This window comes from Macrosteles quadrilineatus, unplaced genomic scaffold, assembly GCF_028750875.1.
Source record: "Macrosteles quadrilineatus isolate MER2022 unplaced genomic scaffold, UCM_ALF_1.0 Scaffold_1__1_contigs__length_201487025, whole genome shotgun sequence".
Lineage (NCBI taxonomy): Eukaryota > Metazoa > Arthropoda > Insecta > Hemiptera > Cicadellidae > Macrosteles > Macrosteles quadrilineatus.
The window spans coordinates 125,645,508-125,789,686 of NW_026542594.1; the positions used below are offsets into that span (position 1 = coordinate 125,645,508).

The window sequence follows — 144,179 nt, forward strand, 5'->3', positions numbered from 1 at the left end:
TTTTGCTCAATAGCATTGGTGCTGAACTCTACAAATTGCTATTGACTCTAATAGCACCTAAGACAGCAACAGACTTACAGTTTGATGAACTCTGTGCAGCCCTGATGACTTATTCATGCAAAAAAATGTTATGGTGGAATGTCATAGATTTCTTGGCAGTTTCCAAAAAGAAAACCACAGCTTGTCAGAATACATTACTGAACTTCGAAAAGTTCCAATGTCATATGCTAGATGTAGATGCCAATCAATGTTAATGTAAAGAGTCAACAGAAGAAAATTTCTTGCATCACAGTTCATACAAGGAATCAAAGAAAACTACATAATAGAACAACCATGTATGTGCCCCAAACTGAATTTAAGTCAAATTATTGAAAAATCCTTAGCTCTGAAAGCATCCAAAGCTGATTTAAGGAATACTGTATCTCCATCAAAACCCAGAATGATTGTTCAGTTGAAGTCAATAATTGCATTACCAAACGCAACAACAGACAAAATAACAGTAGTTCAAATTCAAATAGGAGATTCAACAAGCCCCTTAAATACACGCAAAATAGACTTTAAAGATTTAGGAATAGAAGATTTGTGCCTCCAATGTGGCAGGAACAATCATGCTTCAACATGTCGTACAAAATATAAGGACCTAATGAAAACAAATATTGTTTAATTTATGAAATATGACAATTATTCTTTAATTTAACACTAAAATAACAGTAACTAATTAATTATGTACTAGTTACCACATTTAATTTACCTAGTATTTTCTTAGTATTATTTTTTAATATGAAAAGAAAAGAACGAGTAAATGAAGCTGGGACGTGATGAGGACCACCCCGTCTTTGTATTATTAATTAAAACTCAGCACCAGCTTATAGTAAGGCTCACCAATCGATCTAAGTCCAGATGGGACAGTAATTACAGCTGTTCTTGAAGTGTTAAAATATGAGCAAGGCCGATAGAATGATTGAAAACATCCTTCTCTTATTTACAAAATGTATGTCAACTTTGATCATCATCTTATGTTCATATTGATTACCTACCAATAGTGGTTAAAATTCAATAATGGTAAGGGTTGTAAATGTTTGGGGTTAAAAAATAAAACTAAGAAAATACTAGGTAAATTAAATGTGGTTAAATAGACCGTTAATCTTTAAAAGTATTAGTTTTTTTTAGAATCATGACATAATGATTTATAAAAGTTATGGGCCCAAAAAGCCTAATTACATTATTAGAAATGTACCGGGTGAATTTGTTGTTGGGGTGGTTCTAATAGAGTCACGTCCGTACAGCTTTGTCACTTGATCCCTGGATCACCGTCACTAATTTGTCCAATGGATCGCAGCCAACAGGTCGACTGACATAATGTGACACTATGACCTTGTGATGCCAGGGTTTCAATCTCACTGTCCCTTTTTATCCATTCATTCGCTTCCAATAGATTGTCTGACATTGTTTGAAGTATACAGTGGGATTGAAAATTCCCGGAACAGTGTAACATATGTTTACCTCTACAGTTAAAGTAATGAGACTTGGTATAACAATAATAGCAGTTGGTATATCTTAAATGTTCTCTATTTCAAGTCACATCTTATCCCTTAAGGGGGTGGCCGATGAGGAGTCAGACACAATTCTTAAATAGCAGCATAGGTCAATTATGGTATCAAAATAAATGTCTTAGTATAACACATTGTCGCAAATCCAAACTCGATCGGACAACCGAGTCAAAAATGGCAGCTATTAAATATTTCTTGAATCTGCCATTTTGAATCTTTGAACGGCTGCCTTTTCTTATTCAGTCTTTTTTGGCTCAAATTTACAGCATTGTATTCTACTAATAAAGACATTTTATTTTTATGTGGATTATTAAGTTTATAATTTTCTGCCGAATTCCAGCTGAGGAGGTAACGCATGTAAATTTAATAAATCTTTGAACAGCTGTAATCTTTGACTCGGTTCTTCGTTAGAGTTGGGGTTTGCGGTATTGTGTTCTACTAGCTAAGACCTTTAATGTGATGCCAAACTTTACCTACAAAAGTGATGTTAGATTTCAGTTAGTTTTGTGTATAATTCTTTTATGGAAACCCCAAAAATGTTTGTCTGGTTAAGTTTATTTGGTTTGGCAGCAATGAAATCCATCAAAGAGAAGATGATAAATGTTTTTTTAATTCTAATACCTTACTCGTTTCGGTAAAGTGTTAAGGTGAATTAAATTCCAAGGTCTTACATCATTAGGACATTACAAAGACGCCTGACTTTTATTGTGTCGAGCAGAAGGACGATCCTAGTAATGAGATTCCTGGCGCACTAATACAAATGCTGTTTTTACTTTATGGCGCTGGATATGTTCAAACAACTGTTGTAGTAATGCTGCTATTTAATCTTAAAGACATTTCGATGGTTTCCAAAATTAAAAAATTAAATGTTAGATTAATTATTCCAAGTGATACTGAGTTTAATAACGTCATGAGGTAATGGGCATTTTTTTTTATGAATAACGATAACGTTGGTTGATAATGAGAGGTGCTATGTTTTTTTTTACGGAAAGAAAATAAAATAAACGTCTTATAACACTTAAAACATAATTTTACGCTAATACTGTTACTCACAAGACGGTAAATATACAAAAAAAATGGTAAGTGGTGATCGATTTCGAATGGGCACTCCAATCATCATCAGACCCAATAAGCGAATGACTATGTTTTTTTCAACACTTTTATGCTGTTTTATATTAAACAAAAAAAAATCTAACTAATTTTGTTAATCTGCCAGGTAAGATGTGATTTTCTTGTTTTCTGCATCTCTGATTTTAATAATATATTTCCGTTCAGTGGTAAATTTAATTAAAAATTCCCTTAATACAAACTCCAAGTTGGGTATAGTTAACAAATTAAATATATTGACAAATTAAATATATGTCCATGATAAAACCAAAATATATACAATCATGTCAAGAGCCCTTGGAGGCTAGCGGCCATCTCGGATTAATTCCAAACACTTGCTGAAGTGTTAGTCATAGTCCAAAAGTATGTTTCTCAAATATAAAAGTGAGTGTAATTTAAATATCTAGACAACTGTGGGATTAGAAAATGTCTTTGGAGTTTTGTAATTGTTTTCCACGGGAGTCTATGGAGGGTAACGGCCATCTTGGATTTGCTCACCATAAGAGCAATGTTATTTTCAAACGATTGCTGAAGAGCTATCTACTATCTCAAAATATTTTTTATCAAATACCAAATTGATTGTAATTTATATCTAGGACACTATAAGACTAGAAATTTTATTTCTATTTTTGTAATTGTATTATGAGTTAGTACAGCGAGGCTCCAAGGACTTCATTAATTAACCGAAATCTAAATAACCATACTTAGGATATTCCTTGGCAATATTATCTTAAGCATATAAGCTGATTAGAAAGGTACATAATTAAGAGGTCTGTTTGGTTTAAGGATCAATGTAAACAGTTTGTCATAATTATGGAGTGGTATGGTACATTCTACATCGAGTAATCATAACTAACTAAACAACGGAATATAAATAGAAATAATGTTTATTATGACTCCTTATTCCATATTACACAAAATAACCATGCCAAAACTAACTCTTGATAAATCAATAAATCCACTACGATTAGTTGTTGCAGTTTATAACTAATATACTAGAAAAGAGTGTGAGTAGATTTAATATTCACTATGTATAACATTTCAATAGATTAACTAGTTTGATGTGCACACAGTGTAATCTGAACAGTTATATTGTAAGTTATTGTATCAATCATACATTACACCAACTCTCTAACCCTTACCAAGTAGTTATTGGTCTTTGGAGGGGATTGGGAGGGGGCATGGCGGAAGTGAGGCGATTCCTACGTGATTTCATTACATAGCGTCAATATGACGGATCGTGACCAATGTGACTCATCGATATTGACATTGCGTTTATAATTACGAATCCAGGACAGTAGGTCTAAAGTTTGTATAATGTATGTGTTGTACTTTGCTATATGTAAATACCTATAATAGCTGAGCATGCTTTAATAAATGTTTTTTTTTTAGTTTTTTTTTTTAAGAGGTTGGCGGCCTCTTTTAACTTTGCATTTGCCCGTCCACATAGACTACAGATCTGTGCGTGGAACGTATTCAGCAAAGCAAGGGGTGAGCCGGTACAGTACAAAGGTGAACTGTACTGATAAAAGTTTGTGGCAGTGACCAGGATCCGAACCCACACTACTGCCTTGGGCCCGAAGTCCGTGACGCTACCAACTGAGCCACCGACTCACCAAATTATTCTCAGTTAGTGAGAATAATTTAACATTTTGAATTAATAAATTGTAAGCCATTACACTTTTCATAGAATTCACATCAAAGAACATAACGGAAGAAATTGTAACGGATAAACAAAACCAAATATATAATATTTTTAAAAATATGTACTATGTAGCAAAATACAACTTTTAAGTTTAAGTGTACACGGATACAAAACCAATTAACGTAATCAAATATAAAAACTTGATAAATCCAACGTGTACAGTTTATGGCCTTGCCAGATTAAGGTATTTCCTAAAATATTAAAATACTTAGCTCAGCAGTTGTCTCAAATAGTCCATAGCAAAAATAGATAGATGAAGTAGTAACTTCTTTAGACCTAAACAGCTTGTTGGGCAAAACTATGTTGTTACATAGCTTTAGAATATTTTTTTTTTACGTGAAAATAGTAATACCACACTCTTAAAAGCACTTTTAAAATATTCTCAAAGAGAAAATCTAACTACTCCTCCGATTTTATTTACGTGTACATAACATAAAAACGATCATTACTATTAAAGAGGAAAAACTCAATATAATTGTTACGGTAACCAAGACTAGTTTTTCTGACTTCCTATAGAATACATTTTATATGCTTTAACTTTGATTCAAATAAAGCAGCACATAAAGCAGTAGCACCTCTCAAGTCACTTTATGAGTATCGGAAGGTGAAGATGATTGGTTTCATGTAACCATCCTTTATATGGCTTTTTGATAACTGGACGATAAATAAAATTGTCTTTATGTGTCTCCTTGGTACTTCAGAAAATAATTCGACCATGCTTTAAATTATTTTTATTACATATACTTTTTGAACTGTGGGAATTTAAAACTTAAATTAAATCATTGGTAACTTATGCATATGACCATCAATCCAATAATGATTCAAATGTGTTAACATCCAGTTGTATAGGAAAGTGTGTCAAGCTAACTTATTCATCACAACCAAGCTGATGTAAAAATCAAAAGCTATATCAAAATTCTCCTAGGAAAATACTTGAAGAGTAAATGGCTATCGAACAAAATTTGGGCAATAATTTAAATCAAGAACTAAAACTGCACACTTGATTTAACATTCAAAGCTAAACCAAGAAGTAAACCCCAATAATCCAGTTTGTTCGAAATCAAATTAAAAAAGGTAAAATCAACATTGAATCAGCGCAGATTCTGTGTTGAAGTGTTGGGCAAACGTAGCTTTCACCGGAATCTATTCTCTTGCAACTGCTGCTGTTTAACAACACGAATTTTGATTCCGTGCTTAAACAAACTTTGCGTTCATTTTGTTTGTTGGTATTTGCTTTGGACTGTACTATTTAAGTGATGGTGCTTAAGTTAAGATTTCAAAATTTTACTGAATTTAAATAGTATGTATATGTAATTAATTTAAAGCATTGGTAGTGTTCAAATGTATACATTAAGAGTTTTTTTATGTTGTTTAAGTATTTATGAATGTTATGACTTTGCATTTATGAATACCATTGGCACACTAAAAGATTGTTGCACTAAATCCACACACTATTGTTTACATATTTAAGTATACTTTTGTATATTCTCATAATCACTCACAACATACCATTTTGATAACGTAAAATTTGTGATGGAAACTTTACACAGACTGAACATGAATAATTAAATAGCCTGTGTGCGTAGTGTATTATTTCTTTTATAAAATAATTCATTTTAGATGTTGAAATAAGAAACAAACTATAAGAAGTTACATAATAATTCAATAAAACATTCTGGACCACTTTTGTTGTACATATCGTATACTGTAGTTTCAGTAATTAGACCAACTCTTCTTTAAGTAATGACTACTTAGAACGCTACTAAAAATGGTGGAAGTCACTTCAAAACTTACCATGGTAAGCTGTAGTACCTACTACTAGACGTAATACCTAAGCAACTTTTATACAAATAAAAGGTTAACCTGTTATACCGAAGAATCAAAATGTATAAATTATTTGTAAAAAAGCACCGTCATCATAAAATGTAACCTATGTTAAAATGTTTAACCTTTTTATTTTTCTAACTCAATAGCTTTTATGCCCTGCTAAAGGCATAATTCATTAGTTAACCTATCAGACAAAGGAGTAATGAGAATATCTAAAAGTACAGCAGTCACAAGAGCTTTTATGAAAGTTTTGTACATAAAGAGCTGGCTGGTACTTGTCTTCCTTTATTTGTCCTTAGTCTATTGTTCTTTTGTTCCTACAGAGCTTTGTTTAAGCGTAACAAAACTGACCACTATACTGATGAATGATTAAGCCTGGCTTTTACTCCTCACAAAATGTACATTTACCCTTTAAAAATTTACATGCGATGTTTTATAATACATCATTAAAATGTACCGGATAAACAACGTTGTATAATACCGTTACTGTACTTATAAATATGATTACCTATACTTAGTTCTTCGTGTTGAGATTTCACAAGAATTCCGTCCTCTTGGAAAGGATAGAAAGCTTCCTTCATTTGATGTATCAATCGTACGACATAATTCATAGGCATGTCACGCAAACAAGACAAATCGTATATACGCATATATGTTTTACATATATTTTAACAAGATCAATAACATATTTTAGTTTTAAAAGCAGAAAGTTTTCTGAAAGAAAAGCTAATATAGAATATTTCATAACATTTATTTTGATTGTCGTTACTTAATCATCACTCAACGAAACTCAAACGCTTTTAAGGGAAAGTGGTCCAAACTACACGACTCTTTGAGTTTCCGGTCTGCGAACTCGTCTATCTCGTACCAAATTTTGAGACGCTAACCACTAGAATAGCTGAAATTTCAAATGATTAATTTAGTATCAGTCGTTAAAATGAATATTACAGTATATTTTCAATTTAAACCTTTACAACTAATATGATCAGGATCAATTTTCCATCGGATGTTCCATTTTCCAAGTGGTCAGCAGTAGGCTAGTGGATTCCTCCTTATTCAGTCCACTGGCTTTGTCCAGAAGTTTTCCCCTCAATCGCGCAATGCCATCTCTATATCGGCTCAAGCAAAACCTTTTCACCAAACTTTTCTCTGATAGAAATTCCGGCAGTCTGGTAAAACACAATACGTAAGGATATGATGTAAGCTTGAACGTTTCCTATTGTTACCGTTTATAATTTTGTCAATGTATCAAGCGTTTTGTATCTATAGAACAATATGTAATTACAGATAAGAGTTGTTGTTAGGAATTCTAAACAAACTTTGAGTAATTTTATAATATCGAATTCTAGTTCGTAAGTAATGAGGGCCGTTTGGGTTCTCAGAATTTTTTTAAATTTATAGTTGGTTGTAGCTTTCATAACTTCGATCATCTGTGATTAAAACTTGTTTATGACATTGCAAAGACGAAGTTTATTGTAAATTCAACAGTTGAAATTGAAAACTGCTTTCTGTGGTATTTTAACGTGTGTTTAAAAAAAATCTACATAATTTGTGGAAACACCATGTTAAAATGAAATTAAAATAAACTCTAAATATTGCTTCCATTGAGGGGAGTTATGGTATTTCAGAAGTATTTACCTGAATCCAAGATTTTTCTTTAAACACAGGTGAAAAACTCTTGGCAAACTTCTTTATAAAGTGAAATTCTATTGTTTTTGTGATTTTAAAAATCAAATGGAGGATGAGCACGTGTTTTCAGTATGAGTATATATTTCGTAAACCAGTTGAAAGCAAATTGTGATCGGTGATTATTGTTTTGTATAAATTCCTTAAAGATCCTTTGTCACCAATTTGTATTATGTCAAACTTATTTCCATTTATGAAATATAATTATATTCATTATATGTATATGCATATTGTCAAGGATACTATCACTTATTTGTTTGAAATACATTTGTAATTCTGACAATAAATTATCACTCTTGCTAGCAGAGCCAAGTTTAGGAATGATTATTTTCCAAGCATCCCTGCTTAGATTTAGCTTACCAGCTCATTTGCAATTCCAAGTTCAGCGTGTGTTAGTTATTTAATTTAATTTGTATTTAATTGTAGATTTCGGGGTTTCGTTGTGTTTTTCAGTTTCTTCATGTTTAACAATAAAAATTCGTTCTTAATCAATTCTTGGTTGTGTTATGAAATGGACAAGTTAGAAAAACAAAACGTTTGTTCATATAAAGAAGTGAAACCAATGAGCACATCCTTGTATCAAGGGTTTGATGTTGCCAAGAATATTTCGGAAATAGAAAACACATGTAAAATACAATTACTAATAACAATATATTATAACAATATCTGAACTATAATTAAATTAACAATCGTAAGTTATCATAAGAACAATAACCTAATAGATTTTAATCCATTCAACAAGTGATGAGTTAGAAATAGCTTACTTAGTGGTGTTATAAACAATGGTTTCTTTAAATTTTTATTTTACTTTAGTAGGCCTACACAAATATAAGTTTCGAAAGTGTAAAGATGTGATGTTGACACCCCAAAATAATTTTAAGGTTAAAGGTAACAAAGTACTCGGAGACAGTACAATTATTATTGCTCCAAATGAGGAGGAAAAATGATCCGATAGGGGGGGATAAGTATTAACCCGCCACCGCGGGGACCATTCAGTGGGGATATAACCAGGGTGATCGGCACCGGGAAGTCAGTTGTTCCTCCGGGACTCCTTCTTCGACCATCGGCGCAATCGGGTGTCAGCCCCGCTAGATGGACGTGTTGATACCCCGGCACTGTCGGACGGGCGTGTTAAGCCCCGGGCACACCCGCATGGGCATATTGAGCCCACGGGTTCGTAGTCGAAGGGGAGGGGGTTGAGTGGAGGAATTGTAGTCTCCCACGACGTTATTAGTATTTATATGCGTATATATAATATATTGACTTCTGAGCAGTGACACCAGAACCGTTACCAGTGGACAGCAGTAGCACATTAAACCTGCCCAGCTTAAGACCTAAACCAAGCAGTAAAGCAGTGTTACCGAGCAGGGAAGCCAGAACCGTCTCCAGTGGAGAGCAGCATCTGGGGGACTGAGATTCTAGGCTGAAGGTGCTAAGGTGTAGGTGTAAGGTATAGGACATCTAAACCTATGGTTGGAGACAAAGTATTTTGTAGAGAAAGACACCTGTCACAGGCCCACAAAGCTATAAAAATACAAAACTTCTACCTAAGTACTCAGGGCTCCATATAATTATGAGAATGAGAATGAGAATTTTATTTGGTCTTTTAAACATGCAGTTACATGCAATCAGACAAGTCATTTATAATAATCATCTGGCAACAATAAGTTAGGCTAACAGTCCCAGTTAGTAAACTGGGTTGACTTAGCTTAAATCACACCATGCACAAAAACAGGCAAATACAGGGTGACACAAAGGAACCGGACGTTTTTTTAAATAAGAAGTACACAGTAGTTAAATGGAATAAACTGGTTTTAATACTGTATATAGTGAGGTAAACATTTGCCATTTGTTACAAAACCTTAATTTTTTGAAAATGACGTCATGCATATGGCGGCCATGTACTTATCTACAAATGTTCATTCTGGTCTGAAAATCCTCTGAAACTCGGGTCAGGAGGTTCAATGCCATTGATATCTTCTGTGATTGCAAACTTCAAATCCTCTAGAGTGTGTGGTTTGTGAGCATGAACACGCTCCTTATGAAACCCCCAAAGGATATAATCACTAGTGGACAAGCTAGATGATCTTGGCGGCGACGGCATGTCACCAAAGCGATAAATCAACTTGTTAGGAAACATTCATTCAATACTGCTCTCTCTCTGGCGATGTTTTCGGGTGTTCTCAAAGTTCTAACAAGGCCTGGTGGTTTCTTTCTTGTTATATTCCCAGTTGTCCGGAACAATGAAACCCATCTTAATAGCGTATTTCGGCTTTGAACCGTTCCATGGCGTTCAATATTAAAATGTCGACTAAATTCCCGCTGGATTTGACGACGGATTTGCCATTTCGGACCAAAGTATCGTATGCGAAAACGCGATGGTCTAGGGTCCACTGAGCCACTTCAACAAAAATGGCAAGCCTCACTGAAGGTAATGACATAACTTCAATTTTCCTACCACGTGCAACAACAATGGAACAGCTGTTTAAAAAACGTCCGGTTCCTTTGTGTCACCCTGTATAATAAATAAATAAATAGTTAAATAATGGCAACTACAATAGTAGAATAAATAGTGCACAAACTACTCTTATTTACTTTCAAAGAAAAAAAAAACACACCATGCACAAACTACTTCAAACTTCAGGCACAGCAAAAGCAATCAAAAGCATCTACTTACAACAGCTGTAGGAATTTCAAAAAATTCTTTTATAGAATACAAAGGATGCGCCAATAACAACTCTTGCAGTTTCCGCTTAAACTGACGAATCTCCAGGTTTCGTACTGAATAAGGCAATGCATTAAATAGATTTATTGCTAAGATATCACAGTTTAGTTGAGTTTTTCTATGTCTAAAATAAGGTATATCCATTAGATGTTTATTTCTTGTGTCATGCTCGTGCACCTCGGCTCTAGTTACTACATTCCCAATACTATTTTCCTTAAACTTAACTAAAATATCAAAAAAAAACAAGCTGTAAACAGTCATCAGTTTCTCAGATACAAATAAGGGTTTGCAATGTGCGTCATAAGAAGCATCAGATATTAACCTAATTGCCTTCTTTTGAGTAGTTAAGATACTTTTAACATCAGTTGCACTGCCCCATAGGCTTAGGCCGTATAAAATTATACTTTGAAAAAATGCAACATAGGCCACTTTTAAGTATTGTTTGGGAACATTTACCTTCAAATTTCTTAATAAATGTACATCTCTTGATAATTTGCTGCATGTCACTGCAATTTGATCATCCCATAACAACTTATTGTATAGGGTTAAGCCAAGTAATTTAACATGATTCGAATCATTGATAGGCCTATCGCCTATCCGCCTTAGAGAAAAAATCAGACTTTGAGTTTTGGCATTATCTAAAAAGAGATAGTTTGCACACGGAACCAGATAGCTGATTGTTCCAAAGAACGTGACATATCCCCTGTTAGCATGGCTTCATCTTTACCTGTACACACAAGAGTAGTGTCATCTGCGTAGCTAATGACAGTTGCGTCAGTGTTATGACTTATATCATTGACCATGATTAAAAAGAGCAGAGGCCCAAGGATTGAGCCCTGCGGTACACCATGAGACAATGTTTTGGCACGAGAACTCTGCCCTCCAGCAAACACAACCTGCTCCCGGCCACACAGATAGGACTTAATCAAACTGAGTGTTCTAGGCCCAATCTTATAAAATTCAAGTTTTTTGATTAACAGTTCATGATCGACTGTATCAAAAGCCTTGCTGAGATATCACAAGGTGGCCCCAGCAAGACTACCCTCTTCAAAACTTTCATGAACAATCTTAACCAAATTGTCGACCGCAGCAATGGTCGACCACCCTGCACGAAAACCGTATTGAGTGACCGAGAGTAGGTGGTTTGATTCAAAATAATGGTAAAGTTGCTTTTGAATAACATATTCAAACACCTTAGAAAAGATGGGCAGAATCGACACAGGCCTAAAGTTTTCTGGTAGGTCCCAACTGCTTTTTTTATGGATGGGAATGGTTTTAGACTTTTTTTTAAATCTTTGGGGGAATACCTTCAGCTGTACGTCAAATACGTCAAAACTACCACAGAGATTTAAACAGGGACAATATGAATAAGACGAGGTTTTGAGTTTTAACACTCTAAGGCTCAGAATAGAACAACAAAGGAATATTGGGTTTTCAAATATTGTGGTTGTGGAATTCTCTTTCTCGGAGGACCCCAATATTAGGGGAAATTAGGGTAGGGGACGAAGGTCAGGGGAGGCTTTTTTGTCATCTAGAAGGGAAACTAAAAAACTCGAAGGAGGTCTGGTCGTACAGAATATTGGTAATTGACGGTCGATCTGTCAAACAGCAAGGACCATAGAAATCCACGATGGTGAAATAAAACATCGGTATGAGGGAGGGGTGGCCTGGACCAAGAAGGTGGACATCTTCCTATTCGATATCTTGCTGATCATGTATTATCTTCCGTATATCAAACACTGGGTTCTAATGGACGCGGACCTCAGGACAAACAAAAAATGTTCGTTTTTGACAGCCTTCACAAAGACCATGGTGAAGCTACGGAAGCGTTTCTACAGTACTTAAGAGCTGAGGCACTACACAGAAGACGAGAGGTGTTCTTATCCAGAAAGTGGAAGATAATGCCAAGAGAAGGACCCAAACAGTACAAGAAAGTGGACTTCGGCGTGTTTGTAGTGCTGTGCCACACGGCCGAGGTGTACACCGTTTTTTTTGTCAACGCAACATTCCCTGGTCCCGAAGCGTTGTGGTAGAAGAGTTGAAAAGTAAACGTATCATGTCCCACCAACGAAGACGAACATGGGTCAGATTTCGCCAAGAGAAAGAAAATCAAGCGAAGAGATTAACCCAGAGAGGAGACGTCGTCGAAATAGGAACCGGTAGAAGGAAATATTTTGAAGCGGCAATCACACCTCTCCCTAGTCTCTGGTGAAACATCAACCAGAAGGAAGAAACGGGAGATCGAAGTCCCTCCTCATCTTCCTCGAGTTCTTCAAGCAGCAGTTATTTGAGTTCCTATTCCTTCCTAAGGTCAAAGATACTACCAGCTCTCCAAAAAGGAGGAATGTTCCGTCGAAAAACTCAGAGGAGGATGTTCTTGATACGAATATCACCGCAGAACAACAACAACAACTAACTGATAAGGTAGCAGAGAAGTTAACGGTGGAGGTGAACTTGAACACACAAAAGGTACCTGAAGAATGTGGTGACGATTGGGAACCTATCCCAATATAATTTGATCAGGAAGTTGGTATTGATTTTACACCTGACCCAACGCTACAGTCGTTATATGAAGTTAAAGACACCGTGTAACCCATAGAAAAGAATAAAATCATGACAGTACAGCAGGAGGTAGTTCTGGTGGAGATACCAGCACCACAACCAGCGACTGATCAGCAAGCTAAACCAACCGTTCGAAGACAAGGGAGGAAAAAGTCACAAGTCTCCGATTATGAGCAAGGAAACAGAAAAAAATAAATTCAGGGACCGCTCCGACCCCTTCTATGGGATGTCTTACGTGGGAGAACCCCAAAGATTTTTGTAAAAGAAAGGATATTTAAGTAATGTTTTGTAAAAAAACTGTTATGTTTAGTTTTTAAATGTTATTGATTTAGGTTATGAAAGAAAATGGTTTTATTTTTTATATAATAAAGTACAATTTAGTTTTTTTTCTTTTGAGTTAAATTTTCAACCCTCGTGGTACCCATATTGGATTAAATATCGCATCTTATAGGTTATTTATAATAAAAAAATGAATACCTCAAATATTCACGCTGCAGAAAAAATGCTATGCTCCTTACATGCTTGTAAAGAGGGTTAGTGGTACATATATTCCCTCAGATAACCCTTTTTCCGTGTCTTCTTTGTATAAAATACCACATAACCTCTAAATTCCTGTGAACTTTTATAATTAGAAAACAGATTTTGTTTTTCCTTTCCTAGTTTTTGCACATGAATAAATATATAAAATGTACTTACAATGGTGGCGGGTACCTACACATTTAATAGTAGGCTTATTATGACTAATGAGGGGGACACTTTTATTAATTATGGTCGTAGTGTTTAGGCTCTTTGAGAAATACAGGTGAAAATACACGTTTTATCAATGTTTATGAGAATGGTAGGGTAAAATTATCAAATTTCCACAACTACTTTGAGGTGAGCAAGCTTAGAGAAAATGCTACTTACCTTAAAACATAGGTTTATATCGATAATAAACAACCTAATAACAAGCTAATGTTGGGCCACCGTTTTTGGAATTGTTGAGTGTTGGTAAATTGAAAAAAAGTCTTAGAAAAGGTAGCCTGGTGATGTTCCTTTCGATACCTACCTTTTGATAGGCTAACAAACAAAGAATATTCCCTAATACGAATACGTAAGCAACAACATAGTTAGGGTATCTTTAATTGGCAAGAAGATATAGAGTGGATTCAGAATAAGGACTGATTTGATTACTATGGGAATAAAATATTGTTTAGAGAATGATTGAGAAAAGGGAATAACATGAGATAGAGTGTACCCCTAATGATAAATAGTATTTAAATCGTTTTTTTTTAGCATGAGTATAAATAGATCTTATATATATTTAGTCAATTCAGTTTGTCAGTTTGGTTAACCTTTACAATTAAGTGTAGGTATATATATGGATATGGTAGGTTTGGATAGATGGGTACATTAGAGTGGTAAGGTTTTAAAAGAATCGAGAAGGTATTCTGTATAACTCATAAAAGTATGCCTACCATATAATTGAAGACATGCATTACGCAGATAATATATAAGATATAAATACAAACAAATCTAAAGGACAATGAATAACGTAATTTAGTTGAATATATTCATAATATGTAACATGCAGAATAATATGGTTCAATGTCAAAAGGTAGTTAGAGAACGTTTTAAACATCGTAAGCCACAACGTTGTCAATAGAATTCAAAAGAATTATTTCATGTAGATGCTTTGGTGTCAGACTATTTCGCTTTGAACTCATCCCGTTCCCGGATTTTTGAAAATAACCTCTCTGCTGGAACTGACGAATAGTCTCGGCCACCTGGTAGACTCTTGGGAACGCAGATTTAAGTTTCTAGGTGGGGCAGTGGATCAGATTTTAATGGCATGACTGGTCGGTTTAAGAACTGTCAAAGTTCAGTCGGCTTCATTATCATCACCAATAGGGATACTTTTAGATGCCTGAAGTTCGTGGACGCTCAAAATGCCGTCAGAATCATCGACTTGACTGTCTGCAGTGCCATCATCATCTTCCTCACTGAAATTCTCTTGAACTGTTGGAATTGCTTTTATCAAGACACTTAATATGTTTATTGCCCTGACAAGAGCCCTAGGTTCATGGAAATGCATTTTTTTTTAACCTTGGATCAATCAGTGTAGAAATAGCATACAACATTCTTTTTCAACAACTTTCATGTGTCCCGGAATGTTCATTGGAAGGACGATCATTCCATCATCCTTACCAATGGAATGATTCTGCTGCATGTCACAAAATTTTACCCTGAAATATCACTACTTGGTGCTATTTCAAGGGACTTCAAAAATGAGAACGTTTCTTCAAGTACTAAAAGTTGCTGCGCAGACATTGGTGGTGCCAAAGAAAAGTTGATTAAGATTTAGTTTGCAATACCCCGTAGCAGAAGGAAACGTTCAAGTATCAAGAAAGTGGAGTTCCACCTGATAGTAACTTCTTTTTTTAATTTTAAGATTTTTCCATCTAGAACTCCTTTTCAGTTTTTTACACTTTGCAATAAGTCTGGCAAGACTGCAGTCTCTGCAATGGCCTTTGTTGGTACCAGAGCCAATGAATGTGCGAAACAGGGAATATGTTTCCCTCGACCAATATTGGTCTCAATTGAGTTCACAATGTTTGCCGCATTGTCTGCAATTACAACATTGATTTTCTCTATACCTACACCCCAATATTCACATAAGAATACCAAATTTTTACCAATATAGTCGGCAGTATGTGATTCGCTTAAGGGCTTAAGACCCAAGGTGCAACTCTTTAGTTCCAACGCTTTAGGGTAGTCCATCGTCACTCCAAGGTAGCTTTGAGTGTTGTTATCAGTCCAAATGTCAGCAGTAAGAGGGACTGAACTTAGTTAACTCAACGAGTGCTTTAACTGCATTGAGTCTTCATCATATTTATTCTTCAGACAAGTTGTTATGGTTTTTCTAGACGGGACGGAATAAAGGGGCACAGCTGTTCTCATAAGACTTCTAAAGCCTTTGTCTTCAACGAATGATAAAGGCTGTAGGTCATGTGTCACCACCATATGAATGTTCCCTGAATGAGGAAAACTGAGATTGCCGATGGATTGTTTGAAGCAAGTCGCAGGAATTTACGAAGAAATGTAGCGATTAGACCTGCAATGACCAACCTTCTAAATGCTGATGATGATAGGAATGTGAGAGAAATAAGTAGCCTAAGCATGACTATTATACTGTTAACTTATGACCTTTGAGTACTGTACTAAGTCTTACTAAGTCACAAACAACAAATTATGTTCATTTCTTAAAATTACATTTATACTGTCATACTAAAATATAAATTCATGAATTTGTTCAGGATCATCTGGGTTGCCGCCATCGCTTTAGGGAAGTCCATCGTCACTCCAAGGTAGCTTTGAGTGTTGTTATTGTCCAAATGTCAGCAGTAAGAGGGACTGAACTCAGTTGGCTCAACGAGTGCTTCAACTGCATTGAGACTTCATCATATTTTTTCTTGAGACAGGTTGTTATGGTTTTTCTTGTCGGGACGGAATAAAGGGTCACAGCCGTTCTTATAAGACCTCTAAAGCCCTTGTCTTCAAAGAATGATAAAAGGTTGTAGGTCATGTGTCACCACCATATTGTTATGGTTGTGCCAACAGTTATTTGTTGATCTCTGGAACCACCACCTACAAAAAAACAATTCTATAGTGCATTTATTGATTTTGAGTACTGTTAGAAAGGTGTCCTGTGAAACTATTGAATACTGTTAAAACTTACAACGCTGCAGCGTAGCGTAAATTTTGATGCATTCTGTATATGCAGTCATATCGCTCATACAGAAGTGCAACCAAGCTTTTAAGATAATATATTTAAAGTATAATAAATAGAGGATACACGGATTTACTTTAATATCCGCCACCGCCAGTGAATTTCATAACTTTTTAGTTGTAGGTGTGACTTAGCCTAAATTGTGATGCATTTTGACATACACAATGCCATCTTTTGACAGTAAATTAAAGTATTGATAAATTGATGGTGCTTCCTTTAATAATCTGGTTGTTAATAAACAATACTAAATTGTTCGCTTTTAGAAATAATAAATTTTGACAACGAACATTTAAACGAAGCGACACTAGTTGTTTGAATTTGAATAATTTAGTGGCTTACCTGAGAAGCTTTCCATTCTTTTTACGGAATCTGTTATAGCTGGTTGCAAAATCCATGGGCTTTTGGTCGTTTAGGCGACAGTTTCAGTTTCTGGTAGGCCCATGGTTGGCTCGTCTACATTCTAACCATTTAAATTAATAGTTTTTCCAAAGCCTCCTACATTGCATATATAGCCAAGATTTAATCTTGAATGAGTTTCACTGAAAATATAATTCAAAAGGTTATTTCAAAATAGGTTAACAATAAATTAAAGTATTTATAACTATTCTCACCTCTGCCAATAAATCCCTAAAGGTGGTCAGGAGGGAAAGAATGATATGGGTAGATTCCTTTCTGATTGCAGGAAACTTTCTAGGCTTGCTGACCCCAAAATGGCTAACTTTTATCTTTAAATCACATAAATGTTCAGAATTATCTATTTAGTTCCATAAATTTCCACACTGTTCCTTGTGCATGTACAACTCCAGCCCAGTTTGCAGGTTTTATGTTATGAACATGTTTCAAAGGTGGGAGGAGTGGGGCGTACAAAGTTCAACTCAATTCCTGATTGTGGCAGAATATTGATTTTCTATGAACTATGGAATTTCCTGAGTACCTGCAGAACTCTAGTTGCAAAAACCACGTTTAAATGCAATGATTGTGGTATCCCTCATGGCAGGAGCTCATACAATTCTACGAATATATTATTATGATCATGGCCAGTGATCATTTTAGGAAATTGTGGCAATTAATTATTAATTTAAATGGTTAGAATGTAGACGAGCCAACCATGGGCCTACCAGAAACTGAAACTGTCGCCAAAACGACCAAAAGCCCACGGATTTTGTAGCCAGTCATTAACAGATTCTGTAAAAAGAATGGAAAGCTTCTCAAGTAAACCGCTAAACCACTAAATTATTAAAACTTACCAACTGAGTTTAAAGCTTTTGCACAAAAGTAGAACTTCAAACTAACAACAAGCAGTCCAGGGCATCATCAAAGTAACGGATCTGCAGAGGCTGCTGTAAAAATAGCTAAACGTGTCTTAAGAAGACCCTTTACCTTGCACTTATTTTCTACAGGAAAACACCCCTTAAGGCCAACGGGCTTAGCCTAGCCCAAATTTTGTTTAACAGGAGGTTACGAGATAATTTACCTGTCTTACCACAGAAACTTACTGAAAGACCTGACTTGCCCAGTTTCAAGAAGAGGGAGGAAAATACAGAGATTCCAACAAAAATCAAAATGAAATCATCACGGTACCAGGGATTTACCCTTAATGCAACGAGGACAAAAGAAAAGGTGTGGATCCAAGATCTAAAACGTCTGGGTACAATAACAAACCTAGCCAATGAGACAAGATCATATTGGGTAAATACTAAAAAAATACAGTCCTCAGAAACCGATACCACTTGATTCCGTACAAAAGCCAAACCAGTCCTAAACAATCAGCAAGTATTGCTCCACTTCCTTTCTCTAAAAATAACGATCATTCTCCACAAACTTCTGTAGCATTAAACCATAACGGAGCTTACTTAAACCCCCTACCTTTTAAACCAACAACACTAATCAGAGTAATCATAAAGCCCCAAGATCAATACCAGCACAACAACTTTCAATACAAGGTTGTTTGTGAACCATAATAATCCTACTTATTCACAACCAAGTCACCAATCAAATGAAGAAGTTAGAACAAGGTTTGGAAGAACAGTGAAACCTGTGAAAATATACGAGGGCAACTAAAAGGGAGAGATGTTAAAATATTAAGCAGATGTTATAAATACCATCTGATGGACTATTTACTTGGAATTGTTTACATCCTTAATATTTTCTTTGTAACTTAATCTGAGTTAATTAATATTCTTGTGCATCAAGTCTAATTAATTCTTAATATTTAATACACGGTATTAAAACATTTAATAATCATGTTCCTGTAATATAGCCTTTGTTGTATTTGTATCAAACGCTAAAACGACATTTTCTCATGGACAAACACACCCAATATGGCTGAATCACATTAGAAGCAATTTCTTATAGAATTTGCCACATTTTAAAATGCTTAATTGAATTTTCTTATTAATAGTGTTGTATATAGTTTGATTCAAAATATAGTTTTATTATGTGTTAAAATTAAAAGTCAACCTAATTGATTGCTCAATGTTATTGGCGAATTTTGAGTCTGACAAAATGATAAATTAATCTAGCAAATTTATACCGGTAAAACAAAATTATTTATTTTGTAAAGATTTAAATATAAACGCTCCAAAGCCTCACCAATGTAAGTCAAAGTATGAAAGTATGTATTTAAATATTTAATAGGGTAATATGTGTTATTTTTAATAGTTGAAAGTGTTAACATTACAGTTAAACATCTCAGTGATTGTACATGAACCTATTTGAATATATTAGCAACTAGTGAGTCTCAACTTAAATTGAAGCAGCCTATGATATTGATTGGAGCTAATTTAGAGAGTGAATATAATTCTAGTAGTGAATGGGTCCATACAAGAAATAAACGCATTATTTTGGATAAATATTTTGAATTATAGCTCTTGGACTTAGTAATTTAACTTGTATATTAAACTCAAACTCACTTGAACAGATTATAAATATATTTAGCTCTTCACTTCTTGTCATTGTACGTAGATATCATGTTTTAGGTTAGGTTATGTGAACATTTATAGGTCTAAATGAATTAGGTTTAACATTCGTCAACTTTAATAATCTGAAGATTTATTGAGTTATTCATGTTTGGGATAATATGGTGTTCTACCAAAAAAATTAACTATGAACATAAGCTACTATCATAGACTTACCAACAGAAGTAGACATCCCATCCCATTGTAAATTTTGAAGCTCGTTTTTTGTGTCTTGTTCATGTCCGGTCACACTGATGGCTATAGTGTCGACAATGTTTTGTTTATATTCTTTTAGGGTTAATTTCATGATTTTTGCTTTACTGTTTGGTTATTTAAATAGCGGACGAATTATTGTTTATGATTTGATCGCTTTATTAGGTTAAGCGTGGATTTAAATTACTGAAATAACAAGAAACAAATTGCAAACAAATTGTCTACAGTGCACCGGGCAGAACTAACGATAAAATTGGCATCAGCTGTTCTATAAGGATGGGAAAACACACAGTTTGAGTTTACTGACTGACTCTGGACTCTGACTCTCACTCTGGTCTGATCCTGATTGATCTTGATTATAGACAAAGAAACAAAAACATAAACAATACGATATTCGATGCGATTTTAGTTAGTGGTGTATCGATACGGGCATATCGATATGCACCTCCGTATCGATACAAAATATCGATATTTCGTTGTCTTTGTATCGATATTCTTATCGATACGCACACCACTACTCCAGAGGAGAGCAGTAGCACATTAAACCGACCTAGCTTGACTTATGAGGAGGAAAGCCAGTACCGTCTCCAGTGGAGAGCAGCAGCTAGGGGACCGAGGATTCCGGGGTGAAGGTGACAGGGTGATTGAGACCGCGGACCCACACGGAACTTGTAGGACGTACGCTAGGACTGGTGCAACCTCTGCTAAACCCTGAATACGAGCCCGGAGACACTAACTGGCACTCGACTACGGACCTAGGATCAAGACTGTATATAGAATTGTAAATAGAGAACCTGTGTGAAAGGATATAGAATACTGAGTAAATGCAAGTATAAGAAATTTTGAGCCCTTTGCTTATTGACCATTATCAGCATTGTAAGGCCTAGTGTTCTAGGGGAAACTTCCTCCCTTGAAAGAGAAAGTTAAATAAAGCTATAATTAAAGGTAAGGACTCCGGAACATCACGTTTTTACTATATCCTGCTCATTCAGATAGCCTACCAAAGGGAACTTGTAGGGGTTCGAATGTTGAGTTTAATTATAATATAATATAATATAATATAAACCAGCCTTTTTAGCGAATTTCCCATATAGGGAATAAGCTATTACCGTAGTACTCATGGTAAGACCTGGACGCGGGACCGATTTGTTTTTCGTTTTGAGGTCCCTAGAGGCCAAAAACACCATCCGTTCAAATTCATATATACATATACATATATATGTCCGTTAGCACGATAACTCGAGCAAAAATGACCAGATTTTGATGAAATTTAGTATAAACGTGTAAACCTACATTTATTCGAACGAGTTCGCGAACCAGCATGATCGGACTACGGGAACGGGGGTTTATGGGGGGTTTTAAGGCTTAAAATAGGTTTTTCCCATTATTGACCAAAAAAATTTAAAATTTAGAAATTTCTTTCCAAACCATTTTAAGCTTAAAGCTTAGAGCTTAAAAAAACAAATTTTTTAGTATATTGAAGCGTTATTTTGCGCCTAATGGTTACGGAGAAAATTTAAAAAAAATTTTTAATATAAAATTCCCATGTTATTCTTATGGAGAAAAAGTTTTGAACTTTTGTAGTTTGCTTTTTTATGAACATATTTCGATCAAATTTTGAAAATGTTTTTATTTTTTACTAAGTATTAACAGTTTTACCCTCCCTGATGCAGCAAACCTAAGTACTTGTTAAACTAATTCTATTTAAATAGGAAATAAATGTTATATTTTTAAGTATAAATTTTAGTGTAAATCGAATCAGGCATATGGAAATTCGCTTTGTCTGCAGGTTTGCTGCGGCGGGAGTATTTTTTGTTTTCGTTGGTCTAGCGTCTTAGATTAATATAGACTGGAAAGCTATACGGTGTAGCCTATATTTAAAATTACGTAAGTTTACTTATAAAAGAGAAGAATATTCGTTCTTTACTCTAGATATGAACCCTCACAAAGTTTCCTAATATCAGGTTGGCTTGGAATATTGGTCCTGGTAAACCTGACAGCATAACGCTCATTCAATGAATTTCTTTCATCATAAAAATTCGTACTCTGAAATGTGGACATTTTAATATATAAATACTAAAATATGTGACCCATAATGAGTACAAAGGCAATCTGTACTTTAAATAGTTTCTGTTTAAATTTGTTTTTAAGCTCCTAAATTTTACTTATCTGAAGTTAACTCTTGTTTATCGTTTAGTGAAAAAATCTAAATTCAATGTCTAAAATAGTTTTGCAAAACTATGCTACTTTTATAATATTTATGGAAATATTACATTAATAGGTTAAAGGTAGGTAACGAAATTTAGTTAGTTGAAGTTCTATGGTAAAAATATTGAAGAGTGATTTATGATTATGAATGCTAGAATCATCTGAGTTAACAAAACTACCATTAGGAATGTTACTTGAATCTACAATCATCTTTCACACATAATCTCCTCAAGACTGTGTCGCTATATTAATTTAAAAATAAAGCTAATGGTTATAACTACTATAGAGATTATAGCTATTCTACAAGAGAAGGTTTTGTAAAATCAGTTTCTTATTAGTTTAGTGCACACTCTCTTCGTCATATATTAGTTAATGTTTGTCAAACCGACAATATTTATAATGGCCATGATTGGCATAGTCCTCTGATTAAATTAGGTAGTAACCGATATTTACATGCTGTTTTGATAGTAAACGTTATCATCAAGTATATTTTTAGTATGTTATAATCCTTGCACGAAGGTATCTTAAATATATTTCAGCGATTTTGTGATAATTTATGGATGCACGCTGCAGTAATATTGAATGATAAATATATTGATTTCTAAGGTTTTATGTATCATATGTATCATGTATCGTGATTTTTAAGGTTTTTTTATAATTAGACTACTGTATATTTATCGACAAATTTAAATGTCTTATTTATCTATTATTTTTGTTCAAACATCTCGATATATCTACGAAATTGGCTGATGTAATTGTCTGCGTGAATTTAAATCCAGATTTCCTATGCCAAAGATTAGTTGTTTGATATAAAACTAGAATTTTAAAAGTGATAGGAATAATAACAAGAAAAATAGAAACTTCAAAACATCACTTATCTAAATAAGTTTAATCTTGCTATTTTTTATGTGTAAATTAAATTGATTGTAGGCTATAGACAATAGAAACTCTGAATATAACTTGATATATACAACAGATATTTTATCGTATTTACGGGGTTTAGAGGTGTACGTTTAGGTCCATGTTATGTCGTCGTTTTCTCTGCCACAACACGGTTGTTAGCGTCAAGCCCTGAAGTGTCACACAGCTGTCCAGTATGTTTACATGGTTTCTTTACTTAACTCACCTCTTATTGAAAGACGATAAACTGAAACTCTTATTGAAAAGAGAACGGGTTTCTTTTCATTCGTGTAAAAAACTGGACACGAGTGCAAATCTATTTAATGCTCTTGGAAATAGTTTTAGATTATGGAATGACTCTAAAATCACTTGTTGGATTACCCTACTATGCAAACCTACTATGGTCCTACTATGGTTTGTATTTTCATCGTTAATAATATTATACATTTGTAACTTAATATATCCTAATTATAAATAACCTATTATGTACAATAATATGTGTATATATTGGGTTATACAATTTTTGATATGCCTACTCTTATACTGTAAACACATAAAATAAGATGTTTCATTGGTGATTGGGCAAAATTGGAGGATAAGATTAATTTATGGATAATGTTAGCTTAACATAAGGTAAATGATATTACGAAACTGTTATATGTAGTTTTTTTGACACGAAGCTGTCATGGATTCGTTATAAAGGTTTGGATGAATTAATATTTGCATCACTTCGTACGTAAATTAATTATTTTATATTACAGCTGTTATCAAAGAAAATATTTAATATAGAGCAAATTAAATACAATCCGCTTACCCATAAAAAAGCAACTCGCTCTTAATTTACTTTCCCTTGCTTGCTGTCCATCAGTTTTCCATTTGAACATTACGCACACTAGTACTACTTCACGATTTATTTTTATGAATTAGTTCAACTGTTTTTACTGTTCAAAAATCTAAATGTAAATAGAGATATGCATAAGATATCTTTGCTGTGGGTGCATTTTGGCTTTGCCTCACTCATGACAGTTGAGGGCGCACCGGAAAATGGCACTTTCGGAACTCGTTATGAAATTTACTATTTTTTTTCATTCGAGACATACGACACAGTTATAAAAACGTATATCCAAACTACACGTTTGGAAAGACGACGACCAAATGACAAATGCTACTGTTAAAGGTAGCTTACAAGAAGTATTTATTTTATCAGTAAATAATGATGGAGGGATTTGTAGTTTTTGTTTGACAAGTTTTCTTCATATTATCAACAAGATAAAAGTAATTAGCCTATTTTAGTTTCCCTGCATATTACTGATGTATTTTAAATTCAATTAACGTACGTTGCAACCCTCTTATCATATCTAAAACTTTACTAATAAGTGTTACTTATATAAATATATTTTCTACTGAGAACCTATAAAGTTAGAACCAGTTATATAATCAGCCTCATAACTGTTTATACACTATTCGATCAATTTTCAGTTGGTGGTTGGTTAAGAACGATATAACCGATAAACATAACTCACAAACCTTACAGAATGCCCAAGTATCGATATCAATTACTAAAGGTACACAAAACAGGAACAACATCGTAAATATGTATGAGAGCTAAGTTTAAGTGGAAAGTTATGTCCACGGGTTGCTGCCATTCACCTGTTCAACTGCTTCAATGGCGTTGACTGATTTTGTAAATATTGCAGTGGAAAGACTGTAAGTCATCTATTTCTTTTAGCCTGTTATGCCTCTTTTTATTTCTTCTAAGCAAAACAGTTGGTTTTGGTGTTGGGTTTTCCAACGTAGCAAGTGCAAAATAATATTTAGGGTACAATTATTAATTCCTTAAGCAATTTCAAAACGTGTTGATGGTAAAATATCCTACGAAACTATATTAATTACCTACTTTGTTGAGCTTAACTAAATCAGTTTCAGGTTGTGTCAAGTTTATTATTTTCCAATGTTAATCTCTAACTATTAAGAAAAATATGCACAATAATATGTTAGAAACGAGGCATATAAAAAAAACCTAACCAGTTCATATTTTCAATGTCATTAATTAATCTACGAATGAAATTGGATATTGACCAATATATGACCTGATTATTTAATTACAAATTGGCACATGCAATTTAATCAAGCCTGATAAAAAAAATTGAATTTAAAATTTAGAATGGTGAGCTTTAGTCAATGAGAACTCTTGTTAGACATGTTTTATATGTACTATCAATGTTCATATATTATGAAGCTAACCGTACGTTATTGTGCCTAATATCTAAACTTGGTACGAGTAAACTTACTTAGGTTTGTGCTTTCAGCTTCTCTTCAACTACTAGTACATCGTGCACTGGTATGTTCTGGGGCTTGGACTATTATGAAGTTTCAAAGCACACACAGTTTATGCCTTCTTTTTTTAACTCAAGTTTTATTCAAATGGAGAAATTTTGTCTACAAACCTAATGTACTTGTTTTTGCTTTGCAACCAGATTAAAATTATTTTAATTAAAATTTGCATATATCAAGATTATAATAGATAATAATTTAGGTTTTGTTAAGAGCTTAATTACTAATTAATTGCTCAACAGATTATATAATGTGCCAATAAATGATTAAGAGAATGTTGTATTTTGAAAGTATAAAAGGGGTATGTAATATCCCCTTATTAAAAGGAGTAGTTTTTGTCGAAAAGGTATGACAACTTAAATATGCAAATGTTTAAGAGATCTGAAACAATCCTACTTTTTTAAGATAACATAATCAGTCATCAATGGTTTTCTATTTACGCATCAGATTAATTGAATATATACAGAAATGGTAGGTTTACGGCAGATTAACACATATTTTTATGGAACAAAATTGAGAAATTAATTGGGAGATAACACAAGTTAATGCATAAAAAATACGCATACACCTTCTCCATTACACGTCCTTACAATATCAGCTGCAGAGAAATATCTACCCCAATCCCTATATTAGGTTAGCGATATCGAAAGTAAACATGGCCCAATGGTCTAATCTTCCATTTTTCACAGCACACTATTGCTTCTAGCAATCCCTAATAACCTTTTAATGAGAATAAACGAATTTAATTAACTTGTAAATAATAAATATACATATTGTATAAGAAAACTTTATTGTTTAAATATTATTTTGGAATCAATATTCTAGCATTTCATATACATCAGCTAACCACTAAGTGGATTAAATTTTAAATAAATTTTGCTCAATTTAAAGGGAGAAAACTATTACAACCTTAAAATGTATCACTGATGTAAAACCACCCTTAAGATACCAAAAGCAACATTATAACAATAAAGTTATCAATCATAATAGCGAGTAAACTCAAATTTCATTTAGCGTGGAGATATGTATTTATTTGTTGGTTGCTATAGCCTAAACAGGATAAATTAAACTTTAAATAGACTACTTTCTGCATTTTCGAAAGATTGACTAGCTTTATGACATAGAGACATTCTATGTTAGAAACCGCGAAAGTAGTAAAAAAAAGTTGTTTAACTCTAGCAACAACTCGCAAACCTTAACAATTGCAAGGCGCAATAAATAGGAAAAAATGCAACTCGAAACAAGAAACACTCAGTGGTTTTGTGAAGCTAGTCCTAAACCTCAACCCTCAGGAAATTGACGGCGCCGCTCCAAGTTTTATGCCTACAGTAACGTCAGGTCTCCCTTACATTTACTTCGACCGCACTATTCTTATTTTCCTACAGTTACCTAACAATGTACATGTTCTCTCACTGATTTGAGAAAGCAAAGTGGCCAATTCGCTCATCAGTGAGACAATGTTAACATTGTCTCACTCTAATTACTTTGTCTCACTCCAGATTTGCAACGTGAAGGCACGAAATAGTGAGCGCGTAACATGCAGGCAACGTCGTATGCGCGCGAAATACGTTGGCAGCACTGGCTGTAAATCAGCTGGTCAGCTGTTGTACTGTTGTATTTGTCACTTCACATTAAATGTTATATTAAAAGTTCACTTCGGTGTAAAAATAGGTTATGTTTCTTCACAAATTTATGTGTAATTTATATTGTTTTATGGTAACTGTAGGAAAAGTATAATGTGCAACTCGAGTTCAAAGTACAATTGCCTCACTCGAGAAACCATTCCTCACTCGCCTACGGCTCGTGAGTAAGGATTTCGCTCGAGTGAGTCAATTGCTAACTTTTCTCACTAGTTGCACAAATAACTATTGTTTCAATTTCAATGGATAAACATTAGTTGCTCCATTTGTTTGGGCCTTAACGATCATGTCATCAAGCGTATCAGCTTGTTTTTATTATGCATAATGATAACTGAAAATAAAATTGTTATTTTATCATGAAATCTTAAAATTACTGTTCAATTTAGATAATTTTAAGATTTATCGAGAAAATAAAAGTTTTACATTATAATTTTGCTATCGTAATTCAATTTATGTAAGCTTATACGACCTTTGTACACAGTCTCTTGTATTTTTATGTGGCATGATTTTACTGTAATATACATGTTATGAAGGATATATGATAATTGAGAAATAATAAAGCAATTTTTTGTTTGGAGATATTATCTAAAAGGCTACATAAGTCACCATGAATACACTTTGGGCTTAGTAAATCATAGACACTTAACAAAGAAAAATAAACTTGACAAATTATTACAATTTATCATTAAGCCCCCTCCCCCGCTTTTAGTAAATAAAATATACAGATGTATTATATTCGTCAGACCATAAAAATAATTGGTATTTGTTTTTGGTTTATGTAATGCGTAGTTTGATTAGTATTATGTTACACATTATCAAAGCTGTTGATTTAGTGATTAAGTTAGATGGAAGGTAATCAGAGTTGACAGTCCTCCCTGTCTCTTGATCTTTACCCTCTCATGAAAAGGTTAGCCGCTGGCACTAGGCCTTTGTTTGTCTAGGGTAAGCCTGATTGTTGTTGTTCTTTGCATTGTCTTTATGTTCATGTGTTGCTTAAGTTTTTCTTGTTTTTCTATTCTACGACACAAGAAGATATAGGATTTTTTTATCGACGGAGGAGGGAATGCTATTTTGTGTGTTAAATTCAAAACTTACAATAAGTATTATAGTCACATAGAGCTTAATTAGTCTTTGCAACGAGAGGAACGATCTTACTGAAAACAAATATCAAACTTTTTGTTGTATTTTTAACAATTGACACAGAATACTTCACTAAATTACTTATATAATACAATAACTGTAACAAAATGTTAACCAGAGCAACTGGATTACTTTATATAGGACATATAAAGTCTAGTTGTTGTCATCCAAACCAAGATAATTTACGTTGACATTATTATATACTATGAATATCCAGCGATTAAAAACCTTAATATTGATTTAAAAGTTCCCTTTTCTTAAAAAAATCTGTATAGTTATGTATCAAGTTTTTAAGGTCACATGTTTCAATTGTTGTTGCCAGCAGAGGAATCTTTTGAGTGTTGTTGTTTAATAAGTTCATATTATTTATCAAGTTTGAATAAAGTTCATATTATTTTAAATATTTAATTTGTCAATAAAGTATTTAAATGTAAATCGACAATGATATCACAATTAGTGAATTGCGTATATTGACGATGATAAAATACCCAGACAAATGTTACTTTGGGTGTATTCTATTCACCAAATATAACCGACGAAACGCTGCACATCTTCTGGTCCAATGTTCGTTTACACACCAAAAACTAAGGGTACAAGTTTTAAGGATACAACACAACTCTTATACATTTACTTTAATCATATAATCTCCCAAAAATTTCAAAAGTGTTGAGTAAATGACAATTTGAACAGGTTGAGTTTTAAATGAGATCTCCCCAGGTGACATGGTAATAATTGGTATGTTATGTACGTAGTGTGCAAAAGAGTAATAGGGTACATGGAAAATCAATAAAGGCATAATACCGTGTTATTCTTTCTCTTTGTTCTTATTTGTGCTTTTATTTCTCTTCTTCCACGTATTAAACAAGTTGCCATGGTTACTTATTACCCAATCACAGGTTACTAAGTGTTACGTCATAATCAGTAGGTTTTACTTTTTTATGTACGAAGACTTGAAAGATGAGAACATCTCTACTTGGATATCTTATACAAATATATAACACCCTGCTAAAGCAATATTTCTATATATTTTTCTACTACTAAATAAAATATTGTTCACATTGCCATACACAGTACGCATAATAGTACCCAACCCAACTTTTGCACTTTTCTATTTCAAAGAGACTCTCTAATGGATTCAGCCTACTTCTGGACGACACAACAGTTCATCCAACTAACAGTGTTAGGTTTCTGGAACTGACACTAGATAAACATCTTGATTTCTCAGATCACATTAAGCAGGTTTCAAGAAAAGTCAGTTCTGGAATTTTTTTTCTACGTAGTTTAAAGAACACGTCTACCTTCGAAGTTCTAATATACGTATATTACGGACTGATATATCCTCATTTAGCTTATGCTATACCTATATGGGGCTATGAAAGTTTAAAAACTAAATTTCTATTTAAATACCAAAAATGGGCTGTACGAACAATTTTATCTCTGCCCAAACGTAAATCATGTAGAAAGTTCTTCTCAGAATCAAAAATCCTAACTCTTCCATCTATATACATTCTTGAAACTCTCACCTTGGTGAAACAAAATCTTCCTCTATTCACTGTTCCAGAAAACTTCCGCATCTGCCCATATTCACTTCGAAATTTTCATAATTTGCCAATTCCTAAACATGCTACATCTTTCTTCAAAAAACATACTCTTTACAATGGCATCAAACTGTATAATAGCCTTCCCCTTTATCTTAAATTGGAATCAGACCACTCAAAATTTAAAAGATGCATAAAAAGACAGTTAGTTAATATCTCCTGTTACAGCATCCAAGAGTTCTTGGACGATAGAAACTGGACTGCTGTAAACCCTGGCGTATAGATAGCGACAGCTGAGCTTTGTAAATAATTTTTGTCTAGCCATAGTTTGTAAATACCTTACTGTAAATAGTTTTATAAGGAAAAATTTATAATTTTAAAATGTACGTTTGTACCATAACTTAGCTAATGCAATATGTATCGTTAATTTTAGCTAAATAAAATGATTTGATTTGATTTGAATGGGTCATTCCCGCTCGCAAAATCAGTTGATATCCCAGTTTTCGTTTCTAGACCAACCACAGCCGCGGAACCGGCACGAAATATATAACTTGTTAGTTAACAACCGGTAATTAATAACACAACCTCAACCTAAAATACACAAAAAACCTAAATGGCATTTATATACATATAGGTAGATAATCTGCGTGTTATTATTAGTTAATTATAGTGGTGGGAAAATCTTGTGCACATTGCCGGTATAAGCAGTCATTTCCGCCCTCGAAATGTATGATCACACTCAGTTAAAGCTTCGTGCGGCAGTCTACAGTTTTCAAGTTTAGTGACAATGAGGTACTTTATGCTCTTAATACACATATAGCTATTAACCCAACAGATAACATGACTACGGTGAAAAAGCTACGAAATATTTAGTCTTGTAGTCTTCTCAAGCTCCTGTAAAGTAAATTGATACTTGAACCTTGCTACCGATATTTTACAATTTTCACTATTTAACTAAAAAGAGTGTGGCTAGTATTTTACTCAACATAGTCTATGAAGAATTGTTTCAATCTTCTAACACCATTTGATATGTTAACAAATTACACGACAGAATGGAGAACAAAATATACACAATCCGACATGATATAAATAATTCTTGTCGGGTCAGGAGGACTAGATTTCCCCACGGTAAGGGCATGTGCAGTAAACATGAAGAAGAAAATCTCGGATTCCGCAACAAGTGTATTGCATACGTTACCTTGATCATGTTTTTAACTTCATGTTAGGTGATTTAAACTAAGGTAAAACAGTTCATACACGGTGGTGAGTGGACAAAATTGAACAGAACTGTAATGTTGAATAACAATATTTAATATAGGTTAAATGTAAACACTTGTTTCATAACCATTTTATCATTTATTCATATATTATCATAAACAAATATTTTGCTAAGTACAGCAGATACAATTTAGTATGGTTATTGCGCTGGTACCATCATTTAATTAAAACCACTGTAGATGAAACACTGTATATTTATTTTAAATCACTCCAAGTGCATTATTTTTAGTAGATCCATTTTAATGTATATGTTACTGGCAAACTATAATAAAAATCAGGCAAAGTATTGAATATGGGTCATTATATAACTTGCCTAATAATTTTATAGAATGCTCGTAGGCACTACAGGCTAAGTATAAAATTCGCTATTGTAGGACTTTTTTGGATTTTTGTTTCCTGGTTATTCACTAATCAACCATTTACCAAACATATTTTATTCTAAAAAGAAATTTAAAGGCCTTTGTTTCCTTTTCAGGCACTAGCCACTTTAATAAAAAATAAACTAATCTTAACTGGCCTAACCTCACTATTCACAACACATTTCAATATTATAAATTAAATAGTTTTTGAACATATATCTTTATTTTATTCTTTGCTTGACACAACTGTGAGCATTCTCTAGAATATCTAGGTATCATACACAATTCCTAGTCAAAGTGCATACAATTCTATTGTTACTCTATCACTTTATTTAATACTTTGCCGAAAAGAATCAGGTAATGTATAAAATGCTTACCTAGTCATTCTATAGACTGCATGTATTATATTCTTGGCCAGTAACATGTATATTTCAACAACTTAATAAAAAAAAAAAATGTAATAAATAAATCAATTTAAACCAAACTGGTTTTTTCTTCTGGGAACCTTAAAATAGAAAACTAAAATAGAGAATAAAAAATTATGTTTATATTATTAGGAACTTAATAAACAAAATAAAAGAACCTTTATATAATTGTTGTTTTTGGTTTGCATTATGGATATGAATGGCCCAAATATCAGAGTTTTTTCATTCGAAAACTTTTAAATTTTGTCCCGCTAAAAAGTAATGTATTTTAAAAATAAAGTGTTAATCATGATTTTGAATGGGAAAAAACTCTTAAATTTAGTTCCGCAAAAAAAATTGCATTTCAAAGATAAGGTGTTAAAACATATATTCTAAAATAAGTTTTTATCTCTCAAGATATAACACAAGAAATATAAGAATCTACGATTGTAAAATCAAACTCAATGTTATTATTAGGCCATACACCCAACTCATTCAGCCAACATTACTTGACCCAATCGGTTTCCAGTAATGGGTTTTAAATGGCGCATTGCATCACTGTAAATTGCATCGAACTGTGTTGCATCTGAAAAATGATTCCACAATGTTGAATACCTATTTATGTCAATATTATTTTTATTAGTCCGCTAAAAAAACATTTTTATTTAGTTTGGTGTTATTATTGCATTTAGTGTTCTATATATACCAACGCCCATGATAATAATGAAGACGAAATCGTTATATGTAGTCAGCCGAAATTGAAATGGGTATGATAAACAAAAACCCCAAATTTTCAATGAGAACTGAAATTGTAAGAATTTACTTAAGTATTAAGTGTATGCGAGCTAAATGACAAATAATATGAAAAGACCCAGCTAGGATTAGGTAAAAAATCTATTCATTTTTGAAATACCTCCACTCTGGAATATATTTTCATAACAAAACTTTGTAAGGATTTGTAGTTGTATACGACAATGTTGTTGTCAAGTGGCAGTTTGATTTGTAAAATTAGTGATGGATTTGTTTGTTAGACTATCTCGCTCTGGCTACGTTGCTAGTCTCTTATACTAGAGCGAGTAATTTTTTGTTCCTGAAAATTCATCCTCCAATGATTTGGAGCTTCTTGCCATTTGCTTGGATTGAAAGTAAACATATTTTAGTCCTCAGCAATTCCAAAAGTGCACCACCGCTTTTACAACAATGTAAGCCTCCAAGCTTCTATTACAGGAACCAAAAACCCACACTCCTAAGGAACAAATAGACTAATGAAGTTTTTGAAGGACTAGGAAATCTGTTTCCAATTGATACTTGGTAATATTGTGAACTATATTGAAATGAATAAGCTGATAGAGTAGCTATAGAAGCCACAAACAAGCACCCTGTAACACCGAAAACACATCACTCAGCAGTTGCATAACCGAAACTTGGTAGTTGAAGAGAGAAAACTCGATAGGAGGGAAGGGAATACTGAGTCAGAGTCATGCATAATTATGTGCGGTATACAAAATGGAAGAAGAGGCCTTGCATCACATACTCCTTCAACGTGTCATCAATTTGGATGCTGGAGATTAGCTAAATAAGAATCTAATAATGGATTGCACTTTTAGCCGGAATTCTACTGATTCCAGCCTCTGGAGACTGGCCAGCTACGTTTATGAGAGACAACTCGGCTTTTTTGTGTAAGACGACGCTGTTGCAGTAGTATTTTTTCGTAGTAACAGTATCTTTCGTAGGTTTGGATGAGAAAAAGTTTGATCTCTAAATAAGAGTAGGATGCAACTCTTTGACGACTTCTGATTACATCTTACATCTTACATCCGGTGTCTTCTCAGCGATCAGCCGATCGGGGAATCGTCAATTTTCATCAGCAGCTTTGTCTTCTTTCTTCACGAGGTGAGCCAGGTGAATGTGTGGTCAGACACAAAGTCTTAGAGGCTGTAGTAGGGCCTATCAGGAATGTATTGTTTAAGTGTTTTGTTGATGGTATGATTTGGTAGTAGGTTTATTAAGTCTTGAGGGAAACGCTCGAAGAAAAAAAAGCCTGAATATTGGTTGGGGTTTTGTTACATTTTTGAAGTCTATGCTGCAGTAGGTCAACGTTGTGTTTGTTGCGTGTGTAGTAAAAGAGTGTTGTCGTAGGGTTGGGGATTGTTGTCTTACCAGGATTATGGTTTCATAGAGATAGAGGGAATAAAGTGTGAGGATTTTATGCTGGGTAAAAAAAAGGTTTGCAGTCCTCCGAGGGTTGCAGGCGCAATATTGTTCTCGGTGTTCTCTTCGCTTGAGTGGATCCCCAGGCAATGATTCCATACCGCAGATAGGAAGAATATAGTGAATGATAGGCCAGAAGTAAAGTATTTTCTTCAGTTATTGTCCTAATTCTTCTAATTACGGGGTGAGCCGTAGCTAATTATTTGCAGAGATGGTCGATGTGACCTTGAAATATGATTGTGCATTAAGTGATAATAATGACACATTTTGTTTAACTTTTAATAGAGAAAGTTCTCATCTTTTGAAACTAATCGCTTTGTTTTCTAGAGGTTACTTTTACCATATCCCTACATGTATACCAGGTTGTATGTTTGGTTAAATTTAGCAGTTGTTCTGATAATTTAGTTTTTATTGTAGGACAAATACATGACCATGACACTAGACAGGGTAATGATTTTTTCAGAGTGAGGAGAAATTTCCAGAGAACAGAAAACAGCCCTTATGTCAAGGGAGCAATATTTTTTAATAAATTGCCAAAGTCAATTAAAGAACTGAATGGTAAAAAATTCAGGCTAATTAATAAATGTCCAGCCAGACTTGAGGATTTTGATAAAAAAAAGGTACCGTATGCCTAGCCTATTGTGTGAGTAGAACTTTGTAGAGTAGAACGCATGGTTTTGTACTCAAATCTGTATTTTTGCACGGTTTGCTTTGTATGATAAGTGACTGTAACATTGACGATTGCAATGCATGTTTTTCATGTTAAAAGCAAATAAAGACATTTCATTTCATTTAATTTCGTTACATATCCTAAGCAACAGATGAGGGCGACTCGTGCTTAACGGGATCTGAACTTAGGCTTGCAAGCCAGGGATTAAAAACCGGGCATATGGCGTGCCAGCCTAGGTATTATGAACCCAAGAACGTGCCAATATGCAACAAAGTCAAGGCCGCGAAGTAACAAAGCGATAGCGTTTTGTGGGACTATTTTGTTTTATTAGGACAAACAGCTGTAGACAAGATTATAAACAACAATCGTTGTGAATAATGTATCAACCAATTGCCTTTATTCTTGGGCACTTTTCAATAAAGCACAAATTGGTTTACATAATTACTTACATAAAACAAATAATTACTAAACCTAAACATAATCGAAATAAACAAGGCAAATACAGGCAAAAAAATAAAACAAGGACAGATACAACAACAAATCTTGAAGACAGGCTGAATAAAAATATTTAATTAATAATATAACATTTAAGTTGTTCGGTTGAGAGTAACTCTCATACCTGAGTGAATACCTTTCGTCAAAGTACAGAACTAAATTCAATAAAGGTTGCAGCGTTTGAAGTCTCATGACTTTTTAAGTATTCTATAAAACAGAAACAAAAAACGTTCCAATCTCTCAAAAAAATACATGGTTGAGATTAGACTAAACACACAATTTTTTAACATTAAGTTAGATACATTATCTTTACCATGAGAAATTCGCAGAAAACTTAGCTGGCAGATCTAGACGAAATATTAAAAGCTTAATATTGAAAATAAAGCTTAAAATAACAAAAATCCGTTACAAGCCCGATTATTGGAAGTAATTTGAGCTTGTTTAAATGTAGGACAGCACATGTTGTGTAATGAAAATAGTTATCAAATAAAAATAAAATAGTTATAAATTATCGGATTAAAAATGCATATGGTTTTTTATGTATATTCGTTTAAATGTATCATTATTACATACTAGAAAAAGTGTTATTGTAAAAATAATAATAGCCTGTCCTTACCGCTGCAATAAAGCAAACATTATATGGTGAAGTATTATGGTTTGAAAGGTGTATGTGTGACTCATACTTTATGCTTAAATTATGTGAACGAATAGTTGGTCTACAGTCTCCACACTAAGTCTATATAAAATGTAATAAACGTTAAAATATATTAAAAAGCAACAAGTAGATAAGGTAAAAACGCTTGTCGATATAATGCAGTAGTCTTATTGCAACTGAGAAAAATTACTTCCCCTAAGCCTCTTACGCTCTTAGAAATTCATTGTTTTCTTTTGTCAACTTCTTTCAGAACGAGAGTTTTAATGAAAATATAATTTGTTTCATATTTGGACATATTTGGAATTTTGTTACCTTAAAATAAGTTTTCGCATTTCAAATATTGGACAATATGTTTGCTTTCAAATTATTAAAATTGTTTAAGTTCTTGTGGATATGACAATAAAGGTTCAGTGCATTCTACTTAGCCTTAGTTTTATAAAAAAGTAGATTGCTATTTTTGGTCAGCTTTTTCAATTCTATTTAATATGTGGCAAGGTAATTATATCAATTTTATAGTACCTACAAAGTACTTATTATACTTTTAGCAATCTTTATGTTTAAAAACAGAGTGGTTTTTTTCAGTTTAGTTTTATCTGGTGGAATGATTTAATTTTGAATATGTAAACGTTAAAAAATACATAACATGGATACGAAAATACCTCACTGGTTGCCCTAAAAGTGAGAAACAAAGGGTTACATTTTTCATAAAGTTTTCATTTTTGACACATCAAGGTGAGAACTAAATTGGTGTACTCGAGTTCCTTAAGATTTCAGTTTATAATGCATTTGACATCTTGATATTGAGGGCTCACTTTAGTCAACATAACCTGAAACGTTTATATTAAGAGGCATGAGAAAATTATTATACAATAGTAGTGTGCGTCTAAAATGAAGTCGTTAACAACCCGGATTATAAAAGGTAGGAGTTGCTTACCAATTACATGAAGTCTGCCTCTTGTCCTTGGAATTTTCCCAATTAGTGGTATAAGAGAAGGTGGCTGAGAGCGTGTTATGGGATAATTTAAGTGCTCAATTTACGCTTAGGTCTTACTTGTTGAGCATGTCAGGTCGGTTCAACGCCCTAGGAGGTAAATACAAGTATTTCTTCGGAAAATTAACGGCAAATCTTGATAAACCTCTATCCATTTAGCACTACAGTTGGAAATGTATCGTGGAAGTATTAGTCAAGAGCTCTTATCAGTGTTTTCAGTCAGTAGATTATTTATCCGAACAAACAGAATAGAAGTAATGCAATTTAAATATATAACCAGTTAATATAACTTTTCACATGACCTAAGAAAGACTATAAAACACATTCCCTGTAGGAAATTGTCTTAGTTTATAGTGACATATGAGTCTATAAAACATTAACTATGTGGGCCTACATTATTCTTAAGCTTGGTGATGGTTATGCAGCTTTTGTATTTTTTCAGGCCTTTAAGTTCATCCACTCTTAAAGCAATGTTGGGCCATGTTAGACTAAAAGAAGAAGATGAAGATGCAAATGTGTTCCAGGTTTCCTCCACAAATTAATTAAATTCTGCTGCTTTGAATTGCCTGAATCAAATTTAAAGATGGTTTGTGAACAGTTACATCTTAAACATCTATAAAATTATTGCATTCAAAACAACTTTACCTTATTTACTTATTTATTTATTGTTATTATTCTTGTTTTCATATAATAAATCATGTTTCATTGTGCATATTATGTTATTATGTTTCATTGTTTGTTTATGTACATAAGATTAGTTCGTAAGAAAGCTGGTGAAAACAGAGCATTACAGAAGATTACAGTGTTACAATAGAAGCCTTTAAGCGGGTTAACCGGCGTTCCTCTTAACAATAGAGATCTTCGACTGGCCGAATCTCGCTATAGAAAATACAGTATTCACCTACATCGATCTAAGTATGGGCTTTCTTTTAGTTTTTTAGTTTTTTTTTGCCATCAAACTAACTAATGTTGAAAACACACGAATTTTGTTTAACTTATTTAACTAACAGATTAAATAATAATATACTGTAGTAATAAAAAATACACTATCAGATATCAGAAACACTGTTTCTGTATCCATTAAAACCTGTTCAAAAATACAAGTCAGAGTTTTTCATGTCCTTCCTTTACATCCTAGGCTCTGCCCTAGAGCCGTATTACATATACTTAAGGCTAAGCTTGGAGGGCCCCAGCACTATCACATAGCGACAGCCATTGGTGTCTGGCAGGATTTGAATCAGGTTACTCGGTACCAAAGCCCCGTGCTCTACCTCTAGAATAGGTTATTTATTATTGAAAATCAAAATTAACATCATAGAAATAACATTAAAACACAGCACACCCACTAATCAATATTATTTAATCATTATTGTTGTTGAATTTTACTGTACTAAACATGCACATTGTTTTTGTGTATCGATCATCATCATATTGTTTTCATCATATTATTAGAAAAGAAAAAACTAACTGTAGCACCAGATCAATGTGATTAACTTTTGAGACAGTTGTAATCTTTTTACCGGACATATTGAGATGCATGTTTGGTAAAATATTACTGAGCAAAACTGTATTGTAAAACAGTTTTTGTCACACATAGAAAAATATAGGGTAGTTGTATTTAAATAATTAATATAATACTTGAAATAGACGATGATATATTCTTTATTATTGCTCTTGAGAATTTCCTAATCATATTAAGTTATATTAAATATATAATCTTGGATTCAACAACAGCTTCTTTATGGTAAAGTATAAACTTTCAAAGATTATAACGCCCCTGCCCTAGACAGAGGTCTCTTTCAAGTTTGGTAATTTTGTTGGACCCGTTCAAAACTCTTCTGACGATATTCTTGAGAGTTTAACTTTAAAGGAACTTCGTTAATCACTGAATTCTTTATGTAAGCAAACATGAAGGCTTAGAAATTCTCGTAAGAAATAAGGTTAAAATGACCAATAATGTTAACTATGATTATTAAAATTGGTTAGGTTCCTGTGTTTTGTTCATGAAGTTTTCAACTATTATTAACAGTCACACGATGTAAATAATTGTGTACAAGTCCCAATAACAGTTATAAAAATAGAATTTTAAAAATGTAAAAATTTTTAAAATCGGAAAATGGTTATGACATGCTCTAAAATTAAGTTAATGATGCTTTTGATTTGTTGGACTGTTTTAAAATTATCTTCGAACTTTGTAGATTTAGCAGTTAAATGTTACAAAATTCAATTATAAAACCCCCAATAAGTAAAAGGAACCTTACGGCAGGCTCTGACACAAAAAATCGGTAAATTTCAAATATAATGTAAACATGGTAATCATTTGACCATGTTCCTCATTTCTGAAATTAAAATAGTAGGAGATTGAATGAAATAAATGTTATATAAATGATAAACATAAATCAACTTATACTACTAAGTTGTACCCAGAAAAATTTGCGTGTGCTATAACATATTTTTATAAATATGTTTTAAATGTATTTAGATATTTAAATGTTGCTACCAACTAACGTAATTTTATATTTATTCCATTTCCTTAATTATTTGGTCTACAATTCAAGGTAATATAAATGTACTAGATTAAAAGTAACGCTTACAAGTAAACACATTAGATTCCATATTTCCATTATGGATAAAATGTTATTCAAAATTAAGTGAATTCAAACTCAGGGTGTAAAATTACCTCCAAAACTCCCCGAATGTATTCATAGGTCAGTGCGAGCAAATTGCTGCTTCGACTGCGTATAATAGCGATGAAATGGAGTTTATAATACCGAGTTGAACCCTAGCCCGGTCACGGCAACACATTTTCTCCTCCAAAAGTTAACAATTGAAACGGTGAAATTAACATTTGAGTTCTCTTTTTAATATTCAAACATCGCTAGTAATTGAATAAGGCTAAATTTCAAACAGTTACAATATGAAAAATATATCACAATCATAGCGATTGATAACATGAGAACTAAAAATGTAACTAAACTTATTCCTGTCCTTGAAATAGCTAAATATGATGATGCAATAATTTAATAAAATGTAACTTGATTTAAAAGTTTATAAAATGGCATTCATGTCTTTAAAAAAACACACGATTTTTATGAAAAAGCCAGTATGTTATTATTAAGACTAATTATTTCAAATTAGTCAGTTAAACTGCATTAGTTATTTCAATTACATTCCGTGAGGCAGGTGAAGGACTCTAAGGGATTACCGCCCTTTTTATAGGTGTTAGATTTTTGAGAGGTACAGAGAAATTAAAAGACACTTTGTGATATCTGGTTAATATATTGTCCCAGTTTTCTGTCAGTATTCTTTTTCTCTCGATGTTTTCTTGTAACATTGAAATATCGAGGTGACATTTACATGTAAATTTGAATATTTCAGGGATGTTCCAGAAAACATGTATCTGTTTGCGATACCTCCTGGAAAATCGTACCGACCATCCCTGAAATTTATTTAAAACAAACGATCGTGATGGCACTAGAAACGAAAAAAAAAAAAATTGCCCAGTCTAGATGTGTTGTGAGGAATTACGTCATTCAACAGCTGACGTAGCAACATATGCTTGAGGCGGGGATGTTGCAAGGAGGGGGTAAGGGGGGGATGCTGTATCGTATCATTAGCCACACGTGTGTTCTCTAGGGATAAGTTAAAATTAATTTGCGTACGTGAATAACTTTGTACGCAACACATTGTGGCGTTTTTACACGATTTCGTTTGTTTGCGCAATTCGTAATGACGCCCTATCTTGGAACACAACTACTTCTAAATTTATATAGAAATAAAATAATATTAGGTAATGTATTTTTGTTATTTACAGTTGTCAGTTTTGTCATTACGGACTCCTTATTCAAGACTTTGATGCGTAATAACTTGAATATATATTAAGGGTCAGTTGTATTTTTAAAACAATATTAAATGTTTGTACAGTTTTTATAGATGTAAAATGTTTATAGATGTTCGTACTGTGCCTTTTTTTACACAAATCGATGGATCATTTCTTTTATTTAGCTATTAGGTCGAGATTTTTAATTTCAGTTATACATGACACAATCCTAAATTTCCTTAATAAAAAAATATAGTTTTTCTAGAAGCACAATAGAATTCTTAATCCAAAGAAAATCTCAAACAGCGGTTCAAGAACTCTTGTAGAATATTGCTCGTCTCAACAGCAACAGTAAGCACAATTGTAATTGAAACATACTTTTAAATAAGATGTCACTTTGTATTTAAGATATTAAATTAAAATATATGTAAAAAATATAACACACATTTAAACTACTGAAATATAGTGTATACGGTAGTTGCTTTACCTATTTAATATTTTCTGTGTTATGTCAACCCGAATTCATTAAAAAATATAATATTTCACTTGTATACACTCTGAATAATTCAAGGGCTTTAATAACTGTAATATATATTACATTTACTGGATAAGTTTATAACCACATCCCTCCTCAACGTAAAATCGAGTTTAATCTATTAATTATAAACTGATTATGGAGTCCCGGGTTTAAAGTAGCTGACTTCAAACTGTAATTACGAATTCCCTTGGCAAACCTTTTGACCCAGTCCCTATCAAAATAAGTGGAACTTCAGAGAAATAAAGAATTCATGCAGCAGCGAAGTTTTGCGTCCAAACGAGTTTTCACTAATACAGAGTGAAAATGTTCTGAAAGGAAATCCATGTATACAAGAATTTAATAATATCTTTTATGGTTATCAATGTCCTTTTATTCCTATGATACACTGTGTTTCGGTATGGTTTAGGTCCGTCATATTTTAAGGTATATGGCTATATAGTACTGTGTTTCTTACCATTTTAATATATCAGAATAATACCCGTTGTGCATTGTAATATTCATTAGACAGATATCCCTTTTTAAAAATACTTTAGACACTTTAAATATAACTGTTAAATACTGGTACTTTTATACTTTCATTTCATTTTGATTTTATTGTTTTACACGCAGTCATTTTTGTTGTGTATAAACCTTTCATCGTGATATATTAGCATCCCTTTTACCTCTTAAAATATTATGACGAGTTCCTTAAAATGCATTATAAATACACTAAAACTAGTCTATATTACTTTTAAATATTTATCAGTTACAGTAATACATTTTCCGACCGAGATACTCGATAAAAGAAATTCTAATTTACACGTGGGGATTTGTCTTCGTTTAAATATTCATGATTTGCTGGCAAAATACAATGTTTTGTTTCCCAACCAAATGAAAAGAGACAAGATACAGGTGATTTGCCTTTTATATACATGTGTGTTGATGTTTCTCCTTTGGAATACAATTGTTTGGTAAGAAGGAATCATTATTCAAAATTTAACCATTCATTGTTTCAGTGATTGGTGCATTAATATTATAGAAATAAAACTAGCAATTTAAATTGAACTGCAACTTTAATAATGTCATTGAAAATAACTGCAATACACACTTAAGTCACAGGAAGTAATTTTTGTTTCTTAAGTTGAATTTTCGTAGTACGTAAATTCTCATTATAACCTAATCGGCAGTCGAATGCCAAGTTTCGATCGTAGTACAACCTTTCATTTAGAACTTCCATGGTAGTCTGAATGACGACCGGTTTCAACACTCTTAAGGTATCATTTTCAACCCCAAGACGTGTGTTTGTTAACTCCTAGGCGGTCGTCAAAATGTCTTTAATACACATTAACGAAATCTGATTAAAACTAACACAACCAAACATTTTAACGAAAAAATACTGTATGAAATGAAAATAACGGCGTGGCTGCAGATTCAGGGCGTAGGTCAAGACATGTAATGGGGACCTACAGGTTTTTATTTCTGAAAAACATGTTTTACGCCATACTACACTGTTTTAACGAACTTCCCACGCAAGTATTTAGTCCAGAAAACAGCTGTTTGCCGCCAGCTTAATCAAATGGGGTTTCATTGCGTACTACTGTTATGCAATGAGTTTTGCCGGACACCAATCAGCTGATTATACTGTATTTGGGTGGCAATGAGTGGTTGTAGACAAAAACATAACCTCGCTTAGAGGTTATGAATAGTGATTTTTAGTCCTTTAGTTGGTGGTAATGTATAAGGATTTGTAGAGATTTAGTAGTATGGCGTAAACTATCGTACGTAACTCGTCCAAAATGTGTTTACCGGACTCGTATGGTAATCCCGTACTCGACTTCGTCTCGCACGGGAACGACCACACTCGTCTGGTAAACACTTATTTTCAGGACTAGTAACGTAATAATTGATTACGTTGGCAACAAGGTATGCTGCCAACATACCTATATGATGTGAACTGTTCAAGAATAGTTCATTTATAAATGTACTGTTCACCCAATAAAGTGTCCTAAACTAGCAACAAGAGCCATGTAAGTGAAATGTAAGTCATAAGAACAAGATTGTTTGTAGAAAGAAAAATATCCTTAACCGAGTACAAATAAATGTGTTACTCCATTAATATAGTGCGATTTCAATAACAGATGTCCATTTGGCAGAATCACGCCGAGACCCCTGGCTGAGAAACTGATTGAACTGAACGATTGCCAAATATCTCAGCGTCATATGACAAACAAAGATAAACAATCATGCTGTTTTAGTACAAATGTCAAAACGATACAGGTACTACAGATTTACTTTACATTATATCAAATTTTCACATGTAACATTTTATTACACACAGCAATAAGTTTTTTATTATCATTGTCGTCATAATCACCGTCGTTGTCGTCGTCTGGTGTATTTTCTGATGCAAAGAAAGTTCTCCTAGCTTAAGACCAGTTTTTCAATAAATTATTGTATCTAATGCTTAAGGTGGATTTAGGCTTTCAACCCCTGGGTCATGGCAGTATGATACTGTATAATGAACATATCACGTTGGAACACGTAGGCATTAAAATATGGTGGTTGGTGGGATTTGAACGCAGGACACCAGAACTAATATCCTGCACTCTAACCAACAAAGCAGGTGCACTCCTTGGTAGTTCCTGTCAAATAACTTACTACTATAATATATCCTCCTTGGGGAGCTGGTTTAGTTGTAGAGCGTAGGACTTCAGTGCCCGAGGTCCCAGGCTTAAATCCCACTGATTAAAAATACATTGGATTTTATACATGTGATAATGCACCCCCTCTCCTTGGGCTTGCCTTAAGTAATGTGTAAAACAGCTAAAGTGCTCCTAGTGTCCTAGGATGTAAATGTGGGACTAAAAAAACAGCAAAAAAAGATAGGTCTAATATAAACTAAGATTTAACAGTGAAATAACGCGAAAATTTGATTCTTATTGCAGTAAAACGTAAATAATTTTTTATCCGAATATTTTGTTTAAAAGAATTATAAAGTGTCCCAAAAATAAGTAAACATAGCGTAACACATAAGTACATCCCATCAGACAATCGTTAGCTACCCTGATGAATTAAACAGAAAATTATGTTGACAACTGAAATGTTTCGTTTTACAAACAATTTCGGCTGATGATACAATAATGAACGATAATGTTTTTGTAAGCGACGCCAGTTGTTGGGAAGCACCTCCTTTCTATAAGTTATGTCTTCGCACCTAAATCCTATGTTTTTGGCTTCACACAAAACATTTATTTAAGTTTTTTTACAACAAATCTTTTACTTTATAATTTGTTTGAGCTTAGCTTTATAAATATGTTTAAATGTTAAAGATTATATTATCAATTTCTAAAACGTGTGTAACAATAAATCGAATTTTTACGCTGTATTATCTAAGTATGTTAAATATTTAAAGGCTAACTCTAAAATGAAAACCTGTTTTAATTTAATTTAAAACTTTATTTTCTTATAAATTTAGCTGATATGAACAACGGGATGATCCTCTTGTCTTTGATTAATAAACTTCCCATTAATACTAATTGTAATTCGACTCACTGTGTACTTAAATTTGTAATTATTATTTTAATTGTCTTAAATTACAATTTGAAACAACAAAAAAATAGGCCTAATTAAATGGATATTTTTTATTTTGACAATGTTTTTGGAGACACTTAAGAACATGATGCACCGATTTTATTGGTAATGACTTACTTATTCTTTTTACTGCAAAATCTCTTGTTTGTGGTTATTGTATTTGCACTAGATAATTTCGTAAAAGAGTAGAGATCATTTGCCTACTCTTATTTACCCATTTCGATGTATTAAATGTTCCCATTTGAGGGATAACATCTATATTTTTTTACTAAAAAGGTTATGTAAAACGTTCTTTTTACCCCTCAGAAAAGTGGACTTTGGTTTACATTGTCTGTTCAGCAGTAAAAAAACTTGCTACCAAACCTATTATCAAGCCAGTAAAATATATGCTTCCCGATAACTAATGGCAGTGCCCCACCTGAACACATAATTCTGATGATGACAACGGTGTAATCTGTTAGACATGTAACACTAACACAGCAGACAGAGACGTGACTCCATTATATCCTGTCACTTTGACCAATGACTGCTACAGTTACAGCCTAACTGGGGTTAGACAACATCTGTTATCGTCTAATTAATTCATTTGACAATTTTAGTTGAAGGAATATACATTTGCCCATTTTTTATGTAGGAGAGGGCTAAAGCAATGATTAAGTATTGTAAATGAAACTAATCTTTCTGAATATAAATAGTATAAGTGGGCCATAATCTAAGCATAATTACTAAAAGTTTTGCTACTTAGACCAGTAATTTGACAAATGAAAAGGTTATATTACCTGTTGTCACGTTACGGTTTAAGTTTCATTCTGGATGCATTATGCACATTTTGGCACTTCCACCATTAGTCCTCTTCATGTAAGAACTAATCTTGCCTGAAACGATGTGCTACATGTAAAAAACGAAGCATATTAACACATGTCTCAAACAATAATCAACTGTCATTGTCTACAAGACATGATCAACTTACCTTTGTTGACTCAAATTGCCATAAAACAAAATGCGAATTTGTATTCGTCTAGTTAGTTTAGTAAGTAAGTTTTGAGATACTCGTACAAATTAAAGAAACTGTCAACAACTAATCTGATCAATAAATCTGATGAAACACGTAGTTTTTAAAACACTGTATCCCACAATGAAAGGCATGTATCAAACCGAAGGGATTCACTCTTTCAAAATTAAATATTTCAAGATATGTGTGATATAATTTATTAGCTATTCTATTACTCTATCGTTATCAAAGGCTGAGAAATAGTAACTAGTTTGAAACTAGAAACTCCCAGAGTCTAAAAAGTGACAAATAACAAAATAATGTAAATTTTAGCGAATTTCCCATATAGGGAATAAGCTATTACCGTAGTACTCATGGTAAGACCAGGACCCGGGACCGATTTACTTTTTCGTTTTGAGGTTCCTAGAAGCCAAAACACCATCCATTCAAATTCATATATATATACATTATATGTGTATGTCCGTTAGCACGATAACTCAAGCAAAAATTATCCGATTTTGATGAAATTTGGTATAAATGTGTAGACATACATTTATTCGAAGGAGTTGGCGAACTGGCATGATCGAGCTACAGGAACTGGGGTTTATGGGGGTAAAAATGGGGTTTTACCATTTTTAACCCTACAAACATAAGTGTTAGCAATTTAATTCCAAACCAATTTTTAGAGCTTTAAACATTAAACTTTAAACACAAATAATTTAGTACATTGAAGGGTTACTGTGCGCCTAATGGTTACGGAGAAAATTCTACAAAATTGTAAATTTAAAATTCCCATGTAAAAAGTGAAAAACTTAGTGTTGGAAAAATTTAAGGACCCGGTAAGTTGCGTTCTACTATAAAAAATGATTTAAGTATTTTTGAGTTTCATATCATTATAAAGAAATAAATAACAAATTAAGCCAGAGCAATTTTTCCAATAAGGAATATAAACTTAGGTTTCAATCTTCTTTAGAAAAGCTAAAGACTAAGTAACTATTTTACTTACCTGCACATACAGTGTAAGGATCAACGAAGCAATATAGATATCGGGACTAGGTATGTCTACCGGTAAACTTTCTTTTTTGATGAAAATGTGAATTGGCTGTAGATGCAGAATATTACAAGATAAAAAATCTATGTTCGAGTTAGTTTTTTGGTGATTGTGGTGGGCTTGAGGGGTGATTGCGGACATGTAGGTACTCTCTCACCCGAGGACGGGATCAGATTACAGATTTCGCAACTAATCGTGATGGAAAGTCCGCAAAATCTCTCAAACACCAAGAAAACTAGTTTTGTTTTGTAACACCGATGATTATTTCCCTATTTCCATCAAATGTAACTAAAACCCTTCTGGATTATTACTAACGGGCATAGTTCACCTACAAATCTTTCACTACTTTTCCTTCCTGAAACACTCTTTCTCTCCTTCTTTGCTTTTTATTTCAATTGAAATAAACTATATAAGGACACTATCTTCTAATCTGTAGCAAAACTCGTCCTTACATTGTAGTGTTTTCATAAGTTTCTTCACGATGGCCAAACGTTCGTTTCTTAGGCTACTACATTTTTAGGATATTGTAAACAAGATATATGCGGAGGTTCCATAAAGTTTGTCTTCAACCCTCTCCCCAAGTCAGATTGACGACACCGGTTTCAGTTTATTACAGAGGTAACAACATGCCGTATTTACTTTCCTTTTGGTCGAGGGATGTAATTCGGAATCAATATTTTGATTTATCTTTCTAACCAAGTGGATTTTTAAGGAGGCCAAAACGATCCTATCAATATTTGACAAAGTAATTACGTATTTATATTGCAGATTGACCATTTTTCAATAATATGTCAGTTTTAAGGTTTGAGTCAATATTGACTGTGTACTAAATATTACATTCTGTTTTAAAAAACAAATATTTTCGCACATTAGGATGTTACTAAATTATTTTAATTTTATTAGTTTTCACTCTGTGATTTTACATCATCCTATTGAAACTCATTTAGTTATGTGTTTATCAACACTAGCAAAGCCATTGTAAATCATCTTTCATCCAATTTAAACATATACAGAATTTAACTTTGTTATTTATTTCACGACCGACAATTGAAAAAGTGCCCTTCAAACTTTTTTTCTTTTGCACATCTCATGAATGAAATAGCTGGAGTAATAATTTAAAAGCTTTCAAGCGACTTAAGCCTGCAATATTATTCATCCTACTAAAAGAAGCTTACGATGAAATCCATCCATACAAATCTGCCTCCCTTAATCTGCTGTACTCAAGTTCAAAGCAAACCCAACATAATCTTTATAGTTATCTTCTTCTCATCTACTGTTCTTAACTCAGTCATGATTACGTTTAGCAAGAACCGATTTATCTTGGGAAATGCCAGAATGGCCGTAGAAACTGAGTTTCAAACTTAAATATTTTTCATAAATTAAAATTAATACTTTTTCCTATAAACACACAACACTTTTATCACATACACCTATTTAGAAAAATGTTATATTCATTCATTTTAACAACCTTATTCAACGCTATCTTTTGTGTATAAAATTTAATAGTAATAGTTGAAAGTCTATATTTTTGTTTATATTTGATTTATATTTAATTGCTTACTATTCAAAGTATAAATTTATATTGATATCATATTCTTTTACTTAGTGTACCCAGTTTATGTATGCTTAGCACGATTTTAATGCTAATCAAACCCACCTAGTCCTATTCAAACCCATCGAAATATATAATTATTAAATAAATATATATAAATAATCTATGTATCAAACCATCTGCGGAATGATAAATCAGTGACAAATTAACATGTTTACATTTCTAAGGTGTTACTTCGTATCAGAATGTCCAGTAAGAATGCTCCAGTAAGGTCACCACTTAACATTATACTTGGAAGACATATTTCCATTAATTATTAACTCAAATGTCAAGTTAGGTATTTAATTACTGATCTTACGTCTTGAATATACAAATATTTATATGGTGTAATAAATGGAAAAATATAAACATTCTTTTTAGATCTCGAAACATATGGAATGCTTTTTTTTTGCCAATCGTAATTAGGAATTCCTTCAAAAATGTGTAATATAACTACTGTATACCTAAACAATACCTACTGTATACAAATAAAGAAGTTTAGATACTACCTTTCAAATGTCGTTTTAACAATTTTCGTTACAACCAAACTACCAAGAGGATTTCCATGCGGTAGTGATGTTGTAAACCATAGCATCTAAGTTTATGTGTTACTTAGGGTTGTCCGTAAGCAAGCTATAAACTGAAATACGGCAGTTTCCCGTCCTTTAACACAAGGAGTACGACATCATCCCAATGACAATAATAAACCCCATTTACAGCCACTTTAGATTATAAGACAAAACACCCCCTTTAGTATCATTTAATAATTTCATTCACTCTTTCAGTATTGCAAAAATAATTCTAAAGTCATATTTTAATGCGTAATACGCCATACTGATGCTCGACTTTAGTTTACTTTGGCAAGGACTTGGAAGGGGTTTCCAGGTCTATTATAACTTTATTGTTTGCTGATTTATAACCAAAATGAATATTCTGGAACCAATAAATATCCAACAAGACAAAAAAATGTGGGTGATTTAGATAAGACCTACTAAAGGCAAATCAGGGTGGTATAAATTTAAACAGGCATAATTTTTTTACAAAAATTAAAAAAAATATACTGTAGATAGATTTAGCTCATTAAAAAAAGACTCTCTCAAGTTGATAATGTTCAACTATCTAATTCGATTCATTTTCTTAATTTCCTGACAAAAAAGATTAAATTATTTGAAACTCCGCGAAACCCGAATAGCCTGTCATTGAGACATGTGTAATACGCGAAGTCAATGGCTCGTGAAATTGTATTGCGAACGGTTACTGCACTGCCACAAACAAAACTGGTAACTGCTACGTTACTGTGGGAGCGAGTATTGGCGAGTTTGAGAAATTGCAATCGATACTGCTCTTGTATGATTAAAGTAGCAGTGTCATGCATCAAATTATTACAGATAAAATTAAATGAAAAATTTCATTATTTAAGTGCCGAAGCTAGGACTTACAAGTCCTCTCTCTCTACCACTTAACCTCTAAAACATTGGTACAGATGATATTGTATATCCCCACTTCCTCGCGTTTTATATTTATAGGACGTACCCAGTGGAGACGGTCGCGTTTCTTTCTTTTTCTCCGTCTGTAAATAATTAAAGCAGCAAAAAATGAGTAAAATCGTATAGTGTGAAAGGAGCTTGGGTAGCATCCACCTACCGAACAGTTTCCGACCCGCGGTCCTGATGGTTGCTGGATCCATACACGTCAAACTTGAAATTAAATTAAACACTTTTTTTATTTAGCCTACACAGGTAAAGTTAGGACACTTTCTTACACCTTAACACTTTGGCACCATGGCACTTACACATTTCATCCATGGTATTCTCCGTGCCAAGAAGCTTGACCTTGACCGGGATGCGGTGTAGGTCTTAAGAATCTGAATGCCATAAATTTTGCGAGCCCTGAGGGCTTAGGTTACATGTTGGCTGACTTGAAGTAAAGTGACAAACAATCCCAGGTATGTGTCTAACAGAGTAGAGGGGGTTTTTATTGGGGTTTTATTGGTAGATTCAGGAGGCTCACAATACCATATGTGTGTGTGTACAACGGCCCTCTGTGTGTGTAAAAACTGTTTCCCTCCTCTCCCTGAAAAAACTACAGTCCGTCATGGTAGTCATAAGAGCTGAAATATCATAAACACAATGTTTACAAGGTCTAAAACTATATTTTCTTTTTAGAAATATACGGTTGACCTTTGAGAATGGAATTTTAAAAAATACTATGGCGAACCACAGTAGATTGTGGACCAAAGTTTAAGACTATGAATTATATAGTTTATGTTTGTACTTTAAAGCGTTAAATATTGAATGTAATGGTAAAAAATATAATCGTCAGTTCGGATAGTATGCACCCATGAAATATTTCAAAACTATGTTTTTACTTTTTTACATCTACAGTAGTTTTCAATAAAGCTATTTATTTAATGTTCCATATAATGTTTATTTTCTATATAACTAATTTGTACATATAGTGTCCAAATTCATTTACTATACTCCTTTTTGTACATGTATTTCGAAACTTTGCATTGCAGTTTGAACACAAAGGTAGTTTCAAGTCCTACGTGACATTCTTGGGTCACGTGGCCATCGAGTTATGGTTCCAGCGATATGTTTACAGTCATTCCTCATAAGACCTATTGTGATTGATAAGCCACAATGGTTGAACATTAAGTACCAGGTGTTTTATGCACAGTTAGTCACAAGTGAGTGAGAAGGCTACACCGTGATCATGGAGAACTGGAAGTTCTTTGTTGGTCTTGTTGTTTTTTATACGTTTACTTTCATTATTATGCAACTGTTGGGCCCTATAGGTAAGGTAGTTCATATATTTTTCTTGAACTGTTGATTTATAATTATTTTACTATCTCGATGAAGTCAATTTTAGAGTATTATCTCAATTCTTTAAGATATTTGGTGGAGAAATCTTGTAGTTTGATTAGTAGTGAGCTATTAAAATCGATACATTTAAAGAAAACCATAAACTGAGCTAGTTTCATAACAGTAGTATTTGACACGGTTATGTAACCTCCAAATTTCTAAATTCCGCAAATCAAACTAGAAATATTTCTTCTTAAAATAGTTAGATTGTAGAAATGGTTTTTAACGTAATTCATTGCGCTTTACTATATATGTTGGTTAAAAGACTTCTCTTTAGTTAAATTAGTTAATTTAGTTAAATTAGTCTCTTTAGTTAGTCTTTAGTTCAACTGAGCTGGATTTTCGTAATTATTCATTATAGCCACGCATTTTAATGAAATCCGTGTTACGGCTAACTAGTTATCATTTACAGTCTTAAGTTTTTTAGAAAATTCCTCATTGAAAAGTGGTTTTTACTGAGGTATTCATGTCAAATTGTAGGTGGTTGGCATTAAATTGCAACATCTAATCTTGAGGTTGGAATTCATTTTCAAACTAACTTATAGAACTATGTCTTACCTGAATATTTGCATTTGTTGATATTTTTATGGTTGTGTTTATGAGTTATAAATGTTCAATTGGCTATCTAGCAAGTGGAAAATGTGATTAAAATAATTGATATTAAGAAATCATATCATCATGCAATAGTTGCAGCACACGATCAACCTAAAGAGGAGTGTTTCAAAGTCTCACTTAATATAAATGTTAATGCCTACTACATCAATCAACTGGAAAATATAATCAGATAATACATATTCTTGTAAATTATAAATTAAGGATCATTCATGATACTTTTAAATCATTAAGCAGCAAAATAACCAAAGGTGTTACTTAATAGTCAGTTTACTTTGTTTATGAGCACTACAAAATATTGAATATAAGAGAATTCTCTGATTAATGTTGAATAAGTTATTTATTCAATACAAGAAATTTGTCAAGCTCAATTTGGTCGATTTGAAATAAAATGGCAAGACAACCATTTAAGTAAAATGAAATAATGAACTCACATCTAATCAAACATTAGGGTCTTTGCAAGAAGAGGACAGTCACATTTTTGTTCCACGGCTGTTAAGTTAGGTTAGGTCAGGTTTAGTTTAGCTTACTTTAGGTTTTGATAATAAGAAAAAAGTTAAAAATAAAAAAAAATGATCTAGTATGATTTGCCAACGAAACGGAACTGAAAACAATACAGCTTTTTTTCGTACTCCTTTTCAAGGGAAGATTTTGTAAAATGCACACGTTATGAAATCATTATTATCTCAAATTAACCAGAATAAGCTATCTTAAACTAACCACTGCAGCGCACTGAAAAATAGTTATGACTCTCTCCTTGAGTACACCCAATGAATTCCCCGATTCTTGATTTCTCTTTTGATTGGATACATAAATAATAATGTTAATATTTAAAACATTTTGTGGTACTTCAGGCATTTTAAAATATGAAATTTTTGTTATAAAATATATCATTTTTATGGTTCAGATAGCACTGACATCAATAGTTAGATTGTTTAAAGTTATCTACAGCCAAATAAACTATTATTATTTCATTTTTGAAAATGATTCAAAACAACTAAAGCTTTTCAATTTGTCATATATAATCCTGCTATCCTCAGGAATTTTGTTACTAGAAAAATCGTGTTTTTAATTTGGTATATAATTTGTTCAGTTTCTACATGTCCAACAAGTTTACAAATTAATGTAAACAAAACCAATTAATAATATGACAGACAGCAGGATCAACGATAATAACTCTATGAATTGATGTACTTGGATGTATTCTTTTACGGTCCTTATTAGTAAAATATTCAAATACTCAAAGATATATTAGTCATGTCTGGGTAGCCTTTAATTATAGTGTTCGCCTTCGAATATGAAGAACGCTGGTTCGACCCAGATGCCATTTTTCATTGGGCTATGCATTAATGATGCTATCCCAATAAATCTAAAACCCCATACATATTTCAAAAGACAAATTCTATTAAATACTGGTTTGTATATTAGAATTAAAGCTTAACACCTGCCTAAAAAAATTATCCAAACTTCAAATTATGCAGATCATTTAAATAACACCAATCATATTTATTTTAAAATAGACGAAAACCTACAAATTGTCGATAGACGCAACAACAGAAGCAAAATAACAGCATTAGAAAATGTCGAAATTTACAAAGCAGCAAAATCCGTTGGCAACAACGTTTTAAATGACACACTAAATACCCAGGCCAACGCACTGTTTGATACAATAATTAGAGTAAACCAGGAATCAGCTGATCGACACGTCACGTGGCCTTGAACTGGACACTGCAATGCCACTATGCCAGTCACCGACCAAATGCGTGCACGCACCGTGACGGTTGAGCAAATAAATGTTACGTCTTTTTACATGTGTTCTGTGTTTTCTATTTTAAATCTCTGACGAACCTGAGAAGAGGATAAACCTGATGATGTGGCAGATGCTACGAAACATGTACTGTAGTTTGTTTACCAACATCAAACAAGGATATTGTAAGGTAACAAAATCATTTGATTAAAACTTAACGTTTTCCAGGTAACAACTTGGAGTATGAAAGAGATGCGTTGATGACTGCTAAACCTGGTAATGCTCCTGCTTTGATGTCCTGTCCTGCCAGTGATGAGACGAGTGCTGAAACAGTTTCTACCACAAACTCTACAAGAGGCATGCTTAACGTTGACGTCACTGAAAATTATGAGCTTGCTGCCCGAGAGTCTACAACAAATGCCGAACCTTTGAATTCCAACAATAACTTCAAAAATGACAGCAAAACTGACCCTACCCTTATCTTTGCCACTACCAGCTCTGCATGTGGAATGCTTTATGTTCAAAAAACTGAAAATCATAAGCCTACTGACAACCACTCTACGAGCATTGTCAAACCTTTGGACTCCGACAATGACTCCAACATTGATTCCGACAATGATTCCGACATTTACTGTGATACAGTTTCTATTTTAACTTTCAACACCACTAACTCTTCAAGTGAAATGCTTTATTTTGACGTTACTGAACATTATGAGCCTACTGCGAACATTTCTACGATCCTTGGACCCTTGGACTCCGAAAATGACTCTGACAATGATTCCAATATTTACTGTGATCCGGTTCCTATTTTAACTTTTGCCACCACCAACTCTTCAAGTGAAATGCTTTATTTTGACGTCACTGAACATTATGAGCCTACTGCCAACATTTCTACGATCCTTCGACCCCTGGACTCCGAAAATGACTCTGACAATGATTCCAATATTTATCGTGATCCGGTTCCTATTTTAACTTTTGCCACCACCAACTGTTCAAGTGGAATGCTTTATGTTGACGTAACTGAAAATGACGAACCTACTGCCAACACCTCTACGATCATTGTGAAACCTTTGGAGTCCGACAATGACTCCGACAGTTACAGTGATACGGTTCCTACTTTAACCTTTACCAATACCAACTTTAACAGTGAAATGCCCTACGTTGACATCACTAAAAATAATGAGGCTACTGACAAAAAATCTACAACAAATGCCAAACCTTTGAACTTCAGTAATTACCCCAAAGATCCCAGTGATACGGTTCCTAACCTTTTATTTACCACTACCAGTTCTGGATGTGAAATTCCTTATATTGACGACGATGAAAATGAGGAGTCTTCTGCCGACACCTCTACGATCACTGCTGAACTTTTAGACCCCAACGATGTCAGTGATACCGTTCTTGCTCTTATATTTGCCACTACCTGGGCCACTACAAGGGGCATGCTATATGTTGACGTCACTGGAAATGATGAGCCTGCTGCTAGAGCGTCTAAGATTACTCCTGAATCATTGTACCCGAGCAATGACTGTGATACGGTTCCTACTCTTATCCTTGCCACTACCACTTCAACAAGTGAAACGTCTTGTGTTGACGTTACCAAAAATGACGAGCCTACTGCCAATGCATCTACTATTACTGCCCAACATTTGGACTCCAACAATGCCAGTGATGTGGTTTCTACTCTTCATTTGACCACTTCCAACTCTGCAAGTGAAATGCCTTGTGTTGACGTCATAGAAAATGATGAGTCTACTGCAAGAGCCTCTGCGATTACCGAAACTTTCGACTCCGACAAGGAATGTGATATGCTGCTTAATCCATCACTTGACACATCCAACCAAAAACAACATTCAAGTGAAACTTGTTATAAACATATCAACAACAATAACAACCCTGCTTCCACAACTCCTACAAACACTTTGGACTTCAACAACAAAAGGGTATCGGAAGACACAAGGGGGCGTATGTTTGACAGTTTTCCTTATATATTTGAATGTTTTATACAAGATAGAGAAGTCATAGAGTTGTTTATTTTGATAGCTATTATATCTGTTATCGATTTAATTATAGAAATATTATGTGAGTCAAATGGGAGCATGAATTCTTAAACAATTAGTAATTTCTTCATGGGATGTCTATAAAAGATATATACAGTATACAGACACTTTGGATGCAATGATGTTTTTGAACTGATGGATCTCATGGAGTTTGAGTTTTTGAATTTTAATTAATTAATAGCTTTAGCCCTTTAAATATGCTCATTTTACGTCTAGGTGAAGAATGTGGCATTAAAATAATTAATAAATACACTTTAAATTATCTAAGTTATAGTGAAAAGCAGATGTTTAATTAGTTAGATTGCAATAATTTATAATTCAAATGTAATGTATCTTTTTCTTTCAATGGAAGGCATATTCCGAATTTTCAGATTCAGGTTTGAAATATTGAAAATAGTTTTCTAATAAATTATATCTCATATTACGTCACTATTTCAACGTTGTTGGTACATTGCATACAAAAGAATTGCGTCAGAAGAAAGTGGGTTGAATATACCTGACATACCGTGAAGCTAAGACTTTAAATATCTAAAGACTGGCCCAGGATTAGTGTTAAAAAATAAAAGGTGAATATCAATTTGTATTTATCAACGTATGTAACTGTATATTTCAATTGGCTTCTTTATATAATTTTGTATAAATTTTGGTACAAATAAAGGCAGTGTTTAGGGGGAAAAGCGAGTAGCCTACAATACGGGTGTAGTGGCCAAAAACTATAACAACAACAACGTTATTCTTAGTTTGTTGGCTACTTATCACTAACGAAAAAAATTTCTGAGACATATTTCGAGAAAACTCGAAATATACCTCCACATTTCTCTAGTAAATTGTGCATAATTTTAATTTAGTGATAAGTAGCCATCAAACCAAGAATAACATTGATAATGCCATCACGAAAAAAAGATACCGGAATTAATTAACGGCAACAATATTATTACTTGCTACTTACTACTTATCTTTTAAGTAGATTATTTATTGTTTCTAAATATATATGTTAATATTTCACAACATTCTCGTATTAATCTTACAAACGAATATTTAAGGGTTTTCTTTGTACTTGTATTTTATAAAATTGCATAGGTATATTACAAGTTAGCATGGTCAAATTTAATTTTGTAATTTTATATTGTATAAAATAAATAATATAGGATACGTTGTGTTTTGTTAGCTTTGCCTAGTATTTTATATTAGGCGAATACTTTGATAAAGTTTTGTCAATAACCTTTGATGGTTGTTATAGCGTTTTGAAAATGTTAGAAACAGAATACTTTTAACAGTTATAAATACTTAATATTTACAATGGTATAGAATTTGTCTATATCGAATCATCTTTTGTGTTATGTAAAACTTTTAACGTGTCACTATGAATTCATAAAGTAGTACGATTTTATCTTATAGATTTGAAAACTCAACTATTCCAAAGAAATGGGGTTTTTATTTTTACAAGAGAAATTACGTCCAAACAAAAACAAATGAAAAGCATACGTATCTGATAAAGTAACCTACAATATTGTTGCACGTACACTACACAAAGTAAGATAAGAAGGTGTTAAGACAACGATCCTGTACATTATCTCAGCATATGCCGTGTTTCAGGGCTTTGCATACAAATCCCAAGTGATTGTTAAGTTTCTTGTGTAAGGAAGTTTCAAAACTCAACATTTATCTCTGGAGACTTATCTTCATGCCTGGTGCTTACTGCAGCTTAAGTTTAATAATCGAGAAACATTGCAGTGTTCAGTGCTTGTATGTAAACCGTTTTATGGAAATAAACAATGATTGGTGACGATATAATTGAAGTGAGCCACGTTTGCTGAATTTGGGATTATAAATTATAAAAACAATTCTCATTATTTTACAATATTGTAAATCGGAAGCTAAAATTTACATTAACTCTTACATTGGTGGAACCTATGGAAACATTTTCCAGAATTTCAAAAGTTCCAGAATTAGTTACTTTTCAAAACGTTTACACATTCAACTCGGAACTTGCACATTGTCAAGTGTAATCAGACAAAAAATTACAACAAAAAACCTGTCATAATTTACAAAGCTGCAATCATAATTAGATTGGTACTTCGTTAGAAGGAATCAGCGACAGAGAACCACTTAAATTTAGCAGCTGATTTACTATTGGCTTCTAAAAAGTCAAGTATCAATTGAGTTTGGTGTTTTATAACTGACCTTGGCTTAAAGTATTATCAACTGTTTGATAGTTGAATCGTTAAGTTGAACATGGTAAACTGGTGCATTTATCAACAATCGTAAATGTTGAAATTCTTTATATTTGTTGTTGCTTGAGTTAGCGATTTAATTTACCTAAAAACCGTCAGTAAATCAATACTTATATTTACTTACTTATTCTGATGGTAGTTTTTCCCCAGAACATTTACATAAAGAATGAAATACTTATTTGAAATTTAACTGAAAAAATAAGGTTGTTCTTTCGATTCAGCTAGACTATTCATTCAATGTGAAGTTAATTGAGTTAATTTAATTAGCGATTAAATTTAGTTTGGAGTAAATTAGTCAACACGGGCCCAAGAAAGTTGATATTATAAAAGTGTTATTTTATATGGAATATTGCTAAATTTTACAATAATATAAATGAAAGCAATGATTTTATTGTATTGATTTATTGTTATTGATTGTTTATATTCATCATATGAGTATTCACCTACTAAAACAGACTTAATAATAAAAAAGTCGTAGCTTGAGCAATTTTACAACCCTACGTAAGCTGTTTATGAAGGTGTAAACTGTAGCTATCCCAGATAATGCAGGGGAGTTTAGTCTTTAGCTAAAAGCTGTCCTTTATACAAGCTATAACAATGTAAGGCTTTTAACATGTTGTTCATCTTGTCGGGCTTGTACCGCGTTCAATGAGTAACCAACTCCACATAGGCACTTCATGGAACTGAAGCTACATTGACATAGTATCGTTATTCATTACTGCTACAACCTTATCTTATCTCACTCAAAATGGGTGGCCGTGGTCCCTAGCATCGAGAAAATAATATCCCTAGACGCTTCATTCAGTGTTGGATTTTGGCACTTGCTTATTGGATGTTCCAAGTGACCATCCATGTTCAGACACTTGATGCTTTACACCAATTCATCCTGTCCATTACACCCAAATCTTAAAGGATGGACTAAGTAGAAACATGGTGTAACCACACTCTTTACCCTGTTTACTTGTTACACCCTCCTCAACATGAACAGCACCTACATATTCAATTCTTATACTATTTGAAACAAATTATAACTCAGGCCTATCATAACACCGACCACATTGTATCATATTTTACCATGGGTCGTTCTAGATTAAAAATAGATGAACTATCGATTGAAGATTGTTATTTATAGCTCAACCTGTCAAGGTTAAGTTTCTCTAAGCGGTAGTTTGTGTCAAACACTATCTATTTGTTCAATATAATTTATTAGATTAATTTGTATGCTGTTTATTGATTACTAAAAAACCATAATTCTATATATTATTTTGCTAGTGAATCATTTCAGACATAACCTGGTGAAAACATATAAATATGGCGTAGTATGAAGTTATTATAAATATTACGATGTTTACGGCAATAACATGTTCATAGTAAGCTAGACGGCCAGTATTAAATGGCATAATACTACTTTTGTCACCCTAATAATCAAGAATAAAAAAAAAACATTTATAATTGCTGTGTCAAATCAAATGACATTAGAAGTGTGGTAAACGAGAAGTTTTAATTGTCCTTGTTGTGGACTGTATAAAAAAGGGAAGAGATATTATATTATGACCAGCTTTAGAGACACACGAGATTTAAATAGGAAAGAAATATAAATTGGTACCTTCCTTTTTACTGGAGCGTTCTCTATAGACTGTTGACGAACGGAGTCTTGGTGATAGCTGGCCAGCTTTCGCGTACGCGACCAGTAGTTACACCAAGAACAGTTTATATACAGTTTTTAACTTTTCACGGTTCACTTTTTATTAGGTGTGTCACAAATAGATACATGATAATAAGTTCAATTTATATGCCACAAATAGAGTAGGGGAAATATACATTAATATAATAAATAAGAAAAAAAAATGGCGAGAACATGATGCCGGGTTGAAGAGTACATGGGGAATGGTGAGAATCGCCAGACATCACGTGACATGCAAGGGTCAGAACAAAATATGAATGAAGTATGGATTCACCTAGATTGCGTAGATGCTTAAATACGGAACAGCAAGTCATTTAAGAGGACTAAAAATAATCAAATGTCTTAGTTAACACACTAAAGACAGAGTACTCATTCAACAAGTCAACAACGGTGCAGTTGCAGCCAGTTGAGCAGTGTTCAGGTCAACTGTTGACACAACTTCCATTAACGCAAGTAAAATTTTTATACAATTTAGTAGATATGTTCAACATGTACATAATATCTAATAATATAAAATACGCACCTATGTGGCGTCCTTATTAACAATCATCAAATAATTGATAATTGTTAAATTGATAATTTATTAGTTTTATACGCCTACAATGATTCCTCTTAGTACTACGTATGCATTGAAACACGGGTTTAAAATATGTTTGCTATAACTAAGATGTATCTGTTAGTATTATTAGCTCTTAGAGAAAATATAGTCTGTTTGGTTATCATTTGAAATAAAAATACTGAAACAATTATTTACTATGAAATGTTTTGAATTTTCACCGTACTAACTCTGATATTAAATTTTATCATTATAACTCACCTGATTTAAGATAATAATGTTTTTATAAAATGCATAGGTTTTTCTGCTGATTCTTAAAAATTTTATATTATTTTTATTATTTATTGACACTGTTCAACACTATTTAACATGTTGTATTCAAAATTAATAAAGGATATTATGATTGTGACACGTATTTTAGATGATCAGCAAATCAAATGATGAGGTTAAATTTCCCGCACCCTGATCACTATGGACGACAATTAATCTTTTAAAATCTAATGTATTTACCTAAATAGGAACAGCCCAGCAATCTAATTGAATCCTATACAGTTCAACACGTAAGTGCAAGAAGCTACAAAAGTAACCCTGTAAGATGAAGGTGGTGATGTAGACCACTTTGCATATCTACATCAATCCTGCAACTCAACAGAAATTGCCACCTCGCTCGACATGATTGCTAGTTTCCCCATACGAACATGCGATACATCAAGAACGCAAAATTGTTTTCAGACCCTTTTTTAGAACGTAAAGTGTATTGGAAGTTCTATTTATACTAACCACTTACCTAGACAGAGAAAACTTTGATTGTGGTTAATTTATAGTTTGATCCATACCGATTACGTTACCATTTTAAAATGTCGGTATTTTACTAAAACAGCTGGTACAAAAAAACATTTTAGACATTTTGAAACATTTTTTTCACTATTATTTTATGCGTTATACAATATGCGGACATGCGTTATACAGTATCAAAGATAAGTCCAATATATTAAAGTTCGTGTCTAGTCATGATTTGAGTATCTAGCAGGTATTAGCTAAAGTTTAAATGTGGGTATAATTTATAGCTGATTAAATGAGTATTACTTGCATACATATCAGAAAGTTGTGGGTTCTATCTGAAGAAAGGTTGGAAGTTTTGATGGTTTGGAACTGGAACCAGCTGTCCATCATCATTGGGAGTTTTATAAATATTCCGTGCTAAGAAACAGCTGATTTTAGTATATAACAAAATTACACACATCAACCCCCCCCCCCCTACATTCTACACTGATATTGCACTCATTTCAGGTTAAAATACATACGAATGTTCATCGCGGATATAAAAATTATTAAGCTGACAGTGACTCAGATTCAACATGTTTTTCTATCAAACGCAACCTATGTTCAACATTTAAAATGCACATGTATGGAAAGATAAGTACGGTATCATTTGTCTTTACAGTTTATACAAACTGTCGTTGATTTAATAGGTCGAATCTTACTTAAAAAGCTAATAGCAAACCTTAGCATAAATAGTTTACTTGGACAATGCATACTGTTTGAGATTATGAAAACACCATGGTGTGTCTTATTCAGAATAAAATCCCCATAATAGTAAACCGTATTAATTGTGTTACGGTTAGGAGCAATATGGTCCTAAACCATATTAGGAAGCAGGGATGCTAATGTATGAAATTTCTGTCCCTAAACTCTTAACTTTTAATTTGGGTCTCATTAAAAAAACACGCTGTATAATAAGGGTATTTAACATAACATATCAGCAAAAAATAAAATAATTTAACAGGGTATTGGTATATGAATCAATAAACTATAATCACAACAAAGAGTAATGGACTGTTAAGGGTTGCATATGAATAGTTGGAACTACCTTAATAAACAAAATTATAACATCTAAACTTATTACTGGGTATTTGATGTACAACGTTAAATGCAGTGTTAAATGTAAAATTGGCATTTAACTATAATAAATACAGTACGTAACACAACCAAGTTACTAATGTCACAGCTTACAAGCCCAATGTTGTTCACAATACGCCAGGGTGCCAAGACATTGTAGTAACTGCGACAGTAACTGTTAACAGTTAGAGCTAGTCTAATGGAGTTCGTACAACAATATAATGCCTTAAACTGTATTTGAAGCAGTGCGAGGAAAAATACAGGATCTAGTAAACTTTTAGCCAATGAAATAAAAAAACGAATTATTAAATTTATCCGGTAATTTCTAGAAACAAAGACTACAATATAATAATAGAAATACAGTTATAATACGACAAATGTAATGATATTAGGCTACCATCCGAGCTATAAACGAGTTATTATCTTAAATTGGTTATTTTTATCCTAAGTCTACCTTAGTCTCAATAACAGGAGAGAAATTTATTTTTTGAGTCCTTAAAAATTTTCAAATTGCATTCCATAAAATACATACACCTATGTTGATAAATGTTAAATCAAAGTGAAATCTTTTCGATATGATAATTTAAGCTAAAGACCTAAGCAAACTTTACTGTGAAAACATTAATTGCTTCTTATGTTAAGAAACATATTCATTAAAGATATTATGGGATATAGTAATTTATATTTATTGTCAAAAGAACATTCTCAAAATTTAATCAAACCGCACAAGCCTATTTACTTTTCATGAAATTTTTTTGTGTATATCCTAAATACAACAAAACAAAGTATCACATTACCCAAGAACTGGGAACCACTGGAAATCATCGCATAGTACAAATCATGAATATTAGAACAGAAACGGTGTGTTCGTTTGGTCATGAACATTAATGACAAATTATGTCACTGGTGCAAATCATATACTAAAAATCGTAGCAGCTCGTTTGGAGGTTTTTTTAACGTAAATTCTAATTAATAATACACATATGTATACTTCCGTGTTAGTGATTTCATTTGTTCATGACGTTTCTGTTCTGATATTCGTGGTACAAACCACACAATTAAAAATTAAGTTAATACATTATCAATTTAATCGGTGCAAATAATTAGTTTTTTTATAATTACAGCAAAATACTGCCCCTTTTCTGTTAATATATCCACCATGTTTATTAAATCCCAGTATGGCGGGAGTGAAAATGTAAAACGTAAAGCAATCTTCAGTGTTACGTGATAAATTGAAACTGTCAAATAATAAATCCATCCGAGCTCAGAGACCGCGTTATAATGCCCAGTCAGCAGACTGGCTTCATCATTCATTACAACAGGTTGCAGCCATACAGCATGTCACTACAGTATTATGTTTTAGCTTGAGTCATCTCATGTACAATTTTTTACCTTCATCACCAAGTATATGAAATCTTTGCAAAGTTATAAATTCTATAAAGTCTGGTAAAAAGTTTAGAAACATTTTTGGAGTAGACCATTATGTACATTTGAAATAAAAAACGAATTATTGTTTAGTTATGAATACATACTTTTTTGAACCACAGCATTCCCTTTGCAATGGGGGAGGACACAGTTTGATAAAATTTGCTTCTTCAAATTTACGGTATACTATAGTGTTACACATCTACCATAGTCATAATGTTCCACCACTTCACCTAAACAATAGAGAAAAATTAAAAATTCGCAAAATATCACAAATTATTCATGAAATTAAAAACATAAACATAGCTGTAAACAATCCTACTTTGACAGTTCTCATTGCGTATCACAGTTTTTTGTTGCTGCTTAGTTCAAATTAGCTGTTCTCATAAATGCAAAAAATATTGTGCTGCACCCTGTTGATAAATCTTATAACTTTTCAATGTCATTGCATACCGTAGAACCAACTGTTTTAGTTGAAACAGCTGACTAAATTCTTTAATTCCCTTTAAATATGAATACTGATAAGGTTAACATGGGAAACTGCAGAGCCACAGGGGCGGAGCCCGAAAGAATCTTTGAGATAAGAATATGCCTATAATATATGTTAATAGGGAATGTAAGCAATCATTCCAATTTCAGCCCAATCTGCCCAGTAGGTAATGCGTGATTTAACTTCAAACAAACAAACATACAAACAAAAAAACACACAAACTTTCACATTTATAATATTAGTAAGATCACATGTTCTATATGTGTTTATATTCATGTTATATACATTTATTGAACAGTTGTCTTACGTAGAATAGAAGTAAAATTTTATGTTAAACTAGATTCTTGCTTTTTATTAGACAATGTCAGTAAATGCACACTAGGAAAACATTTTTACCCAACGAAATAGTTCACCTAGTTTAAACATTTAAACAACCACTATCACAATCACTATTGGCTTGCAGTGATAGTGAATGTATTTGCTTGATAATCTTTTGTTGATCGTAAAATGTAAAGACACAACCTCTGGTAGAAACATGAGTTACAACGAGGCACGTTCTTTGAAATTACCTTCAAACAAGGGTTTAAGTGTGACATATTGTGACACAAATAATATTTAATGCTTGTTTAAGAAATTCCACTTCATGAATACGTTTTAGAAGGTTCTACGTGACACTTTGAGGGAAATTGGATGGAGGGAGATGTTGTAAATCATATTTCACAAAAAGTGTTTTCTTTAAGATTTTTCTTTACTAATGTCCATGTTTGTCGCATGTATAAAAATGTATTCTGAATTTTTATGATAGTTAAATACTTGTTTGAAAAGTACTAATTTCCGTTTAGATATACATTAGTTAAAACCAATGGAGGTATACTCATTAGTGTAATAGCAGTCTTATATACTGATAGCTTTCTAGTTTTATAGTATTATAATAAAGTTTAACGAAGAATATATATTAAAATATGCATTATAATTTTGAATCATGGTATTGAAATATCAAATAGTCAGTGGAACTACCTCTAAGACACATTTTATAAACATTTTTAATGATTTTTTATTTCTGCTTACAATTTATACTACACTTTTTACTTACTTACTCATACACCTCTACTTTACAGTTTGAGATTGATCCAGGTGGCTGAATGGCTTGATCTTTCATACCGTAAAGATGACAGAAGTTGTACATTTCTAGTTTGAGAATATTGGTAATCGCATTTGGGTTTCTTAAGTGAGAATTTGGGGTGGTGTAGTTTGTGGTTCTATTGATAGGTAAATGAGCGTTAGGATGTACATTTTATATACTGCTTTAAAGCTAAAGAAACGTTTTAAGGAACAAGGTATTTTTAAATATTATTATACAAAAGGTTTTATATATTTTTCAAAATAACTAAACAATGTATTCGGATACTGTAAAGGTCATCGTGAGACAATTTTCTTAGTAAATAGAATACTCTTACATCATCGACTTTATTACAGTTCAACTTCACTAATAACTTCGATGCACTTCACATGATTAAAGTGATTGTTTCTATGAAAATAATTTCCTCAGCCAGGTACCACAACTACTAGGACTCTTCGAAAAATCTAGGTGCATACTTCCAAAAACAATTTTCACTATTCTTTGCACCCTTATCACTAAAAGTGAATAATCATCAAACTAAATCTCAAAAGGAATCTCGTGTTCAATGCAAATCCATCATGAAGCCATGCACTAAAACAATGTTGACACATGATTGATTCTTCAAAGGTTACTTTATCAATATTTAGATTTGTCGGGTTGAATCAAATTTAAAAGATTGTTCAAAGACTCGGTGGGGGTGGAAGGTAAGTGTTATTGGCAAGGCTGCTTGGCCGCGATAACCTGCGAATCCCTAGACACTCAGGCCCGTTATTGTAATCCCTCAATCCCACATACAGACGCGCTTATCCTTAAGGATATGTTGACTGAGAAACCACATTCGTCGGGATATAGCCTATAAATGGCATATATTATTTATGTTTAAGGTGTGATTTCAAGATTAGTTTCATACTTTGGATTTTTGTTCATAGTTTATTGTTGAGAAAAGTTCTTGGAAGGCGTTATCAGCAGTAACCATTCAATTTGAGACCGATATAGGCAAATAGTGACTGATATTTTTAGGTGAACAATACAAATTTAAAAAAAAATTACTTGACTTCCTGTATTCAAAGTCGAAGACAGGTTGTATTATACATTTTTGATGTTTGTACAGTTTATCAACCTTCGTTTAGACGGAAAGTGTAAAATAAAACACCATAATTCAATTAGAAGTCAACCAATTTATTTTCTTGTTTTCATGATAATTATTTGCAAGAAACGCTATACAGAGACAATTTCCCACAATTTGTATGCAAACATGTCTTTCTTATTTGTTCAACTATATTGTTAATATTCTGAAATTTAACTTAATAATTAATAGATAATTATTCCTTGACTACTATTTAAAAACTAAATACAAGCCACGTAACCTCGTCGTCTCGCATCGGGCTTGATGTAGTGTGCAGGACTTAGTCCTGGTCGACACTGTAAAATTACTTTGTAAGAAGCAAGTCCAACGACAAAGAATAAATTCTACTAGGCAGGTAACTGACTTGACTTTAATTGCGTAATTAGTCCAATTAGCGTAACAATTACGCACGGGAAGTGATTGTCCCTCACTAGTTGTGCCAAGTCCAGCTTTACACCTTTGCATTTCCTTCTCACTATTTAAAAATGGAAAAACCCTGTACAAAAATAAATTATCATTGATTTTTATTCATTCACATAAAAGAAGGTTAAAGAACATTTTTTATTAATTAGGCGTGATTAACTTTACTTTTTTTGCAGCCAAGCTAATATTGTAAGTTTAATTATCGCCGTAATTTGAAGATTTCTAATATTATTAGAATAATTACATAAAACAATTTATATTGGATACATTTATCGAATATAGCTTAATAAATAAACTGGTAGTAAGAAGACATAAAAGTAATGAGACTGCTTGATATGACAATAGAAGTAAAACATCGACAACAATAACACAAAGTAAAGCATAACTGTTCTTCCATTAAAGTTGCTAAGTCACGTTTTGCGAAACGGATGTTGCATAACAGAGGAGAAATCCTTTAAAGATAACTTTTAACTCGTTAAACTTTCTTTTGGGAATTGTATCTGTTATTCTATTTGTTTGGATATAGAATGACCATGTATTGTATAAACTTCGTAGTTACGTCATAAACGTCCCCACCACATTCATTATCAATAAATTTTCAATTTTCTCACCAATAAGGGGCTAGTATGAATAAAAACCTATGTACCTACTTTTTGTATAAATTAAAATAAGATTTAAGATTTATTTTATTTGCATTTTATTTAATTCAATTGTTTATTATGTGTTGTCATAATTTTCGTCGTTACTATTTGAGATAAAAACGATTGAGCATATTTGAATTTTGATAACTTATACGTTACCTAGTACATTACAATTGTGTATTAACGTTTTATATAAAACATTTTTAGAGCTCCTAGTTCATTCAAATAGATCAAAATCAAAGTTCAGTATTTTGTGAAGAATTACTTCTTTTAACCACGTTATGAGCCAATTAAAAATATAAAGTTCAATAAAAAATGGTCTAATACAATAAGTATTAGACCATATAATGAGTATGTACAATGAGTGAGTCAATTTGAATATGTCGTCTTATAATATAAAACATGGCTGTAAAGAAACCCTCGAAATATTTCATTCGAAAACATTGTCCTTTTATCACAAGGAAGCAGTAGGTTTGGCGGGGAAATTATCCCTCACTCCTAAGCTTCTTATCTGCAAAAGAAAATTTCATTTTGTCGTTTATTGTTTTCCCAGCTACGATTGTTTCGTTTAAATGAAAGAAATTGCAGTAAAGAAAATGTTTCCATCCAGATACTTATGCTTTAAGCTCATTCATAGTTCTAAAGCCACTATTCTTTTCTTTCCGAAAATATACACATAATTTTGTTTCTATATATAGGTCCTAAGAGGTTGGTGAAACCTTTTTACCTTTAATTTGCCCGTCCACATAGGTTAAGGACCTGTGCGTGTTACGTGTACAGCAAAACAAAGTGTGAGCTGGTACAGTACAAGGGTGAACTGTACTGATAAAAAGTAATGGCAGTGTCTAGGATCCGAACCCACGTCATCGCTGCCTTGGACCCGAAGTCCGTGACGCCCACTGAGCCACCGACTCACCTAAGTAAAATGTTACATCATGAGTCATTTAAAAAATCTCTTCATAAGCTAAGATATATCAGGTAAAACCTTATGAAAATTACTAAAGAAATTTCACAATTTAAATGGTCAATGACCAATGTATAAAAGTAGTATTTCACCGACTGATCAAAATATGGAGAGTTTAAGGGTTGCTAATATTTTCAAATTATGTAACCTATGCCTCTTGGCATAAAAAACTGAATTATTATCTTTAATTATTATTATCTTTATTATTATTATTATCATTATTATTATTATTATCTTTAAGAGGGAATAAATCAATAAATCAATATTCGAAGCATCGTAAAAATTATTTTTCCCATATGAAAAATACCACTATGACGAGTAAGGATTATGCATAATGAATGAATGAAAATGCTTTCATAATGTGAACATGCCAGAATGTGAAACATTGAATGATAAAAAAAACATTAAACATAAAAAATACAAACAAGGGAAGTTCTGTTTCCAGTAGTACCAATCCTGAGTTCCACTTCAGGATTAAATTTTAATCTGTTTACAAGGGTCACTTCAGACGGTGTAATTAATTTTAACTGACTGAGATATTGATATACACATTATATGTGTACATATTATTGTTGTACTCGTTAAATTCAGGGTATGTTACGATGTATTTAATTTAGGTAATGTTACTATCATTTTCTTACTTAAATTTACAATTAAGAGACGAGGTTTCTTAAGTTTCTGAAGCAGATTTATGACTCTAACCTTGGATTAAAAAATATACGTGGTAAATATTGGCATTTTTTCTTTAAAAGCTGAATTCAGCTATAAACAATTATATAGCTTATCATAGATGTTTTACTTCAAGTTGTTTAAAAATACGATTAGGCATAATTTGAACTGGCACAATATCAAACTGACCGAAAAAATATAGTTGGTTGAAAATTCCAGGTAAAAAATATTGACTCGTAATATTAAAGAACTATGAAAAATAAAATAATAAAATAACAAAAAAAAGATTTAAATACTTTAGATTTAAATGGAAACCATTAATGTCAACATAATTATAACCAACTTAGTAATTCATGCTATCAAGAGAAAGGAAAAGTTCAAAACAGGTTTGACATTGAAATCTCTTCCCCAAAAGAGCGATAAAAGACCCATTTAAGTCAAATTATTTTAAAACAAACAAGCAACCGCAATTTATTATAATCAAGACAACAGAGGTGTCTGTGAGGTAATCTGTGAAGCAGGGTGACACGATGTACGTGACTCCATTCCCTGCTGTCATTGTGACTAAAGACTGTTGTACCAGGTTACAAGCTAACTAGCTGTTGTCTGGTGTGACAGACTACACAAGGTTACTGTAGTTACAGGTAGAGTATTGTGTGTGATGTTGATCATTGTGACTAAAGACTGTTGTACCAGGTTACAAGCTAACTAGCTGTTGTCTGGTGTGACAGACTACACAAGGTTACTGTAGTTACAGGTAGAGTATTGTGTGTGATATTGATCATTGTGACTAAAGACTGCTGTACCAGGTTACAAGCTAACTAGCTGTTGTCTGGTGTGACAGACTAAACAAGGTTACTGTAGTTACAGGTAGAGTATTGTGTGTGATATTGATCATTATGACTAAAGACTGCTGTACTAGGTTACAAGCTAACTAGCTGTTGTCTGGTGTAACAGACTAAACAAGCTTACTGTAGTTACAGGTAGAGTATTGTATGTGATATTGATCATTATGACTAAAGACTGCTGTACTAGGTTACAAGCTAACTAGCTGTTGTCTGGTGTGACAGACTAAACAAGGTTACTGTAGTTACAGGTAGAGTATTGTGTGTGATATTGATCATTATGACTAAAGACTGCTGTACCAGGTTACAAGCTAACTAGCTGTTGTCTGGTGTGACAGACTAAACAAGGTTACTGTAGTTACAGGTAGAGTATTGTACGTGATATTGATCATTGTGACTAAAGACTGTTGTACCAGGTTATAAGCTAACTAGCTGTTGTCTGGTGTGACAGACTAAACAAGGTTACTGTAGTTACAGGTAGAGTATTGTGTGTGATATTGATCATTATGACTAAAGACTGCTGTACTAGGTTACAAGCTAACTAGCTGTTGTCTGGTGTAACAGACTAAACAAGCTTACTGTAGTTACAGGTAGAGTATTGTATGTGATATTGATCATTGTGACTAAAGACTGTTGTACCAGGCTACAAGCTAACTAGCTGTTGTCTGGTGTGACAGACTAAACAAGGTTACTGTAGTTACAGGTAGAGTATTGTGTGTGATATTGATCATTGTGACTAAAGACTGCTGTACTAGGTTACAAGCTAACTAGCTGTTGTCTGGTGTGACAGACTAAACAAGGTTACTGTAGTTACAGGTACAGTATTGTATGTGATATTGATCATTGTGACTAAAGACTGTTGTACCAGGTTATAAGCTAACTAGCTGTTGTCTGGTGTGACAGACTAAACAAGGTTACTGTAGTTACAGGTAGAGTATTGTGTGTGATATTGATCATTATGACTAAAGACTGCTGTACTAGGTTACAAGCTAACTAGCTGTTGTCTGGTGTGACAGACTAAACAAGGTTACTGTAGTTACAGGTAGAGTATTGTGTGTGATATTGATCATTGTGACTAAAGACTGCTGTACTAGGTTACAAGCTAACTAGCTGTTGTCTGGTGTGACAGACTAAACAAGGTTACTGTAGTTACAGGTAGAGTATTGTATGTGATATTGATCATTGTGACTAAAGACTGTTGTACCAGGTTATAAGCTAACTAGCTGTTGTCTGGTGTGACAGACTAAACAAGGTTACTGTAGTTACAGGTAGAGTATTGTGTGTGATATTGATCATTATGACTAAAGACTGCTGTACTAGGTTACAAGCTAACTAGCTGTTGTCTGGTGTGACAGACTAAACAAGGTTACTGTAGTTACAGGTAGAGTATTGTGTGTGATATTGATCATTGTGACTAAAGACTGCTGTACCAGGTTACAAGCTAACTAGCTGTTGTCTGGTGTAACAGACTAAACAAGCTTACTGTAGTTACAGGTAGAGTATTGTATGTGATATTGATCATTGTGACTAAAGACTGTTGTACCAGGTTATAAGCTAACTAGCTGTTGTCTGGTGTGACAGACTAAACAAGGTTACTGTAGTTACAGGTAGAGTATTGTGTGTGATATTGATCATTATGACTAAAGACTGCTGTACTAGGTTACAAGCTAACTAGCTGTTGTCTGGTGTGACAGACTAAACAAGGTTACTGTAGTTACAGGTAGAGTATTGTGTGTGATATTGATCATTGTGACTAAAGACTGCTGTACTAGGTTACAAGCTAACTAGCTGTTGTCTGGTGTGACAGACTAAACAAGGTTACTGTAGTTACAGGTAGAGTATTGTATGTGATATTGCTCATTGTGACTAAAGACTGTTGTACCAGGTTATAAGCTAACTAGCTGTTGTCTGGTGTGACAGACTAAACAAGGTTACTGTAGTTACAGGTAGAGTATTGTGTGTGATATTGATCATTATGACTAAAGACTGCTGTACTAGGTTACAAGCTAACTAGCTGTTGTCTGGTGTAACAGACTAAACAAGCTTACTGTAGTTACAGGTAGAGTATTGTATGTGATATTGATCATTGTGACTAAAGACTGTTGTACTAGGTTACAAGCTAACTAGCTGTTGTCTGGTGTGACAGACTAAACAAGGTTACTGTAGTTACAGGTAGAGTATTGTATGTGATATTGATCATTGTGACTAAAGACTGCTGTACTAGGTTACAAGCTAACTAGCTGTTGTCTGGTGTAACAGACTAAACAAGCTTACTGTAGTTACAGGTAGAGTATTGTATGTGATATTGATCATTGTGACTAAAGACTGTTGTACTAGGTTACAAGCTAACTAGCTGTTGTCTGGTGTAACAGACTAAACAAGCTTACTGTAGTTACAGGTAGAGTATTGTATGTGATATTGATCATTGTGACTAAAGACTGTTGTACCAGGCTACAAGCTAACTAGCTGTTGTCTGGTGTGACAGACTAAACAAGGTTACTGTAGTTACAGGTAGAGTATTGTGTGTGATATTGATCATTGTGACTAAAGACTGCTGTACCAGGTTACAAGCTAACTAGCTGTTGTCTGGTGTGACAGACTACACAAGGTTACTGTAGTTACAGGTAGAGTATTGTGTGTGATATTGATCATTATGACTAAAGACTGCTGTACCAGGTTACAAGCTGTTGTCTGGTGTGACAGACTACTTAAGGTTACTGTAGTTACAGTTGGAGTACTGTTTTTTGTACCTAGAAATGTATAAATACTATAAAATTGTTTAAGATTTAATTTTACTGTTATACCTAAAATAGTTTATTGTAAGTTTTTGTAAAATTATTAATTTACGTGTAATATTTTTGGAAGAGTCTTTCGGCGATAACAAAACAATACTCTCTATTTGCTCTGCTTGAATGGGGCAATTTGGAATCGCAGCGTAGTATCGTTACAAACACATACAAAGGCATTGCCCTCGAGGGAGACTTTTCCATATCAACCCACTTTGCAAGTTTTACATCTTTGGCTGTTCAAGCTGATCGATACTTTTGATAGTGAATATTTGAATAAACAATACAAGTGCTGTTTTGTTGAGACGGTTTTATACCTCCAAATCACATCTTTTATGTTGTGATCTTCATGGATCCCAAGTCCAAAGATAATTTTTTGTTTTTTATATCGCAGCCCTGACGAAACATTTGAAACGTCTCATAGCACTGAATTGAACAATTATTACCATTAGTCCAAGGTCTATATCACTTAACCCTACAAAAAAATTCCTCCGGTGATATACAACATTTTAAAATACATTCAGTATGAGAAATTCTTATCACGGCGCCCTTCTCAGGCTCAATGAGAACTGAAGTTCAAATGTTACCCACACCAAAGTTACGATATTTACAAACTTGTACTTTTTAGACATCTCATATGATCCAAATTAAATCCCAAGGCAAATCCCAACTAATTTAATTTTAAACGGATATATGCATAATGTAGCTTCAATATTTTATTTAAATTCATAGAAATAATATTAACTGAAAACACGACGCCTATTTGAAGGCTTTAGCGGAGGACGAGCGTTACTAGTTGGAGATCGGGTTAGTTACTTTTTGAATTGTTGGGATGCAGCAGATACAACCAACGCCAGCTGACGACTCATCCCTTTCAGTGATCCACAACCCTAATAATTTATTCATTTAGAGATTTGTTCCCTGTTCCCAGATTATTGCAGACCTTTGTTATACACAAAATGTTGAAATACTGAGTATCAAATTTATTACTAACAGAAATGTATCATTTATCATTTTCGGGGTTTCCCATAATTATTGTAACGGTTATATAGTTGATCGAAAATATGAGTCAACTTTATTTATGCATGGTACTAATCAGTTAGGGAAAAATGTATGCTATACTGCAATCAAACTGTATGATAGTTTATTTGTGACTTTATTTATAACCAACTATAGTTAAAAAATTTGAATTGCTTAAAAATAGAGTTGTCAAATGGTCCTTGATAATCAAAAGGCAGCAGGGTAAAATATGAACCTGTCATTATTGAACTAAGGAGTAAACGTGTAAAACTTATAAAGTTTATTTCAGTTCATAAACTAAGAACAGTTTTGTAAAGGAGTATTATAAAGTGGAAGAATGAAATTAAAACATCAAAAGCATCATGTTAGGGAATTTAAGAGGAACATAGTTTAACATAATCCCCAATCCTAATGTGAGCAGAAAGGTATTTTTCTTGAGAAATCAAGTAACTCTATAATAATGTTTTACTAACCTCTAGCTTGAAATATAATTAACTTTTTTTAACCTAGTTTATGAAATTTCATTTCCAAAGGTTCTTAAATATTTATTAGTTTGTGTACAGTTCTAACCAACAGAATGTATACAATATAAAAATAAGATGATTTCATTCAAAATTGTAAGTACATAATGTAGGTTTACACTGCTGGAACCTATGCTGTACTCGTATGCTTGGGGGTTTCTTACTGATAGAAATACAAGATTCATGAAACATTTTATTGCGTTTGTACAAGACATTGGACTATTGAAAGTCAAGAGTAGCCGTTTACGTTGTGACCATTTGGACTTAAATAAATAATATTTTGAACTATATTTAATTTTTATAAAACATCATTATCCAAATCATTGAACGTTTATTAACCACTTAAAAACAAAGAAGAAGATTTATGAGTTAATCACACTTCCTTCGTTTCATTTACGTTCAAAAAATTAAATAAACGTGTTCCCTTGCCTAAAAGATATGACACCTTTTGACTGTTTAAGCTCGTCTGCTTAACATGGCTACAGGCTGTTACTGAAGCAATACATCAACATTTTCTGGTTATCATACATGAACTTGTCAAGATAGGCGAGCTCTCACAATGTAACCAATATAAATATTTATTAGTTAATGATTTTTCCATCTTTTCAGCGAATTTTCCACATAGGGAATAAGCTATTACCGTAGGTCTCATGGTAAGACCTAGACTTGGGACCGATGTATTTTTTAATTTTTACCGGACTATGGGAACGGGGGTTTATGGGATAAAACTGAATTTTCCCAATTTTTGACCCTTTAAACAGAATTAGTGCTTAAGAAATTTCGCAATTTGTTTCTAAAGTATCTTGTGGAGCTTTAAAAAATAATTTAGCATATTGAAGCGTTGTCATACGCCAAATGGTTACTTTAAATTTAAAATTCTCTTGTTATCCTTGTGGAGAATTAATAAATTGTTGCAGTTTGCTTGCTTAGGGATATATTTAGAACTAATTAAGCAATATGTTTTATTACATACTTAGCTGTTAAAATTTTATTAAAAACACTATATTACCCTGTAGCAGCAAACCTAAGGGTTAATTAAAACTAATGTTATTTAAATGGAAAATAAATTTCGCAATTTTTATTGAATATTTTAGTGAAAATCCAACACCACAAAAGTAAATTCTCTTAGTCTACAGGTTTGCTGTGGTGATGGTATTTTTGTTTGGTGATCAAATGTATAATTTATGTTAAAGATATGCCTTACTAAGTCTAATACGCTTCTAATAATTACGTTTCTAAATATGTAGAGTATGAATACATATATAGTTTGTAATATCCAAAGTTAGTATTCAATGCGATCGTAATCCTGATTTTCATATCTCAGTTTTTATAAGCTCATAAATGCATTAAATATACAGTGCCCAAACCAAGGAATATCTTTATATTATTATTGAGTATTTTATTATTACTTAAGCTACTCAACAAAAAATGTCGCAATGTTGATAAAGGCAGAGACGTACATTTTTGGATTTCTATTTATAATATTGTTAATATGTTTTTACATCTAAAAGGACGATACATATAGGTTAATTCACCTAAAATTTAAAAACAAAACCACGGAACCTGTAGAACCAAATTTTCTACTAAAGGTTCCATTTTTACACTTTTAAATTATTGAGAGCAATAGTTTATTACAACATAATTATTATTACAACAATAATTTATCAACACGAACGCTTAATTTAATGTTTTTATCTCTTTAGTATTAATTTTTAGGAAGTAAATTAGTCTGTGTATAAAGGAGTAGATTTTCTTACTTCTTACTATTCAATTTGAATAAAAATAACATTACAAACTATGCTAAAGTCAAAATTTTATGAGGTGAAAATATGTTGAATGAAAACCTCCATAATTCAAAAGCACAATAACCCGAGAGCATACCTTCTCTGAAGTTGCGACGTGAAACGCTTATTACAAGACTAGAAATTATTTATTACCAAATTTTATAAAGTGAAAAATGTCGCATGCAACACCCAATACCTCAACAAAGTGAATGATATTATTATAAATATAAATAAAGCCACTGGTTTTATGTTCCCACCTTAAATTTGAACCGAAGTTGCCAGTTAAATCCTGAGAAGTGTCGTTTTTGCATTCAGTAGCCATTCCTAAACTGTTTATTGATGATGCTTCATTAGAACTGATCGGTGTTTAAAAAGTTGGATAACTTAGGTTATGACTGTTTCCTCTCAAAAGAAAACGTGAAACAATGGCCTTAAAATACATAAAATAGTAATAAGACAATTTGTATTAGTCAATTTAAAAAAAAAATATCTCAAACCCACTATCAAAAAAACTTCCTGCAACCTTCATAGTATTGTATTCTCCATAACTTGTCATAAAATATTTTTCAAAAAAAAAATTATGATATAAATTATTTGAAAACACCATTGCATTTTATAGAGTTTTGTAGCATTATTGGAAGTTTTAAGACGTGTGAATAGGAACATCTGTAGTCCTTTAATTTTTAATGCAGGGAATAAAATTCAGTATAAAGAAAATCGATAAATTTAATATATATTACTAAAAAATGGTTAGCTCTAAAGCCAGAATCTCCAAGTATCACACTACTATTTTATTAAAAAAGGTCTAAAAATGTTATTGTTTATAATAACTAATTTTGGTATAGTACATAAGCTAATGTGTAAACAAACACATACTATATGTTTAATTATTTTAGAAGGTTAAAAACAATTAACGTTAGTTTAAAAGGATATTCCTTTTCCTTAGTTCTTAAAATAAATTGAGCTCTCTCGTTTTGGCACATATATCTCATTTTAAAAATATTAGCACTTGAAAGAAATTACATAACCATCGTAATTTGATACGCAATAACCAGACGATAATTTTCCTATTTTTATTATAAAGATTTTAAAAAGTAAGTTTATCTTAGAACAAAAATTTTTCTCTTGCTTTCATGATGAAATAAACATTTTAATCAAGCCAAACATTGTTGAAAGGAATGTTCATCCAACCTAGTTCTTAGTATATTTAATATCTTTTAGAGCATATACAATCCAGAAATGGTATTCGTTTGAATCCAGAACTCAAGCAAAATATTCAAGTGGATCGTGTCCCTGCATAAAATTCTAGAATCATCACAATCCAAGAGCAACAAGAATCCCGTTTGGATATGAGCTATCTAATTCTTTAACGAAATTCATGATTATAAACTTAAATGAGTCTTGAATGAATCCATCTTTCTGTGATCCATCTGATTGTGTTAATTAAAACGATCCGAGATTGTAGTAGGTATTAGAAATTCTTCTTCTCGCAATCATTGAGTTTAGTTGTAAACATTATAATACCTGTATGTTAAACAAATTTTTTACAACACTACACTGTTTTAATGGACTTTCCACGCCAATATTTAGTACGGAAAACAACTGTTTGCCACCTGCTTAAATAAAATGGGATTTCATTACGTGCACCAGCTGATTATTTATAACGAGTGGTGCAATGAGAAGTTGGTACAATGAGTGGTTGCATGAGTATATAAACGAAAACATAACGTATCTTGTGGATTTTGTGAGTAATGATTGTTAAATGGTAATATTGTAGAACGGATTTGTACAGTTGGTTTTAATTGTTAGCTTAGTTTAATGACAAAAAATATCGTACGTTACTCATCCAAACTGTTCTTTCCGTACGCCCATGGTAATCCCGCACTCGAATTCGTCTAGCGCGGGACAACCATACCGTCCGGTAATCACCTATTTTCCAGACTTGTAACATAATGTACCATTACTACAAAAATAACAAGTATTAGTCAAATCATGTCAAAAATACAATCAAAATGATGGCTAATTAAATTATGCTTCACGAATATAATCAAATACTGAGTTTAAACCAATGTGTGTATTGTTTAATAAAATTTCCAAGAATTTTACATACATAAAACGCAATAAAGATATTTAAGTCTAGACTAATTATTCAGTATAACTGTTATTTGTACGATAGGATGTATATAGTTTGGTATTGCACTGACTACCCGGCTACTTAATATGTAATATTTCAACTTCAGCTAAACCATTCGATTACTGTGAGTGTAATTGCGGTAATCAATTTGCATACAAATGAAGATATTGACTAAATGTCCGCGTTGAACTTATTTAACAGGTGGATGGCAGTAGAATACTGTGCACCACAATATTGTCACATTTATTAAAGGACGGAGTGTAAAATAGATTTCATTATGGGTTTATGTGTTGGTTACGTGCTTAAATGTGTTTTATTTCGTGCTTACAAAAAATATAAATCGGGTTTTTGTATGTTGAAATCGTTGCCTAAGAATATATTAGAACTGTTTTTTTCAGTGACTTGGTGAAATACATGCAGATTAATAACAATTTTTTGGTTACTTAATAAAGTATGTACCATATTATACAGAAAGTCAATCACCATTTTTGAATACTATTACGAGGCGTATGTTCCAGTTTTTCCGTAAACATACATTTCTGGGCAAGTTCACTTCGCCCTATTGAAATCGGTACGAAATACTCACCATTATAAAAGTTGTAGAGTTCAAATGTACACATTTTTCAATTAAATCATGGCATAAATTGTACCAAACTCATTCAACAAAATAATAAATAAACTGTGTTATTATGAACCAAAAGGTCGCACCTCTCTTACGCAACGTATACTAGCTTTAAAAAACACACCACCCCTTAATTTATTACATAAAAACCATACACTTTGACTATTTAAATTATCATTTCAGTAATCTAATTATTAATGTTATTAAATTTCGTATATTTCGTATAATCATATATCCGTGTGGTAATTCATTTATAATCAATATATCTCAGTGAATTACCAATTAATGTTATTGTACGTTGGCATTAAAATAGTTCACGTTAAAGGTTTACTACGTAGTAAATAATTATTTTTAGTTTATCGAACGTGTATGTAATTCAGTGTAAACCTAAATGGTTCAGGTATTTGAAATTGGTTAAAAAACGTGTTTTCAGCTTGCATGCATAGTATTGTATACAATATAAAAATTCTCGATTGAATGAATTTTAATATTATTAAAGACAAAGCTATAAATTGTATATTATTTTGAGATGATTTGACGGCATTGAGTTCATGCTGAGAGTTAGATTGAACTGTCGGCAATGACAAATCTCTTGAACACTCCGTTCTGACAAATCATATTATAGGTCGTATCGTGTTGTGTTGAGTTCATTCTCTTGATACTCATAATAAATTATACACATATTTTTTATATTTTTTATGTGTTTTATTTAGGCTCATTTTATATATGTTACAATAATGTTAAATTGTGTTAAATATGTGCTGTTGCTGCAAAAACAACATCTACTATTAGATAATCTAATAACCTTTAAGCATTTCTAATATTTTAAATTGTACAAAAGATTATGAACAGTTACGTCATATTTGTGGGTCAAAAACATCGAATAATGAATGGATGTTCTTAAATTAGTTCAACTAACTTGTGTTTGCCATCCCTTTGGTATATCAATCTGGTATTGAATTTAACATATGTTTTAGGAGAAACACTATTCATTTGAAAATAATGTAAGTGTCTTAGAAACCATAAACTCATGATTAAAAAGGTTTAACGTTGTCGAATATTGTAACTACAAGACCCCATGTAGGCAAACTTGTTATAATTTGAACGATGGATTTTATAATTAATCAAGTTGAAATTTGCACCAACATTGTTTAGATGTATTTACCGTACTGTAATCAGAGTTCTAATAAAACGTTTGAACTTAAGTATAATAACGACACGCATATACAACGAACATATTTACTTTTCTATTATTAAGGTATAAAATACTTTTGATGCGTTCCCCAGATGATTTAGTGAATCAAAATTGCGATGAAGAGGGATTCCGGAAACAGCTATAAGAGCAGTTTAAGTTCAGCCATAAATAACCAGAAGCTATTAGCTAAGCAGATCCGCTTTGAAAGGGAGGAAATGAAGATCGTAAATCTGGGCCTCGAGTGATGACTAAACTTCTTAGAGATTTACAGGTGAGGTTATGCAGGGTCGATCAGTAGCTTAGACCTGGACTATGGGTGAAGTTCGCTCCTGATAGAGGTAACTGCTCGAAATAAGTCATAACTAACTTGGAATTACACTATACGTGATGCAAGGCCATGCTATAGAGACAACTGATGGAAACTAGTCAAAGGCTTCTATGTCAAATCACGATCAGTTATCAGTTTAACACGACATTTCACGCTACGTTAGAACCCAAAGTTTTTTCTTAACGGTTTGGTCGTATTGGGCATTATAGTATTGGGCAAAAAGAAAATCATCGAAGCAAAGTGAAGTTCATGAACTTAGTAAGTGATCACATGTAGTGAGAGTGTGAAGCCAAGGCAGCGATGTCAGTGTAGAGAAGAATCACAGTGTAGTTCATTCCTACAATGTACAGTCTAAGAATATATGTTATATCTAACCTATAGGTTACATATAACATACCTTTTGCTTTGCATAATACACTCTCTATGCACATGCCTTCAAAGACCATGTGGACGTCAGATGCAATGATTAACGATGCCACCAACTTCATTCTTTTTACATCTGTAAAATTTTTACATTAACATTAACTAAACAAGAAATTGTACAAGTGGCTGTAAGAATACGCATAGTTTGTATTAGGTAAATTTGTTGGTTAACATGCACATTTTTTATGTGAGTAAAGTATGAAAAAGTCTTTTAGATGTTTAACTTTGTCAAGTGACCTAGTCAATTTACCAGGCAAGTAAAATATAATTGTAAAGGACAATACCAGAAAGAGTGCTACAGCAAAACTGAACGGTTTACTCCAATGAGTCAACTCTAACTGTTAACGATCTGAATAAACAATGGGTTGGGAAACGTTTACGATAGCGTGCCGTTTAACAGTCGATATCTTAAATTCTCAACATTCTTTGAATTAAGTGGCGTGGTTGTAACCAAATTTTCACACGTATAATGCAGAAGCACGTGTTCCCCTATTATGGAAAACACACAGCTCGTGTTCGTAGTTAGTATCATTGAAATCGTTGAATTTCATAATTGGAAGTCTAAGCTGCTGCCTTTCAGAAATCAATTTTTGTGCTCCCATTAAAGCATATTGTTACCTTGTATACTGGGCAGGTTTTAAGTTTAATTTGATTTTATCTAGGTATTAGCTTTTATTGCGAGTCTTTCCAGATGAATACTAAAAAAGTAGCATCTTGCAATTTGTTGGACTACAGGTTTTATGCGAGGATGCTATTTCACATTTTGACTAGCCAGACGTAGCTATTACAGTTCCTTTGGTGAAAGGCTTGTGTTTCGTTGCTTATCAATACCGCTAAACTTTCTGATATTGTTTAAGCTTTATGGTCCAAACTCTATTTTCATGTATCATGAAATCATAAAGAAATTTACCAAAATTATTCTTTATGAAGAATAAAATTACTCCTGTAAAAAATATTATTTTTGTCAGAAAGGCACGGGACTGTTGAAGTTTTGTACATCACTGCATCATTCTAAGTCTTTCAGTAATAAAATTAAAGGATATAAAGGCACTGCCGTGTCCAAGCTACGTATTGGCTGCCATTATGGGGTCACTTTCATGGCGATTATTCGTGGGGCTAACCGGCAATTTGCCAACACAGCCCTTTGAATATATTCAACGTATTACATCGAATATTACGTGACACGAGTTGTAAAATTACCAAAACTATAGTTCTCCGTACTTAATCTTTAGAAAGTAAAAGTAATACTGGCTTTTACAGATCAAAGTATTAAATTCATTTCTAAAAGCATTCCATGTTATTTTTTATAATTATTATGTCTTTCACCGAGTACGAGTGGTGACTTACCAGTATATGAAAAATTAATTTATCTATATTTAGTTTAGAGTGACTGTTAATCATTGCATTTAAACCCAAGATTCAAGGTATTAATCATTAAACCGATTGTAGCTCTAAGTGTTCTATATAAATACAAACGTAGGTTAAATTCATAATAAAGTAGTGTGAAACCTATTCATAAATAATATATTGATGTAGTACAAGAGGGTCTAAACACCAAGAAAACAATACTTTTATTTACTACAAATAATTGATCAAATTTTTCAGTAAGAAATAATTGATTATTGTTTAAATAACATTAATCCATCATAGTAAACAGATATTGGAAGCATTACTGCAAATCTGCATTAAGCTGCAATGGCAAGATTTGTAACATTAAAGAAGTAAGAGTTTTAATATTAAATATATTTAAAATTAGAGAAGTGGTAAAATAAAGTTATTACTTGGACTTTTTCATACAAATAAATTCAACATGGAAAAAATCTATTTGCTATGGAATCAAATAGGAGTAGTCGATTCCCATGCCACACTTGATTTACAACATTATACATTAATTATGTATTAATTGATCTCTTGAAAGCATATTTTATTACTAAAAGATAGCTTGGGCTGCAAAAAACTGAAAAAAGAACTAATAAACATTTATGAAATAACGGTTACATATTTAGTTGCCATTACAGGGTTTCGAATGATGTCATCAGTATTCAGAAGGCTGTGTCTGTCTGTCGACGTATTGAATATAACTCATGACCAGAATTCCTAACTGTCTATGACAGTAATACTCTTGAACATAGTAACTGAAATGGCCATAGCACACCCCTATGATTTTTTTAGTTAAATCTCGGTTACTACTTCATGGTACATGCGGTACTTCATGGTCTATGGTAAACTAGGATTGCTTTCAGAGCAGTTTAAGCCAGTTGAGTGGAGCGATTCCGTTTCATGGTTTTTAATAAAGCAATAAAAAATGTTTATGGATATATTACAAAATACAAATATTTCATCAGATTAACTTATCAGTTTCGCTCAGAACTATCAATGCCTATAACAAGTTCCATAAGTAAAGATGTGGACATTACATACATATCCTTTGTATCGGTATTTTCCTGTGTTTACTTGCTTGTCCTATGGTGAACCTAACAGTTCTGGTTAAACCTGACCTTGAACCTAAGCCAATCTAAATTTTCTAAATCTTGGCCAGATTTTGCAATTCAGGCAGAAATAATCGTGCATGGATCCATACGTTTAGCAGATGTAACTTTTTAAAGACCTGCCTGCTTTGAGAGAATTGCACAAATAGTTGTCACCATACCTAATGAGGTTTGTTTTCTTAAATTTTGTACGTTTAACATAATTATGAAAAGAATTTTTTTCAAGCAAGTGTTCTACATTCAACTATCTCATAACATTGCCAGAAGTCGATGTTCGTGCGTTTCGGGCGTTGCTCGTCTGCATTTTCTACAAATATCAGCCAGTTTTGAGAATGCATTCTGAAATTTTCCTTAGTATAACACTCTTATGCGAATTAGGTATTTTCTTGTACAACAAAAAACGCAAAAATATTTTATCTTTCTTGGGCATTAATATACCCCAAATCGTGGCCAACACAACAATCAATACAACAAGACGTTACGTGTGTTGCCAACACGATAATAACATCAAAAATATTTCAAAGGAAATAATAAGAAAGCATGTTAGCATGTTCATAATAGCTTATTTTTAGATAAAAAATATTGATTTGAGAATGCCTACTTATTTAAAACTGCAGAATAATGTAGTTGTTTTAATTCCCAATAACATAAGATAAATTTTATTCGTTTTTAACCTTATTTAGCTAGGTAAATAAAATCTGTAAAATACTTTACCCATTCGATCAGTGGTCGTTTCCAAATTGCGACTTAAATGTAAACTTAAGACTTTCTCTGTATTATTTGATCAGTGGTCATCATCCGCATTCCTTTATACTGTGTTTAGGTCGTGGCTTGATTTTAACATATGCTATGATTCTTTGTTTTGTTTCCATTTACGTCGTAATTATTTTGTAACCATCATGGCAACTCATAAAGCCGATGATACAAATTAAAAACTTTGAGTTACCTTTAAATTATACAGGCATTATCAAAAATTGAAATTGGTTTCGTCTAAACCTTCCAAACATTTGACAAAGTAGTTTAGCTAAACTAGTTTGGCAACCTTGGTAAGTTTGGCTAAAGCATGTTTAGCCGTTATTGAGTTAATGTGTTCGAAAATTTGCATTGAAGTCGATCCCAAAGAACTTCACTTCGCTCCGCTCAATAAGGATCAAATATTTCTCAAAATCCTTTGGAGATCCTAATAATATTTCAGTATAAAACTCCCAAATCCCATGGTACCGTTTTTGCGCTTAGTGAAGATTTAGTAATTACGTTTCAAAATTAACTTGATTACGTGGTTTCAATTTTGTTTTTTAATCCTGAGCTTCATGAAACTAAAAAAATTTGTTATTCCCTACTCTTCTATTTTTCTTCTATTTTTATGCTTAAATCAAATACATAGCAATAGAAACAGTGGGTTTGCAGATGAATTTATGCATACTTGTACCTGTCAATCATTAGTGGTAGCGGAATATATTATAAATCTTAACACTATTAACAGTACAACTACAAAGTAAAATATAAAAACATTTTTTGCTTTGAATGTCTTTGATCTATGAAAAAGATGTGCAATAAGTCTCAAGCAATCAGTGGTTTGATATTTACCATGAACTTTCAAAATATTATAATAAAAGATGATTAATGCAAAAGAATATCTGTTTCGTTCACACTATTGTAATTTTTTTTTGTCGTATGGCTTTTTGTAAGATGAGTTCTCCAACATAGATAAAGTTATAATTCACACCCCTCTTGGAAGCAAATATATGAGTGATGTGGTTAGTTTCTTTCACGTGAATGTGTTTATAAATATTCAACCTATTAAGTTTAAAAGAGTTTTAACATGCATTATTACAGTATTTCTTTATTACATCTTTACTCAATATGGCTCACAAAAAAGCACTCCATTTCGATCACCTTAACGAATGGTTTTATGGACTTCATATAATTTTACATAGGAAAAGAAATCTTATTCTTAACTCGGAGGGAAATGAGGTGGTTGAGCAGAGATAAGCTGCACAAGCATTGTGTTTTGATAATGGAGCACAATCTTACCCCTCCGCTTTACACAAACCTGCTGTTATTGTATTTGTAGTCGTAGCTGAGAATTACACTGTACAACACTTACAGACTGATGTAAGAGTCATCTAATGACATAAGTTGTTAAAAACTTACTTTTCTATGAATTACTGATGCTGTCGTAATGAAGTTAAAAGCAACGCAATGAATACATAGAAAACTCAATATGAATTGATAGATTATTGATTCAATGAGTGTTTTTACTGGATGGAAAAGTGTACTAGAAAGATTTAAATTTTTATCAAAATATTAAATTACAACAACATAAAAAACTATAAACTCCAATCAATGAATATAAACCATTAGAGAAAAATATTTCTAAGATTTTTCTAAATACTTAGCTCTAGAATAAATAGAGCCAACCACAGGAAAAGAGGGGTCTTAAATATAAGTAGGATACTAAATTTTTTGGATATTTCAAAGTTAAATACAATTAAAATAAAATCAAATGAACTTGTTAAAATTTGATGAGGTACCACTCAAGAATCTTTTTAAAATTTGAATTTTCTTTCTTTAGTTGATAGTAGTTTTAAATTAACTATATTAGGCTGTGCCAATTACAGCTTGTATGTTTAAAGATTTAAAATATTTGAATGGCTCCCTGGAAAAACGTTCCAAGCGCCAGAATTAGAGTTTGCAGGTTTTTGATAGAAAAACGTTCCTTGTGCTTTTGTCTATCAAGTGGTGACATCTTTTGGCCGATTTTATAACTAAAACATTGAATTATGGGTAGGGGAATTTGGCACTCCCTGGAAGAACGTTCCTTGTGCAGCGTATTGGGCAGACAAGACCATGTCTTCACCAGTGTCAAGCCTTATTCAACAATTAAATAGAGGCAAAAAACTAAAGTTAAACATAGATTTTTGGAAGAAGATAGTTGAGAAGAGTCATAGAAATAGCGGGTAAGAGTAAAAAAACTACAAAAATGAAGTAGTGTCTGAAAAAGTACCTATTTCTGAAGTAATTGAAAAAACGTAAGATAAGATCACTTTTTTAAATAAAGGTATAAACTGTAGTTTTCATTACCTGTTACAGGACATAAAAATAAAAATCAGTTAAAATAAAAGTAAAACATTGACATTTCCTCTAGGTATTTTTCGTGAACCTATTCTGTTAGCGCATCATACGTTGAGAGTAAAAAATTAACGTTTGAACATCAACTATATATCCATTACTGTAGAAATGTTATTTACGGTGTAATTTCCTAATATTTTTAATCTATTAGTTTCTATGAAAATAAATTTGTATAAACAGCGTTTTAGCTATTTTTGAATTAGTAACATTATTATCTTAGTTTACATTAAGTAAATTTAAGTTTTTTAGCAAAAAATTTTAGTAAAGATTTGTTGTAGTTTGACAAGATACTTGAAACTGCAGTGTTCAATGGATTTGATCGCTTGAATGTTTGTCCGTCATTAATATTGCATGAAACGGGATGTTTCGTGGTGTCAGCTTTAGCAGAGATCCTCTTGAGGAACAAGTGTACATAACTGTACATCCACCCAACTCTGGGGAAAGGATTTCATCAAATAAATACATGTGATGGAATAGGATAGATTTAAGTAAATGTTTAATCTGAACAATCACATTAGTTTAGTAAGTGTTAGGGAACAGAAGGTTTAAGATGTTCTACGAGCTTAAGTTTGAGATATACTACTCATAGTTATCTTTTGTTTCTATGGAATTAAGACATATTTAACTTTAACTATGAGATTGGAAAATAATGAAGTGCTATAGTGATTCATTAGTGCACATAACTAACAAAACACATTTTATAGCTATAAAAAAGTAGTAAAACTTATTTTATTTGGTAAATATATATTTTTCTATTATAGAGCAAGCCGTTTTAAGTAACATGCAATTGTTATTATTTTATTGTAAACTGTTTAGATAAATAACGTAAAACACTTTATGTATAAATAACTTATATAAGACTAGAACCATATTCAACGTGAGATAAACCCAATCACGCTTACAAAAGGCTAATTAAGTCAATCCATTAGGACATATTAGGTTAATTTTAAATTTTTCAAAAAGCAATGCAAGTTATAGAAGATTTTGTCGTAGCATATTTGGAATACTGTGCTTTGCGCCTGAACGGAAGTTTGAAATATTCTACCTATCAAATCTATCAAAGTTACTTTGATGTTAAATTAATTTATAGAATTAATTATGAATTAAAACTTAGACATTAATTTAATTAGTAATTAAGTCTAGAGTGGTCAAATTACCTTAATTTAATCGTGTTAAGGGGTTAACTAAAAATAACTATTTTGTATTTATAATTAGTAAAACTTGTAAATGATAATATTGAGTTATACGTTTACACATTTATACAATAAATGAACCAATATGTATATATAAATAACACACCCCATGTAATTGGTTAGTTGAGGTGTTTATATATAATAAATGGATTAATTAATGATCATATGATTTAATGTTGGTAGATATTATTTTAGTTCAAGAATATTAAGTACCTATATTGTAACAGTTTCGATACAACAATCTTGGCTTTAGAAGGAACTGGATATTAGAAATTTACGTTGGATGGGGATACCTTTGAGAATAGGTTCTTCAGTGAATCGAAAGCTTTAGGGCTTAGTCCATACGAAGTATATTTGGGTCTAACTTCAATAATAAACTCAAAGTACAAAACTGGATACAATCACTGTTTATTCTGAGGGGCACTTGTATGTTTTAAAAAAGATAACTAGAAGGGCAGTTCAAACCGTCTTCTAAGTGCAATTGATATTTGATACCAGCTAGGTAAGTTTGAATGCGGCTCACTATTTGAAAATATTTTCAATGTAGGAAAAATCACCCAATGTTACGTGACTAACATTGAATTATGTGTTTTTTAGTTATAAGTAAACCTACTTCATATTTAGTTTTTATACGTACATAATTTTATTTTTGTTATTTTACCCACATTTACTACATATTCGTTACATTTTTAAATTTATTATTGTAAACATAACCTTAAATTTTTTTGAAATGTCTGATGTGTCTGGCAAAGCTTAGCTTGAAAGCCCTGTTATGAAAATAAAAATTCATTAAAATTAAATTCATGAAATATATATATACAGGGTGAAAAAAGTCTGGAAACAGCTTAATACCTTTTTAACTAAATCCGTTATAAAATTCAAACCTTTCACATCAACTTATATGTATGAAAACTACTTTTTCCAAGCATTAAAATTTTTTGACCTTCATCAGGGGACGACCCATGAGGAGTAGTTAATAGGTTTGAATTTTATAACGGATTTAGTTAAAAAGATATTAAGCCGTTTCCAGACTTTTTTGTCACCCTGTATATCCCATTTATATGTATTTCTATTTGATTCAACTCAATATTATCAGTTATTAATGAAGAGTGAATTATGAATCTATATTTTAATTAACAAACATATACATGCCTACATGAGCTTAACACTTGTATGTCATGTAAAGTAACAAAGTAAATTATTATAACGCACAGTTATGGATTACAAATACAGCCTTTGCATATTTTTTACAGGGACCTACACCTTGTTACTGTGTATTTAAGTTTTAATTTTTGTTTGTTGTTGTTCCTGATCAATATAGACAGTTAAAAAAGGTTAAATTGCCTGGTGTCCACCAATTGATCGAAGCAATTATCCTTTACAGGAGATGCATTTCGGTGACTTAATCATCATCGTCAGTCCTTGTATAAGGTCTTGATCTTCCCACAGGTTACAGGTACGTCTTCAGTTTGTTTAAACGGTTATGTATATGCCATTTTACCAACATACCCAGTTTGTAGGACGGTATTGTAATACTCAAGACACATTTACATCAACATGTCAAGGCGTTTCCACTCAAGTCATTGATCTTAAGACATCCCACTGTCTTAAGTCATGCCTAAACATCATAACATTTACATAACAAAGCGTGCTGGGATCTGTCATTCTATGCCTCACCAAATGTCGCTAATCCAAAATTATTTGCCTTAAATCTGTAGGTGTATGTAAATATACATGGAATAAAAGCGGATAATAAATAAATAACAACTATAAATTTTCAAATACATAAGTACTTTTTAAACTATAATATCAAAACTTAGTTTTGAACACTCTTAACATTTTTACATTCATACCATGCGTCTTATTGTTTGTTCTGCTAACTTGCAATATAAAAATCTCTTTGTTGTGTCACCAAAAGAATACAAACGATTATAGTTAGATTCAATTGTACACTTCAGTGAGGTGACAACGTCTAAATATTTACTTCAGTCCACAGCTTTTTTAATATATAATTTTTCAACACCCAAATTAAATCTAAACTGGAATAATCTAAACTGTTGCTGTTTCATTATTGTTTCTTTTTTTATACTTATAAAAGGCTATACCATTTCTATAAATTAAACCATACAAACTCAAATAGCAAAAATATTACAAATACAATATTTTTCCTGTCTGCATAATAAATAAGGGGTAATAAATCTATGACATATGACTTACAAAGTTTCTTTCTATTATGTATATTAGAACAGTCTCTAAGCTTCAGTTACATTAAACGAGAGTCTGCTTTGCAGTGGTCCAATCTTAAAAATCATTTACCATACTCATTTCTCTTTTTTGGCAAGTATACCATTCATTCAACATGCTGCTTTAGCAGTCACCTAAAGATTAAGAGGCTATACATCAAATTTTCTTCAATTTCTTATGAATTCAACTTTAAGATACAATCATTTCAATTAAAAATTAGGACATCAAATTATATTCTTTTCCTACAGTTACCTAACAATGTACATGTTCTCTCACTATTTTGAGAAAGCAAAGTGGCCAATTCGCTCATCAGTGAGACAATGTTAAAATTGTAGGAAAAATATAATGCGCAACTCGAGTGCTTTGCTCACTAGTTGCCCAAATAACTAATTCCATTCTACCTTCCTACTGTCATAAACAACAAGTGTGCCATCCTGTTAAATTATGTTATGGTCAACTAATGAGAAAAGGTGTATATTATTCTATTGACATACTTGACTGTATGGCAAATCTCTTCTAGGCTAGTAAGGCCACTGACATTTTCACCACATTGAATTAGAGTTATTTTCATTGTGACGGATGAAAATTAGCAAGTTAATTAACCCAGCGGTCAGTGATGTCCGGCTTACCAGTCCGTGCAGCCCATGTGTTGCCAGTTGCGGTGTGTGGTTTTCACTCGATTCTGAAAATATATATATATTCATCGTAATTTTATTTTCCACCAGGGTTTATAGCTTAATATCGTTCAGTCAGGCTTGTAAATCTTGTGAATATAAAAAATATTTAGTTGGTCTTCACCGTCTTGCTATTGTGAAGTTGGATACATTGTAAAGCGGTTTATTTATATGAAGATGAAGAACAACGAGCAATTACGATATTATGAGGGATCTCATAAGAATATACTTATAATAAAGTAATATTAATGACATTCTTATGTTTTACTGAGTTTGTGGGAACTCTGGAGAAAATTTACACTAACAAATGAACTTAAAAAATTAACAAATAAAAAAAGGCTGCCGTTCTATCTTCTTTAGATAATTCTAAATTATACTTTTACTAAAGCCTAAATTCAGCTTAATGTATCAATCAACATACATTTGCATAGAAGGAAAACCGGAACATCTTTGGCTAAATGTTGTGCAAGTTTGTGGCACGGTCCGCGTGAAGCCAACCTTGCAAAGCAAGGGGTGAGCCGGTCCAGTACAAGGATGAACTAAATTAATTATTATTACATGATTTCGTAGTAAGCCGTGCTAACGACTGAGCCACCGTCTTAAAAACATCTTAACCAAAATTAATACAAAAATCTAAGACTAAATTTGAATACTTTTTGTTTGATCATAAAACTTGTTCATCCACTCCTATGATAGCTTCAACCTAAAACACTCAACATAAGATGGGCACAATTCAGTAACCTTAATGACAATTTTTATTCCCAAAAGATAAATTTAGATATTTAAATTTGTATTTATGACTTGTATTTTACTATTAATCTAACGCATTCTATTAAAATGATTACATATTCATCAGCGATATAATGATCTTCTCACCTTTTGAACTTAGTAAAAAGTGTCACAGAAATACATAATCATCATAATTACAACATCAATGTCGTTATGTTCATATTACTAAACATAGTGAAATGATGATCGTTCATGCAAGCCACGACATGTTCAATATGTCAGTTCCGTGTCTGTAACTGGAGTAGCTGAATGAATACTGATGTTCTGCTCTTTAACCGCTGAGCCGGCGATCATAAATAAACCAATGTACCAGACTCAGCCCATAATGTAACTGACCATTTACCAATTCAATCATATAGGCAATATATACCAAAAAGAAATTTTCTTTTAAATTGAGTTTAGCTTATTAAAATGGGAAATCTACAAGAACATTTGTTCGATTCTCCTCATCCGAACAATTTTTCTTGTAGATTTTCCATTTTAATAAGCTAAACTCAATTTCAAAGTAAATTTCTTTTTGGTATACACAGTACTGTATTGAGTAAGGTTTCCTATAAATTACGTTTCATTTTTTCCTCAAATTTAAAACAATTTTATACTAAAAAAGCGATTTATTTTAAGTTATTTTTTTTAAATTGTATTTATTTATTTAACGGTTATAACCAATACACAGTGAAAATACATTGTTGTGCATGGTTAACAGTAACAAAGTAACTATAGATCGAGAGTAATATGTTATGTGGACGGATGTTCAATAAGTTAATACGTAATAAAGTGAATAAATAACAAGTAACAAAATTTAAGTACAATACAGTAACAATAAATAAATATTCTTAAAATAAGAAACAAGTAACAATGAATGAATCAGTGAGTAACAATTAATAAATATACACTTAGATAACAATAACCTAGCCAGTAAATACAATAAAATATATAGTTCGTAACAGTAATAAATATGCTTTTTAATATATAACGATGACATATACAATAAATACCATATACAATTATTCATTCAAATAGACAATAATTAGACAATAATCACAATCCAGTAAATGCAACAGCTACAAATTTCTGACTGTCCCATTTGCAGGGAATCATTGCAGAAGCCTCTGGACTTCTTTCTTGAAGGAGTTGGCCGAGACGCCAAAGAAGTTCAGCCGAGGAGCAAAAATGCTGCCAAGTCTTAGAAGTGTTGAAGTGCCATGGTGATAAGCGTAGTAGCAGGGCTCGTACCTTCTCCGGAAGATGGTCCCGGAACGTGTTCCTCTAGGGATTGTGAAGTCAATGCAATAGTAACAAAAGTGAAAACAGTATACTATTACATTCACACTACAAAAGGAGAACAAATATAGTTGGCATTGCCGTACTCAAATATAACCAGACATGATCCTCAATTCAAATAGGTTTGCAACGTCTAAACTTCGCAGCCACATGATAACGTCAGGTTCTGCTTACTTACCGCATTACATATTATATTTGTTGTATTTTAAATGTCCATACACGCGTGTCTAACACACTCATTACCTGTACTGACGACTTTCAAATTCAGTAGAACCTTGATAACAAGACTCTCATGGGGATTTTAAAATAAGACTTAAATTCAGTAGAACCTTTATAACAAGACTCTCATGGGGATTGTAAAATAAGACTTAAATTCAGTAGAACCTTTATAACAAGACTCTCATGGGGATTGTAAAATAATACTTAAATTCAGTAGAACCTTCATAACAAGACTCTCATGGGGATTGTAAAATAAGACTTAAATTCAGTAGTTCTATATAAGTAGTTCTTTTTACATGGGGATTGTAAAATAAGACTTAAATTCAGTAGAACCTTGATAACAAGACTCTCATGGGGATTGTAAAATAAGACTTAAATTCAGTAGAACCTTGATAACAAGACTCTCATGGGGATTGTAAAATAAGACTTAAGGTTTTGTAATAACATGTTATTAGGGGTAAAATAATTTTAACGGGACTTGAAAATGACACTTGTTATCAAGGGCGACTTGTTATCGAAGGGTCTTCTTATAAAGGTTCCACTGTAATTGACAGGAAAAGCCTGAGAATGACTTCGTAGTATTGTCCATAGTAACATTTTGGAATGCAGATCAGACGCCATCAGATTGCCCTAAACGTAGTGAAAACTTTTTTTTCTATTCGTGGGTGAAAATGGCCGCAATGATCCCTCAAACATCATTGTCTATTTTCAAGTGCAATGTTTCATATTTAAAATCCCCTATCGAATAATATTGTTTGTCATTTACAGCTTTCTTCTTCTTTTAGAGTAGCTTTATTTTCACTAACATTGTAGTAATTTTGATGCAGCCTAATTTTTGGGCATCAAATACGCACAGAAAGTTCAAATATCTCGGATGCAAGCACAATAGATTTGCCTGGTTTTGTTCCCTGCGATTATCTGAGTGTTGAAAGCAAACAACAGTCACAGAATGTGCTTATGTATCCACACAATACAATCTGCGGCTCAGTATTAAACAGTACAACAATAGCGGCAAAACAACGTCGACTAACCTAATGCCGTTTTAAGCGGTTGTGTAAGATATTTTGTATCCTACAATCATGACTAGTGTTGTTTACGAAAAGTATTCTGAATTTCACTCAAAAAGCTCACAAAACGTTGGAGTTTTTTTTTCACAAGTATTTTCAAAATAGTGTTTGTAATTTGACATTGTTTTTCTATGACTACATGAATTCTATAATAAAACCAAATGGGCTTAAATATATCTTAAGTACTCATGTTTCGTAATCAATTCAGTTAGCTATTGATTTAGAACTAGTAATAAATAAACTACTAGTTCTAGAGATGTAGGAAGTAAAGGGAAATATACCTATTGATTATGTATGAAAGATATGTACCAACAACTATCTTATGCTGTTTTTAGTGTTCTATCAAAGGGTACCCTTATATGGTAGATATGGCATCCGTGACAAGATATTATTTGACTACATTGATCATAAGATTATCCATATTGTTAAGTAATTTTTTATTACATTTAACCGAATTAACATTGATGACTGGGGTTTATTGGTTTGAATCTCACAATTTATCAATGTATTTAAGCTACGTGATATCCTTCACTTGGTTACTTAACTTTATGGTGTGGTCCAAGTCCAAATACGTATAAAAAAAGATTTAGATTTCATGCGAGGAAAGCCTTTTCAACGAGAAACCATGTTATTAAAACACGATTTAAGTTTATAAAAGTTTAATAAAACACCTCTGCAGTCTGCATCCATTTGACATCTCTTCTTCTTCACCTCTCATGCATTTAACCAATGTTGCAAAACTTTGCTAAGTTTGGAAAATAGATTTAAATCTTAGACTCATAAATAGTCTGAAGTGTTTAAGATAGTGTATTTTTTCAATTAAACTTTAATATCTTTCCAAACAACTTTTTCTCGCCTTAGTGATCAGTTTTTTTTTTTTTTTTTTTTTTTTTTTTTTTGTTTTTTTTTATCAGGACTTGAATTAAATTGTGAATTTTGATGTTTTATATTCCAACGTAACAAACTTACAAAGCTAGTGAAACAATGAAATTTACATTTCCACTAGTAAAAGATTTCTTGGTTATAGTTTCAAAATGTATCTACAACATTTTAGGTTTACCCAATAATAAATAGAGAGAGTCTGCCGGAGGGACTGGACTTGGACTGTTCGACCGCCATAAATACAACAATACTGGACCAGGACTAGTAAGTGCCATGCACACTCGCCACTGAATTCCCGGCGTTGGGAAACGTCCACTACAGCCACGCTAACTCTTTAATAGAACAGTTAAAGATGATCAATTACATTTCTAATTTAAAAGTTAATACTTTACAGTCAATGATAAAAAATATTAAGACGATATTGAAAAATTCGAGAAAAAATTATCTTTTATAGGCAAAGTTATAGCATAATGAATCCTCAATAAGTTTACTAAAACATATTAAACCTTATACCAGATATTTCCGGAACATTCTGTGAAAAATATCATACAGGCCTTAACATTATTTTTCTAATAACAAAATATTAGTGTTATATTTGATATTTTTATGCCGACAATAGTATTGAAAGATGGGGAAAACTACAAAAAAAAACATTTTACACTACAAAATATTTAAAAAGTCTAGAGGAATCCGAAAAGATGTTACTCTCGAACATAAAAAGCCCGGAAAACGTTCAGCTAAAGAGAGGATTAATCATTTCCAAATTAATTTTATCCTTTGTTTATATTTAATTTGATAACTAAATCCTATTTACTTAGCTTGAAGTATATTTTCTTTAAAAATAAGCACAGGCCTATAAACCATTTTTTACTACTATTTCATTTAGTAGAAGCTTATTTAGATAAATCACATTCATGCTGAAAAAGGATGACTTGGTTCATTGTACAATGCCACAATCAATGAAATGACCCACGATTTGTATCGATCGTAAATAAAACTATAAAATAAATAGGTTGGTGGACTGAATATTTAGTTTTTTTTCCTAATACAAATCAACTGATATACGAAAAATTCATCGACAGAGCATGGTTATTTCGACAAAAAACCAATTTTTATCCAAAACACTAATTTTAAGCATAGATTTGTCTCCAACTATGGTTAGTCTCTACAAGTTACAGATTTTCTAGGTTACCAATCGCAAAATAAGAGCTTCCATGTTTAGCTGTTTCGATAAAAAAATATATATTATTTTTGTTGATTGCATAAAGACCAAAAGGGAATTATAACCTTATTAAACATACGTATTAATAAAATGCCAATAAACTGATACATTTTAAACTCAAACTGGGAATAGTACCTTAAATCATATCATTCATCACGGAACAAAAAGAAGTAATTCTGGTTTAAAATGTTACTCAAGGGATCGATGGTTCTTCGTTAACAAATAACTAGCTTGATGTTCAGATACTTTTCAGAAGTAACAACTTTATGAACTTTATGAGGCTGACCTGGTCATAAATACTTGTTATTTAACATTTTCTTAAGTAGTATAACAGTTTCAAAAACATCCTTGGTCGTTAATAATATTTTTTATCCTGCTTTGAGGCCTTTTAGCGTACATTTTATTTGTTAATAATGACAATAATTTCAGACATATTTGAATATCTGTTGATCTTCAGATTTAGTTGATGGGCTGAATAATATTTTAGCCCAGACACTGAAACTAGAAGAATAATTAATTTGGTAGTGCTACTTCTACAAAGTTATGAGTTTTGATTTTTCTAAGAAAAATCCTAAATTACATTCCAATCTTGTTTTTCTTTGTTAGGAACAAACCATAACTACAAAGCAAAATAACATCCACCCTATGTTCTTAGTATTTAATATTATTGAAAACTAATTAGCACAAACTATTGACTTGCCTCGACCTGTAAATAGCTATGATAAGATATGTTTAAGTAAAAACCAACATAGGAATTTAAATTCCACTTGAAACAAATAGCAAAGACCAATATCAATGAGGAAAACATTTAATGGGATCAGCCGTCGATAAAATCACACCCTAAGGAGAGTTTTCAGCTTGAAAATTGTTTTTCGTCACTTTAGAATTCTCTCTTACGATGTTCTTATGTATTTTATCTTGTAAAAGTTCACTCCCATCTAAATAATGTTTTTTTATGATTAACAAAATACTATGAAATAATTCAGTGCCTTGGTCATGTGAGATTATTTTGAGATGTCTTAAACCTAAAAATATCAACTTCAAAGCTGTAATTTTCAATGGGTTAACAAATTGTCCAAAGTAGAAAATAAGCCATTGCTGATATATGAATTAACAAAAATAATAATGGGAGTACCTTGGGACTTCTCACTAGCTTAAAGCTTAAAATTCACCTAATAACTTGTGATAAAAAGCCATAAAAATAGTCAACAAATCAACAAACAAACACAGTTTTTCTGAAGCCCATCTGCTTACGTTCTTCTAGAAAATTACTCCTTAAATTAGGAGTTTATTTGTATTTTATACAATTACAAACTATCAACTAAACTAAAATTGCACGCATCAAACAACTTATGAAAGGACGTGTTAAAAATATAATTTCTTGGCAAATCTTGTTCAGTACGCGGAACGTCAAGATGTCTTGAAAGTTTAGATTTATTACGAAAGAGAAGTCGACTTGCCAAGTTAGATTGTTCTGTGGATATGGATGGTTCTTATTACATTCAAGAAGTTTGATATCTCAGGCTTATAAAATAAGATGGTAAATAAATGAAAGAAATTAAAAACATTAAGATGCCGTCGTATCGCTAAGGTATAGTATAGTCGTAGAGATATTTTATATGGCACTTTATACTATAGGTTATAGCTCATACTCCGTAATAATGAACTATAGAGCCATCTAATACTGTAGTTTGTATTGTGCACTTCCAATAGCCTATTCGTAAATATCAATTAAAATAAAGTTCTGCCAAAACAAATTTTGAATTAAAAGTTTTCATCGTTTTCAAACCTCTTCATTAACGAGAAAAAACATAAAATGAATGAATTTATTTATTTATATATTATAAATCAATTAATTTAAGCATTATAACATAAAATAACACAATCATAGCACTTTATTATAACTTTTTGTTAATAAAGGGCTTAAATATAGAAAAAGTTTTTCTCAGTACAAAAACTAATAAGCTAAAAAGACCTACAACTAGAGAAGCTTCAAAACATCAGGGTCATGGCCATATCCCATAACTAAGAGTCATGGGTAAGGGATTTAAACCCTTCGCCCTTACCTTAACACTCGTGCATCGAGTTGACAGATAATGAAAAGGGAAATATGAAAATAGCAAATAGTATTTTTGCAAAATGCTGTAAAACACTGCTTATCCAAGCGAGATTATACATGTTAACAATTGTTAGTACTTTCATTATTTCGCCAAAGTATGCAAGTAGTTTAACAAACATTATCTGATTTGTCTTGCAAGCATAAATCATACCCCAGATTGAAACTAAATCGTCTTTCATAATGTTCGCAAAATAATAAGGACCCAATTTGAATGTTTGGGTAAAAAAGAAAGCTACCAAAATAGTTTTTATACCAAAACTAAACAATTACGAAACAGTACAAATTAATTACGTCTATATTTATCTACATTGGAATTTTCATCAATGATTTTAACGCTTATTATTACATGGCATTCAAGAATCGTAAGTCATTACTATATATTATGTTTTCAAAGCGTCTTCTAAAATCGTCGTATCATCTGATATGAAAAAAAATTGGATATCAGAAAAGTTGGAAACATCATTTGTATGGAAAACAATTTAAAATACAATTTTTACTGCAATAAATATAAACATATTTGGTAAAAACAAAGTGGTTATACAATTTTTACTAATATGAAAAAATCACTTAATATAAAATAAACGTAAAAGATAATGACACTTAAATGGCTTTTGAAAATGGTAATAGTGCTTGGTTCATTACATAATTAGTTTAATTTACTATGGTCAAATTGAAATATTTACACGAAAGAAAGGAAAATGTCTATACGGAGAATATTCAAGCAGCATGAATATAGTTCGCAATTAAATATTAAATTGGACTAAACAGTGAAATACTAATTAAATGAAGTGTTCAAATCTAAAATGATAATCACACTTAACATCTGGCAACTTTATTTAGCAGCAGAGTTGTTGTGTCAATCCCAGCTTATCTGTTGCGGGTTTGCTACTGGAAACATGAGATACCAATGACAATGGACCAAGTTGCAACTTGAGTCTACCGAAGTGTTCTCAACTAACATGATGATTATTTATGACGGAAACTCTATAAGTAGTTGTCCTGTAAGCAGATTATTAGACAAATATACTAAACAGTAACATTTATTTTTCTGAAGAATATGCGTTTTCATTTTTGCAGACAACTTTAGAGGCACTGTACAAAACCTTTAAAACGTATGAAGGCATCCTTCTCACATATCTTATTTTTCTTAGTAGTTTTCTTCGTTAATAATTTTTAATTCTAGCTACGTTTGTGTTGATAAAAAGTTCATTTTTGTTGGAGTTATTAATATTTTAACATCCGTGAAATTAGGATGAAGCAAGATTTTGTCGTAAAACTCTCAAGTGATATTATATTATTGATAATTTTAATTTATAAATCATATCAATTATGAAAATAGGAAATAATACAATAAAATACCCCCTCCACAGCAAACCTGCAGACTAAGCAAATATCTATATGTCTGATTGGATTTATATATATATATATATTTTTTTGAACATGTTGGATTTTAAATAACACTAGGTTTGACGAGCTATAACCTAAGAAACACTTACGTTTCCTGCTATAGGGGAGTAGAACGTGTTTTTTTTATATAATAGTATAAAATGAATAAATAAACCAAATTTGATAAAAAATATATATCCATTAACAAACAAACTACAACTTTTTACTTTTTCTCCCCAAGAATATTATGTGATTTTCAAATTTAAAGTTTTTGGGAATTTTCTCCGCAACCATTAAAGGTTGAGGAGAAAATTCCGAAAAACTTTAAATATAACAACGCTTCGATGTAAAAAATTATTTGTTTTGTGAGCTCTGCATGATGGTTGTAATGGAAATTGGGTATTTTAATTTGTTAATGAAAATACAAAACTGTTGAAGACTTTAACACCTACAACTCCTTGTTTTCATGCCCGGTCTTGCTGGTTTTCATAAAAATTCATAATAAATTCATAAAAAATTATGCCACTCTTCACGTTTATGCAAATTTCATCAAATCAGACCATAACTACCTGAATTAACATGTTAAAGTATGCACTCATACGAATCGTGGGTAAAAATATGAACGAATAGTAATTTTGGCCTCTGGGGACATCAAAAAGAAAAAGCAAATCGATCCCGGATATAGGACATACCGTGCCACACACTAATTAGTAACGTATTTTTAAAGTGCAATTTAGAGTAAGCTATTTTGGTTTTGGTATTTATCATGTGTTTTTTTACTAACTTCCACTCAAAGTCTCTAGATCCTTTTTAATCTTCTATAACCCTTGAATGTGTGTGCTGTTCTCATCCTATTGTACCAACTGAAGCTGATTTTAAGCCTTCCGATTGCATTTATATAGTTAAAATTGGTGTATATACCGTGCCGTACTTCATTTAAAGGTAGTCAACACGGATGATAAACAGGTTACACACACGTAAACCTACATTTATAAGACAAAATAATGCTGTAAGTGAGCTTAGCTTGACGTGATCATGCAGCTGTTAAGTCTAGACTTTACGAATCTGAAACAGCTGTTGATGAGAGTTTCGTGCTTGTTTATACTTGTGTATGCTGATGCGGACAATATTTTTACAGTGCAAGCTCTACTCTTAGTTAAAAATAAAAAAGATGAAGCAATAGTTCATAATAACTTGCTAAATTCGTCTTTCTTCCCCAATAAAAAGTATATGGAGAAAGTATTGTTTCTGTAAAGAGTTCGATTTTAGGGTGGAAACATCCATTTTGGGCGTAAATTCCCAAAAACTTAAAGGCCTCTCGCCCACTATACGATTTCTGTCGTACAACACTGTGTCGTACGATATTCTTATCGTATGTGTGGTCCTCGCCCACTTTACGACACTTTATCGGATAAATGACTAGGTAGCTCTGGATGAGTGAGGTGTGTTGCGCAATATCTTAAAACAGTGGTTCTGTATCAAATAGTAAAACAATGAATCTGTTACGTGTTGTTGCAATGTGGCTGCTGTGGCGAAGATTAAGCGATAGTGGCCAATGTAGGCCTACAGCATTAAGAAAATAATTCTTTTTATGTGTAGATTATTTCTTAAGTTAATGTATTTAAAGACATTTTCAAATTATAAAGTCCATGCATTTTAAACGTGTTTATAGGTTTTTGGGATAGTCTGGGGAAAGGTTTGTAGGTAAATTTTTTTTATTTATTTTTAAATATTATTGATTTAATGTTATGAATATAATCTACAAAAAGTAATATTTAGGTATTAGTGAAACTATTCTACACAATATAATTAATAATAATGATTATAAAATATTAAATAACAACCAACTCGCATTGTTTCAATAATTCTTTTGGTATATTTACTTATAAGTGGAGAAGTATATAAAACTATTATAAAGAAAATATATATGAACAAATTGTAAAAAATATATTGGAAGATCAAAATTACGCAAAATAATGGTTAAAAAACCAAGCGTTTTATCAAACATTATAATAAAAAGTATGAATGAATTGTAAAAAATATTTATTCACTATAAGAAAAAGAAATACGCAAGAAAATGGTAAAAAGGGCAGAACCAAGTGATATACCAACTATAATAATGAAGTATGAGTTAATTGTAAAAGGTATAGGACTACTGGGGAGAACGCACGACACACGATAAAAATCGTATAGTGGGCGAGCGCCCATTTGATCGTGCACGCCACTGCGAGTTAAGGTCGATTCACACACATCAGTCCAGTCACAGTTCCGTTACAGTCCAGTTGCAGTCCAGTTACAGTCCAGTCACAGTTGCATCCGCAATTTCTCACTCAATTGTCCGTCAGTTGGTTTCAGTCAGTCTTCCGTCTCTAATATTTACAGTAATTTACAGTCAAAAAATTTAAATTTTAAACCTATATTCTATTAAATTATCATTGTCCATCTTGTTGATTGTTACAAACAGTACTCAAAATACAAACGCAACCATTTAAATAACAATAACACTATTTTCTAACCTCAAACAGTTCCGTCAGGCGTCCGAAGAATCAAAAAGTATCGTTGGAAAGAAATCTGAAATTGACTGACGGATGCCAGCAGAGCGACTGACGGAACTGCAACGGATGAGTGTAGATAGCGCAATAGCAAATCCATTAAAGAATATTTTTGTTAACTGTGACGTGCCTGAAGTGACTGGACTGTGACGTTCCGTAACTGATGTGTATGAATCGACCTTTAGACAGTCGTACGACAGTCATGTATCACAGTGGCAGTGGACGACTGCTTCACGACAGTTTGTCGTAGTCGTGAGATTATCGTACAGTGGGCGAGCTCTCATAAGATCCAATGGTTCACTGTTGAAATGATGTCGTTCCGACACAGTGTCGTACGACCGAAATCGTATAGTGGGCGAGGGGCCTAGATATAAGCGTGTGTGTGCGTGCGTGTGTGTGTGTGTGTGTGAGTATGTATGTGCGAGTGTTGCTAAAATGACGGAATTGGTAAATGGTCAGTTACATTATGGGCTGAGTCTGGTACATTGGTTTATTTATGATCTGAGGCTGGCTCAGCGGTTAAAGAGCAGAACATCAGTATTCATTCAGCTACTCCAGTTACAGACACGGAACTGACATATTGAACATGTCGTGGCTTGCATGAACGATTATCATTTGACTGTGTTTAGTAATATGAACATATCTACATTGATGTGGTGATTATGTTTACAAGACCCTTTTTCTAAGTTTTAGTGTTGTAAAGATAATTTATGGAAAACATTTTTAGACATAAATTGTACCTTATATGCAGCTTGAGTCAATTAAACATTAAAATACAACTCATAAATACAAAGGTGTATATTTAAATAATAGCCCTTCTCATAAGTAGGATAAATTTCATCATTCTTTTGTTAGTCAAGGTTTTGATTGGTTCAAGAATTTAAATGATGCCCATCGTAAGTTGCCTGTTTCAGATAATCTCCCTTAGTTCTCCCTTCTTCTTCCTTAACAGTGAAATGCAAGTCAATGACAAAAGTTTTTAAATTTAAATAATGGTAATTTATAATTATTGGATTGTTCTTATTTTAAGTTTTATAAACTTATCTTTTGCTAGTTTTTGTTTGTAGCTTTCAACGCATAATTTAACATCAGTATGGTGGAATTATACCATTACCCCCTTTACACCAGGTAAACAATTCATACCATTTCATGGAAAAAGAAAGAAAATGAGTGGATGAACGAGTTTTTTTGTATATCCACTAAAACAAGAGTTGTTCGGATTTCTAGCTGTGTGTTAGCTAATAGCTTACAATTAAATATTTTAAGCAAATAGATGTAATGAGAATCATAGTGCTCTTTCAATGTGAATGAGAATTCCAGCTTTACCAAGGCTTTAGGCATAAATAGACAGATTTCGTATATTTAAGTTAGATGTGTGGAGAGGGATATTTAAGTTTTATTCAAATATGGCTTATAATTGAAATGTTTTGCTTAATGCATTCCATATTCAAATCATAATTAGGCATGATACCACATTTCACAATCACAGAACACTGTTAGTATTTCAGGTGTGTATGGCTGATAAAAAATAAATGGTTGATAATAACTCCCGTACTATCACATCCCTATAGGGCCTTCATATGTGACGTTTCCGTATATTTGGGCTACATATTTAGTCATCATCTAGTTTAAAATATGTTGATAAGAAACAATTGTGAGTTTTTTGTTTGTGAAGAATGTTGTCCGTTTCTTGGTAGGCCTACTCTTCCATTATTGAGATGAATAGTTCAAAAGACCTAAGAATTTCCGAAAAACATCTTAACTATGATTATTGTTAAATTACGATAAACATTTTACACAGAGGCACTCAAAATTTCTTGAATTCGGTTTTTGTTTCTTGATATGTACTTCGCTAACTAGTGTGGGAAATTCACAATATCGGTGCAAGACATCTACAAACAACCAAATAGTTTAGTGAATTTCAAACAATCCTTAAAGCGAACTGTGTTATTAAGGTCGAAGATAAAAAAATATATGAAGAAAAAGATATATTTTCAGAAGCGAGTGCAAACCACACACCGCAACTGGCAACACATGGGCTGCACGGACTGGTAAACCGGACATCACTGACCGCTGGGTTAATTAACTTGATAATTTTCATCCGTCACAATGAAAATAATTCAATGTATAAAGGTTATTCACACTGAAAAGGTCGGGGACCTTACTTGTCTGATAGAGTTTAGTCATATAGTAGTGTATATGACAATGTAATAATATTAAGTTTTCTCTCTTCAATTTACCTACATAATTTAACATGCGAATGATGCTATGAAAGTCAAACCGTTTAACCTACACTACCGTACTTAACCGTTTGTATTAGTTTTGAGTTTATTGATATCTCTGTCCAAATGGCTGGATCTAATCAGAAAGAAATTAAAGATCATCTGATACTTAATCTCCAGATCCTAAGGTGACAACCGATCAAACACGTTATTGTATACTTGCCGAACAAAAGTTATATTCGAAGTTAATAATTTTGGTGATCATTTATATATTGAAATACTCCAAACATACCCAAATCATCCAAAAGCATTGGGGCTTGTAAATGCTCATAATGTAGACATAATTTTTGAAACGGATGTAATAAATGTATTTGTTTTCTTCATGATGAAGGCGACAAAAACAGGTAACTGTTCATAAATTTTATTAAATCTCAAAATATAAACAAAGAGAGAAACTAACGAATTAGAATGAAATGGTAACACTCATTTAATTTTGCTTACCTTCAACAACAGTTTTTATGAGAGTGGCTATGCTTTTGAGCACAACAATATTCTAAAAAACACAAAAGTAATAATTACCCCATAGTGTACATTTAGACTTGTTCATGCAGTTAGGTAGTTGTGACCTGTCGTATAACCTTTGATAGCAGTCACAATAGATCTTCTATGAGAACATTTCTTATTCTCTGAAAGTACGTACGATTCAGCTCCTTGATGGTAATATGTTGACCTTTGAGGCAGGCACAATAGGTCTTCTATGAGAACATTTCTTACTCTCTCAAAGTACGTACGATTTAGCTCCTTGATGGTAATCTGTTGTACAACCTTTGAAAGCAGGCACAATAGATCTTCTATGAGAACATTTTTACCCTCTGAAAGTACGTACGATTTAGCTCCATGATGGTAATCTGTTGTATAACCTTTGATGGCAGGCACAATAGATCTTCTATGAGAACATTTCTTACCCTCTGAAAGTACGTACGATTTAGCTCCTTGATGGTAATCTGTTGTATAACCTTTGAGGCAGGCACAATAGATCTTCTATGAGAACATTTTTTACCCTCTGAAAGTACGTACGATTTAGCTCCTTGATGGTAATCTGTTGTATAACCTTTGAGGTAGGCACAATAGATCTTCTATGAGAACATTTTTTACCCTCTAACAAACGTGTATAATGTTCGTACGATTCAGCTCCTTGATGCTCAACTATAAACAGAATTCCATAAACTGTGTTTTGTACGATTAAAATCAGTTGTACAACAGTAAAACACAAACTGAAATCCATTTTCAGTAAATGAGCTAAGCAGCAAAAGTTTGTAGGCTAAATCTATTTTGTAAAAAACATCAAATATTAGTGTTTATAGGAATGAAGTGACTGCATTACAAGCAGGCAATTCATCTAGTTTTTAATACAATTACGATTTTGATTAATATACATTAATACATGTTCTATAACAAATTTTGTTTAAACGACCATGCTTAGGAAATAAAAATGTCTATTAAATTGAATAATGAAGACATTGAAAGTTGTTGTATAAGACCAAATTTGACAGCCCGTATTTTCATAGAACCCGCAATTTTTATATCCAATGACATATAAGCTATGATACTGATGTTTTATTGACTTTAGCAAATAACAAACAAATTGTCTCCCAGAACCCGTGTACTACGAACATCCGGTCTCAGCTTGCGACATAAACTTTGCAGTTACCACCTCCGAGTCTGGGCGGAAATTGACCAATCCCGGATAGGTTTTACTACTTTTGTCGATTACAAAACTCTAGGAATACCTAAGCCAAGCACATGTTCAATACCTACATAGTATTAGTTGTAAGTCATTGAAAATATGCTTGATCCTTTACCACAAGTTATCATTGTCAGTTAAATCTTCCCAACGGACGTGACTTCATTACAAGCGGGCAATCCATCTAGTTGTTACCAAGATCACGGTTTTGATTAACCAAAATATATAAATGCCACAGATGCAATATTGTTTTAACTTTTCAGCTTGGAAAAGCAAAATTGTTTTTCTAACGATCTTACACACACCCAGCCAGCTATTTTACGATGCCCCGTAGATTTAAGTATGGCGTATCCCTACATAAGGAGGACCTGTGTAATGAAATTCTTGCACGTGAAATAGGGCTGCAGCTCCGTAACGTAACAATAAGTCCTTTAGTTTAGTTTAATGAAGGATATTCTGTAGAGATAATTGGTATAGTTCTTGTTAATTTTTAAGTAATGGTAAGGTAATTAGTATTTATAACTACTTTTTAACATATAAACACTAAACTTTAGTGATTTCATACTCATAAATACAACACAATTCGGTGTATGTATCTAAAGACATCGAAACAATAAAGAAACACCTTAGAATATAGTAGGTTATTATGATAATCCGTTAGAAAAATGGATTTAAGACCACAAATATGTATATAATCAAACCTAAAACCAAAAGTTGTATTTTATATTGTATAGGTTATCTGTACAAAATTAAGTGTTCATATTATCTAGCAATTAAGAACTGTCCAACCATGTTGTGCAAAGTAAGTATGCAACTAAAGAACAAGGATCAATCATTTAATTGATCTCATTGGATCCCAATGGAAACGCAAGGAACTCGCGTGCATCTGCTGGGTCACAATAATTGATCAGAGTGCTTTTGAACACCATGCTTCTGTATGGTTTTTATGTTTGTGAGGTCAACTTCCAACCAAACCTGGTGATTTCATGATTGATATCATGTCTGTGATTTACAGTACAATGACGTATCAATGTTCTTCCCATCGGTTCTGTGCAAGATGTATGGAGTTAGGATATACTCTATTCAACTTAGGTTCTGTGTACATTCAATCCAACACGACGAAACGTAAAAATACGCTACCAAAGGGATATGCGGTAATACAGTCAAATATTAAACTAACCCATTTTCCAGATATAAATTTGATTAAACCCCCTTTAAAAAAAATGTTTTTACTTAAAACCTTTTGCATTTTCGTAACAAAAAACTGATGTCTGGCCCCAAAACCAGATAGGTGGATGTATAATAATTTTCGGAAGTGAGGATTTTGATCAATATTCTTTTACGTTACATGCTTCAATGTTTGTAAATGTGTTTAAATAACTTAGCTTATCTTACCTGAGGAGACCTGTTTCGAACTTTTGACACATTTCTTCAAGATAAGTTCCTATACGACGATCTAATGATGTCTGACTAACCTAAATCCGCATAACCCGTTTGACCAAATCTTGGACCCCAATTTGACCAAACAGGTAATTTAACCTTTTTTAATTTGACGTTATTTAATATTAATGACAAGTTTTTTTGACAAAATATATAAAGAAATTACTGGGTAATTTATAATCCAGTATAATTCAGTATAGAAAGGGTAATAGCATATTGGATGCTGAACAAACATAAATTTAGAGGCCTTTGCTACTATTAATACTCAAATAATACAGATTAACATAAATTTGCAGTGTGGAAAAAATATAAGTATTAGGTTTTTAAAAAGTTTTAAATGTACTCATAACATCAAAAAAATTAAACTAGGTAACTAGGCAAGCTACGCTCATAAAATACTATATATACTGTGAAAAATCGATTACAAGAGATAAAAATTATTGTTACAAAACAAAACCTTAGGATTTCATGCCACCCAACAAAAAATCATTTCCATAACATTGCTAGGTATTTGTTAAATTTAAAATGTGACTTGGTCCGCCTCTGCAAATGAAATATAGCGGGTGCCCATAATAGGGGGTGAATTTCAAAATGCCCCCAAAAAGTACTTTACATTACCCTAGTAACTTGTAACGAAGCTCGTTTGAATATATGCAGCTGTTTAAAAATTAACCAGGGGGACTATTATGGGACACCCGGTATAAGTCTAATTTAGTTCCCTAATAAAAGTGAGAATCAATTGACTTATATCCAAGTTTTGAGACTATCGAAAATTTTTGAGCTTAATAAGGCATACATTTCTTATGCAAACCTCATAGAGTTCTTATGAATAATTTCTTGCAACAATCACAAACAGCCGGATGTAATGTAGTAACCGGAAATAGAACCAGTAAATCTGAGCTCAGCCTCTATGATGAGCAAACTTTGCTAGGCTATGAATAACATACATCATGGTGTTTGGGGTCGTCTCACGTTATTAAGTCACGACTGTATTGACATAAACCGATTTGTTGGAACTAAGATTTAACCTTAAGAATTCAAAGTAAAATTTCTTTATACAAAATCAACTTTTAGTGTGAGGATAATCATCAAAAAACGAATTACAAAATAATACGCATCACCCAAATTACAATTGCTTAATAACTTACTTTTAGACATAAATGTCTTAGAAAGACATAACTGTACATCATATTTTATACATTTGTCAAAAGGAGTTTCCTCCCCCACGCAACACAATCGCTTAACAGTCGCTTATCACTTGGAAGCAGTGGTTTTCTCGGGAGTATTATCACTTCACAATAAGCTTCTTATGTTTGGAAAAGATTTTCAAAAACTTTGGATTGTTGTTTGTTACTTCATTACTATTGGTTGTGCTAAAAATTTAACACTACTGAATTCTATTATAACCTTGATAAATGTTTTACTCTGCATACACGTTGTTTACAAACGCCTACAATAATTTGTACATATCTAAAGTTGATACATTTTGTTATATCCAACTTAATGGACGCTTGAGCTTTTACCAAATGATTGATGGCAATTTTAATGTTTATAATATAAAATATATTATTTATTTAAAAGCTCACAAAAATCTGCTAGCATTTACATCAAGACTAATCTAAACTATAAATTATTGAAGTTTCCTTTTGAGACATCCCAAAACTTCTTATTGATTTTTAGTTTATATTACGTCTAAATTCGCTATCAAATTTTTTGTATCTCTTTTATTATTTTATTATTTCATCGTTACATAAGGATATTTTCACAATATGAAATTTAAAAACATTAATGTTTCAATTTAATAAAATGAAGGAATAACCATTGCCACTTATTTAACGAACAAAATTTAAACAGGTGTTCAAAAACAAATTATTTTACTAAACATAGCTCATACTTTTTGTTATCTCGTTTAAAACATTTTATACTACATAGAATGCATCGATTCACATATATAATATAAACGCACACAAATCCCACTAAATCCAGATTGAAGTGTGGTAGGAGATGACAGATTTGCCCTTTACAATTAATTATTATTCCTTTAGATCGAACAATAGTTTTTAATGTATTAATTATCAGTTCTCTACACATTAACTAAACTAAAATTTGTATTATATCATTTTACATTTTTTTTTTGCTTATAAAGGAAGTGCACATTAAAGTTCCGTCAAACGTTTTAAGAAATATAATAACCGATTGGATATAAAACTTAAATATCTAAACATTATTAATCATTAATACACTTTTTGCAAAGTAATGGTTTTAATTATTCTATAGTTATTCAAATCCTGTGAGAGTGTTTTGTTAGGTCATCTTCGTGGACCTTAATTTTTTCTGTATATTTGCATGGTTCTTTATCGTCCATTGGTCTCTTTGATGCCCTCCTTCCTTTCTTGTAAGGTAACAATTTATTTTCGAGAGTTTCCCATTCCAAAAGCATTTAATATTATATATATATGTATATATTTGTGTGATAGGAAGATCTACTAATGTAGTTATGTTAACATACTATTGACAAATCAACGATTTTTTGTTCTAACCAAGTTTTAGTTTTGTATATAAATATATACAGTTCCTTTTTTTAAAGCCTTTTTACCAAGATTTAGCAAAGACATTTGTTATAGAACAGTTGTTCACCAGAGTATTGGATGGTCAAAATAATATGCCATTGTATTGTAATTGCCACAGTTGTGAGATTTATTTATTAATTTATTATTATATTGTATTTCTTACACAACACAACATAGGGAATGAAATAGTGCAACTTATACTTATTACACAATAATTGGTTTTTTTTTAGTAATATTAAATGGTAAAAAATGATCTATAGGTAGCCAAGCTATCAATAACTTTATAGATACATTCAAAAATATAATTTATGCTAGAAACCCCATAACTTGACAACAGCACAAGAAGTAAAAGCAAACACATAACGTTAGTGAAACGGAAAATTGTCAGGTTGCTATAAATAGAAAAAATACAAATTGAAACAAGAGACGGTCTGGGGTTTCGTAAAGCTAGTCCTAAACCTCGACCCTCAGGAAATTGGCGGTTTTATGTCTACGGTAACAACAAACTGTTTTTACATTTCGTTCCAGGGGCATAACGTTTCTGTTAGTTAAAAAATTCTCTTTTCCAACACTTCTAAAGACAGAGAATTAGTATTCTCATTTACTGTTAGATTTAGGTTACATGTACAAATTAATGTAACGCAGAGCAAAACGTTGAAATGTCATACGTATTTATAAAATTATAATATTTAGTAAATAAGATACTTAAATTAAAATAGCTTTGCCTTAAGGCAATGCCCTAGCTACCTTGTTTGGTAGTTTTCTTTTTGGAGTTTCAGTACTTCAACAAATCTGTTAGTCCCACATTTCAGTGTGTATGTTTAAAATGTTATCAATCAATTTGAATTTCTTTTTGAACAAATTAAAAGTTTAAATAAAAAGTCATCCTTATTTAAAGTTACATAAGGGATGAGAATAAAAATAATCTGGGACAGACTAACAAGATGATTTATTATCTCTAGTTTCCTAACAGGGAAGAAAGCTGTTTTTGGAATCATTACAATAGCAACTTATTTGACATATAAAACCTTCTTTGACATCTATACCTTACGGCGAACCAAAGGCTACACATAATAAAACAAGATGTGTTATAATAAAACAACAATTTTAAAATACAAAAATGTTTTCAATAATGCATTTCTTTAAATCTTAGACCGAGTGAATGGTTTTTTTGGGTTTATCCCTAAGCTCCTTTTTGTTCTTCCGGAGCGGTGGGTCTTTGAACGTTGTTTATATAGTCAAGAAGAGGTTCTTTTTGTCTTACGTTTTATAGAAAATGTTGTATTATTATGTTGGACCATATTAACTGTGTATTGTCGATTGAAATTCTGTTGTACCTGTTGTTGGTTTAAAGTATTCAATCGCATTGTAACTTGCAATAACTTTACATATTAACTGCAGTTGGCTACTCAACAAGCAATTACAAAACTTCAAATCAATTATTTAATCACGTTGGAAAATGTTTAAGGACAAGTAGTGTAGAACAAAACATAATCAATCCAACAAGATATAAATAATTCTTGTCGGGTCAGGAGGACTAGATTTCCCCACGGTAAGGGCATGTGCAGTAAACATGAAGAAGAAAATCTCGGATTCCGCAACAAGTGTATTGCATACTTCAACTTCAATACGTTTTATACTCTACTCATTCTAATGCTAACCTACTTCTCATTGTTCCTAAATCTACAACTACCAATGTAGCAGTTAAACTTATTATACACAAATTACTAGCCCTTGTGTACATTTTGTATTGAGTATATTTTATACCCAATGAAAAATATGTTCTAAGTGACGTCATCTATCAAGGAAGTAAAATTTGAGGTAAATTATGCGTAGTGGATCACATTTTTTATTTAGCTCTGTAAATTGAAACAAAGTACCAATTTGAATATTAATTAAGCTTCAGATAACCGTTTTACGGTAAAAAAATTAATCAGCTCAAGCTGTGATTTATCTCAGCTTCATTAACATAAAGTCAATAGCAGCAACAATGACGGAATATAATTGTCCTTGACGGAATTGGCGGAATATAATCCTTGACGATAATTTTGTTGTAATTCGGTTATGAATTAGTAAATAAACATTACAACTTGTGCATTACCTATTCGTCTTGCATTCAGCCTTGCTCTAAATACCACCATACTACTAAGGTTCCTTTACATTTTCATGATACAAGATATTTTATATCATAAATTTTTAGAAATAATCTAAAATTTACCTTTTGGTTTAATCTTGTTGTAAATATTTTAAATTTCGAACGTTAAAAAATAAATAATTATATAAATTTATATTATAATTTACACGCATATGTATGACAAGTGAACTTTAGATGGAGTAAAATAGTAACACTAAAATACAGGATGAATACAAAAGTCTCTGATTACTGATGACACTCTGTTCGTCCCAACGTTTTAATATTTGTCATTATCAAGGGCCTTTTGTCGGTGCGATTAATGAAAATGCAGGACCATCTGAGTCCGAGGTTGACTTTAGACTATCTCTGGATGTGAAAATTAAAACAATATTTTATCTCTATTAAATCCCAGAATGTATTATTAACAATTGGACTTTGGTTAAGGAAGCATGAGTACAATTCTATCAAATAACAATTTTTTTGTCCTAGGACGCACGGAATTGGTTTTCTCATTACTTCAGGCTAGACGTAGAGGTTGTGGCATTACCACTTAGATCAAATCCATTAGTGATTTTGTGGGTTTTGAACCAGGGTCCTCGAGGACCGAAGTCCCGCGCTCTAACCACTGAACCAGCTCGCTCCTTCGGGCTTTCAGCCATGTGATAATGCAGAAATCTCTGTGACTAAGTGACTTACACAATACACCAGCTAGAAATAAAAAGGAACAAGTCAAGGGATGAGAAGATATTACTATGAATTAGATAACTTAATTTATACGCCATTTGGATTCTATTTATGAAAACCACTTAAAAGCTAGTTTAGAAATTGCATAATTATCAATAATATAATATAATTTGAGAATTTGTTGGACAAATGAACTTTGTGCATATGATTCATGGGTAAAAACTCAACAAAATATTGTTTACACGAATATACTGTAGGTAGAGTTAAGATAAAAAAAAGCTATCTTAATACGTTGTAAAGTTTTATATGGGTCCTCTACATTTCCTAAATTACTGCATTAAATGTTAATTTTCTTTGTATGGTTATTGATTTTCATGTTATGGATGGGTTATTAAAATTCATATTCTGCAGAAAAAAATGTCACTATAAAGTATACTTGTTAGTAATGTGCTCGCTCACAGAACTAGCTTTACGGAACCACATAATGTCTCTAGTTACTGATAGGTATTTTTATTTATCGAATTTTAATTCTTAATATTATAAGAATTTCAATGGTTTAAAGAGTGTGATAACCATTATCTTTCTACTGCTTCTTCTTTTAATTCCTGGTAGCGTAAAGCCTTTCAAAAGGGCTTTATAAATATACAAAACAAATTAAACGCAATCCTTAGTCAAGAAAATTACCTTCATTTTGCCATTTGTTTTTTTTTCATAAATGTTCTTGAAAATGAGAAATTTTGAATGCACTGAAGCAATTCAGTCATGCACTTGAAGCTACCCTTATGAAAAGCTGTTAATATTTCAACATTTTAAATTATCATAAACAATATGGACTACAGTGAAAAATTAAAACAAAGGGTCTGAATTTTACTCAAACTAGTTAAAAATAGCTACTAAAATAATATACACACATGATAAACATTATGTTATAAACCCTGATTTTAATGTAGATTCTATTTTATTAAGAGAAAATTTGGATTAAATATTATTGTTACTAAGTAACAATCGTTCTCAACACGTAAAATCCTGTAATAAACTTACCGATATTATTAAAACACTTATACTGTATTTATGAGTTTGTTTATCTAAACTATCAAAGCCTTAAATGTTATACAAAACTCATATATTCCGTAGGATAAATTGTTGTTACCTTGTAAGAAGGTAAGGAAAGTGAGCAAAGAATCCCTCAATAAATTATCGACGGACTATAAAGAACCATACAAATAGACTGACAGTAATATGGTGTCTTCTGTACAGAAGGATAATAACAGTCAACATTGTAGGTTATGCGAAACCATTCTCTAAGTAACACCATTAAACGTTTTTAAGCTGCCAGAAAATGGACATACTCATAGAATGCATGGAGTTTAATTTAACAGCTATAAACAAATCGCAAAAATATATTTTTCACCAATCCGTACAGAAAGTAGCTATTTTCTTTAATAACTGAAATAAACTAAAGCAATTCTTTACCAAGCTCTAATTTACAGCAAGTGAAAAACCATTAACTGATTTCCACTTGCATTTAGTTTAGATTCCATTGCACTGAATCAGTTCTGTATTTACCCACTACGAACGCTAGTGTTTATTTAAAAATAAATTATACAGGGTGTTTCAGAATCCGTGTCGGATATTTTAGGGTATTATTCCTGGGTAAGAAACATATCCAAATATCATATTTAAATTTGTCATTGTGTAAATTGTATCATGTTTAAATTGTTACTATCAAAGCATCCATTTTGTTTTTCCACTTATTAATTGTTTTTTTAAGTGGTTAAAGATACGGAGTTGAAACTTTGCACAAACATTTATGACAACTAGACAAAGCTACAACAAAATGGTGACCATTCAAAATTTAGTTTTTTAAATAACTCAAAATCCGTTGATTTTACAAACATTTTACACGAATAACTTAAGGGAATTTATTTACAAATCCATTGACTCCTTAATTTTTAAGATTGGGCGAATATTAACTGAGATATATGGCAGCTTTAATAATACGTGACCGCTGGAGGTTAGTTGTACTACAGAAAACATACTACTATACCTAATAGTAGTATGTTGTAATATAATAGTATTACTAGTATATTGAAAATATACTATATAATAGTAATATGTAGTAATAGTAGTATGTTTTCTATGGTTGTACTGTAGTGCTTGCCGAGGCATGCGGCTAAAGTCTGCCACAACAATGCAATCATTAGAATGGCTTAAAAATTGCACACCTTTATACTGCCTTTAAAATGCACACAAAACATTCAACAATTTTATATCAGCTGTGATGAAAGTTAACTTACTTGTTTACAAACTAATCAGCTGATTTTATTGTTGTATGAAGATGTTATTGTTTTTTCAATGTTACTCACTTTTTAAGTGTACACTCTTTGTAAAAGGTTAGAGGAACTTACTACATGGAATAAACGATAACATTATCAGGCAACAGAAAAATCTGCTGATTAGTTTGTAAACAAGTACGTTGACTTTCACCATACATTCGTGTGTTGAATCTTGAGCTGAGCAGTTTCAGATATCAATTCATATCTTTAAAACCCTCTGGTTGTCTTTAACCTAGTTTTTGTGAATCCCTTACGTGTTCACTAATACACTCTGTAATGTATAAGTGGGTAAATGGTATTTTAAGCTTATTTAAACCAAAATAATTTCTCTATCTGTCATTTACTCTAGACTTAGCCTTAGCCTATCATAACAACACCTTACACAAAACACCTGGCTGGGCCTGACAACATGTCAGGGTCAGGTTCAGCCCAATCCATGGATGAGACATATTCGACAACATCAGAATATCAAATTGAAACAAATGTAGCTGTAGCCTCGATAATAAACCTAGACCAAGGCCTAAATGATAATGAAACTATGTAGACAAATACTGCTAACCCTATTAAGAGAAAGCAATCTTCTGAGTCAGTCACAGAAAGTTTACCCCCCTGGTGATAACTGGTACAAAAAACAAAATACGAGACGGAAAAGACAATACAATCTAACTAAGGAAGGCCCTTTTGAGGTCATTGTACAATGCAGGGACAAAATCAAAATCAACCCTTTTGCTGTTGGAAAAAATATAAAAAATTACCATGAAAAAAATATTTCATAAAGCGAGCTGGAAAGAACGCCGTAGTTACATGCAAAGATGCACATTCAGCCAACCAGTTGGTAGCCTCCCCCACACCTAGTACACTATAATGTTTTCATACCTGCCTCCCGGGTTGAGGTAACCGGAGTAATATTTGTTGAGCCTGATATTAATGAAGACGAACTTATCAATGAGAGCAATTGTGTCTATCACATAGTTCATGCCAAGCGCATCACTAGGTACATAAACAGGGAAGTAATCAACACCAACTTCATGATGATAACTTTTGATTCCGACAAACTCCCGGAGTACGTTTATCTCAATTATGTAAGGATGCCTGTAAAACAATACATGGGCCCTATTAGGCAATTTTATAACTGTTTCCACTATGGGCATGTTGCCAAATCGCCATGCGACAAAACCAAAACTTGCCGAGACTCTGGTCAAGAGTATCACGAGGGACCTAGTACAACATCGAATAAATGTGTCAACTGCGAGGGACCCTACCCAAGCAACCACAAAACTTGCTGAGAGTGTGATATAAGACAAAAATGATAAATGAAAGAATGATTGACTACAAGGAAGATTACCACACTGCAAGTCAAAATGTATCAAAGCTAAACAACAGCAACAAATCACTCTTGTCTGATAGGCCTCGAGCCACATATGCTGAAAATGCTGGACTCTACATTCAACGAATCATGAGCCCAATGTCATTTCAATATCAATACAGTCAAACAAGTACAAACAGTAAATATCTCCCTCTACAAGATGAATATGAACACGATATCAGCCCTAATAGCCTACTAGTTCCCTGCAATACTATAAGCCCAATCAACTCCAACCTCTCGTAATGAGTAAGATCACTCTTACCATAAAGCACCTAGGGTAAGAATCTTAAACAACTCACCGCCACCCCCACTCCCTGGTTCAAGCCACCCTCAGCAACATTCCTTTTCTAGCGGCAGCAATGTAAACTTAAAAAAAGTTCCGAATGAAAAAATAAAAGAGAATGAGAAACAAGATACAAGGAGAGAACACAATCAGCAAAAATAAATTTGACGATTTTTTGATTCAGTTTCAGAAAGATATAGGCCTAATAGAACCTAAAACTTCTAAACAAGTGACTTCTAAAAATGTACGACAAACAAACTACTACTGGAAACAATAGTAATAATAGGAAATAACATTAGTCTAATGATTAGTTCCCTAATAAAAGTTAAAATCAATTGACTTTTGTCCAAGTTTTGAGACTATCCGGAGATTTTGGAGCTTAAAAAGACATACATTTCTTATGCAAGCCCCACAGAATTCTTATGAATGATTTGTTGCAACAATCACAAACAGCCGGATGTAATGTAGTAACCGGAAATAGAACCAGTAAATCTGAGCTAAGCCTCCATGATGAGCAAACTTTGCTAGGCTATGAATAACATAAATCATGTTGTTTGGGGTCGTCTCACGTTATTAATAAGTCACTACTGTATTGACATAAACCGATTTGTTGGAAATAAGATTTAACCTTGAGAATTCAATGTAAAACTTCTTTATATAAAATCAACTCTTAGTGTGAGGATAATCATCATAAAACGAATTACAAAATAATATGCATAGCCCAAATTACAATTGCTTATATACTTCCTTATATTACTTTTAGACATAAATGTCTTAGAAAGACATAACTGTACATCATATTTTATACATTTGTCAAAAGTGTTTTCCTCCCCCACGCAACACAATCGCTTAACAGTCGCTTATCACTTGGAAGCAGTGGTTTTCTCGGGGGTATTATCACTTCACATTAAGCTTCTTATGTTTAAAGAAGATTCTCAAAAACTTTGGATTGTTGTTTGTCACTTCATTACCATAGGTTGTGCTAAAAATTTAACACTACGGAATTCTAATTTATATCCTTGATAAATGTTTTACTCTGTATACACGTTGTTTACAAACACCTACAATAATTTGTACATATCTTAAAGTTGATACGTTTTGCTCTATCTAACTTAATGGGCCCTTGAGCTTTTACCAAATGATTGATGGTCATTTTAATGTTTATAGTATAAAATATATTATTTATTTTAAAACTCACAAAAATCTGCTAGCATTTACATCAAAACTACTCTTCTTCTAATCTAAATTATAAACTATTGAAGTTTCCTTTTGAAACATCCCAAAACATCTTATTGATTTTTAGTTTATATTACGTCTAACTACTCTATCAAGTTGTCTGTATCTCTTTAATTTTTTATTATCTCATCATTACATCAGGATATTTTCACATTATGAAATTTAAAAACATTAATGTTTCAATGTAATAAAATGAAGGAATAACCATTGCCAGTTATTTAACGAACAAACTAGACAGGTGTTCAAAAACAAACCATTATACAAAACATAGCTCATACTTTTTGTTATCTCGTATGAAACATTTATGAAACGTTAGAATGTATCAATTCACATATATATGCACGCACACAAAACCCACTAAATCCAGATTGAAGTGTGTGGTAGGAGATGACAGATTTGCCCTTAACAGTCGCCCTTAAAAATTAATTATTCCATTAGATCGATCCAACAGTTGTAATCTATTAATAATTAGTTCTTTGCACATCCACTAAACTAAAACTTGTTTAATATCATTTTATATTTTATTTGCTTAGCTTATAAGGGAAGCGCGCATTAAAACCTGTCAATAGTATTTAATAACCAAATGGATTTAAACATTATCAATGCACTTTTTTGCTAAGTAATGGCTTCAATTACTGTTATTCAAATCCTTTGAGACCTTAGAAGTGTTTCGTTAGGTCTTCTCGTGGAAGGTTTCCCATAGGAAACAAAGATTACTTTTTATTCTTTTCTGTTTTTCTTCATATTATTTTCTGTATATTTGCATGGTTCTTTATAGTCCACGGTCTCTTTGATGCCCTCCTTACTTGATTGCAAGGTAATGATTTATTTTCGAGAATCTTTCTATTCCAAAATCATTTAATATTATATATAAATATTTGTGTGATAGGAAAATCTATTAATGTAGTTATGTTAACATACTATTGACAAATGAACAGTTTTTTTTTACTTATTAAGTTTTAGTTAGTATATAAATATATACAGTTCCTTTTTTAAAAGCCTTTTTACCAAGATTTAGCAAAGACATTTGTTATAGAACAGTTGTTCACCAAAGTATTGGATGGTTAAAATAATATGGCATTGTAAAAAGCAGTTGTGAGATTTATTTATTAATTTATTATTATATTGTATTTCTTACACAACACAACGAAGGGAATGAAATTGTTCAACTTATACTTATTTCAAAATAATTGGTTATTTTTTTAGTAATATTAAATGGTAAAAAAAATAATGGTCTATAGGTAGCCAAGCTAACAATAACTTTATAGATGCATCCAAATATATAATTTATGCTAGTAACCCCATAACTTGGCAACAGCACAAGAAGTAAAAGCAAACACATAATGTCAGTGAATCGGAAAATTGTCAGGTTGCTATAAATAGAAAAAATACAAATTGAAACAAGAGACGTTCTGGGGTTTCGTAAAGCTAGTCCTAAACCTCGACCCTCAGGAAATTGACGGTTTTATGTCCACGGGAACAACAAACTGTTCTTACATTTCGTTCCAGGGGGATAACGTTTCTGTTAGTTAAAAATTTCTCTTATCCAACACTCCTGATGATAGATGTTAGAGAACTAGTGTTCTCATTTACTGTTAGATTTATGTTACATGTATAAATTAAGGTAACGCAGAGCAAAACGTTGAAATGTCATACGTATTTATGAAATTATAATATTTAAATTCCATTTTGTAGCCCCTGAACTGCGTAGTATAGACTTTACATATCCCGTCTTGCAGTTCAAATATAGTGTTTGAAGTCCACTACATATGTTTCGCCATATATGGCATTCTCAAGTGGTAACAGAAACATTTTATCCAATTTGGACTCGTCTTATGTAAAGTTTAGTCTATAATATTTAGTAAATAAGATTCTTAAATTAAAATCGCTTTCCTTAAGGCAATATAGCTAACACCCTAGTTACCAAGTTTGGTAGTTTTCTTTTTGAAATTTCGGTACTTCAACAAATCTGTTAGTCCCACATTTCAGTTTGTATGTTAAAAATGTTAGCATTTAATTTGAATTTCTTTTTGGACGAATTAAAAGGTTAAATAAAAAGTCACTCTTATTTACAGTTACATAAGGGCTGAGAATAAAAATAATCTGGGAAAGACTAACAAGATGAATTATTGTATCTCGTTTCCTTACAGGGAAGAAAGCTGTTTTTGCAATCATTACAATAGGAACTTATTTGAAATATTAAACCTTCTACACCTTACGACAAGCCAAAGGCTACACATAATAAAACAAGATATGCTATAAAAAAACAAAAATTTTAAAACACAAAAATATTTTCAATAATGCATTTCTTTAAATCTTAGACTGAGTGAATGGTTTTCTTGGGTTTATCCCTAAGCTGCTTTTTGTTCTTCCGGAGCGGTGGGTCTTTGAACGTTGTTTATATAGTCAAGAAGAGGTTATTTTTGTCTTACGTTTCATAGAAAATGTTGTATTATTATATTGGACCATATTACCATCGGATGCTTACAAAACTGTGTATTGACGATTGAAATTCTGTTGTACCTGTTGTAGGTTTAAAATATTCAATCACATTGTAACTTGCAAAAACTTAACATAATAACTGCAGTATGCTACTCAACAAGCGATTACAAAACTTTAAATAAATTATTTAATCACGTCGGAAAATATTTAAGGACAAGTAGTGTAGAACAAAACATAATCAATCCAACAAGATATAAATAATTCTTGTCGGGTCAGGAGGACTAGATTTCCCCACGGTAAGGGCATGTGCAGTAAACATGAAGAAGAAAATCTCTGATTCCGCAACAAGTGTATTGCATACTTCAACTTCAATACGTTTTTTACTCTACTCATTCTAATGCTAACCTACTTCTCATTGTTCCTAAATCTACAACTACCAATGTAGCAGTTAAACTTATCATGCAATAATTACTAGCCCGTGTGTACATTTTTTATTGAGTATATTTTTATACCCAATGAAAAATATGTTCTTAGTGAGGTCATCTATCAAGGAAGTAAAATGTGAGGGAAATTGTGCGTAGTGGATCACATTTTTTATTTAGCTCTGTAAATTGAAACAAAATACTAATTTGAATATTAATTAAGCTTCAGATAACCGTTTTACGGTAAAAAAGTTAATCAGCTCAAGCTGTGATTTATCTCAGGTTCATTAACATAAAGTCAATAGCTGCAACAATCACAGAATATGACTTCCTTGACTGAATTGACGGAATATAATCCTTGACGATAATTTTGTTGTAATTCGGTTATGGGTTAGTAAATAAACATTACAACTGTCTGCATTACCTATTCGTCTTGCATTCAGCCTTGCTCTAAATACCACCATACTACAAAGGTGGCTTCATATTTTCATGATAAAAGATATTTTTTTAGAAATAATCAAAAATTTACCTATTGGTTTGATCTTGTTGTAATTATTTTAAATTTCAAACGTAAAAAATAAATAATTATATAAATTTATATTATAATTTACACATATATGCATGACAAGTGAACTTTAGATGGTGTAAAATAGTAACACTAAAATATAGGATGAATACAAAAGACTCTGATTACTGATGACACTCTGTTCGTCCCAACGTTTTAATATTTGTCATTATCAAGGGCCTTTTGTCGGTGCGAATAATGAAAATGCAGGACCATCTGAGTCCGAGGTTGACTTTAGACTATCTCTGGATGTAAAAATGAAAACAATATCTTATCGCTATTAAATCCCAGAACGTATTATTAACAATTTGGGAGGCATGAGTACAATTCTATCAAATAACCATTTTTTTGTCCTAGGACGAAAGAGCCCGGAATTAGTTTTCACATTACTTCAGGCTAGACCTAGAGGTAGTGGCATTATCACTTAGATCAAATCCATTAGTGATTTGGTGGGTTTTAAACCAGGGTCCTCAAGGACCTTAATATTTATATAATTATATCCCGCGCTCTAACCACTGGACCAGCTCGCTCCTTCAAGCTTTCAGCCATGTAATAATTTCGTATCTATGTGGCTTAGTTCACTTTAAGTGACTTACACAATACACCAGCTAGAAAAAAAGGAACAAGTCATGGGATGAGAAGATATTACTATGAATTGGATAACTTGGATTCGATTTATGAAACCCGCCTAAAAGCTGGCTTAGAAATTCATAATTATCAATAATATAATACCACTTCAGAATTTGCTGAACAAATTAACCTTGTGCATATGATTTACCAGTAAAAAACTCAACAAAATATTTTTTACACAAACGTACAGTAGGAAGAATTAAGTTAATTTGCGATGAAAACTACTCAAGGAGAATTAATGTGTGTATAAAGGCTGTCTTAATACGTTGTAAAGTTTTATATGGGCCCTCTACATTTTCTAAATTACTGCATTAACTATTAATTTTCTTTGTATGGCTATTGATTTTCATGTAATGGATGTGTTATTAAAATGCTTATTCTGCAGAAAAAAATTCACTATAAAGTATATTTGTTAGTAATGTGCTCGCTCACGGAACTAGCTTTACGGAACCACATAAGGTCTCTAGTTACTGATAGGTATTTTTATTTATCAAATTTTAATTCTTAATATTATAAGAATTACAATGGTTTAAAGAGTATGGTAACCATTATTTTTCTACTGCTTCTTCTTTTTCTTCCTAGTAGCGTAAAGCCTTTCAAAAGGGCTTTATAAATAAACAAAACAAATTAAATGCAATTCTTAGTCAAGAAAATTGCCTTCATTTTGCCATTTGTTTTTTTCCTTCAGAAATGTTCTTGAAAATAAGAAATTTTGAATGCACTGAAGCAATTCAGCCATGCACTTATTAATACCCTTATGAAAAGCTGTCAATATTTCAACTTTTTAAATTATCATAAACAATATGGACTACAGTGAAAAATTAAAACAAAGGGTCTGAATTTTACTCAAACCTGTTAAAATAGCTAGTAAAATAATATACACACATAATAAGCATTATGCTATAAACGCTGATTCTAATGTAGATTCTATTTTATTAAGATTAAATTTGGATGATATATTATTCTAACTAAGTAAAAATCTTTCTCAACACGTAAAATCATGTAATAAACTTACCAATATTATTAAAACACTTATACTGTATTTATGAGTTTGTTTATTTAAACTATCAAAGCCTTAAATGTTATACAAAACTCATAGATTCTGTAGGATAAATTGTTACCTTGTAAGAAGGTAAGGAAAGTGAGCAAAGAACCTCTCAATAAATTATCGACGGACTATAAAGAACCATACAAATAGACTGACAGTAATATGGTGTCTTCTGTACAGAAGGATAATAACAGTCAACATTGTAGGTTATGCGAAACCATTCTCGAGGTAACACCATTACACGTTTTTAAGCTTCCAGAAAATGGATATACTTATAGAATGCATGGAGTTTAATTCAACATTTATAAACAAATCGCAAAAATACATTTTTCATCAATCCGTACAGAAAGTGGCCATTTTCTTTAATAACTGAAATAAACTAAAGTAATTCTTTACCAAGCTCTAATTTACAGCAAGTGAAAAACCATTAACTGATTTCCCCTTGCATTTAGTTTAGATTCCCTTGCTCTGAATCAGTTCTGTATTTACCCACTACGCACGCTAGTGTTTATTTAAAAATTACTTATACAGGGTGTTTCAGAATTCTTGTCGGATATTTTAGGGTATTATTCCTGGCTAAGAAACATATCCAAATATAATATTTAAATTGTCTAGAAGTCCTTAGTTACTCACGAACCCGCCATTTAGTTTTTTTTACTTATTAATTGTTTTTTTAAGTGGTTAAAGATACGGAATTGAAACTTTGCACAAACATTTATGACAACTAGACAAAGCTACAACAAAATTATGACAATTTTTAAAATACGTAAAACAAAATGGCGACTATTTAAAAATTTAGTTTTTAAATAACTCAAAAACCGTTGATTTTACAAACATTTTACACGAATAAATTAAGGCAATTTAATTACAAATCCATTTACTCCTTAATTTTTAAGATTGGACGAATATTAACTGATATATGACAGCTTCAGTATTTCGTCACCCTTTTCATGCATACTCAACCCCCTTCAGATCCTGGACTATTCAGCTGATTTTATCTTTGTATGAAGATGTTATTGTTTATTCAATGTTACTCACTTTTAAAGTGTACACTCTTTGTAAAAGGTTAGAGGAACTGACTACATGGAATAAATAATAACATTATCAGGCAACAAAAAAAATCTGCTGATTGGTTTGTAAACAAGTACGTAGACTTTCACCATACATTCGTGTGTTGAGTCTTGAGCTGAGTAGTTTCAGATATCAATTCATAACTTTAAAACCCTCTGGTTGTCTTTAACCTAGTTTTTGTGTATCCCTTACGTGTTCACTAATTACGTGTTCATTCTGTAATGTAATAAGTGGGTAAATAGCATTTTAAGCTTATTTAAACCAAAATAATTTCTCTATCTGTCTTTTACTCTAGACTTAGCCTTAGCCTATCATAACCACACCTTACACAAAACACCTGGCTGGGCCTGATAACATGTCAGGGTCAGGTTTAGCCCAATCCATGGATGAGACATATTCAACAACATCAGAATATCAAATTGAAACAAATGTAGCTGTAGCCTCGATAGTAAACCTAGACCGAGGCCTAAATGATAATGAAACTATGTAGACAAATACTGCTAACCCTCTTAAGAGAAAGCAATCTTCTGAGTCAGTCACAGAAAGTTTACCCCCAGGTGATAACAGGTACAAAAAACAAAATACGAGACGGAAAAGACAATACAATCTAACTAAGGAAGGCCCTTTTGAGGTCATTGTACAATGCAGGGACAAAATCAAAATCAACCCTTTTGCTGTTGGAAAAAATATCAAAAAATGCCATGAAAAAATGTATTTCATAAAGCGAGCTGGAAAGAACGCCGTGGTTACTTGCAAAGATGCACATTCAGCCAACCAGTTGGTAGACTCCCCCCACCTAGTACACTATAATGTTTTCATACCTGCCTCCCGGGTTGAGGTAACCGGAGTAATATTTGTTGAGCCTGATATTAATGAAGACGAACTTATCAATGAGAGCAATTGTGTCTATCACATAGTTCATGCCAAGCGCATCACTAGGTACATAAACAGGGAAGTAATCAACTCTAACTTCATGATGATAACTTTTGATTCCAACAAACTCCCGGAATACGTTTATCTCAATTATGTAAGGATGCCTGTAAAACAATACATGAGCCCTATTAGGTAATTTTATAACTGTTTCCGCTATGGGCATGTTGCCAAATCTCCATGCGAAAAAACCAAAACTTGCCGAGACTCTGGTCAAGAGTATCACGAGTGGCCTAGTACAACATCGAATGAATGTGTCAACTGCGAGGGACCCTACCAAAGCAACCACAAGACTTGCGGAGAGTATATAAGACAAAAAATGATAAATGAAAGAATGATTGACTACAAGGAAGATTACTACACTGCAAGTCAAAATGTATCAAAGCTAAACAACAGCAACACATCACTCTTGTCTGATAGGCCTAGAGCCCCATATGCTGAAAAGTCTGGACTCCACAGTCAACGAATCATGAGCCCAATGTCATTTCAATATCAATACAGTCAAACAACTACAAACAGTAAATATCTCCCCCTACAAGATGAATATGAACACGATATCAGCCCTAATAGCCTACTAGTTCCCTGCAATACTAAGCCCAAATCAACTCCAACCTCTCGCAATGAGTAAGATCACTCTTACCATAAAGCACCTAGGGTAAGCACCTTAAACCACTCACCGCCACCCCCACTCCCTGTTTCAAGCCACCCCCAGCAACATTCCTTTTCTAGCTGCAGCAATGTAAACTTAAAAAAACTTCTTAATGAAAAAATAAAAGTAAATGTGAAACAAGATACAAGGAGAGAACACAATCAGCAAAAATAAATTAGACGATTAATTGATTCAGTTTCAGAAATATATAGGCCTAATAGAACCTACAACTTCTAAACAAGTGACTTCTGAAAATTTACGACAAACAACGTTAAAAAACTACTACTGGAAACAATAGCAATAATAGGAAATAACATTATTCTAATTATTAGTTCCCTAATAAAAGTTAAAATCAGTTGACTTTTGTCCAAGTTTTGAGACTATCCGGAGATTTTGGAGCTTAAAAAGATATACATTTCTTATGCAAACACCACAGAATTCTTATGAATAATTTGTTGCACAAAGAGCCGGATATAATGTAGTAACCGGAAATAGAACCAGTAAATCTGAGCTCAGCCTCTATGATGAGCAAACTTTGCTAGGCTATGAATAACATACATCATGGTGTTTGGGGTCGTCACACGTTAATAAGGGTAAGTCACTACTGTATTGACACAAACCGATTTGTTGGAAATAGGATTTGACCTTAAAAATTCAAAGTAAAATTGCTATATACAAAATCAACTCTTAGTGTGAGGATAATCATCATAAAACGAATTACAAAATAATATGCATCGCCCAAATTACAATTGCTTATTAACTTACTTTTAGACTTAAATGTCTTAGAAAGACATAACTGTACATCATATTCTATACATTTGTCAAAAGTGTTTTCCTCCCCCACGCAACACAATCGCTTAACAGTCGCTTATCACTTGGAAGCAGTGGTTTTCTTGGGGGTATTATCACTTCACAATAAGCTTCTTATGTTTGGGGAAGATTTTCAAAAACTCCGGATTGTTGTTTGTCACTTCATTGCCATTGGTTGTGCTAAAAATGTAACACTACTGAATTCTAATTTATATCCTTGATAAATGTTTTACCCAGTATACACGTTGTTTGGGGAGTGAGCTGGTCTAGTGGTTTGAGCACGGGACTTCGGTCCAAGAGGTCTCGGGTTCAGACTCCGCCAAATCACCACTGGATTTTATCTAAGTGATAATGCCGCAGCCCCTTGGTCTAGCCTGAAGTAATGTGAAAAAAATCCCAGGCTCGTGCTTAGCGTCCTAGGACAAAAGAAGTATACACGTTGTTTACAAACACCTACAACACTGTGATAAATCTATATATTTTTGAAGTCATTAGAGATTTAAGAAAATATATTGATAGTTTTAGATTTAGATTTGATGTTCATGATTACAATACGAGGGTTATTTATTTATTTATTTATTTATTTCAACGGACATCTCCATTTTACAGCATACAAAACAAAAACAATAAACTCAGGATGACTTAAATTGATAATAACAATTTTTGTGCTTAATATTAGAAATAAAATGAACAATATATAATGATCTAATAACAAACAACAGTAACAATGCCAAACCTAGCCAAACAAAACAAAAACTGACAAAATAACAAAAGGTATACAAATAAATAATAATTTCAAACAACAACAATAAATAAAAAATATGAAACAATAACAACAAACCTACCATCAACAATAACAAATGATAAAGATAAATATATAGATTGACTAATAGAAATGTTTAAGTGAAATTTTTAACAGACAAGAGTAACAGTTTGAACAACAAAAAACAATTTTTAATTAGGACTGACTGAGACTGATGATCTTCTTTTTCAGTATATTTACGCTGTCTTGAAAAAAGTCGACATGCCTTGTCACTTTGTTGCCAGCTCCCTGGACTCGAACCATCGTGCTGTTTGCTGAGTAGCTAGTGCGGTGCTGTTGCTTGATAAACAGATCAGTCGACCTTGTGTTGGAAGGAGTCTTGAAATTGATTTGGCGGAGCATGTCAGGACAGTCGACTCTTCCGTTGATAATCTTGTGCAGCAGGACCGTGTCAGCAATGAGTCTACGTTCCTCCAGCGACTGAAGACCAAGTGCCAGGGATATAGTGTCAATGGGCACCTGAAGGTATGGGAATCCCATCTTGAAGCCCACCATTCGAACAAATCTTCGTTGAATTTTCTCCAGCTCATTTATTAATAACTTTTGATGAGGACTCCATATTGGTGAACCATATTCGAGAGTTTGCCTCACCAAGGCACAGTAAAGGGACTTTAGAGCTTCTGAACCGCTGAGCTGCTTTGAGAAACGGAAGATGAAACCGAGCGTTCTGTTTGCTCTACAGCATAAATCCAATACATGAGCTTGATAGTTCAATGAGGGCGTCAAGATGATGCCGAGGTCCTTAACTTGCTGCACTCGGTCAATATTTATGTTGCGAACTGAATAATTGTAGTTCATAGGGACTTTACAGCGATGAAAAGTGATGACCTGGCACTTCTTGATATTCAAATTCATCCTGTTGTCCTCACACCAACGATCAAGACTAGTCAGATCTCTCTGAATCCGGAGGCAGTCATCTAAAGAAGATATAGTTGAGAAAATCTTAACATCGTCAGCGAAAAGCAGAGATTCGTTCTGAAGTGCGTCAGGGAGGTCATTAATGAAGACTGTGAAGAGATACGGACCAAGTAACGATCCCTGGGGTACCCCTGAGTAGGAAACAAATTCAGAGGAGAGAGCCGACGCATACTTGACATTGAGACGACGGTCAGACAGATAACTGGCCAGCCACCTGACGAATTTGTTTCCAAAGCCGTGGTCTTGAATTTTCCGCAGCAGAAGGGTGTGGTCCACCGTATCGAAGGCTTTGGAGAAATCCAAATAAACAGCATCAAGTTGTTTGTTTGAGGCAAAGGCTTGTTGAACTCGGGTTTGGAGAAGAATCAAGTTAGACACTGTTGATCTTCCTGTTGTAAAACCATGCTGTTGAGAGCATACAATCCCTGCAAGTTTATGTTTGATTCGATCAAGGACAAGGTCTTCAAATACTTTAGATATAGAGGAAAGAATCGAGATTGGCCTATAGTTAGCAACATTTTCAACTGGACCAGTCTTATGAATCGGTACCACATAAGCCCTTTTGAATGCATCAGGAAAGATACCAGTGTCCATTGAGGCATTAAATATGTCACAGATTGGTGGAGCCAGTAAACACCTGTTGTGTTTCAATACCCTTGGAGGTATGCCATCAGGACCCCAACCTTTAGTGTCATCGAGCTTTTCAAGTTTCTCAAAGATTTCACGTGGGCTAAACCTTAAAGTTTGGGAGTCTCCAAGGTGACCAAAGGTTGACACTTCAAATGATTCCGTAGGCTTTGTAAAAACTGAAGAAAAGAAATTCTTGAAGAGGTTGCACATGTCGTCAGCTTCAGTTGCGATGGAACTATTGTAGACAAGACGGGATGGTATTGTGGAAGACTTTTTTAAAGTGTTGACGTGACTCCAGAAATAACGGAGATTCCCAGGGATACCCTGCTCAATTGTTCTTAAGTACTTCTTATGTTCGCTGACTGCCAGACTCTTGCACGAAGCCCTAGCATTTGCAAAGGATTGGTAGTTGTATGCTGTTGGCTGTTGCTTATATTTTTTGTGAAGGATTTTCTTAGTGATCACTAGATTTTTTAAGTCGTTGGAGAACCATCTAGGAAATGGAGAAGAACCTACCCTTCTTAAAGGCGAGTTTTCCTTGACAACCTCAGCAATTACAGAAAGAAATTCGTCAGTGGCCTGGTTTAGATCAGGTGTGCTCAAGACAGACGAAAAATCTATAGAGGAAAGAGATCTATGGACAACATCTAGTCGGCATCTTTTAAGGTCGTGTGTATACTGCTTCTTCTTGGAGGTCACTAGTTTTGTGGAGGAGTTGTAAGGCAAAATGATGGATATAGGGTGGTGTCTCACTTCAACATTTAAAAGAAAATCGTTTTCCAAGGACACTGTGAAGTTCATATTAGAGCTGAGTACTAAGTCTAATAAGACGCCTCTTCCATTAAAAACGTGATTAATTTGTTTGAGACAAAAAAGTTCCATCAAAGTAAGAACCACTCCAGATGATGGAGTGTGGCCTCTGTCCAGTGGATGGTCCCAATTAATGCCTGGAATGTTGAAGTCACCGACAATAATGATATCAGTAAAATTCTGGCGGAGGACACGACTTCTTCAACTGAGGAAAGAAAGCTGCTGTACTTGGAGACGTGCTGATGTGGTGGTATATAGCAAGCTACTAGAAGCCAGCTAGTGCCTTTACAAGGTTCAATTTTAACCAGCAGATGTTCCACTTCTTTTACATTTGATATCAAGCGAGTCGAAGCTATATTATCTTTGATGGCAACTAAGACACCTCCTTTGCAGGACTTAGAACTGGTTAGTGGAGATCGATCACACCGGTAGATAGTAAAATTGTCGGGAGATATTTCTGCATCGAAGACATCATCTGAAAGGTTTGTTTCTGTCAAGATTATTATGTCAAAATTACACATAGAAATGGATAGTTTGATGCTGCCTAATTTACCCCTCATGCCATTCACATTCTGATAATAAGCTCTGAGATGCCCGTTGGATGTAACTAGTTTTTTGACTGCTTCACAATCTTGGGAACGCCACTGTGGTACTTGATGGTGAGGTCCTTTTCACCTGCCTTCTTCCTTTCTTCAAGCGTTGATAAAAGTTCAGTTAAATGCGTTCGCTCCATTAGTGTGCGGTCTCGAGTGATAGCAATGGTGTGTCCAGGAAAGGCATTTGCACATTTATCAGGATGAAAGTGTCTGAAGAAAGTAAAGGCCTCTTCAGAGTCTGCGAACGAGAGTTTAACTGGGCGAGGTTTATCAACAGCGTGCTTACCGATTCTTATCACTTTTGTGATGCGGAGATTATTTAGTTGGAGGGCGTCAAGAAGGGTGTTCATGCATTCCTTGTCGTGATCAATTTTTGCTTGAATTTCATTTTTTGTGGATTCAGGAATCCCGTGTAGAATAGCGTTTTTACTTCGTTGGGATCTATCATTCATTTCTTGGATTAACGTATTGGGGTCGTTAGACGGAGTTTTCTCTAACAAATCAACTTTAGAAACTAGATTATCGATTTTAGCTTCATTTGCAGACACCCGTGGTTCTAGTTTCGCTATTTGTTCTTTTATTTGACCAATGTCGGATTTTATTTCGGTAATTCCATGAGACACTTCAGTAATTTTCTCTATCTTATCAGACCAACTATCGATCTTGTTCATTAATTTATTGAGGCTAGTCGTTAAGACAAGTAGGGGATCTTCGCTCGGGGATGCGCAATCAACTCTGCCGCAGTACCATTTTTTGTTGGCATCCTTAGAGAAAATAGAGTATTCGCTCTTGGATAAATTTACACAGATGCGATGAAACCAGCGAGAACAGTTAGATTCACATGCAATTCCCTCTTCCGAATCCAGAACCGTCTTCATGCATATTTTACACGTTGTCTGTGAATGAGCCATGTCCTGTGGATATTTAATTTGGCCGGGGAATATTTAACACAATGGGATCCCTTTGAGAAAATCCCTGGTTAGCCACTCAATCCACCAGCAAGAGAGCCAGATAAATGGAGTTTTTATATAGTATTAAAAGTGGAAGCAGAGAACGATATCTATAAGGCTGTGGCCAAAAAGTAGAGTAGCGCAGATCCCTCCGTGGCTCATGTGACGTCAGAGCTTGTTGACAGTAACACAGGGGGAAATGGAGTTGACCAACACAGGTTAAGTTTGCAGACAATTTGTTGTTAGCAGCTAGGGTAAGTGTCAGTTTGTTATTCGACAGATAATAAAATGAGAAATTGCTGGATTTTACACATATTACAATGAACTCACGAATCAATTAGATAAGGACTATGCTGCAGTGGAGACAGAGGAAGAGTGAGAACTGTGTTTAACCCGCTAAAAGTGGGAGCAGAAAATCATGCATCCGATAAAGTCAGCCATCTTGAGTTTTTTTGGTTAGGGACAAAATCATCTACAATCATCTAGGTTAGGGACAAAATAGATATTACTAGATGTAGGTAAAAAAAATACCATGATTTTGCTGTGAAACTGTATAATAAACTACCAACTTGCCTAGTTAATTAAAGTCTGAAAAGTAGTTTTTATCTAAAATTTACAAAGGGCTACAAGAAAATCCATTGTACTCGGTTGAGGAATACCTAGAGTGAGATATTGTTACGTTTTGTTGATATTATAATTTTTATTCTTGTTTTGTCTTTAAATTATTTATGATTAATTTTTAATTTTCCATAAGCTAATACCTCCCGTACCTGACTCGCCATATAATTTCTTATATGATTTATGTATTGTATAAGTGACAAGATCTATTGTATTTTATATTTACTTAAGGGACAATAAAGTGTCTTATTGTCTTACATACCATTGACAAATAACAGTTTTTTGACTAATCAAGTTTTAGTTTTTTATATAAATATATACAGCTCCTGTTTTAAAAGTCTTTTTACCAAGATTTAGCAAAGACATTTGTTATAGAACAGTTTTTCGCCAAAGCATTGGTTAGCTAAAATAATATGCCATTGTAAATTACAGTTGTGAGATTTATTTATTAATTCATTATTATATTGTATTTCTTACACAACACAACGAAGGGAATGAAATAGTGCAACTTATACTTATTTCACAATCATTCGTTTTTTTATAATATTAAATGGTAAAAAAGAATAATCTATAGAATAGTCAAGCTAACAATAACTTTATAGATACATCCAAATATATAATTTATGCTAGCAACCCCATAACTTGACATCAGCACAAGAAGTAAAAGCAAACACATAATGTTAGTGAAACGGAAAATTGTAAGGTTGCTATAAATAGAAAAAAATTCAAATTGAAACAAGAGACGTTCTGTGGTTTCGTAAAGATAGTCCTAAACCTCGACCCTCAGGAAATTGACGGTTTTATGTCCACGGGAACAACAAACTGTTCTTACATTTTGTTCCAGGGGGATAATGTTTCTGTTAGTTAAACATTTCTCTTTTCTAACACTCCTGATGACAGAGAACTAGTATTCTCATTTACTGTTAGATTTAGGTTACATGTACAAATTAAGGTAACGCAGAGCAAAACGTTGAAATGTCATACATATTTATCAAATTATAATATTTAGTAAATAAAAATAGCTTCACCTTTAAGGCAATGCAGCTAACACCCTAGTTAGCTAGTTTGGGAAGTTTCTTTTTGGAATTTCGGTACTTCAACAAATCTGTTAGTCCCACATTTCAGTTTGTATGTTAAAAATGTTAGCAATCAATTTGAATTTCTTTTTGAACAAATTAAAAGGTTAGATAAAAAGTCACTCTTATTTAAAGTTACATAGGGGCTGAGAATAAAAATAAGCTAGGGTAGACTAGATGATTTATTATGTCTAGTTTACTTACAGGGAAGAAAGCTGTTTGTGGAATCATTACAATAGTAACTTATTTGACATATAAAACCTTCTACACCTTACGGCGAACCAAAGGCTACACATAATAAAACAAGATAGGTTATAATAAAACAACAATTTTAAAACACAAACATGTTTTCAATAATGCATTTCTTTAAATCTTAGACTGAGTGAATGGTTTTCTTGGGTTTATCCCTAAGCTCCTTTTTGTTCTTCCGGAGCGGTGGGTCTTTGAACGTTGTTTATATAGTCAAGAAGAGGTTCTTTTTGTCTTACGTCTTATAGAAAATGTTGTATTATTATATTGTACCATATTACCATCGGATGCTTACAAAACTGTGTATTGACGATTGAAATTCTGTTGTACCTGGTGTAGGTTTAAAGGATTCAATCACATTGTAACTTGCGAAAACTTAACATAATAACTGCAGTTGGCTACTCAACAAGCAATTACAAAACTTCAAATCAATTATTTAATCTCGTAGGAAAATGTTTAAGGACAAGTAGTGTAGAACAAAATATACACAATCCGACATGATATAAATAATTCTCGTCGGGTCAGGAGGACTAGATGTCCCCAAGGTAAGGGCATATGCAGTAAACATAAAGAAGAAAATCTCGGACTCCGCAACAAGTGTCATACTTCAACTTCAACTTTTACTCTACTCATTCTAATGCTATCCTACATTGTTCCTAAATCTACAATGTAGCAGTTAAACTTATTATACACAAATTACTAGCCCGTTTGTACATTTTTTATTGAGTATATTTTTATACCCAATGAAAATATGTTCTAAGTGAGGTCATCTATCAAGGAAGTAAAATTTGAGGGAAATTATGCGTCGTGGATCACATTTTTTATTTAGCTCTGTAAATTGAAACAAAATACTAATTTGAATATTAATTAAGCTTCAGATAACCGTTTTATGGTAAAAAAATTAATCAGCTCAAGCTGTGATTTATCCCAGCTTCATTAACATAAAGTCAATAGCAGCAACAATCACGGAATATAATTGTCCTTAACGGAATTGACACAATATAATCCTTGACGATAATTTTGTTGTAATTCGGTTATGAATTAGTAAATAAACATTACAACTGTCTGCATTACCTATTCGTCTTGCATTCAGCCTTGCTCTAAATACCACCATACTACAAAGGTGGCTTTACATTTTCATGATAAAAGATATTTTTTAGAAATAATCAAAAATTTACCTATTGGTTTGATCTTGTTGTAATTATTTTAAATTTCAAACGTAAAAAATAAATAATTATATAAATTTATATTATAATTTACCCATATATGCATGACAAGTGAACTTTAGATGGTGTAAAATAGTAACACTAAAATAGGATGAATACAAAAGACTCTGATTACTGATGACACTCTGTTCGTCCCAACGTTTTAATATTTGTCATTATCAAGGGCCTTTTGTCGGTGCGAATAATGAAAATGCAGAACCATCTGAGTCTGAGGTTGACTTTAGACTATCTCTGGATGTGAAAATGAAAACAATATTTTATCGCTATTAAACCCCAGAATGTATTATTAACAATTGCACTTTGGTCATGGAGAAATGAGTACAATTCTATCAAATAACAATTTTTTTTCCTAGGTCGAACGAGTCCGGAATTAATTTTCACATCACTTCAGGCTAGACGTAGAGGTTGTGGCATTACCACTTAGATCAAATCCATTAGTGATTTGGTGGGTTTTGAACCAGGGTCCTCGAGGACCGAAGTCCCGCGCTCTAACCACTGGACCAGCTCGCTCCTTCGAGCTTTCAGCCATGTGATAATGCAGAAATCTCTGTGACTAAGTTCACCTTAAGTGACTTACATAATACACCCAGCTAGAAATAAAAAGCAATAAGTCATGGGATGAGGAGATATTACTATAAATTGGATAACTTAGTCTATACGCCATTCGGATTCTATTTATGAAAACCGCTTAAAAGCTAGTTTAGAAATGCATAATTATCAATAATATAATATCACTTGAGAATTTGTTGGACAAATGAACTTTGTGCATATGATTCATGAGTAAAAAACTCAACAAAATATTTTTTACACAAATATACTGAAGGTAGAGTTAAGATAATTTACGATGAAAACTACTGAAGGAGAATTAATGTGTGTATAAAGGATATCATAGTACATTATAACGTTTTATATGGGGCCTCTACAGTTTCTAAATAACTGCATTAAAAGTTAATTTGCTTTGTATGGTTATTGTTTTTCATGTAATAGATGGGTTATTAAAATGCATATTCTGCAGAAAAAAATGTCACTATAAAGTATATTTGTTAGTTATGTGCTTGCTCACAGAACTAGCTTTACGGAACCACATAATGTCTCTAGTTACTGATAGGTATTTTTATTTATCGAATTTTAATTCTTAATATTATAAGAATTTCAAAGGTCTAAAGAGTGTTGTAACCATTATTTTTCTACTGATTCTTCCTTTTTCTTTATGGTAGCGTAAAGACTTTCAAAAGAGCTTCATAAATATACTAAACAAATCAAACGCAATCCTTAGTCTAGAAAATTACTTTCATATTATAGTTTTTCCGTTTTTTTTTTAGGAAAAGCTGTTAATATTTCAACATTTTAGATGATCATAAACAGTATGGAATACAGTGGAACATTAAAATAAAGAGTCTGAATTTTACTCACACCTGTAGAACAAAGCTACTAAAATAACATACACACATAATAAGCATTAAGTTATAAACCTGATTTTAATGTATATTCTATTTTATTAAGAGTAAATTTGGATTAAATATTATTGGAACTAAGTAAAAATCGTTCTCAACACGTAAAAACTTGCCAATAAACTAACCAGTATTACTGTATTAAACACTTATACTGTATTTATGAGTTTGTTTGTTTATACTATCAAAGCTTTAAATGTTATACAAAACTCATAGATTCCGTAGGATAAATTGTTACCTTGTAAGAAGGTAAGGAAAGTGAGCAAAGAATCCCTCAATAAATTATTGACGGACTATAAAGAACCATACAAATAGACTGACAGTAATATGGTGTGTTCTGTACAGAAGGATAATAACAGTCAACATTGTAGGTTATGCGAAACCATTCTCGAGGTAACACCTTTACACGTTTTTAAGCTGCCAGAAAATGGACATACTTATAGAATGCATGGAGTTGAATTTAACAGTTATAAACAAATCGTAAAAATATATTTTTCATCAACCCGTTCAGAAAGTAGCTATTTTCTTTAATAACTGAAATAAACTAAAGTGAAAAAACTAAAGTAATTCATTACCAAGCTCTAATTTACAGCAAGTGAAAAACCATTAACTGATTTCCCCTTGCATTTAGTTTAGATTCCCTTGCTCTGAATCAGTTCTGTATTTACCCACTACGCACGCTAGTGTTTATTTAAAAATGACTTATACAGGGTGTTTCAGAATTCTTGTCAGATATTTTAGGGTATTATTCCTGGCTAAGAAACATATCCAAATATAATATTTAAATTGTACGGAAATCCTTAGTTACTCACGAAGCCGCCATATAGTTTTTTTTTCACTTATTTATTGTGGGTTTTAAGTGGTTAAAGATACGGAATTGAAACTTTGCACAAACATTTATGACAACTAGACAAAGCTACAACAAAATTATGACAATTTTTAAAATGCATAAAACAAAATGGCAACCATTTAAAAATTTAGTTTTTAAATAATTCAAAAACCGTTGATTTTACAAACATTTTACACGAATAACTTAAGGCAATTTAATTACAAATCCATTTACTCCTTAATTTTTAAGATTGGACGAATATTAACTGATATATGACAGCTTCAGTATTTCGTCACCCTTTTCATGCATACTCAACCCCCTTCAGATCCTGGACTATTCAGCTGATTTTATCTTTGTATGAAGATGTTATTGTTTATACAATGTTACTCACTTTTAAAGTGTACACTCTTTGTAAAAGGTTAGAGGAACTGACTACATGGAATAAATAATAACATTATCAGGCAACAAAAAAAATCTGCTGATTGGTTTATAAACAAGTACGTAGACTTTCACCATACATTCGTGTGTTGAGTCTTGAGCTGAGTAGTTTCAGATATCAATTCATAACTTTAAAACCCTCTGGTTGTCTTTAACCTAGTTTTTGTGTATCCCTTACGTGTTCACTAATTACGTGTTCATTCTGTAATGTAATAAGTGGGTAAATAGCATTTTAAGCTTATTTAAACCAAAATAATTTCTCTATCTGTCTTTTACTCTAGACTTAGCCTTAGCCTATCATAACCACACCTTACACAAAACACCTGGCTGGGCCTGATAACATGTCAGGGTCAGGTTTAGCCCAATCCATGGATGAGACATATTCAACAACATCAGAATATCAAATTGAAACAAATGTAGCTGTAGCCTCGATAGTAAACCTAGACCGAGGCCTAAATGATAATGAAACTATGTAGACAAATACTGCTAACCCTCTTAAGAGAAAGCAATCTTCTGAGTCAGTCACAGAAAGTTTACCCCCAGGTGATAACAGGTACAAAAAACAAAATACGAGACGGAAAAGACAATACAATCTAACTAAGGAAGGCCCTTTTGAGGTCATTGTACAATGCAGGGACAAAATCAAAATCAACCCTTTTGCTGTTGGAAAAAATATCAAAAAATGCCATGAAAAAATGTATTTCATAAAGCGAGCTGGAAAGAACGCCGTGGTTACTTGCAAAGATGCACATTCAGCCAACCAGTTGGTAGACTCCCCCCACCTAGTACACTATAATGTTTTCATACCTGCCTCCCGGGTTGAGGTAACCGGAGTAATATTTGTTGAGCCTGATATTAATGAAGACGAACTTATCAATGAGAGCAATTGTGTCTATCACATAGTTCATGCCAAGCGCATCACTAGGTACATAAACAGGGAAGTAATCAACTCTAACTTCATGATGATAACTTTTGATTCCAACAAACTCCCGGAATACGTTTATCTCAATTATGTAAGGATGCCTGTAAAACAATACATGAGCCCTATTAGGCAATTTTATAACTGTTTCCGCTATGGGCATGTTGCCAAATCTCCAAGCGAAAAAACCAAAACTTGCCGAGACTCTGGTCAAGAGTATCACGAGTGGCCTAGTACAACATCGAATGAATGTGTCAACTGCGAGAGACCCTACCAAAGCAACCACAAGACTTGCGGAGAGTATATAAGACAAAAAATGATAAATGAAAGAATGATTGACTACAAGGAAGATTACTACACTGCAAGTCAAAATGTATCAAAGCTAAACAACAGCAACACATCACTCTTGTCTGATAGGCCTAGAGCCCCATATGCTGAAAAGTCTGGACTCCACAGTCAACGAATCATGAGCCCAATGTCATTTCAATATCAATACAGTCAAACAACTACAAACAGTAAATATCTCCCCCTACAAGATGAATATGAACACGATATCAGCCCTAATAGCCTACTAGTTCCCTGCAATACTAAGCCCAAATCAACTCCAACCTCTCGCAATGAGTAAGATCACTCTTACCATAAAGCACCTAGGGTAAGCACCTTAAACCACTCACCGCCACCCCCACTCCCTGTTTCAAGCCACCCCCAGCAACATTCCTTTTCTAGCTGCAGCAATGTAAACTTAAAAAAACTTCTTAATGAAAAAATAAAAGTAAATGTGAAACAAGATACAAGGAGAGAACACAATCAGCAAAAATAAATTAGACGATTAATTGATTCAGTTTCAGAAATATATAGGCCTAATAGAACCTACAACTTCTAAACAAGTGACTTCTGAAAATTTACGACAAACAACGTTAAAAAACTACTACTGGAAACAATAGCAATAATAGGAAATAACATTATTCTAATTATTAGTTCCCTAATAAAAGTTAAAATCAGTTGACTTTTGTACAAGTTTTGAGACTATCCGGAGATTTTGGAGCTTAAAAAGATATACATTTCTTATGCAAACACCACAGAATTCTTATGAATAATTTGTTGCACAAAGAGCCGGATATAATGTAGTAACCGGAAATAGAACCAGTAAATCTGAGCTCAGCCTCTATGATGAGCAAACTTTGCTAGGCTATGAATAACATACATCATGGTGTTTGGGGTCGTCACACGTTAATAAGGGTAAGTCACTACTGTATTGACACAAACCGATTTGTTGGAAATAGGATTTGACCTTAAAAATTCAAAGTAAAATTGCTTTATACAAAATCAACGCTTAGTGTGAGGATAGTCGTCATAAAACTAGTTACAAAATAATACGCATCACCCAAATTACAATTGCTTATTAACTTACTTTTAGACATAAATGTCTTAGAAAGACATAACTGTACATCATATTTTATACATTTGTCAAAAGTGTTTTCCTCCCCCACGCAACACAATCGCTTAACAGTCGCTTATCACTTGGAAGCAGTGGTTTTCTCGGGAGTATTATCACTTCACAATAAGCTTCTTATGTTTGGGGAAGATTTTCAAAAACTTCGGATTGTTGTTTGTTACTTCATTACCATTGGTTGTGTTATAGTAGTTCACGCAACGATTGCGTAAAGATAGTGTTAACGACACGAGTAGAAAATTTAAGGTACGAGCCTTGGCGAGTGCCTTAAAAACTTCTACGAGTGTCGTTAACACTATTTACGCGAGTTGTGTACACTACTTTACCTACGATGGTGTTTTAATTACTCAAAATCACTACTCATAACTTCTAAGAGAGGTTATGATTTTGTTTATAACCTCTAATTGCCACTGACAGTGATGCAACGAAACATTGTATCAAATACTAATTGCACCAATCAACAATTAAATTGGCCTGAACAGCTGATTAGTTGAATTTCGAATCATTACAGTTTTGCTTCTCCTCTCTCAATCCTTGAACCTCATTGGTCCGTTACCTGTGTTTTTATGAGTAAAACTATGCTGTTATGAAAGTAAACAATGCTGTTATGAGATACTTTTCAATTCTAAGAACTGTACTGAAACGGCTACTTTAAAAAACGGTCGTAGGTAAAAGATTTAACACTACTGAATTCTAATTTATATCCTTGATAAATGTTTTACCCTGTATACACGTTGTTTACAAACACCTACAATAATTTGTTCATATCTTAAAGTTGATACATTTTGTTGTATCTAACTTAATGGGCCCTTGAGCGTTTTCCAAATGATTGATTTTAATGTTTATAATATAAAATATATTATTTATTTTAAAACTCACAAAAATCTGCTAGCATTTACATCAAAACTACTCTTCTTCTAATCTAAATTATAAACTATTGAAGTTTCCTTTTGAAACATCCCAAAACTTCTTATTGATTTTTAGTTTATATTACGTCTAACTTCGCTATCAAATTGTCTGTGTCTCTTTAATTTGTTATTATCTCACCAATACATCAGGATAATATCACAAAAATAAATGTAAAAAATTAATGTTTCAATTCAGTAAAGAAATAACCATTGCCAGTTTTTTAACGAACAAAATTGAAACAGTTGTTCAAAAACAAACCATTCTACAAAAAAATGCTCATACTTTTTGTTATCTCGTATGAAACATTTATGATACATTAGAATATATCAATTCACATATATATCCCTGCACACAAAACCCACTAAATACAGATTGAAGTGTGTGGTAGGAGATGACAGATTTGCCCTTTACAATTAATTATTCTCATAGATCGATTAATAGTTTTTAATGTATAAATTATCAGTTCTCTACACATTAACTAGACCAAAATTTGTTTTTTACCATTTTACATTTTTTATTTGTTTTAGCGAATTTCCCTATAGGGAAGTAGCTATTACCGTAGGTGGCACGGTAAGACCTAGACCCGGGACCGATTTACTTTTTCATTTTAATGTCAACAGAGGCCAAAAACACTATTCGTTCAAATTTTTATATATGTATATATATATATATATAGACTTATATATATATATATATATATATATATATACGTCCGTGAACGCAATAACTTGAGTAATTTTTGTCCGATTTTGATGAAATTTGGTTTAAAGGTGTAAAGCGGGATAAACTTGAATGAGTTCGCGAACCAGCACGATCGGACCATGGGAACGGGGCTTTACGGGGGGTTTTATGGGGTAAAAATTGGTTTTTCTCACTTTTGATCCTCAAAACACAAAATTTCCCAATTTCTCTTTAGACCTTTTTAAAGAGCTTAAAAAAACAAATAATTTAGTATATAAAAGTATTTTTGTTCGATTATTAGTAACGGAGAAAATTAAAAAAATTGTAAATTTAAAATTCCTATGTTATTCTTATGGAGAATATTGTCAAATGTTGTAGTTTGCTTGTTTATGAATATATTTTGATCAAACTTGGCAAATTTATTTATTTTGTACTAAGCTATCAATATTTTACTCAAAAACACACTTTATTAGTTTCCTTGTAGCAGCAAACCTAGGTATTCGTTAAACCTAATGTTATTAAAATATATTTAACTGAAAATCAATTCAGACAAATGGAAATTCGCTTAGTCAGCAGGTTTGCTGCGGCGGGGGTATTTTTGCTTATAAAGGAAGTGCAAATTAAAGTTCCATCAATAGATTTAAGAAATATAATAACCAATTGGGTTTAAAACTCTAATACCTAAACATTATCAATACACTTTTTTGCTAAGTAATGGTTTCAATTATAGTAGATATAATACCAGAATATGACCTCACTTTCGGCGTTTTAGAGGCACTTTTAGGGCACTTTTTATAGGGGAAAAATGAGAAAAAAATGGAAGAGCTTTTTTTGGCCACTTTTTTAAAGATCCAGCTCTCGACCTATACACCCCTATATAAATTTTCTACTTTTTTAATACTGAAAAACACGTCTGGAATATGGCTCATTTTTTTGGCCACCCGGCTCTCGGCACGCGAACTCGGGCGCGCTCCCTTGGACATCCTTAGTGGAAATCCATGAGTTCTGGCTACTTGGGAACCCAAGCCATTTGACATACAACGAATCACCCTTTCTCCTAATTATCTTCTCTACCAAATACATGTCCTTATACTTTGTCTTTAACAACTCCTCTGTATAGAAGCCTCCCCTGATTATATTGCCATTTTCATCTTTCAAGATATAAGTCACAGGCTTTGTATTCTTAACTTCTGCTATTGTAAATAGTTCCCCTGTCCAATTTGGAGTATAACCTTTACTAAAAACATGTTTATACTTGGAAATCCTTACGCTATCACCTACCTTATATCTTGGCTTTTTAACTTGCTCTACTTTAGAAGTCAACCTCTCATGCACATATTTACTATTCTTAACATTCACTTGGTTAGGCTTCATTCCTATAGATCTATGCACCTTATTATTATATTTTCGAATTAACTTTGGAAGTAAATCCAACCATTTATAACTCCCCTGAGCACTAAATTCCCTATATAACCAATTCTTTAAAGTTCTCTGAAACCTCTCCACAATTGCAGCCTTAGTTGTAGAAAATGTGTGATAGTGATTAATATTTAATTTTTTCATTAGTTTGTTAAAATATTGATTAAAAAATTCTTTTCCATTGTCAGATTGAATGTTTTTAACCCCCTTTGGTAGAATGGGTTTAATGGCTTCTGTAACCACTAACCCTGTCTTATTCTTTAGTGGAGCAGCATAAGCTTTTTTAGAAAATGTATCTATTAAAGTTAAAATATATTTATTGCCAGAATTTTCTCTAGCATAGTTTTGCATATCAATTAAATCTATTTGTACGGTTTCATTTATACCTAATACTTTGAAAGACCTTCTTATGAAATTCTTTCTTGCAGGTTTATGAAGTTCGTATGCAATTTCATTCATTTTTTATAACATCATCCTTTCCTGTAACTCTAAATACATCACCATTAGCCCCAATCAATAGATTATCTTCCATTCTTTTAAATACATAGTTTTCTGGTATATATGGTCTATTATCTATATACTTAAATCCACTCAAAGATGTGGGGTCAGCAACTAATAAATCAGGATTGTATTCCATCAAATTAAATATTTTTTCTCCATACACAAATTTTGATCCATTGTAATGCATAGCTTGTGACATTAGACAAATATCATCCAAATGTTCCCCCTCTGGTAGATTCCTTATAAATTGTTTTTTGGCATCCCAACATTTTTCTTTTTTGTCAAAAGTTATAGTCTGTTCTTTTGTAACACAGTCAGTGTCATCAATGGCAGGTTTAACACGTACTAACCTTTTATTGTAAAAACTCCAATAGCCTGCTTCCATTTTTGGAACTTGTGAAACATTCACAGCATCTTTACTATCTGTACCTTCCATCAAATTACTAATTTTCTGTTTCTTTGCATTCCAAACACCATTCTCTGATTCTAAAAATTCATAATTATTATCGTCTTGTATAAATTTACCATCTTCTTTTCGTATTAAAGTCTGTTGTAAAGTGGGCACATCATCTAAACTTTCACCCTTTTCTACATTAGTAATTTTCCGTTTCTTAGCATTCCAAACACCATTCTCTGATTCTAAAAATTCATAATTATTATTGTCTTGTACAAATGTACCATCTTTTTTTCGTATTAAAGTCTGTTGTAAAGTGGGCACATCATCTAAACTTTCACCCTTTCCCACATTAGTAATTTTCTGTTTTTTAGCATTCCAATTTTTATTCTTAGATTCTAAAAACTCATATTTAGTTTTACCTTGTAAAAAGACATCACCTTTTCTAGTTAATGTCTGTCCCAAAGTTGATACATCATCTACAAACTCCCCATCTTTCACATTACCAATTTTACGGTTTAAACCATTCCAACTATCGTCTTGTAAATTTAAAGTAGGTTCACTACTAGCCCTGGGTTCTGCAGGCTTATTATATGGATTATATAAACGATAAAATTTATCTATAAACATATTTTTATTTAATAAATAATTCCACTTTCTCTTAATTCCTCAATAATGGAATCTATTTCATTATCCACTCCTGAGTTACCGGCTTGGCGACTTAGCCAAAGAAGTCTTAACCTATCTACAAGCTCATTAGGATCATCCCAATAAATATAGTCTATTTTATTACCAGTCACT

The 144,179-nt window shown here is 32.6% G+C and overlaps 1 protein-coding gene across 1 annotated transcript; it reads left to right on the forward strand.

Moving 5' to 3' along the window:
* The first annotated feature begins 20,663 nt into the window (after positions 1 to 20,663).
* Positions 20,664 to 105,879, forward strand: LOC129000390 (clumping factor A-like). Its single transcript, XM_054427357.1, has 3 exons — positions 20,664 to 20,772; positions 53,937 to 55,673; positions 105,785 to 105,879. Exons 1-3 carry the CDS (start codon positions 20,664 to 20,666, stop codon positions 105,877 to 105,879), a joined length of 1,941 nt encoding a protein of 646 aa, XP_054283332.1.
* The last annotated feature ends 38,300 nt before the right edge of the window (positions 105,880 to 144,179 follow it).

Bases quoted from the DNA above. Each gene is read 5' to 3' on its own strand.
- LOC129000390 (XM_054427357.1), top strand. From the start codon at position 20,664: ATGAGGAGGAAAGCCAGTACCGTCTCCAGTGGAGAGCAGCAGCTAGGG. The intron at 20,773-53,936 runs GTAGGACGTACG...AACGTTTTCCAG, and splicing joins CGCGGACCCACACGGAACTT to GTAACAACTTGGAGTATGAA. The intron at 55,674-105,784 runs GTATGTTTGACA...ATTGTCTCCCAG, and splicing joins ATCGGAAGACACAAGGGGGC to AACCCGTGTACTACGAACAT.